Here is a 102,181-nt window from a genome sequence, read left to right on the forward strand (position 1 = left end):
TTTCTCAGTTTTTAAGCACTATCACTCAGCACTGGTTTTGCTTCCTAATGTTGATTTACTTTGAGGTGAGCTTTTGTTTCACAAACTTTGTGAAACACACCTGTTTAAACACTTTGGCAATATGGAGCAAACCTGAAAATGGCTCAGTATCTATTATTTCAGAACTGAAACCCAGTCAGGTTTCTTTTGTATTTTAGTATAATATTGCAAGCCACACAGGAAACCTACCTTCATTTCTATAGTGACTTATTGTAGAATATTTGTTCAGATATTATCAACCATATGATATATTAAAATTACTCAGTGTTGGCACCACTCCTAAATACAAGCCCATGTACATGCATTATAGCTCTATTCAGATATTAAGAGTATAAACTGAGTTTCATTTTCTGACAGATGACAAATAAAGTTACCATCAAAGCAGGTGGAATAATAATCAAATGAATAAAGACACTGTGAAATTTCCTGAAACATCTTCTTTCATTATTTACAAAAAGATAGGTCAAGTGTATCTTGTATGACAAATGGTGCTCCTTTTCCTACTGAAATCAGTGACTAAGCTATTCTGACTTCACTGGCAGCAGAAGCTGTTCCTGCTACGCAGTAAAAATGCAAACCCTGACTGTGCCTTCATGGGCTTCAGTATAAACTTGCATTAACTCCACCCAAGTCTAACTGGAGTTCACATATTGCATTCCCTCTCAGTGGGTTTGACTCCTTCTGAACAGAGTACAATTGTTCATTATGAAGAGACAAAAGTATTCTTGCTTACAAAACAGGATTCAAAGAAATTAGTAAATGAAAAAACCTTTGTAGTTCTACTAATAAGCTGAACATTCAGGCCACGTTATCAGCATTGCCAGATGGATTTCACTGGAAATATGCTGCCTTTTCACAAGTAGCGCTCTGGAAGACTACACCATTTTCTCAGGTTAAGGGGAAGTTTGAACATAAGAAAACTAAAACCTTTCTGGTCTCAAAGGCAAATACATCTCCTTCCTTTCCAGCACTCCAAATTCCCCCAGCATTTGTACAATAGCATTTTTCAGAAATTTTTTCAGAAGATTCCCCAAACCTCAGAGGGCTCATTAAAAAGCCTTTGCTTGAAGGAAGATCCTTTTGTGAATTAGTAATGGGTTAGAGGATGAAAAACAAAGGTGGAAGCTACTGATCATCAGTTAAAGGAATTTTCAAAAAGGCAAGCACAGGAGAGCAGGACAGGTCCTGCATTGTCCAACACATCCACAAATGGGCTGGAAAAAGATGGTGGATAGCCAAAGTGGCTAATGATATAAAGCTGTTTCCAACAGTCAAAACCAAAATCTGCCTGAGAATGTAACACAGGGATCTCACATTATCAACTGACTGGGTAGTAAAATGGCAGAAAAATACAACGCTGATAAATACAAAAGAGTGCATATGCGAAAAATACAGCCCTAATAAATGCAACCCAAATAACTGCTTCTGAATAAGCAGTTGTCACTCAGAAGGAGCTCTTGCAGTCACTGTAAATGTCACCACAAAACCACCAGCTTAACATTCAGTCCAGGGACTGGGTGTGCCCTTGGCTCACAAACTTGACCTGCTGATTGCCAGAAACTGGAAGATATAAAAGAGGAAGGAACCTTCTGTACTCACCCTGTTTCTCATAGGTATCCACTACTTGCCACTGCTGAGAGAAGATGGAGCTGTATGGATCTTTGCTATGGCCTAGAACAGCTGCTCTTATACCCTTATGTCAAATTAACAGTTTGAGAGATGAGATCTAACCCGGAGCCACAAAGGAAAGTGAAACCATAGAGGTACACAACCCGACAACAAATGTCTCAAGTTCCAGACAAAGGAACAAAGCATCAGAACAAACAAAAAACCTCATAAGAGATCACAAGGAAACCCTGGATTAACCCTTGCCAGTTTAGAAGATTACTGAGTGTTCTGGTGCTTTAGTCAGGGTTGACTGGCAGTCCAAAATACCACAATAAAGCATCACAGTAACACCTGAAGAGTTCAGAGACAGATGTATCAATATCTCTTGCAACTGCAAGGGGTTCCGTAGATGCAAAAATAGACAGACATTGGCTTAGAGAGCAGAGTGTAAGCAGAGAAGAGAATATCACCAGTTCCAGGAGTTTTTCCCTCAGAAGGAGGCACTGGTTGAATAGAAGACCAATGAACTGCCAACCTGAAAGCAAACAGTAGCCATCAAAGACTAGTAATGCTTCTGTGACACACCTTTACTGATGATGACTGTGCCTGTAATGCCAGACAAGGCATATTGGATGTCATAATATCTGAAAATATCTTTGGCTTAATGACCCTGTATTTACACCATGTGCAGTGGAGCACAGGTTACATATCAGGTCTCCATCTGTACTTAACTGGGTCACACCAATGGGACAGTCTGTCAGCAGTGGATGCTTTCCTCAGGACACACAGTGCTCAGCAGGGGATGATGTTAGAAGAACAGGGGTTTTCCAACAGCAGAATTTGAAGTCCTGGCATTGTTACTGCATCCTGAGATTGACATGATTCACATCCACAAAGGTATTTAACCATTGCTGGGGGTAATTGGAATCATACTGATCCAGGGTGTCTCAGGTGGCCATATACTTAGAGAGAAAACACATTTTTAACTTTAACTTACAGAAAGCAGGAAGGAAAGGGGCACTGAGTTTGGTGCTTAACCTGAGAACATCTTAAGGGTTTACACCTAGACACTCCAAGAGGCAGGTTTCTTGGCTGTAAACAATGCTCTGTGCTCTGCTTCCCACTCATCTCTTGCTCCCAGCTGTGCTACAGACCACTCCCAGACAGCACAATTCAACTTTGGACGTGCTGAATCACAGATGCATTGGAGCCAGAATTTTTAGGTAACCATGTAGCTTGGAAGCAACTTTGGAACAACTCTGCTGACACAGATAACTGCAACAGGCTAAAATAACGAAATCAAGTGAAAACTCTGCAAGAAAAATCAAATACTTAATGCTCCATGACATCACTCTTGTATCAAGAGTGAGCCACAAAAGCAACAGGGCAAGGGCCTCACAGGGTGACTGAATGTTCTTGGAGAATGTGGTCACATAGCTGTTTGTATTAGTTTTTCATTTGTGGTGTTTAAGGGCTATTATCTCAAATTTTGGCCAAGAAAACATAACAGAATTGAGACTGTTTTCAATTTTTCAAACACAGATCTTAAGACAAATCCTGTTAAGGAGAAGCTACTGGGAAAATGCCATCAAAATAAAGATCTCTGTCCAGCATTCTGCCTGGAGGCAGGCCCTGATTACTGAATACCACACTGTACAGTGAGTATCATGTGATTATGGAGGGACAGGGAATTATCTCCTGGCATTGACCACAGCTTTTTGTTGCACTTGATTCAAAGATTCATGCTGATTTTCGGGGGTCAACCCTAATGCCTCTCAACGAATGGCTGAACATCTCAATGATGTTCACCAAGTTTCAGTGGGAAGATCACAAAAACTGACCTCTTTCTACTCTGAAGAGTTTCCATGGACCCCACAAGAGGAGTCCAATGGCTGTAATGGTCTGTGGACATCCTCCATTAGAGGTGTTGTGAAGACTATTGTGTTTCTCTAGGATTATATGCACATGGCCTGAAAGTAGAGGTTAGGCTATTATAACATTATTTTTCCATTTGAGGACACTTTGACGCGTGCCCAGAGAGGGGAATACATGCTTAACTTATCAGGGGAATGCATTTGGATATTTTCACTCACACTCAGCAATGGACTATTCTTAGTAACTAATAATATGCATGTGCCTTGCAGCATGCTCTTTGATAGCCTTGTTTCTATTCCTTAGGGATCTAAGATTTTACAAAGAATCCTGGAGTAAAAGAAAATGTCTTTTTCTTTTTATAAGATGGCAGTTTCCTGCAGTGAAAAATAAACAGAGCTGCTGCTTACACCACTTTCTTCCTTATAAACACATCTGAGGTAAAAGTATCAGGTTGACCTGATAAACATCAGGTCAAGGCAAAGCAGTACAAATGCAGGGTTAAAACTGCCTGCTATGACTGTTAAAGAAATTACATATTTTTAGCCCCTTACTGAAATCAGAATTTTCAAGGGCTATTATTTTTCCTATCACTATTTTCTAAATGTTTAAACCAAGCATCCCACAGCAGTCCCAGTATCTGCACGTCATTTGCAATCCCTCATGAGTTTTAAGGTGGTTTAATTTGTTTTAAAACCTGAAGTACCTATAAACAAAATTAGCTGCTGGCAGGTTTAGAGACACAGAAGTGCAGTAATTTGGCACATGGTTGCCATGGCAGCTAACCTACATCTAAATTATCCTACATGCTTCTCGCAGCCATTCGCTGGCATTGTTCCTTCTGTCTGAATTGCTGGTTCTTTTTTTTTTTTTTTTAAGCCCTGGATTCTGTAAAGTCCTTCTTTGTGCCACCTTGGCCTCATCCGCTGGCTCAGCCCTCACATCCTGGCATACTCTACAAGCTGCTGCTATTACCCATTAATGGAAAGGGGAAGCAAGAGGAGTACAAGTAGTGTCTTCCAGCAACTCTGCCTGTTGAGAGCAGCTTCCTGAAAGCTGATTTTCACTGAAGTAAACCACAGTGGTAATTCCCCTCATTTTCAGGACTTAAAGCTTGCTGCAAAATCACTGATTTTGATGAAGCTATTGCAGATTCACAGAGATATAGTAAAAGCCAAATTTCACCTTAAGACAGTGAATTTATCAAACAATTAATGAACTTTGGTCTGAGGCTATGTGGCAGCAAATCAAGGTGTTATCTCTTCTATCCAGAGAAAACAGGTTTTGAAATGCTTTGGCAATGTTTATTACCAAGCAGAAATATTAAAATAAAGGGCATGAGTCCTCCAAGGTCTTTCCCTACCATTGATCTCCCTCTCAGCACAGTTAGAAAACAAAGCCAGTGCTATTTATGAATGTTAAAATTTTGTTATTTATCTCTGCTGAAACATTTCCTTTCTGTAAAATTGCTCTGTTTCAGAGGAAAACAATCTCACTGGCTATTTCTGACCAACCATCCTTTTTATCTCCCTTCTTGCCACCTCTGAGAACTAAATTGTGACGCTGCTTCCCAGGAACCCAGCCCAGGTCTTATCAGTTCCTGACAGATCATGGATAGCTGACATGCCTTCTGCCCATGGCTGCATGTGACCTTGGGGTTTAGAGAAAGTGAGATCAGAAGATAAGAACTACAGAGTATTTACTTACTTATTTTTAACATAGTAAACTTAACATACTGTCAAAGCAGAAGTTTTGTTGAATTTTAAGAAGATTCAGTTTCATTATCAGTTTGGTTGGTTGGTAGTTTTCAGGCAATTGCCTAGAAGACAGTCACTGCTGTTGAAGACTTGACATTGCCAGATACATTTGTGTGTGAAGTCAAGAAGTGGGGATTACTCTATTTATGATCCTCATATCACAAAGAAGTAGGAAAATCCCTGGATTTGTGGGATTACAGGCAATGCTAAAGTGATCTCTTTTCAGGGATACTGACTGAAGACTATAAGATTCAGCCAGAGCTTTTTGCTTTTTTCTGAGTTCATTTATTCAGTCCAGTCATCTCAGGATAGCTTGCTTTTTAAAATGAACTTTCAAAATATTAAAAACCATGCAGATACTAAGCAAAAGGAATAAGAGAAGTAACAATGAATCTTGAGAAATGACAATGAATAAACACCTTAGGAGGATTTAGGCTTACTGAAGACCTGTCCCCATAAATGCATTCTGCAGTATTTTATTAAACAATTGGCTGAAGAACTAAAACAATCACTTTTTGGAATAACTGGGTGAGAGAGGCAGGTCTGGCAACAGTATCAGGATTGCCCCTGTAGATCTGTGGAGAGGCAAAGGATATACTATACACAAGGGTAAATGTTTAAGAGAGAAGGGGATTTCCTCTCATTGCTTTTTAATTTTGTTATGTTATATTCTTCCACTCTAATTTTTGTTCTTTCACTGTAAAACATTGCACGCATGCAATAAAAGTTTATTATGGGAAAACAGTGCAGGATGTAGTAGGCATCCTGAAGAGAGTCACAAAGCTTGAAATTAAAACAGAGGATCATCCTTCCCATTCAGAAGAATGCGAATGTTTAACACTTTCTATTCAGAAGAATGTCAGATACTAAGTTAGATATACTTGTATTACTTGCATATGTATTGCCTAATATAATAATTTCATATTAACTCCCCATGCACAGTACTTTTCCAGGGCTCTTTGAAAAAAGGTCAGAAATAATGTTATTCCTGTTTTTCAGATAAAGGAACTGAGTTACAGGGAAGTAAATTGACAAACCCAGGCTTCCAGCAAATTGACCACAATGCCTCCCAGTTATCCTGGACATCTTAGCACAACACAGATCCCTGCAGTTATTATGGATATTTTTACTTTTTATCCTTCTTGCCAGAGCCTCTGACAACTTCCACTTTGGGGATACAATGTGTTTAGCAGTCATTATGGTAAGCTGTGATTCATGCTGTTTGGACCCCATTCATATTTTGTGTGGCATAAGAATAAAGTAAATTACATCCTGGAGAGCTTTGCCAATGAAATATTAAAACTGATATCTGAGATAAAGCTCCTCACTGCTGTGCTTTTCAGCAGTAGGAAGGGAGAAATGAGAAGGGGCAGCACATTAAATCTGATGGCTATTCTTCCTGGTTTTACAGAGAGACTGCTCTGATGTTTTTGAGGCTGATGATGACATGATTACAGCCCCCAAACTCTGTTGAGCCTCAGGGAGGGAGAAGTTCAGGGATGGTTTTCCATCTTTTTATGTACCCAAACTTAACTTCTGTTGGCTTTCAGGCGTGCCATTGGCTTCTATGGGAACAGCATCAGCTCTTGATCAGGCTGGTCCTGATCCCTGTCTCTGTGTGCACTGGTCTGATCCCACAGGGAGTGGGTTTGTGATTCTTCAGCTTTCTACAGGGCTCATTCTCTGAATTAGTTTGGTCTTGGGTCAGACAAGTGTCAAGGGTTGCCTAAGGAAAGGGGAACAGAGGTGCTGTCAAGGGTAGTATGAGAATGCCAATGTTTGATTGCAACTGGACGTTGTGAAATTGTTCCCTTGGAGTTTGCTTGTACTGGCAACCACTGACACTAGGTAAGAGTCCCCTGTCACTAATCTATCCATTACAGAGTTCATCAATCCATTATTTCATACCTGGCCTTGCTGCCCATTGGCTTTACCGTGTTTCACCCTTTCACTGGACTGTGCTGGACTGCAGATGCCTCTGACCTGCCCAGTCCTACCAAGGTGAGCCCAAAAAAATGACATCTTCACTTTTTACATACATCTACCACTGACACAGGTATAAATGCACAGGGAATCTGATGATGGCTACACAGCAGCATCCTCCTTTGTCTTACATTTGAGCCACTAAGGATTTCAGTTTTTTTAGGTAGTGTTACTGCACTGGTTATTGGGAGAGACCTTATGCAGTAGTATCCCGTCTCTGCGTATTTGACCCCTGTCTATCCCCTATCAAATTAACTCTTGGGATAAAATTTCCCTCACTAACCACCAGATCCCCATCACCACACCTCGAAAAAATACATCCCCATGGGTAGAGGGATGTGACATGATAATGTCACGCTGTACTGAGCATTAGGGAGCGAAGCATGAGGGTGGAAGTAGTGAGCATGGCTTTGAAGCCACGCCTGCCACGGCTCAGCAAAAAGCATCTTTCCCTGCTAGAGGAAGATGGTTGGACCAGGCAGCCTCCAGAAGTGTCTTCCCACCTCAGTCACTATGATCTTGCGATGTTTGCGTCAAACTATTTGCTCTCCCCTGTGTGTCCGTCTGTTTGAGTTAGGGACACGAATGTCCTTTGTCTACCCGCGATGCTAGCTTGCCCGCAGCGTGTTTGGGATGAACAGCCGGAGCCACCCAGGTGCCCTGACAGGGCACAGGTGGCACACCGGGGAGGCTCAGCTCAGCGGCACGGCTGGGCAGCGCACACCGGAGCGGCACGGGCTGGGAGCGGGCAGTTGCGGCAGCGGTCCCCGGTGCCCAAGGCCTGCTGCTTCCTGCCAGAGCCCTTCCATAGCGAAAACCAAACGGGTTTCCGGATGGCAGAGGCGGGCGGGCAGCACCTGCCCGCTCCCGCACCGCATGCCGCAGCCCTGCCCTCCGTGGGCGCACTAGCGGCGGGCGGTCCGTGCCTAGGAGCGACCCACAGGAGCCAGAGCTACCGCCGCCGCCCCTCAGACACCGCGGCCGGCGCTTATTCATCCTCCCCGGAACGCCCGCCGGGCGTCGCCGGCCGCGGCAGGTGGGGCAGGTCTGCGGCGCGGGGGTCGCTGGGACGCGTAGTTCCTTGGGGCAGGCGGCGGCGGCGCGGCGCGGCGACGCGGACTACAAGCCCCAGGGCGGCCCGCGGGGCCCGCACCGCGCGTGGGGCGGTGGCGGCGGCGGCGGCGGCGGGAGGTGGATCCTGGCAGCGCGGCCGCGCGGCTCTCGCCGCTCCCGGGGGCGGCCGAGCGGAAACCCGCCCCCAGCCGCCCGGCATCCAGGAGGGCGACGGCCGCGGCCAGGGCGAGAGGGATGCGCCTCGCCCTGTCCGACAGCGGCGAGCAGCGGCCGCCCTTGATTAGCAATTAGCCCGTCCCCAGTCCCCCCTCGGCAAGCACTGTCCCATGAACGCCGACCCGCCGCTGGCAGCAGCGGCCGACGGCTTCTCCCGCGGTGCTGGCGTGCGGGTCGCTTAAGCCATGGGGAATGGGATGAATAAGGTAACCCCGCTCGTCGTTGTCGCCGTGCGCGAGTGCATGTGTGCGGGCCAGCGCGGCGGGGCCGGGGGCGACTGTCCCTCCCCGCCTCGGGGCGGGCGGGGTGCCGTGGCGCCCCCGCCTTTGTCTCGCCCCGGCGCCGCGGGCACCCGCTTTCGGAACAAAGGCCAGGGCAAGAGGGCTTTTCCCTTGGGTTTTGGGGGTCCCCCGCCTCGGGGCGAGGGCGGAGGGACGGAGACCGCGGCCGCGCCGCTCCCTCGGGGCGCGCCGCCCTCTCCTCCCCAGTCGCAGCGCGGGCGGGCGGGCCGGAGGGGGGCCCTGGTTTCGGTGATGTGCCTGGGCTTCCCCTTCCCGAGCGAAGCCAGTTCCTCGCGGTCGCGAGGGCCGCCGTGCCCCCGGCGCCGGGCTTCAGTGCCCTCTCTGCGTCCCCCAGCCCCGGGGGTGCCGTGGGGCAGAGCCGGCAGCCCCTGAGGCGCGGCAGGGGCCGGGGCGCGGGGCTGTCAGCGGGCGCCGCACTGAGCCGAGCCGGGTCACCTGGGCACAGCCTGCTCCGCTCCCGGGCCGAGGAGCAGCCGCTGGACATAGGCTGGGCCCGCACGGTACCGGTGGGACAGGAAAGCGCTCGGCCCCAGTGGAGATCGCAGTGAGGAAGAGGAAGGAAGATAGATCTGTTTTGCAGAGGGTGTTGGCCTTTTGGCACTAGGGGGCTTATTGTACGCACCGACTCCCCTGTCATGTCATGGTGGTTACCTAGGGGCCACTGTGATTTTTCTCACTATCTCCACCTCTGTTTAAAACCCAGGTTTGAAAGTGTGGTGGTAACTAGCCTTTTATATATAGCTTACTATGAGGAACAGAAGTTGAGTCATCTCCTCTGTCTTACATCCTGCTTTGAGTGCTTTGGGAGTAGCTTTGCTGTGTGGCCTCTGACAAAGCAGAGGAGAACAGCTAGAAATAACTCCTCACATTTTGTCCCAGTCTGACATGCTTGCCCCTGGAAGCATCATCAAATTGTTGAACATCCAGAGTGCTTAGTGTACCACCTGGAAGGGGAAGCCTTTCCATCCTATGGGTAGAGACATTGAAATAGAAACCTTTGGCAGGGAAAACATCTGGCTGCTGAGGAATCGAGTTAGTGTGTAGGAGGTAGAACCTCCCTTGGTCCTTTTCTCAGTTTTTGCTTTCAAAGTCTGGGAATAATGCTGTAATATTAGCCACTCATTGATATTAGCCTTCTAGAAATGGCCAGTTAGGAAGAAATACAGCTAGAGAAACTTGTTTTAGGCCTCTGGTATATTTGTAGTAATTTTCTTGGAATGCTTGAAATTATCAGAACGTTTAGAGGGATGCAATATGGGAAGCTTAAGTTGCAGTCTGGGGAGAAAAAAAAATAAAACCGAAAGGACAACTCTCAGCCCTTTGAAGCTGCATTGCATTTTACTGTGGTACTATGTGGGTAGGAATTGGCAATCTGTGACTGGCCAGTTTGGTCATTTTAATTCTGTTAAATGTTGCCCTGACATGTACCACCTGGTGCTTTCAGGACAGGCATAACACCACTTGAATTTTTCTCCCCTTTCTTATAGCTGTATCCAAGAGGTTGAGCTGTTCAGCAGTTTGAGAAGGGCTGGCTCCTTTAAGGAGGCTACAGTCATGTTGGGTACTGGCCATCAGGGTTTATATTTGTAGGGGTCCCACATGTTGGTCTGGAACTTGCCACCTTCCGAATGTGCCTCTGGATCATCTCTTCCTCCTGATCTCATGAGTCAGCGAAGCTGGAGGGGCAAGGGGAAGCATGCAGATGTAGGTGGTATTTGCTTGACTCAGTGTAGTCAGTCAATACAAATTGCCTTAGTTTCCAGCTGAAGTGTGTTTCTTGTGGTAGATCTGTATACAGATGGTAGGAAAAAATAATCAGCTTATTTGATGATGGATTATTTCATTTAAGGAGTCCCTTTGTACAGATGCCAAGGGAAGAGGATTAATGATCCCTGGAATGGGTGTGGTAAGAAAGAGCTCCAGGGATTGCTACAGCCTCTCAATACTGATCCTTTCTCAATGGCATGGTCCCTTCTTTATTTTTCTATCCCGTTATACTGATGTATTTCATAGCAAATAGCAATTGCATGTGGCCATTAGAATGATAAGGGCTGGAGGCCTGGCATTCTTTTTAAGTAAGGTTTATCTTTCTTTGCTAATTTTCTCTGTAAAATTAGCTTGGCCTAGTTTTTTTTTTCCTAAAGCCCATCCTAGCCTTCTGACATTTCCTGAATTAAACTGAAAGCATTTGTTCATAAACACCTTTTTTATTCTGTTCAGAGAAGGAGAATCAGGTTGTGAATGTGCACTGACATGCCTAGTATTAATTTTCAGTACTTCACCTTTTTTTCTTGTATTTTTAAGATGTACATTTTACAGAATGAGTAATGGGGTCTGACTTAGGAAATTGTCTCAGTAGTCTGATTTGTGTTCATGGTTAATGTCTAACTTTGACTTGTATTCAAAGTTCAAGTTGAAGCCTGTGGTTGAAATATAGAAATTTTTTCCAGGAGCTGAAGTCTAGTGGCTGAGATGGTGACCAGATTTGACTATCTGTGAGCAGGATCTTGGTGAAGAGCTCTTCCTGGGGTTTAGTTGTTGTTTAGAGCTGTTAAAGTTAACTGACAGTTATTCATGTAAACTCTTCAGAAGATTCAAGTATTATCTCTATGAAAAGGGCAGATAAGCCCTGCTTGTTGTAGGAGTGGATTAATAAGAAATTTAAACCAGTGTGGCTAGTTACAGCTGAGGTAGCTAATTTTATGGAAGTCAGAGAAGCTGTGCCAGTTCATGTCAGCAGCAAATCCCCCTCACTGATATGTGCCACTCTTGTGTACTACTGGACAAAGATAGGTTTGTCCTCTCCTTTTGCAGTGCCCCAACATCTCTGAGAAAGCCCCATGGACTTCTCCAGAGTACCCATCAGTACTAACACAGCCAGAAGCAGTGTTAGGCAAGAGTTAGATGCTTTATTATAAGCATTTGTTGATAGAGGAAACAGCAGCAAAGTAGCCCTTTAAAGCCATTTTCCAGAGAGGTGTGTTGTCAGAGAGGACTGACAGAAGCATTAGCAACTACTGTCTGTTCCAGGGCTCAGACTTTGTGCAAGGTGGAGAGCATGAGCTGCTCTCATGCGAGGTACAAACTAGGACAGACGTTGGTGTCCTTGTCCCTTGGTGCATTTTTTACATCGATTACTTGGTCTGTGGTCATTTTCGCAATGTTTCGGATCATAGAAAGATGCTACTGTTTTTATTCATATAGCAGTGGTTGAGAAGTTCACAAAAACAACCACCTTATTTTTCTACTCTTCTGACTTCCACCCCTTCTCTCTCACACGCCCCTCGCTGCCATCAGCCTTCGTTTTGCACAGCCTGGAGTTGCAGTTACTGAAGGCAGTGTGAGATGACACAGCTGAAAGTTCCCAGCCATAGTTGAGTGCTGAAGTATTAGTCAGCATGACATAAAGATTCACTTCTTTTCAGGTAGCTTTCACCCATAGTAATGTTTCTTGCTTTTAGAATGACTAGTACAATAGGGATAACATCTGTCCTTGGTTGCACGGTGTCCTAATTACCTGTCTATCATACAGCATTGCTTCCTGATGCACAAATGCAGACTTCTGGATTTTTCCTCCTTTGCCAATAAGAAACCTCGTTTCTGCAACCCCCCAGTGTTCCTCACTATCTTTAATTTCTAATGTCAAAGCTTAATGACTGTGAATTGAAATTAGGCTTTTATTCTCTCTTGAGAATACACGTTTGATGCAGAAATAATGTCTTGGAGTCTAAAATGCTATAGTCTACAGCAGTAATGGTGTGATGGAAGATCTGTGCTGCAGATAGGAAATACCAGACAGCTATTTCAAAATAGCAGAAAGCCTTTACATTTTTTTTTTTAAATTTTTTATACTGAAGTTGAGGGAGCTCTTTGGGGTGATCTTGTTAGTGAAATTCGTTCATAACTTGAGTCCCTTTTGCTTTAGAACATGATTTTGTTTGCAGAATTTAGTCTCTTTGGCAGTGACTCTTGAGTACTGCCCTATCTGGAGCAGGTACAGGCTTCATTTTCCTAACCTGGGATGCAGCATTAGAGTTGCACTTCTAGCAATGTCATCGAGAGTGCTTGAAATACTGAATTGTCCCTTGAAACCATTAATCTTGCACACATGGAAGGGGACAGCAGGATGTTGTAAAGATTCTTTACCCTACACCATACCCTGGCATTGGAAACTGGCCTGGGCATTTTCCCTGTCTCTGTAAGAATGTTGAATTTGTACAAATGAAGAGGGAAGGAAAAGGGAGAAATCTATCTGAGCTTCTTTTTGCAAAATGTACAGGTGCCCATACTAAAGAACTGTTTTCTTGATGAACCAGTGCTGTCAATCAGCCCTTAATTTTCAGGCAAGGGTCTACAAGCAATCAGGTACAGCAAGGGTCCTGGAGAAGGTGTCTTTTTGTATCGGGGGGGGGGAGATAATTGAGCCCTGTGTTTAGAGCTAGTGTGACACAGAGACAGAGCAGGCAGAGTGATCACCCAGCAAAGCCTAAAGGGAGGAATGTTTGCACAAACCAAAGCTGCAAGGAGTGCAAGAGGTGCTGCAGCTTTCTGTTTCCCGAAAGGCTCGATAAATAACAGCGAAAGTGATGCTTTGACCAGATGAAAGTTAGGGCAGGTCAGAAGCTGTTTTACAGCCTCTTTTGCTGGCCCTGCTAACCTGTGCATGGTGAGCTGGGTCACCTTTCAGCAGGAGGGCTGCAGTGAAACCAAATCTGTGGCAATGATCCCTGATGAAAAGTCCTTCATGACTTTCCTAAATAGGTGGAGTTTTCCTTTTAAGTAGCTGTGCCTGAGAGGCTGTTGCTGCTGTTGTGGTGACACTGGGGTGTTGCTAAGGCTATAGGAAGTCAGTGCTGATGTATCTGTATTGGTGGTATGCTATATGTGGACTGAAGAAAAATGGATTGTATGGTTTCACCACCAGAGTTCTGATCTCCTCAAAGGATGTGGGTGTGGGTCAGAGACTTCACGTGGCAGAGAACAAAAATCTTGGCCAGCAGTTCAGTGTGCCTGGTGGTTTTTGATGTCTGTACTGCTGTTCCCAAGTTTGGGAGGGTTATGAGAGGGTAGGAGGGGTAGCACTACAGTGTCACCTGCCTCTGTGTCTGTGCGTGCACGTGCCCTCAAGCACGTGCTGGTCCTTGGGCAGACCTTGATACTCCCCAGGTACCTGGTACTTGTTATGGAAGGAGTCTGAAGTGAAGTTAAAGAATGTCCTGTAACTGACCCCTGTGCAGGCATCCGAGAGTGTGGGGTGAAGGGGTAGATCTGTGAGAGAAACATGCATTTCACAGACTTTCAGCAGTTCTCTTGCTATGTGAGCACACAAATTACTGTTTTGCAGTGATTTTCTCTAAGAGCTCCACAGTGCTGCAGCCCTGACTTGCATGGCTTTACACTTCAAAAGCCTCGAAGGATGTCATTTTGCAGGGCTTTGTCCAGCTTCCTTAGCAACTTTAGGCAAATCACCTTTGCTCTGTGAAGTTTCATCATTAGTTCCATGAGGGTAGCTGTTACCCTGCTGCGGGGGGCAGGGGAGAGCTGTGTTGTGAGGCTGCTTTGTAATTTGTAAACTACATTTGCTGTCCTTGGAGAGCCTCCATTAAGTGAAAGAATCCCCACGATTAACAACCCCCTTCTGCCCAGGAATGCTGTCAAAGCACAGTATGCCTAGAGCTATCTGGTCTGAGAAGGTTGCAAAAGTTGTCAGCATGTTTTAGATTGCATTTCACAATAATCTGCTAAAGTAGTATGTTCCATCCTGTATGCAAATTGAACTTTGTCAAATTGTCTTACCACAAGATATCTATATTTGATACTATATTTCTTTCTCACAGATTCTGCCTGGCTTGTTCATTGGCAACTTTAAAGGTAAGATTAGTTTTATTATTATCTCTAGGATTACTTAGCAAGAGTCCTAAAGTGTTTTGCAGGCACTCAGAATTCTCTGGCATCTCTGTAGCTTTTTAACCCCATCTTGCTTCATGTCTGGATTCACCTGGTAGCACTTAAAGAAGAACTCGTTTGCTCTCTCCTCTGTGTGCTGTGCTGCAAGTACTTTGAGAAAAGTAAAATGAATACCATCTCCTTGGAGCATGCTTCAGCTGGAATTCCTAAACATTGGCCTGCCTTAAACGATTCCCGTGCTTGGCAAGCAAGCCTGTGGGCCAGGCAGATTCTTTGTAAGGCTTATTGCAAGTCCTCCTTATGAGTAAAGGCTTACTATACCTCCTGCTCATTGCTTTCATTATTTTGGTTATTTATAACAACTGCTAAAGAGTTCTGTTGTCACCTGCTTGTGAGACTGATATGTCTGCTGCTTGCAGCCTGACCACTGATACTCACCCTGTCTCTGTTGCAGATGTAAGTTTCTATGGATTTTTTTTTCCTTCATGCATAAGGTTTATTTTTTTGTGTACAGAAAAACAGACACATTTAGAAATCACAGAAAACTTCATGCAGACATCCAAATAAATGACCTGTTCTCAAAACACTTCCTTAGCAGCAGTTCTGGCAGTTATCTCTCTACACAGAAGTAAACCACTTGTGCATGTACAGTGTATCTGACATAGATGTGGACCCCATATTTCCTATGCTTGCGTAAAACAGCAAAGCAGGGTTCACAGGGGCTCCTGCAATAGATATCCCGTCCTTCCTGGGCAGTCTGATACCACACCCAGTCTGTTAAGGCTGACAACATCTACACTGGATTTAGATGGTGTTGCACCTTCTCTCTGCCTCATGCCCACTGTTCCTTCCACGCCTCTCCATACCAAAACCCGAGTTCAGTGGTTTTCGCCTGATTTACCTGCTTCTGGATCTGCTGACCCATACTATGGATCCAGTGCTTGCTGCCCCTTGGGACATGGAGCTGATAAGTTTGTAAGGCAGCTCGGACGTACATGTGAGGTTAAAAGCTGCCTTTTGCCACACCATAAACACAAGTACAGTGGCTACTGTTTGAGGGAGTTAATCGTGCCGTGGTAAGGAAAATGAGAGGATAGAGGTGATTTCATGCTGATAATGAAAGGGGGAAAAAGAAAAATATAGGAAAAAAAAGAAAATAAGGCCAAAAGGGTAGTTTTGAAAGCCTTTGGATGGAACCACTGCATAGTCTGATGACACAATTAAAACTTGGTCACAGCCATGTTACTTCCTCTTTTTGTTTTCTTTTCTCTTCCTGAAGTAATTCAGGCAAGGGGTGGAATTGGGAAGATGTTGGATAGTCGAGTTCCTTAGGTTTCAGGTAGGGTGGTAACATGGCTCCCAATCAGTCCCTCTCACCATGGCCATCCCACTGGTAAGCCCTTGCCCAGGGGAGTGAAACTCAGCAGGAGCATCTGTTTGCTGGTGCAGCTCTGTTTTCAGAGCAGGGGACTTGGCCAGGGTTGCAGAGTGAGTCAGCATCTCTGCCCACGCCAGGCCTGTGGCCCTGTCTCTCCCCGTGTGCCTTGGGAGTGGCCCTGGAATTGCAGGGCAGGTCACACCCACGTGGAGAGCAGAGGTGTGCAGGTGGAGGTGCTGTGGCTGGGAAGTGTCTCTGGGAACCTCACTGAAAAAAGCAGAGGGTGTAATGCCTCTGCTTACCTCCAGAAAAGAGAGGAAAGACTTTAACCCCAGTGCTTGTTTTATGGAGTCTGTTTTTTAAATTAATTAAAATACAAACAAAAATGTCCGTTTATTTACTGCTATGACCTTTGCTAAGATTACATTTAATCATTACATTCTCCCCTCACAAGTACCTGTTATAATCTCAGATAAGCTACCATACTTGAAGAGGAAAAGATAGGTTTTGCAGTACTTCACTAATACGAGAGCGTGCTTTTACAATTCTTACCCTTTTCTGCATTCCTTGTGCCTCAACATCCCCTTGCCTCACTGCTTAGGAGTAGTTGCAGCAAGCTCTCTGTGCGGTGAAGTCATCCCATTTAGGAACAGGATGTTGGTTAATTACCAGTGTATTTTTCTGGAGGACTTTGATCCTTATGTTCTTGGGGCATGTTCTGATTTGTGAGACTTTTTTAAAAAGTGACTAGTGAGCATTGAGGCTGCCACGAAGGGGATCACTGACTGAGAAATACTCAGCAGCATGTGCAGTTGGGACTGGTCGGAGTATCCTGATTTAGGCAGCTGAAATGACTAGCTACTCATAAAGGGAGAGATTTACAAAATTATTTCCTGTAATGCATTTTTGATCAGTCTCCCGTTTTTCAGCTTAAGATTGATAGCTTGAAATTGAATAAAATTGCATCTTGTCAGTAAGAGGAGGAAACACTGAATCCCTGGTGTTGTGTGTCTTGCCCAGACACAGGGCTGAGGATTCTAGGCACTGAGTCCCTGAGCTGGGGTGGAGAGGAAGCAGCTTCTCCTGAAGTTGAGTCAGGGGAATGTCTGTAAATCGCTCTGATCTGCCCTCTGGAGGATAGTCTTTCCCCAGTGGCTCCTCAGGGAGCCTGGGCATGCACGGTTTCCAGAGCTCAATCAAAGTACCATCCTACTCACACTCCTGTCTTGCGGCTGCATGGGAGACCTCTGGGAACCCTGGCAGTCTGGGAAAAGGCACAGTTCTTCTAGATGCGTGCCTTTCTGCTGAGTGAAAGTAGGATGTTTGAGATGTTAAACACTAATTCTGGAGGGCTGTTGTCTGGAGAAGGCATTCAGGAATTGCTCTGATTGGGGAATTATTATTCACCATTCAGCTATATTTCTGCTTTTAGGCCTAGTAAATTTAAATACAATCTATGACAGAGCAGTGCAAATTCTGCATTTGACTGGGAGATAAACTGAGGCCCAGATACAGCTTGTGAAATGAACCTGTGGCAGAAATGGGAGCTGAGCTTGCTGCTTCTGCTTTGTTTGGTGCTTCACAAACCTCTAAGCACATAGACTTGAGAGAGGCTTTAGTAATCACCTTAAGGGTCTTTAGGGTAGAAAGTTACATGTAGTGCTGATTATGAAAAGCACTGAAGTATCTCCTGAAATCCCCCTAAGTCGACAGAGCTTGAGTATGTCTCTGAAAACCTTTCCTGAATAAGCACAGATTTTGGCATGTGTTCAAGTGCTTTTTATCTCACAGGCTCTATAAGCATGATTCAGCTCATCAGTAGCACATGAAAAGTGTGGCATGCTCCTGAGAGCTTATATTTGAGATTGCACAGCTAGAGGGCAGAAAAATTCAAGAAGAACCATAGATGTCCATATAAAATACAAGACTGAGTCTGGTCTGAAAGCCCAGAAGGAAACAGCACTTGAGATTTTTTCTTTGAAATTGAAGGAGTAGTTATTTCTTTGCAAATGGCAGAGTAGCAGGCTAAGAGGGAAAAATGAGGGAAAAGAAAGAGGAAGTTAACTCCTCTTTCTGCCTATGGTTTTGGAGAAGATTTGTTTTGTTTCATTTGTACCTTACAGATGAAATATGGTCCTCTCAAAAGACAAAGAATTTATTGTGGGACTGCATGTCCACTTGTCTTCTGCACTGGAAACCTGATGGCCCTTTAAAGTCACCTGTGCTCACAACAAAAATGGTTGCTTTGTTCCTTAAGGGATTGACAGGACAGCCTGGTTCTCTGCACAAATGGAAAACAAAATCTGTTTCTTCTGATGAGAGATTCTTAGTGGGTGTTCAGTTTGCTTCCAAATCAAGAGGTGTGGCAGTAGCAAGAAACCAGAGACTCAAGAGGGTTTCTACCTTGAATATTAAAGAGCTTGTGTTCTTCCTTGTTTGTAATCATTCAAGGTTTTTTCCATGGAATATTTGGGGGCTTTTTAATTTGAAGGGGAAAGCCACAATATGAGGTTTAATTTCCCCAAAGAGTCCAGTATTGCTTGGATGGTCTGGAGAGTCTTGGGGAAGTTTCTGCCCTTCCCATTACTAAGTGTATAAAAAGGCAATGCCCACCAAGTAGTTCTGCTGTGTTTCTAAAGTCAGTTAATTCCTGTTCTCATCTGCTTACTATTTTTTTAAGTTCCATTTCCTAAGGCTTTATATTAGATACTGAAAACAGGAGAGGATGGAGGTACCATTTCCTTTTTCAGCTTCACCTTTTGAAGGAAGACTATAGGTACTCCATTAAACAGAATACTGACCTCTTTCCCCACCTTTCTTGTTCCCCAAAAAGGTCCTTCTGAGAGGATGGGACAAAATATATTTTAGAACAAAGTGTGAAGTGGAGACAGGAGAGTTGGAGGTTTTGTTCATGTACACAGTTTGTGTGTGTGTGTGTGTGTCTGTAACTGCACATAACTGGATTCAGGAACAAAGCTCTCCTGATGGGAAACCATTCTCAGTAATAGCTCTTAGTGCTCTGAACCACTGCAGAGGATGTTCTTCTTTAGGTGGCTGTCTCTCTATCTAGCTCTCTCCAAAGCAGAAGAGAAAGTGTAGACAAAATTTTGCTTTATATAATAAAAACAAGAAGATGTTATGATGATGAAATTGTCTCTATACATCTGCAGATTGAGACTTAATACTGTTGTACATGCTGGGCTGACTTGCCTTGTTTAAGAGGAAGTTCTTATCCCTCACCTTGCATTTCCATGGAGGCACTAAAATACTGAAGACAGAGAGGATGGTTGTAGGTACATTTGAGACTTCACTACTGTACTATTGGAGTTGTTCAGTCATTGATGTGCCTTAACTGCAGTGGTTGGAGCTGTGTCTCTCTTTTGCTGACAGGGATGGAAGCACACTGCACTAGGTGATTTTCTCCCCAGCACACAGTAAGGCTTCCCAGAGCTGCAGGGAGAGAAATTCTGAGGCCGCAGTCCCATTTTGATGACTTTGGCATTGGTTTTGTATATAAGTATTTGTAGCTCTCTGCGTGAGTAGAGGTCAAGCTTGGAGTCACAGTATGAAACTGAGGGAAAAAAGGCTAAATGTGGGAGGGAGAGAGGAAGACTTCCCCAGTGTGAATTGTGTCATTTTGTGTGAAGAGAGAATTTCCCAAAGGCTTTACTCAAAAGTCCACATCTGCATTAGCTTAGAAGCATTTTGCTGTATGACACAGAATGTTAGGTAAGCTGTTGTTGAGGAATAATACTGCATTTGAGGCACTCTTTAGAGGATGCACAGGAGGGGGCTCTGGTAGGTAGGATTAATCATAACATTTGAAAATGGGGTGTTTCACACTGTGATTTCAAAATGTGAGCTTGCATGAGCTTGTACAGCATTGTGCTACAGCAAAGAAGTTAGAATTGCAGTGGTGGTGGTGGTTCTTTTGGTTTTTGGAGGTTCTTTACATAACTTCTAAATTTTTTTTTTGTTATTTATGGTATGAGACTGTGAGTGACAGGATATATTATTTGTACTGCTGTTTAAATAGCCTTATCTGTAGTATCTGTAGAGACTTAAGGCAGGTGCTGGGGAACCAGGGGAATTTCCCCTTTGTAAACTGTTTGAAGTTTAGATCCAGAAGTAGCTGGGAAGCTTTTTCTCCTCTACTTTAGTGAATTGAATGCTTATTTCCCAAATATATTAAGGACTTGTTGGCTACCTGGTCACGTAGGTCTGGGATGGCCATTTCCAGCTTGTTTCTAGGAATATCTGAAATCTCAGTGTATAGTTTTGATTTGCTGAAATTCCTTTAGCCTGAGTCTCTGTTAACTGAAGAACTAAAGTATTTCAGTCTTTTTGAGTTGTACTATGTCCATTAGGCCTTTCAAACTAATTCAAAGCAGTCAGCATTTAATTTGGATCATATCTTCTTTTAAAGCAGTTTGCCTTGTGTGGCAAGACATTTCTTACCACATAGGTCATACTGATAATTAGAGATTGGGGTCTCATTGTGCTAGGTGTACCTTAACACCATGAATTCCAGCCAGCATGCTCTGGAGTCTGCCCTTAGTCTTTGTAAGACAGAAAACTGATTTTTAGGGGCACTTAGGCTGGTTTCTGGGTTTCCAAATCCTTGCCTGCTTAGGCATTCCCTAAGGAATTGAGACTGTCCTACAAACTGTTAAAAAAATCTGAAGGTCAGGTGGATTAGAGGATGTCACCTGGCGAGCATTAGCATTTCTTCTTTGAAATGTTTTCTCTGAGATTTTTAGGAAATTTTATTTGTTCTGTGAAGCTAGGCTTTAATTCTGTTTCAGATAGAATTTGTGTTAATTCTCTCCTGAAGGATTAGGCATCTGTGTTGATCATGCAGGCTTGAGCAGTAGTGAATAAAATCCTTGCAGTTTTAACTCTTTTCTTCATTTTATTAGCTGTAGAGAAGCTTTCATAATTGGATTAGGTTTAAATTTCATTGCTTGTTACTGTGCTCACTTGAATCTTGTCTATGGGGCAGTATAATTAAATGTCCAGCTCTTCTTTGTGATGTAGAGAAGGCATTGAAACGTTATAGTAAGTGGATAAGACGACCCGAGAGATGCTAATTGAACTCTTGCATGTACATAAAGAACGTACAGGTGATGCTATTATTTTTGTACCTAGAGAGAGCCGGTTCGAAACCTTTGTGGTCAGTGCTCTCTTTTTGTGTGCAACCAGGCTAATGTGAAAAGATTGTATGGGCAGGTTTCGAAGGCAGGTGTTCCCATCACAAAACCACTGCTGTACTTACCGTGGTGTGCTGTGCCATTCTTAAGCAAAAAGGTCAAAAGTAGATGGGCACAAGCTAACTTCTACCTGTATTGGTGGTTCTTTCAGGTTGTTTTTTGACCTGCTGATAGTTTAGTATGGGGAAAGTTGCTCACTGATGACAGATAGTCTATTTTGCCCTTTTTTCTCATAGAATCAAGCCCATGGTGTTGCCGTATCTAGCATCAAATTTTCAGTCACCTCAGTTTTCTTTCCAGTTTTGAATGTCTGAAACCCCTTGGTTACAGGTCTAGGAACCACCTTTTCACAACTGCACTTCCTTGCTGTAGCATTTTGCTTTTTTATACATTTGATATATTTATCACCTGTCTCTCTTTAGACTTAAAATTATCATTTGTATTGGCTAAATGCACATTTTTCTCTGCTGGTTCACCGAAAGTAAGAATCTTGTTATCATCGTGGCTTGTCTGCAGAGACCTCAGTTCAAGTGATATGGTTGGCTTCCCTTCTCAGACCTGGATATCACAGGGTCTGTTTCCCAAGTGAAAATGTATTCCCTGAAGGGGGATTTGTGGGTAGAGAGGAGGTCAGATATTTCTTGTACAGCTCTGAGTGCATGTTCAGATGGCCATCACCTGCACACAGGCATGCACAGACTTACATTTCAGATGCAAAATACATGAAACTTCTGACTTGAGAACACATTCCTGAGTCACTTAAGCTTGGTCTTTATATAGTATATAATTTGTTTTGGAGTTAGAAATGTGTCTTCCCGTTACCCACTCTGATGATGGTGTTCTAGAACAGCTGCATTTGAGGTTTTGCCTGACTTTATGCAGCTTCAAAAGGAAATGTATCAACAATAAGTAACTTTTCAAGGTGCACAATTGAAATGCTATTTCAAGAGATTAAAAAAAATATCTTCCTTTTTTCCCTCTATCACAGATGCCCGAGATGTAGAGCAATTGAGTAAGAATAACATTACGCACATTCTTTCAATCCATGACAGTGCCCGCCCTATGCTTGAGGTAAGAGTTATGGGGGACTCCACAGTAAATCATTCCTTTGCAGTTGACTGTCACAGTCATCTTGGGGTTAATTTTTTGTTCTGTGCAATTGATGTTTTGAGACTGATTTTCTTGAAAGCTGTAGTTTTGAGATCCAGCCACAGGTTTTGTTGTTGCTGCTGTTATAGCAACAAGAAAAGTAACTGACAAGGGAAAAGAACTACACTGTCAATCTGTATAACACAATAATGAGATTATGTTATTAATTTAATAGTAAAGGTAAGTTTCGTTCTGGGTAGAGTTTAAGCATCACATAAACAGCATTCCTTCCCCAGTACTAACCCTTCTGTGTACTTGGGCCCCTTCCCTTTATGGCAGATGAGTTTGCAGTCTTTTTCTATGTGAAATGGCCTTATTTAGGCTTGGAGTGTGGGAGGAACCAGTGATCCTCACATAATAGATCTAAAATAGCAGGGCATCTGTAGTCTTCAAAACTTTACATAAAGTATTATTCCCATTTTACTGAAGGGAAACTCATCTGAAGACCTGTATTTACTGTGTTATCTTGAGCAGGGAAGGAGCTGGGAACAGGATACAGGTCTCCTTTGTTGGAATGCTATGATTTCTTCTTTACACCAGCTTACCTTGGAGGGGAGTCTGCCTGGGCTTTGCTACATCTTAAAATCCAGCTATTTGATTTATGTCAGGAACTATTATCCTCTAAAATTTGTTCGTTCCTTCCCTGCATTCCACTTCTCATGAAATGTGGCAAAATCGTGGGTAAGGCAGTAGTTGGTATTAGCCCTCATATGCTGCTGGGAATCTCTGCTTTTCTTTTTCTTCATGCAAAATGTCTCCAGTGATTTCAGTTCTTAAACTACAGAATTTCCACTTCTCCCAGGCAAGTCAATAGGTAAGCCAAACAAGAGGTGTCCCCCAGTAGTCACAGTCAACCCCAATATCAAGGTAATAGTAAACTCTGGGTTGACCTTGAATTTATAAATGTGCTGCAGCAGATTTATAAATGTGCTTCATAAAATAAAATGTGCTTTAGCTGTTGGCTTTGTTACACTGTCAATTTGACTTGTGTTGTGCCTGATGCTTGTTAAGTCTGAAACAGACTGAATTTCAAGAGTGCTTTTAGTTGAAGAGATAAACATTTGTGCTGAGTAAAGGAGATGTCATGTTGCCTCTAGGGTGCTGGTCTTTAAAATGAATGGAATTTTGTTTTGTTTTATCATATTAGAAAAGTAGGAAGACAGATCAGCTGCATGATACAGATCAGCTGCAGCCTCAGGCCAGTGCTTCTGGTGGTGGTGGTGGTAGTTTTGGCAGCCCACACACCACCCCCTTGCTTGTGGTGATGCATCTGTTTGTGAGGCTGCATGGTAAATAGAACTGGGAGCTTTTGTGGTTTAAATATAACCAGGGCACCATTTCTTCCTTTAGTTACCACCACAAAAGTCGTGAAGGATTATGTTTACCCAGCTCTGTTCCCAATCTGGTTCACAGCAGCGTCTCAAAAGTAACAGTGGCACATGAACAACAAACACGTGAACAGTGTAACTGGTTGAGGATGGACTTGCTTTAATCACCCCTGCTTCCAACCGTGCCTTCGATTTTCTCTGCATACAGTATAGTTCCTTTAAAACTCCTCCCCAGTTCCTAAAGTAGTGTAAGGATTTCAAATTCCATTTCTTTGGGAGCTGAGCTAATTTTGATTACTTTATCAGTCATGGTCTTACTGCGGTGATTGTTTGTGACTGAATGCTTCTGTTCAGGAACAAAAGCCTAGAAAACTTTTGCTAGGTTTGGTTACTTCCTTTGTTATTTACATCTGTGCCAGGTTTTAGGTGGGTTTGTTTACAGCTTGTGTGTCCACATTGTGCTTGGGGATTGTTCTCATGTCCACTGAAATCAAATAGAAATGTTTTCCCTATGTGTATCCCTCACCACCTTTCTCACCAAATTTCACTCGTGGAAAGTGATTACTTTTTGTTCAGAAATCATTTGATGTTATTCAGACTTCTAAACATGCAATTGCGGTGATAAGGAAATATCTTTTCCCTGAGATTCCCTGTTTCATGTGTATGCATTTATGTGAATGCTGATCACCTGTAAAAAGCTGCCTTTGCTTCTGCAGTAGTTGCCTTTGTCTTTAACTAAGAATATTTTATCTCCAGAATTCCCTAGTCCTGTAGGAGATGTAGGAACCTGTAGGAAATTCTACAAATAATTCATTAGACAAAGCTTTCTGTGCATGCTAAGGAGGGTAAGTGTTTTTTGATACTGAAAAGCCAGTACTGTATTAGTAGCATGTTATCAAAGAGAATTTGGTCTTTTCTGCCTGTGTATGGAACAAAGAATATGGATGCATACTTTAACTCAGAAGTCACAAATTAACAACATCTTGCTTGTCAGATTTTGAAGTTTCATCACTGTTTTGATGCAATAATACATCTGAGTGGAGCACTTAAAGTGGTTTATCAGAAGTACTGATTCTATACACAGTGGGTCTTGTGGGTAGAGAATGAGAATGCCTAATCTCTCTTTGTCATTCATAGTCAAAAATGCAATACTCAAGAAATGGAAACAAACATCAGTCTGTGCGATGAACACCAACTTGCTATGGATTGTAAAACTGTTTTCTGCTGTAGTAACTCGAGGCATTGTCCCTCTCTGTGATGTTACAGACTGTTTTTACCTGGTAGTTTGAAATGCTCACAGTACCTTTTAAAAAGTATGCTTTCCTGTGTGACTTAGGTTTTGGGTATAGGTTGCTTCAGTTCCTCCTAAGTTATAAGCTATTAGAAAATGATTGAAGAGTTTCACAACAAAGTATTATATTGGTTAGGTTACATGTGCCTACTGAGATATACTTAAAAAAAAGTTTTCTTACAGAAATTTGCTTTTGGACATTATCTCAATCACCATTTACAAACCCTTATGGATGTCTGATTCATGGTGGCTCATAATCAAAGTTTCGGAAGTCATGAGTACTTTCAAGCTGGAATAACAGGAAAAAGTAGGTATAAAATTAGTTGAATTCTAAGACTTCTTACACCTTTAGACATGGCTAGCTTGCATTAAGTGAAGACACAGGATTGTTTGTAAGACTTCAAGTGATTTACACTGGAAGAAATTGCCAAAATCTGGCCTGAACTATCTTGCCATATTCCATATTCTTTAGTTCTTTTGCATAAAATGTTTCAAAGAAGTTTTTCCTCTAATAAAACTGACTTTGAAATATATTCAGAGAGCATTCTAAGGCTATTTTTCCAACGAAGTGTACCAGTATTACACAGGATCTTAAGCAATTTGGTGAGAATTTTGTAGTTTAAAGATGCATGTTTATACCTCCTGTGATACAAATATCTATCTCATGGAAGCCCTATGGGTAGCAGGTAGCATGTCCAAGAGAAAAGGCATGCCATATGGAACCAGGTTTGTTATTTCAGATGTAATGAGTGAGAGCAGTGTCCAGCAGCACCATGTGTGCTCCCTCAGATGCACAGGAGCAGCAGCCTTGGTGAATCAAGTTGTTTCCTTCAGAGCACTTTGGATGGCTGCCCATGGGACACTCACAGATGTTTTATAAATCCACATAAGAGCCATGAGCAGAGAAGAGTAATTAGGTTTCTTGCCACCTGCTTTTTCTATTCTATTTCTCCATTAGTTTAGGTTTTAAGATTTCTATTCAGAATATGAGACACTGAAAGGTAGATGGGGAAATATGTCTCCAAGTGTGCTTTAGATAATAGCTTGTCTGGCAACGACCTGTAGGATCCATCCAACAGGTTGTCTTGTGTCTAGGCTTCTGTAAGGCCTTTGACATGGTACCCCACAACATCCTTCTCTAAATAGTGAGATGAATGTGATGGCTGGACTGTCTGGTGCATGAGGAATTTCTTTTATGGTCACATCCAGAGGGTCAATAGCTCAATGTCCAGATGGAAACCAGTCATGAGTGGTGCCCCTCAGGGGTCTGTATTGGAACCACTGCTGTTTAATATCTTCATCAATGACATAGACAGAGGGATCGAGTGCACCTCAGCACATTTGCAGATGACAAAAGTTTTTGTTCCAGTTGCTCGAATTAAGGTGTGTAAAGGTAGATCTTGTTAATCATAACAGAAGAATATGGTCACAGGTCCACTGAGGTGTTTATCTCTGGATTTTCGAGGTGTTTAACCCTCTTCTGGGGTTTATATGGAGATGAATGTGGGCCCAAACTAAATAGACTGTTGATGTGGATTGTGCAACAGCTTGAAAATAGCTGCATCTCATTCTGGAAAGTGTAGGCTGTGGTGGACAGTCATGTCCAAGAAGCTGAATTTACAAGCATTCTAATTCATTCTCTCATTATTCCTCCCCACAACCACAGGTTTAAATGCTGGTAGAAGGAAGAATGCTTCCTCTGCTGCATTGGGCAGTGGTTGCTGTTTGCAAAGCAGGAAGGAGGACAGTGTGAGGCCTGGGAGAGGGAGGAGTACTGAGTTGTTCTTGTCAAACAGGTGCTCAGACCCAGTCCCAGGGAGGTGTCATCCCCAAAGAGAGGCAGGGATGGATAGGCATTCTGTGGGTCCCATTTCTGTGTGGAAAGTCCATATCGGGTCTGTATGTCATTGTGGCTGGCAAATGACGTGTCTCAGATTCAGACTGGAAGGAAGCAAGACTTTGAGTGTGCGGGTTAGTAATTGCTGGAATATATTTCCAGAGGTAAAGGTGGGTTTTCTCATATGCTTCATTTTTGTGTGGAAGTTGATTCAGATGAGGCTGGGTTGTAGCAGTCTTTACACTTTGCATTTTAGAGCTGGAGCATTTCACAGTGCTCGGTCTGTCTGAGACATTTTGAGGTGCCAGTTGTGGTGACTGTTGTGAGCATTGCAGACACCTGTCCATCAGTCAGGAAATGGACTGAAACCAGCAGCTTCTTTCTCACAGTCCACCACACATTTGTCAGTTGCCAGTAATTTTGCTGCTGCTCTTGACCTGCACCAGGGGTTTGATCTAGTAAATGTATGAATGCCATTACCAGTCGCCTGTGATTGTGGAGTCCTTTGGCATTAATTTATTTATAGCATTATCATTGTCAGATTGACTCCTGCTGTGTCACAGGAAGCTTTGATGCTGCACTCATCTGGTAGACATCATAACAATCACAGTAATGTTGATTTTAAATTAACAAGAGTTCATGTGGGCATGCCTGTACTGTCCCCTGTCACAGAAGCTCTCAGTTGTTCCCTCAGTTAATGAGGAACTGCATTAAGATTAGCTTTTTGCATGTGTGGTGCCTCTGTATGTACGTCAGTTTTCTTTCTTTGTTTTCTGCGGCTTCAGAATATTTGTTTGGTTTTTATTTTCAGTATGTTGATCTTTTCCCCCTCATTCTGCAGAATTGGCCAGAGCACCCTAAGAGGACAGTTATCTGTTTTTCCTTTGTATTCTGATGCCATTAACAATATCATCTTAATCTGGTATGTGCTGTCTCCAGAGCAGTGGTTTTCCCCTCTTTTTTCCTGAATTTGACTATCTCCATAAGTGTTGATATGGTGAGTGGGTGGAGGCATGGAGAAGGCAGAGAAAAGCTGGTTGCTGACTGAACTACTATGTGTGGTTTTGAGTAGCACAATATAAAAAAGACATTGAGTTATTGGAGAGTGTCCAGAGAAGGGCCATGAGTGTGGTGAAGGGCCTTGAGGGAAAGCCATATGAAGAATAGCTGAGGTCACTTGTTCTGTTCAGCCTGGAGAAGAGGAGACTCAGGGAAGACCTCATTGTGGTCTTCAGCATCCTCTGGAGGGGAAGAAAAGGTGCAAGTAATCATCTCTTCACTCTCATGACCAGGACTTAAGGAAACAGCATGAAGCTGAGTCAGGGTAGGTTTAGGTTGGTTTTCAGGCAAAAAGTTTTTCACCCAGAGGGTAGTTGGGCACTGGAACAGGATCCCCAGGGAAGTGGGCACCAGTACCAAACCTGTCAGAGTTCAACAAGTGTTTGGACAACACTCTCAGGGAACTTGGTGTAGTTCTTGGGGTGTCCTGTGCAGGGCTGGGAGGTGAACTGGATGATCCTGATTAGTCTCTTCCAACTTGGCACAATCTATGATTTTTAAATCTCTTTTGTCCAGTCTATCAGTTTGTGCAGCCTGCACAACTTAAATGAAATGTAACTTTGGAAGTAAAGAACTTCTCAGACAGGTTGTCTTATAAAGAATTTTAAATACTTTTTTTTCTTTTCAAATTCTAAAATTTTTATTCTAATAGAAATAGGGTTTCAAAAACTTAGTCTGAAAGGGAACTGAAAGAGCACAACAGTTAAAAAGCTCTGTGATGATATTTTAGAAAAATCTTTCATACTCCCTGAGTAAACAGTCAAATGCATTAATAGAATACAGGTAATGAAAAGATGCTGTAACTGGAACAGAACCAGTAAGTGTGAGGAATAGAAGTTGTGGAAAAATAAGGATGCTGTGGAGGAGATGTATAACTTCTCTGCACCAGATTAATCACTGCTGAATGCTGTGATATACCTGTTTCATAAGGTATTAAGGATGAGAAGCTTGCAACTGGGGAAATCACAAGAGGAAGTGCTGAATCAAGATTATGAATTAAAAATAAAGTGTACAACTGGCTGCTAAATTCAGACCTTTGGAAGATAGTGAGGAGCTAAATGAACACCTATGAAAAACTGAGAAATGTTTATAAGATAAATGGTCATAGCCTGAAGACCTGGTATAGATAATGGATTCATACCAGCTTGCATTAAGATATGGAATCTTGCTTCATATTTTTCAAGTCTGGCTGAATGTTCTAAGTCTTAATTCAGTTTTAGCTGAGCTTGATAATCTTGCATGTTTACCCATGATCTTTAGACTATACATGTGTGCTTTTTGAGAAAGCAGTCAGCTGTTTTAGAAGAACTGAAGTGGCAGCTCTGGCACAATGCAAGTAATCTGGTTAGCACAGTTTGTGGATTGCAATTTTGCAGCTATTTAGGTTCTGACTATAGAAACCTATAATATCTGCAGTTAGCACTTAATGTGATAACTTTGGCCTTATCTCCTTTAAGTTTTCGAATTCTTTCCTTCTATTCCAAGTTTGGGGAAACTTCTTTCTCTCATGGCTGCACTTTCTGGATTGAGTTAATATTTTTATGTGTATGTATAACAGCAATTACCCTAAAAAAAAGAAGTCCTGTGTTATGTCCCCAGTTTCCTCACCTGATAACTTTGGAAGTGCTGAAAGCTGCCTTAGTGATTTATTTTGTAGTTATAGATTCAGAGAATGGCTTGGGTTAGTAGGGAATTTAGAGACCGTCACATTCCAGCCCCCTGCTTTGGACACTACACCGGATTGCTCAGAGCCCCGTCCAGCCTGGCCATGAACACTTCCAGGGATGGGGCATCCACAGCTTCTCTGGGCAACCTGTTCCAGTGTCTCACCCTCACAGTAAAGAATTTCTTCCTATATTCTAATCTAAACCTACTCTCTTTCAGTTTGAGGTACTTTTCCCTTGTCCTATCACTACATGCTCCTGTAAAAAGTCCCTCTCCATTTTTCTTGTAGGCTCCCTTCATGGACTAGAAGGCCACAATTAGGACACCCCAAAGCTTTCTCTTTACCAGGCTGAACAATCCCAATAGGAGAGGTGCTTTCTTATAGGAGAGGTGCTCCATCCCTTTAAACAAACATCTCAGTAGCCCTTCTCTGGACTCTGTTCCAGCAGGTCCATGTGCTCCTTGTTTTGAGGGCCCCAGAGCTGGATGCAGCACTCCAGGTGGGGGTCTCAGCAGAGCAGAGCAAAGGGGCAGAATCCCTTCCCTTGCCCTGCTGCCCACACTGCTTTGGATGCAGCTCAGGATGCTGTTGGCTTTCTGGCCACTGAGTGCTCATGGCTGGGCTGTGTTGAGCTTCTCATCCAGCAGCACCCTCAAGTCCTTCTAGGCAGGGCTGCCCTTGATCTGTTCATCCCTCACTCTCCGAGGCCTGTCCTCACAGAGATAGTAGTCCAGAAAGCATTTGTCTGGACTCAAAGGCATATCACTGCTTAACATGAACTAACTAAAAAGGGAAATACTGGGAAACCAATCAGCTGCAATTTTTTTTTTTAAACACAAAACATCAACATATGTTTATTCTGGAGAGGTACTGCTCGGGAAGTGGAAACAGCCAATCTGTTAAAACTGTATTGCAATATTGGATAGCATGCAGAAGTCTTGAACTGTAAAAGGCCTTTCATAGATGAAAATTGCATCTTGATGACATGACAATTAAGACCCTGCTGCGTATCACTGGGCAGCATGTGCAGGTTCTGTTGTCAGTGAGATCCAACCCAAACACTTACAGGAACTGTTAAACAGGAAGATGGTAAGACAGCCTTCAAAATCAGAGGTGCTATTATCATATAGCAAGGTCATGGCTGTAGTATAAAGACCAGCTCTACAAATCAATAATTGAGCCAAGTTGGACTGTTGCATTTCCATCCGTAGCACTAAACTCATGTATCACCAGTGTTAGAAGCTGTTTGGTTTTCAGCCATTGTGTTAACTTCAAGAGAAAGTATACAAGCACTTCTTCTAACAAAAACCCTTAACTTTCCTCTGATGTTTCACTGTCTTTTCATGGTAAAGGTTTCCCCTCATGAGATGTTTCAGAAGACCACACTGAGCAAAACAGCTACCATTTTTCTTTCAGGTGTAGCAGCACCAGATGATTCTAGTTTGAAGTAATGCCCTGTCTGGGGCATTGATTCTGCTTGTGAAGCTGGGAGCTCTGACTAATTTTTCAAATATTACCCCAGTAGCCCACTAAGAAGCCAACAGACTTGCACAAAGCAGCTTTTAAAGTGTGTCAGGCCAGGCCTTTATGATGGGGTCCTCCTGGCAGAGGCTGCTCTGGTGATGCACTAAATTAGCTCATAGTTTGACTTGCTCATCACACATGAGCTGTGTCAAGGGAAGCACATTCCTGTCATGGCAGGTGGCAGGGAGGAGAGGATGAGGACTGCTTGGAGCTTTCAGTGGTGGGCTGTTTGCATGAGGGATGTTGAGACCAGTAGATGTCTGGTGTTTTTGATTGCTTGGTTAACCAGAACAGGACAAGTGCTCTGACCTGCCTCTGCAGAGGACATGATGTGGAATGTGTTAACCCACACTTCTAATCACAGAATCATAGAATGGTTTGGGTAGAAAGGGACCTTAAAGATCATCTAGTTCCAACCCCCCTGCCATGGATGGGCAGGAACACTTTCCACTAGACCATCCAATCTGGCCTTAAACATTTCCAGGGATGGTGAATACACAGCTTCTCTGGGTAACCTGCTCTAGTGTCTCATCACCTTCACAGTAAAGAATTTATGTTTAGTATCTAATCTACACTTCCTCTCTCTCAGTTTGAACCCATTGCTCTTTGTTCTGTCACTGTATGCCCTTGTAAAAAGTAAAGTGAGCTTATTCCAGAGGTGTAGTGATCGTGTTCCAGCATTCCCTTAAAGAAAGAGGCAGTTGTGATGTATTGTTTTATTGTAGCACTCAGGGACCCCCTTGAGGGTTCAGGGATAAGTGTGATTGGTAGTGCTCAGATATGCCCTGACATGCCTGGGAGCTTGAATAAATCATGTAGTTAAGACAGACTAACAAAGTCCTTCCTCTCAGCTGAAGTCCTGTAAATACTCTTGGTATGTCCTGAAGGAGATAAACCACAATTTAATACAAAGCCATTAGTGTTTTCTCCCACTCTGCATTCTTTCATGAGACAGGTTAGAACAAGAATTCAGGGTTAGAATTAGAAATAATAACCACAGCTCTGTGCAATTAAAAAAAATCGTTAAATTTTCAACATTTGCCTCTTTTAATTTTAGAGATGGGGAAAGAGGGTTTTCACAGGACACTTTCTATTTGTGATTGGCACATTCCAGCTTTAAGGAGCTTTTCAGTAGTGTCACTGAGACTACTTCCTAAGAAAACTATGAACCAGCATTGTAAAAAATTCTGACATTGTATTATTCCTGATAGTAAGAATGAAACATATGAATTCTATTGCAGAAGCATCCCATTTGCTGCTGTTCACATTGTTCATGTAATCCCAATTTTGCTTATAATATTTTTCAAAGCCAAACCTGAGTGTGTTGTTCGCTCAAGTCAATTAGTGGTTATCCTAGGCTGAAACACAAATGCATTTTCTATGAGTCATTAATAAAATCAGCACTAATGGTGATTGCTACAGAAAGTAACTGAAAGGACAAACGGTTGAACGGTTTTCAGTTTAGCAGGTTCAGTTTGGTACATTACTGGACTAAACCCTTTATAAACTCTCATTGGTTTGGCTTGAGGAAGCTTTGTGCCGGCTGTTTCCCACTTTAGCTTTTTTGCTGAAATGCCCCTAAACAAAAATAAGTCCTCCTGTCCTCATCTGTTGATGTGACGACTCAAATTAACACATGGTTTTTGACTAACCTGAAAGAACTTGCCAGGTGCTGGAGGTTTTCTATTTGCATCTTGGTTCACAAATACAAGTTTAGGGTTTTATGTTTAAAAAAAAATTCTTGGAAATCGTTGATGGTATCTTTACATAAATTTAAATAGAAAAGTTTAATGCCAAAAATACAATATTGCTCTTTTTGAACTTTTTTTTACGGACCCTTCCCCCTACTCTTTGCCCTTGGAGAGCAGAAATTTTGTAATTTGATGTTCTTTCCCCCTCTCCTCAACTTTTAAAATCTGACAGTCTAGATTCAGGCTTCCAATGCTAACTAGAAGCTCAGAAATGTATGTACAGCAGTGGCAAATATGATATTCTGAAGACCATCTGTAAAAACATTACTGGAAAACCCACTGAACATGAAATGATGAGTAGCATTTTTAGTCCTTCTTATCTTCGTGCAAGCTGTTTTGTGAGTGCTCATTTTATATAAGAATCACTGGGCAGTTTCCGTTCACATATAAAACACATATTAGTATAGTTAAGATGTAATCAAACTGATTATCATTCTCAATGACTTCAGAATATCTTTGATCTTTGCAAAGGAGCAGCCATCTGTATAGGTGCTGCATTTGTCTTGCAGTACTTTTTGCACTTTATCCTGTTCCGAGCTGAAATCGTTCTTGGTATTGTACAATTGAATTTGTGTGTGCTCTGCAAAGGTCCTGTTTTCAGTCATTGATCCATTAGCTGACATTTAGCTGACATAAGCTGGCACTTAGAGATATGTCATTCTGCTACCGCAAAATTCTACAAGTTCTTTCAAAAAAGCCCAAATGCCAGTTTTTACAAATTTAGTTAAAATGAAGTTGGAGTTTTAAAAATAAGATTCTGTTTAAGTAGAATAGAGAGAGAGTTTTCCCTATACTAGACTGTTGTGTTCCTGAGCACTGAATGAAATACTGGATTTAATAGCAAAGATGTAATTATCTTTTTAAAAAACTAATGATATTGGGAGAGTCTTGTTCTTTAGTCTTACTGACTTTTCCAAATGTGACAAAACTGTTCAATTTCCAACCTTAGTAAATCAACCTCTAAAATAATTAGAAGGTTGAATATTGACAGTATTCCATTAATACGTTATTGACTGTAGTGTAAGGCTTCTGCATATATATGTATGCACCTGAAATCTGGTTTAATCCCTTGATCTTCACTGCAGTAGAACTGGCCTATTAATTCCAGAATCTGTGATGAAAGTGTTGTTGTTTCTCAAACAACAGTGAATTTTAGAAATTTTACTTAACTCTCCCTTGTTTCAGCTTTGACAATCTTGAAATCTGAATACTTGCCATAGTTTTGTTAGCTCTCACTGTATCGGTTTAACTGCAGCACTCAGTTTCAGGGCCTACGAGAGAAATCTAGTTTTGGTGGTTACTCTGCTGAAACAGAAAACAAAAAAAGTAAATTATATTTTATTTTACTGGGGTTTTTTTTTGGGACAATGATAACAGGTTACATAACCAAAAGAAATGGAAGCACTGCTTTTATTTGATGGGGGCCTCAGTTAGGATCACCATGTAAGTAATAAGCAAAAAGTCTGGGGGGGGTGTGTGTGTGTTGGAAGGTAGGGGTGTTTGGTGGTAAAGGTGATTGATGAAGAAAGGAAAGTGTGCAGTGATTTCAAAGTAAGAAGTGGAAAGTAGTAGTGAATTGAGATAAGCAGAAAAATGCTGTGTTCAGCATCTCATTGCCCTAGGAGCTTGGGTTTGTACCCATTCCATATGTTGGGGATGTTATATTACCTAATAATATACATAGATTCCGTGTAATTAAAAAGGCTGGAGCAATAGATTTTAATTGGATACTCTGAGGAAAAGTGTGTTTGGAGAGATAAAGCATGACTGAAATAGCTGTCAGCTGAAGAAATTTTCAAATAACAATATATATGTAAGAATATGCAATAAATAAAGGGGTTGTTTTACTTTGTATAGGATTTTAAAAGGTGTTCCTCTTTTCATCAGTTTTTAGGCTTTGCAAGCTTTTCCCTTTGTTTCGAATAAAAACCATGTTTTGAAATGAGCTGCTCTGTAGCATAATTTGGTGTGTGTAGGTGAAGTTGGCACAATACCTGTTTTGAGTTGTTCTGTCCTTCCTTCACTGAATAATTTTACAGAATTGTCATTCTTAGGCAACAAAGTGTCCTTAATTTAAAAAGATGTAAATAAAGACTTCCATATGGTTGGCGTAAAATTTGTATTTGTCTTTCCATCTTTATTAATATGCCATTTTGGTTCAACTGGGATATTGCACCTGCAGCTGGATTCAGGTTTATTTAATGAAACTGCTGACTAGAGACTAATTTGGAGCCTGTTGAAATTTTCACAAGAAGCTGGTTTTAACAGTCTTTGATTTAGCTACTCTGTTGTAGTCACTGTTCCGATGATTGTTGTCACCTAACATTTTATGCTTCGCAGTTTGAGAATGGCAAACAAACTGCTAGGTAAGAAAATAGTGGTGTTTCTGTCTTCCTTGCATGCTAGTACCCTATATTATATGTTGTAGGTAGCTGTTTGTTTGCTTGGCATAAACTGTTCTGCTTGGGAGGTCCCTTTGGGACAGTTCTTCGACAGTACCTGCAGGTTATGTGCACAGGAAAGACAGTAGTGTCTTGGGGCACAGATATACAAATATTGTGATCCTGGGTAGTTTTTTTTCCAAAAAGAGTCACAAACAGCAGAGTTCAGCAATTGTGTCTTCCTATTGCTGATATGTTTAAAAAAAAAGAAAGTCTATACAGTATGTGTGAGGAAAATCTAATTGCAGCAATCAACGTAGGAATATCTACACAAAAAATCCTGAGTCTCGTGTATGAATACCTGCTTCATACAATTTTGTAGTGATGTTGTATTTCAAGTATACAATTATGATGAATGGTATTTGATCCCATTATTGTAATTATTATTTCAACCAAGAGAAACAAAACTAGATGGTAGGGTGGGATCCTCAGGAGTTACCAACTCTGGCCAAACTGTGTTTGGCTTGAAGTTGCTGAGAGTTTCACTGTTGATTTTTGTGGGAGATGGGTTAGGTCACTGCACAGTACTTTTGAAATCCCACCTCTAACTATTTCTGAGTTGAGTGTGTGATTATTTCCTCACAGGGAGGAGTCCATCACCACAGCCTTCCAAAAACACAGGTGATATACATCAGTCAAAATACCAAATTCCAGTAACTTAAACCATCTCCTTTCTGAGAAGATTTATTAATAAAGCTAACAGGCTGATGCTGAGCATTTGCAAGCCCAGTAATGAAAAGTGTGCTGTGGGCTTCGCTGGAAGTTGTAAATGCTGAAGATGTCCAGGATCAGGCTTTGGATGAGCCATTTGGGACCATGTGTGGTCTATCATAGGCTGGTTTCATGCTTGCTTGCAGTAGTTGGAACTAGCCAGCCATGACAAAAAAAGGAACATTGCAGGTCTTACATTTGTGCTGGGTGCTACTTCTGCTTTTAGAGTGAGCACAATCTGAAAGCCCCTCTGCACTCGGCCTGTGCCATGGCTTCTGAAATCTGCGGAACAACTTGCGTCAGCGTGTGCTGGAGAAGAGAACAGAACCTTCTGGCACGTACTGCACTCCAGAGCTAACCCATCTCCTGTCCTCAATTTTCAATTTTTCGATGGTATGGAGTTGCTAGAGGTGATGGGGAAAGATTAGCATGTAAATTTACTTTCGGGTCTCAGGCCCTTGTTCTACTGGAGTGACTCACTTGAAGTGATACTAGTGTCCAACACAGAGCTCTCAGATGTGTCATACAAATGCTTATTATTGTAATTAATCTGTCAATATAATTAATTATCCTTGGCTCAGCAGCCTATCGATATACGTATTGCTGCTATGCTCTCTTTCTAAATGAGTGTATCTATATAAGTTGTTCTGGATCAGCTTTTGGCTGTGGAGCCCTCCTGGTTTCCCACAATGTTTCTGACTGTTTCTGATTGTTTCCTACAATCTCTCTGACATAGTGGTGAAGTTTGTGCACCTTGCAGGGGTGTGTCATGGTGCTGGGGTCAGGATCTCTTGTAAAAGAGCTATTTGTGCAATGGCAAGTGAAGGAACAAAGTATATATAGCGGAAATATGGAGGGGTTCCTGAGCCAGCGAAGCAAAGGGTTTGTAGATAATGCTGCCTCAGGTAGCCACACACTTGAGCAGTATAAATTCCTCTTCTTTCCCCAGCTGGCAAATAAAATGCCTGGTGGGTGGCAGATTGTTCCACCTTGTTGGCAAAGCATCTCTTGTACATAAATCTGCGACTTTCCGTGTGTGGTGTTGAACATGTTTATGTTCAACATAAACATGATTATTTGGATTATTACAGGAGTGTGCATTGTTACAAAAGGATGGATTTAGTTGCATTTTATAATGACCCTTTTGCTTGAATTCTTGTTTTTACAAGTGCATCTGAAGAAGTCATAGCTCAGCATCTGAGGAAATTCAATAGAGTTCCCTTGAATAATGTAGTTTTGTGTGTCTGAGCTGCAGAATGTATTCTGGAAATCCTATTGGAGAAGTCACCTAAATGTGCTTTCAGAATTTTTCCATTTCTTAACAGTCATAGGAGCAAAAAAACTTTTGAAAATAAAATGACAGTTGAAATGAGCATTGACAATGCAAAGCAGTAGTGTAGGATTGTAGATGTGTTGTTTTAAATATATCCAGTGACGTTTTTAATGCATCAGAAATGGTTATCTAACTTCCCTACTTGATCTGGTAACTTATTATGATAGCTGACTAAGAAAGAGAGGCTAACTTTGTGGAAAAAAAGTATGAGTTTTATGGTTGTCCTTCTTGAAGGTTTCCAAAAATAAAAAAAACCAAAGTCCACAAACATGTTTCTTCTCTGTACCACAAACATGTTTCTTCTTTGAAATAAATTTTGTTTGGTTTATCAACTGGGTAAAGAAAAATGATTGTGTGAGTTTAAAAGAAACTGCATATCACAATTTCAGGCTGTAACATCTGTTCGGAGAAAGAGAAGGGCAGGAGAAAATGCAGCTTCATTTTCCTAGAAATGTAAGAACAATTGTGTTTTTAGAAAGAAGTTTAGATCTTTTTCGTATAGATGCTCCTTTTTTTAGAAGCTCACTATTGAGCCTTGGGAGATGCATAACTAAGCTATATGCTGGCGCCATAGCAATGTGAAAGCAAGTCTTTTTAAATCTGACTGTATAGAGATGATCTCTGTCTGAATGATGGTGCTGCTTCCTCAAAATCATTAATATTCCACCAGTCTAGAGCAGGACTTGTGCTGTGATGGATGAATGTGTTTAACTTGAATCTTTTCTTCTCATACCTTTTTGCTTCTTTACACAGGGAATGAAGTATCTGTGCATTCCTGCTGCTGACTCACCCTCACAGAACTTGTAAGTATTTTTTAAAAGTAAATCACAAAACCCCAGAAATCCCATGATGCCTATTTTAAAATTTGCTGAAAGCTCTGATTCTGATCTCTAATGAGTATTACACAAATGTGAGGTCTAATCCGTTAAGAAAACACAGTAACACTTCATTTCACCCTGCTTTTTGTGTGTGTTTGTAGGAGTCTCAGTATGTAAACACTCTTGATTTGTGGCCTTAAACTTCAGGAATTCCTTAGTGAATCTGGGCCTAATTCAGTCACAGTTTATTCTAGCCACTGTTTTACTGTTTTTGTAAATCTTTGTGTTGTTTGGCTCCTTTTTTTTTTTTTTTTTTTTTTTTTAGTGCCAACTGCAGCCATTAACAAAACAAAATATTTGAAAGATGTTTGAAGCCTGGTGCCTCAAGGGTTGAAATAAATTCCTCACAGTGGGCCTTCAAAACAAAATCCCTGTATGCAAACTACTGCTGTGACAATCTGCTGGGGACTTCTTGAACCTGCCTCAGAAGTCCCTGCTGCTCTTAGTATAAGCTGGCGTGGCAGGGAGTTTTCTGCCCTGCAGTGACTCTCACCTTGAGGCCATAGATACTGCAACTAGGGTGCCAAGCCCTGCTCTTTCTCATCTCTGCTAAAGTTCATGTAACGCTAATTGATTTACCCTGGTTTTAATTGAGCATGGCAAGTCTTGATTCCAAAGAGATAGCAAAACAAAAGAACCTGGATGGTGACCAGCTCTTTCTTCTAGAGCTCACTGTTTATGTTTGGGAGAGGTGAGGGGGGTTTCAGCCACATCCTGCTACCAAGTTTTGGTAGAGAAACAAGTAGTGGAAAGAGGCCTGCTAGGTACAGAAGGAAGTGCAGCACTGCTTTTCTCTTGTATCACAGCAATTTTCTGGCTCATGCTTTTGGGAGATATTTTTAGAGCATGTCTTTCTCATACTCTAGAAAGATTCCAGTGTGGCACTTGATGTGTGATGATTTGCCTTTTCATTCTGCATTTCTGTCATGATTTTAGGGGAAGGGGAAAAAAAAGCACCACACCCCACCCGCAATAAAAAACACCCTAATCCCCTAAATTTCAGGTCTGTAATGAGAAGGCAGAGAGCTAATGCCTTTGTCATGGACAACTTCCATGGCCTTAATCTTTAGAATAAAAATAAATACATTGAAAGAAGTATCATTTTGGGAAGGAAAGCTAATATGAGGTTAGAGGAAAACATTCACACGTCATTAACTGTTCATTGGTTTTTTGAAGTGTGTAGCATTTTCGACAACATTTTCTAAATCTGCTTCCTTTGTTAATAGAGATCAATTGGGAATGGGAAGAGAAAGAATGGCATTTATGATGAACATTAATCAATGTACCGTTCCCTCACTGTTAAATATCAAGGAGTTATATTGCAAAACCAGCTCCTGTGCTCGAGCTGTCTGGCACAGTACCAAGGCTCTTAAGGCTTCAGTAAGAAGATAGAATATTTGCATGAGTATTGTTTCTGTTACACTGCAGGCATCTAAAATACTTGCTTTGGTATCAGGTGGTTGCAAGCAAACGTCATTACTTCTAATACTGATACATTCAATCACTTAAAATAAAACTTGATGAGTAACTGATTTTTCTTCTTTTACTTTATACAGTCCAGGCCTTCAAGTAAAATCAAATCATGATGCTCACAAATAGCACCATCACTTGCTTTGCACATGCAGTCTTCTGAAAGAAAGAGGAAGTTCTTTTTGTTCAGCCTGTGAGGACTGGATGCAGTCTTATCTAGGAGTGGTTAACCATACTGCCTGTGCCCACTGTGGAGGGAGGGATGGCTAGGGAACAGGAAGGGAATTGGTCCCTCTGCAACATCTTTGCATGTCTACCCTCTTCTTAAAGAAGGATTTTGTTGGTTTCTTTCTAGGGAGAAAAAAACAACCAACCAAGCACAATCCTGTATTGCAGGTCCTTGTGTTCTCTTAGCAATGAGCCCATCAGGCACAACTGATGGGGTGCACTCTGCTCTCTTGTCTGTTTCCCAACAGCAAGGACCAACTGGAAGCCTTTTACCCACTGAATTTTGGGACTGTGAGCTCTTAATGCACTTCAGCTCAGTTTTTCTGAAGGAAACCTCTGGTTTCTTGTGTATATAATGCACATTTAGTCCTAGAAAACTTGTTTAGTGGAGATCTTTTCCTGAGAGGGATGACTTGCCAGGGAAATACAGCAGGAATTCCCCTGTTAGCATGTGAGTGTTCACTAAAGTGTCTCAAAAGCTTTATTTTACTCCCCTGTTCTGCCCCTAGCAGGCATAGGGAGAAAGCAATTGCTTTTCAGACTCAAGGTACTTCCTAGATGTTAAATCAACATCTGGTCTGTGAGAATTTTACCTTGGGCCAGTAACTGCTCCAGAAATGTCATCCTCTATAGAAGTCATCACTAAAAAGTTATTTCTATATATATAAAATAAAATCTTCCTTTCCTACCCTGTTCCAGTTAATTGTCTTTGGCTGCCTGTTTCTAAGGAATTAACATCCAATAGTCAGGTGGTTAGTGGTGATAATGCAGAAGCCAGATGACCTATTAAGAGGAGAAAATTTTGGTAGATTTTTTTCCTTCTACATCACCAAAGCAAAGAAACATCAAGATGCTTTGTCCTATCTGATTTGGATGCTGTCTTCTTAACCTTTGTAAATCTTTGTAGAAGTCTAACTAGCAACAAATGAAAATATAGCTCTGGTATCATAACTCTGCTCTTGGTCTAGTTTTGAATTATGCAGCGTGCTAATGCGTAAGTGCAGATAACTTCTACATCATCCTGGTAGGGGTGTTGTACTGGTGCTTCTTCCTGTGGTGTTTTCCCACTGTAAAGATGATGCAGTTCAGGACCCAGCTTTCAGCTGGGAGATGCAAGAGCCAGATACCATGCAATAAATTGTCCTGAAGTCCAACAAATGGGCTGCAAATCAACATATTTGTCAAGTGCTTTCCTGTTAGAGATGATAGTCAACTGTTCTGTGGTTAGTGTAAGACTTACCATTCTCTTCTTTGTGTCTGGCACTTGCCACACAGCTAACTGGTCCTCAATGTTAGTTTTCATCTCAATATGGTGTTACCATAACCTTGAAAATGAGTTTAGGCAACTGTGTCTGCTGCTCCAGAAGAGACCCTGATGCCATAGGGCTGTGGAGGAGTACATAACCTCCTTTTCTCTGGCTCAAGGTGAGGAGGGGCCAGGGTGCTATAGAGCAGCACTAATTGTAGATGTATTTCTCTTCTCATTTTCATGAATGCCTGTAAACACACTTGAAAGCACATCAGAAGACTGAGCATCAGCAGTGAGGAAGGGTGAAGAAAACTGGGTGAATGGAGTTCACAATGTTTACTACCTTGCAAAGGTGTTATATGCTCAGTCACAGATATTTTTCAAACCAGAGTGTTGAAAGTGTCTTACCAAAACTTGTGTGAGACCATTGAAACAAATTCACTGGTGCATGAAGCTGCCCTCCTGGCCAGGTTTTCTAGAGAGAAAAAGAAAAGAAGATCAGGTCAGATAATACAGACCTAACCAAGCTGCATCTGAGTGAATTCTTTCAATCTCTGCTAAGCTCTTCATTGTGCAATAGCAAAGCCTCTTGCACATATAGCCAGAGATCTCATTTGTCCTCTAAGTTTGTTTACGTGAAACCTCTTGTGCTCCCCTGGCAGACCTGAGCACCATGATTTGTTAGAACTCAGCAGTGACAGTGGTTTGGCATGGCAGTCTGAGTACACATGCATTTGTAAGGCTTTGTCTTCATTTACCCGCATGCTTCATCAGTTCCTTGAGAAACATAAAAGCCTGAGTTGACCTGCTGTCCTAAGGCTTGGGAGTGCATTGTGCCTTGAGATTTTCCAAATAAGCTGCTGAGGTCTTCTCCAGCTGTGTTTTCCATGTTGTATCCAGCGATGCAGGAACTGCATTGGAAAGGGAGTCCCGTGCTTGGGAACCTTTTTGTTTATTCCAGTTAGATATCCTTGCCTTTGCAAGTTCTGCAGTCAGTGACACTCTGCATCAGTGTTGTCCTTCAGGACAGGAGTATTTACAGTATCAGCAGCTGCACTGTTAGGCAGGAAGGGAAGCTTCCTTTTATGTGGGTATTCCTGATTTTTGTGTGGCTGCTGGTGCTGGGCTGAGGTTTTTTTCTGTTACCCTTGTGGTATAATATTCACCCAGAAAGGGGAAACATCTTGAATACAGGACGTTGTGTTTCATGGGTGTTGAGCGCAGTGTGCTTTCAGGTTTGACCTTGCCAGCAGGCCTGGCAATGACTGCCCCCTAAGAACCTCTTTCCTCTGCCTGTGTTGCCTCTATTGCTGCTGCTAGTGAGCTTGAATTGCAAGAGCACTCAAAGGCCACTGTGAAATCCATCTCTGCTGAGCTAAGAGGTGCTGCTTGCACCTGTGGTAAACTGCAGGCAGCGCCAAAGGCTTTGCAGGTGGAAAGGCAGGGTGAGCAACTTGGAACTGGAATGCAAAGAGGCAGTGCTGCATATTCACTCATGATGACAGCTGCCTGCTTGCTGTCCTTCGCTATGCCCCACTTAAGGGGCACAGTGAAAGGGGTGTGTGTAAAGGATAATGAGATTATAAACCCTAAAGTTTGCAAATGGAGTCTTCTCTGGGTTTTGTCCTCTGCTGCTTTAAAACGGGTGGGCTGTAGGCTGACGCCCTGAATGTGGGCAGAAGGGGTACTGCTGTCTGAAAGGAAAAGACTGGAAGGAACTTAAGAAAACAGGGCTTGAATTGAGATTTTTTTCATAGCAGAGACAAAAGGAAGTGATTTCACATAGCCAAGCAGAAAGTCTTAATGCTTAGACATGCCCTAGCACATGGCTTGAAGGAGGAGGTAGAGTTAGAGTTAAGCATGAGTTTGGGTAGCAGGTAGTGTCTCTTTGTGAGGGACATTATGTCTGGAGAGCTGCTCGTGCAGTTGTGCTGGATTCCACCTGACATCTGAGCACACAAGGACATGTGAGGTCAAGTCACTGCTTTAAAGAAGAATCAAACACAAACTGAAATACAGACTTGACAGTCATCAGAATAAAGTTTATCACACTGTAGTGCCTAAAATACCAGTTTCTTACTTGGATAGAGTGGCAAATAATTTATGCCAGTGAGTTCTGTGTTTCATTGGCAGACAATAACTTTTACTTTGTAAGACCTGTATTCAGTTCTAAATTCTAGAAACAGTGTGAGGTGAGCTTTCGGATATATTTCTTTCTTTCTAAGTAGTGATTTTACTAAATGCAGCACTTTCTTTATCCTCCTTCTGCTTTTGTTTTCAGAGCAAGGCATTTCAGAGAGAGCATCAAATTTATCCATGAGTGCCGGCTCACAGGTGAAGGCTGCTTAGTTCACTGGTATGTATACTGCTCACTAAAAAAACTTTTTAGGGGTTTCTCTACCTTGATTTGGATGTTCATAATTTTAATAAATTAGTGGTCATCTCCCCTCTGTAGCAAAATCCTCTTGGACTGAATTGCTTCCTTTATTCAAAAAGCCCCAGAAGATTCACAAATGCTTTTAAAGCCTTATGCTAGGACTTTCGAGTCTCTGGGGTGGGCAGCTGCTTGGAGAGGAAAGGAGCCCAAGAAATTATTCTTGACCTTCTCTTATCAAGCATTTTTGTAGGATTTATTTGACTAGGAATGTGTTGGCTGAAGACATACTATTTATTTCTCATCATTTTAATCACTGTATTTCTAAATGTGATTTCCATAATCCTAATAATTTGATTAGTTTCTCTAACAGCTGTTTTGGTGACTTCAGAGTTGTTAAAAAAACCTGTTTGAACAGAAATTGATTTTTTCCCCTCTTTCTTTTCCTTAAACTGCTGAACATTCAAATGTTGCATTTGTTAGTAGCAAGACCCTGATTGGAGAGACGCTCCTGGGACTGTAAAGAATAGAAAAGGAAATCCCACCCTGGGTTTTTTCTTGCTCTCTGCTATTGGTTGTGGTGTTTGTACTGTATGTCCAGAGGACATATCTGAGTCTATATCTGGAATCAGAGTCATCTCATGATTTGAACACTGGACTTGTACACAGGCCCTGAGTATAAATCCTCACTTTGCTATTGACTCATGACAGGGCTATGCATGAGCCATTTGGTTAGTCTTGGTGTATGGAAAACAATAAGTAGAATAAGTAGTCTGAATACTGATAGAATTTTAAAAAACGTAAATTTGTGAAGTATTCAGAAACATAAAATGGTGAAAGAGTCTGGTAACTATATTTTTACAGTAGTAAATATAACTCTAACACATTCTTTATACTCTCAATAGAAATGATTCTGAGTTTGTCCAGTGTTGTCCAACCAGGCATAATGAATGATTCTTACTCTATCCCAGCTTTTCATCTGGGGAAACTGGAGTCCTGAGAGTTTAAGCTGCACAATGCAGTCAATAGCAGAAAGAGGAACTCAAGCAACCAGACATATGTACCTCTTATTGGTTCAGTTAAAGTTCATTTTGGCCCCCATGAAATTGCAGCCTTTATTCATGGTGGAGAGGAAACAGTCTTATTTCACTGCTCTGATCTTTATAAATAGAAGAAAGAAAGTGGGTGACTTACTTCTGCCGTTTTAAAACCCAAATCTAACTTAGAATGTGTGCACTGTCCCCTGCTTTTGTGACTGCTTCATACTTCTTTCTTCCTTTTCAGCCTCCTATGAATTACCACTCAAAACTCACTTTCTTGATCATGTAGATTTTTTTCTACTGCATTTAAAAAAGTAGCACCAAAGCCATTTAACTCAAATATTATAGTATTTCTTCCTCATGGCAAGCAACACTGCAGTCTGTGATGTTGAGAAGTAATGCTTTTAGCTGTGACACGTAAAGTGCAGCACTGCTTCAGTGTATTGCATGCCCTTTTCCATGCAGCCTTGCAGGTGTCTCCAGGAGTGTCACACTGGTGGTTGCCTACATCATGACCATCACAGACTTTGGCTGGGAAGATGCGCTGTCAGTTGTCCGCGCGGCGAGGTCCTGTGCCAATCCAAACATGGGCTTCCAGAGACAGCTGCAGGAATTCGAGAAGCATGATGTTGATCAGGTAAATGAACTACAACAAAGAGCTGGGAAACACAACTCCAAGTCAGATCATGAGCTACTTCTCACTATTTTTGGTCTGTGTGGTTTATCTGACTCCCTGTTTTTGCTTTGATGGAATGGCTTCTCAGCCCAGCCAGTTCTACTAAGGAGATACAGATAGATCTGAAGGTATCAGGGAATGCTGGATGGGAGAAGGGATCAAGCACAGCATCTAAACACCTCCTGCCCAACTGTGCTGTCTGGTGGTTGTTTCATGTGAGCTAAGACGCAGTTGAAGATTAACACCTTTAGAGGAGTAAAAGGTAAAGGGTGAGTTCTCAGAACATAGGTGAAAGGCCAACCTATAACTATCAGTTGTATAAAAGTAGTGAGTTTCCCCCTAACACATTCATTTGGAATAGCAGGAAAGAAATCATCATCACAAATCCCTCATGTCCAGGAGTTAAACTAAGTCCTCATTATGATTTGTGTGTTGTGACCCCCCTCCCACGTTCTGTGGCTAAGACTTGATAAATTTTCTGATGTTTAGGGCAGCCTCAGATCTGAACCTTTTTTTTCTTGTGAGCCTTTTGAAGGTTTTGTAGGACTAGGAGAATCAATGAAAGGGTAGGATAGCTAAAGGGGTTTCATAAAACAAAAATTAGTTTCTTACTCCAAAAAACCCCATCCTACGCAAAAGACCTGCTCCCTGTGGGTGATTGGTGACTTCCACTTACGTTACCAACCTGCTGTGGCCGTCCCTTCCATTTTCCATTGCTCAGCATGTTGTTGTTGTTGTGTGGGCTTTTGTGCCTGTTGTGCTTATTAAAAATAACAACAGAGGTGAACCAAAGTCGCAAAGCAAAATACACAAGACAAAGGATGTTGTTTTTTTTATTCCATCCCTGTCATTCTGCTGCAGAAAGCTCAGAGTTTAGAAATTACCATTTGTTTTGCGTGATGCAGTTAGCAACTGTAAATATTTGCGTTTTTTTTTAATATGTAACTGAATGTTTCCTGGATCATTTGGAACTGGTGTAAATGGTAGAGTAACTGATTTTTAAGAGACAAAAGACAGAGAGGGACTTTCCAGACTTGTCTCCTTCCTCCCTTACAGTCATTTCTACTCTAATTGGTTTGGTCTAACAGCAATGACAATTAAGGCTGTATGCAAATAGCCCGATAAAGACAGTAACGTCTCTCTTTTTTCATCCACCATGGACTGTGCATTCTGTCTTTATTCACTGAGGGGGAGGCAGTAGGTTGCAAAAAGAAGTATCCACCTGTATTCACTGGCTGGGCTGTAGTTTCTTAGTGTCTCTTAAGAGCAACCACATCCTCAGCAGGTGTCTGTTTACACACCTGATTTCGGTGGAATGATGCCATCTGCCAAGGGCGTGAACTTTTTTCAGATTTCAGCAGCATTTGGTGTTTTGCTGTTCCCCTAAAGGGTGGTGGTATCCTGTGGCCTCTCTGGAATGTTGTCCTCTAGATCTTAAAGGTCCTAAAGGATGAGGTTTAGTCACTAAGGTCATGACATAGTTTGCACCTGTTCCAAACTTCCACATGGTAGCCTGAGGCTTCAGATTTGCCTGAGGACCTCTTTAAGGAATGGGAGGAAGTATCTATGTTGAGGTCTTGTCTCCCAGTATCCTAGTAAATTACCTTTATGGATCAAGCTATTTCATGAGCCCCAAACACAACAAAGCTATGAAGGTTAAGGTTTGGAAAATTAATATTATCCCCACTGGGACACAACAGTTGGAGTCTGCGTTTACTAGCTGCTTCTGCAGGTGAGCTCAACAAAATTATCAGGAGTTGGGCAGTTCCTCAGCTGGAATTGTCCTCAGCTGGACTCAAATTCTCCAGCAGGCAAAGTGTCAGAGCTGAGTGGATAGAAAAAGCGAACATGTGAAATTTCCACGCTTTCCTATAAGACAGAGTTATCTGTTGGCAGGTCCAAATCAAGAAAAAAGAATGGGGGATTTATACAATATGCACTTATGGAGCTTGTTGGAATACAGGTATCTTGTGGTAAAAAAATGGGGGTTTAAAATGAGATATCATGACAAAAGAATTAATTTGTGTTATCAGACACAAAGATACTGCCTCAACCTCTGAGAGCACCTGAGCTGAAAATTGCTGGAAGCTGAGGAAATGGCCAGGGTAAAGGTCCCAGCATTATTGCCCTGCTGTTGCTTGATTCTTTTCTCATCATTTATATCTGGTTACTCTCAAAGCAGGATACAGATGGACTGACCATCAGCTGGGCCTGGTACATATGTTACCATGTACCAAATTCAGTCATTCATATCAGTAACATATGGGGTCCTATTCTATAGCTTATAAAACTCATAGGCTGTTTCTTTCTAGAAGACACCTATTAGGATATACACACTACATTTTTTACTACTGGTGTTTGTGAGCTCATAATAAAAAACCTGTAAGAGTGGTTCACTTTCTGATCTTCAACCTTCTTGCAGCCTGTTGTGACTTGGGCAAGTTGGCTGATCATATTGGTTTCCATGCTAATTCCTCTTATTGTTTGTGTATGCAGCAGGAACCGGGAGATTTCAAGTCCAGGATGTCCTTTCCCAGCAGGTGTTCCTTACTCTGTATTAGTCCACTCAGCTAAACTGTTCCACAGATGTGTCATTTGAGGAGGTGTAAGGGGTCTCAGTGATTTCAAATATGTGTTCCTGTGCTGTGCATTCCATGCTGCTGTTGAAGGTCATGCAATATTTGCAGTGCTTTTCTTTAAACTATATATGATCCTAAAGGTTATTGAAATTCTGTAGGACGGGAAGAAGAATTACTTCTCCACCCATTTCATGTTACTGTTTCATAATTTTGTATATGTCTTTTCAATTTCTCCAGTTCAGGCAGTGGCTGAAAGAAGAATATGGGGAAAACTCTTCTCAGGATCTGCAAGAAGCCAAAAATCTTCTGAGCAAATACAAAGAGCAGGCAGAGTTGCATCAGACTACTGGAGGAAGGCAGTGGAATAACAACTTCTCATCTGTGCCATCACTCTCATACAGCAACTACACAACAGAGACCTAGTTGCAAGAGGTCGATTTTTTTTTTCTTTCTACTTTTGCAAAACATCTTGCCATGTTTTCCATCCCACCTTCAAGACTTTCAGCAGTAAGCCATGCAAACTGTTGATTTATAGAAAGCTTCTTGATGACATTATGTGTGTGTGTGTATGAGTGTGTTTCACACAGTTTGGTAATTCGGGCAGGATCAAGCTCTGTTTGTGCCCAGAGACAGGATCCAGTGACTGTGGCTGAGGCAGTCTGTCTGCCAGCCACACCTATGTCCCCTTCTGCCCACATTGCCTGGCATTTGCTGTGAGGTTAGCTCAACTCCTCTTGTTGTAGGCTAGCAAAGGGCTTGGAGAGATGAAGTCTGGTGATTCAAGCTGTGGCAGTTTAGCATCTCTGCACTCTTAGTGTGGCCAAGGTGTTACTGCACCTGAAGAAGGGAACTCGAGTCTGGGTCTCTGCTGCTCCTGCTCACAGTCCATTGGCAGGTAATAGTGTGGAGGTGGGTGTGAACTTGAGTGCAGGCTGAAAGCTGGAGCAGATGAGACAGGGGCCCAAGTAGCTTTCCCCCAGCAGTGGCATCTAGGAGAGAAGTGGGACAGACAGCTCTGAGTAATAACACCTTCAACCGCCACAGTTGTCTTTGCTTCAGTGCCCGTGAGACTGAGCTGTCGGCAGAGCTGCCACAGACCAAGAGCACCCAGGCTGTTACCACAGCTCAGCTGATGTGCAGTGATTGAAGCCGTGCTCCCTTGACTGTGCATCTGGTCTCCCAACATCAGTTTTTCTGGAGAATAGTTTATCATGTCTCCAGAACCACTGACCTTCATTCCCCATGGAACACGTGCCTCTTCAGCACACGCCCCTGCGCACACGATAGTGCATCTCCAAAGAGTGGGCTCGGTGTGAGTGCCAGCACCTGTTTCTTTGCTTGTGCTGTGGTTTGCTCTTTGACTTCAGCTACCTCAAAAATGCTGTTCTTGTCATTGTGGTTGTAAATGCAACCTTGAAAATTGCCTTGTGTAATCTTAATCTAACACTGAGTGAAGTAAGTGGGTGCGTGTGTGTGCGAGAGTGCATGTGCACGTATATTTCAAAATGTCTGTATATGAGAAGTTTATTGTTTTCTTTTAAAATTTCCCATATTTCTCACTGGTTTAAAGATAGAGTCGTTGGAATTCAACTTTCCTGCCATTCAAACACCACTATATATTTTGCTGTGATCAGATTTATGGGAATGTATTTGTACAATATATTTAAAACTAGGTTGAAACTAGGGGCCATACTCCGCTCTTGGTAACGCTGTGTTTTTCTGGAATGGAGCCATTGCCTGACTGAAGCAGTTTGTAAGAGTGTAATTTCAGACATGTCAGTAGGGATGCTGGGCAATGTATTAATTTATGATGGTGTAATTTGGGGTGGCCCTCATGCCAAGATCATGATTTCTTGTCTTTGACTTGAAGGATGGAAGGCCCACTTTTCTTAAAGATAAAAAGATAAAACTTTTTATTTTCTTCTAGAAAATAAAAAGTACCACCCAAACAGCCAAGATAGAAAACTAAAACCAAGCCCTTCATTTGTTCAAATGTGGTATGTATCATGCTAAAAGCTGAGCACTGAGTGAGAAGCAATCAGCATACTAAATAGTATCCAAATTGTGTCTCTTTCAATTTCTTCAGTACTCTGGCCTCCCATTCCTTCACAAGATTCCTCTACATGTGATTTCCTGCTTGCAGGTGGCAGTGAATTCTTTGGATGGGAGCAAGGCTTTTGGGTCAAGTAAACTCTGGCTGTTAAATATCTTTTGTTAAGTATCATGAAAAAATATGTTATGGCTTGTGAAATATGGGTCATGCATATCAATAATTGCCTAAAAGGAAAAAAGGGAATGGGGTGGAACTGACCTGTCCATTTCATCTGAGGTCAAGCCTGCATCAGGGTTCTCATTGCACTAAGTGTTTGAAGTGTACTGAGCAGGATGAGAGATGGATAATCATGTCTTTGTTGCAGTAAGGGATGTTGCTGGATTTGGGAAAAGTGCTGGAACTGACCTTGTTTTCAAGCTTGCAGCTAAATGAACCACTACCTGTTTGGTATATCCAGCAGTTGCTCTGTGATTGCCTGGTAAGAGGGGTATTTAGCTGTTCTGAAGATGTTGATCTGCAAACAATAATCTTGGTTAACAATTCCAGCCCAGCATTGTCCATGTTGGCAGTCCCTTCTGTGCTCTGAGGGTAGATGTAAAAATTGGAAAATGTTTTCCTCGGTAACAGGGTCTGACACACGTTCAGGATGCGGGTCCATTTGTTCAACCCTCTTCTCATGATAGGATACAGAGGGCAGCATCAGCCCATCCCCAAAGGGCAGCTTTGTCAGAAGTGTTCTGCCTATGGTCTTGCAGGTATCCAGCCAGTCCTTCCTGTAGCCGGCTGCCAACATTGTGTATCCTATAACACTCCTGGCACTCTTGTCCTTTCAGTAACACTGTGGGTGCTGGTAAGGTGGCAGTTCTTTTACTGTTCTGGCACATACAAGGCAGAATGGGAGATATCTGTTAATTTTCACGTGTCCAAGATTAATCTGCACTGTTTTTTTTAAATAGTTTGGTTATCTCCAAAGAGTCAGTCCCATGAACAGAATTTTTTTTGCAACTCAGTTTGGCTTTAAGGCCATATAGCCAACATCAGTGTGTGTTATGCTGCAGCTCCAAAGCAGATACAGGGTAAGCTGGGAAGACGGAGGGAATGCCATATTGTCAGTGAGTGGAAGTGCTTCTCTCTTTTTGAAAGGCAAAGGGGTATTTCCTGCAGTCTCCACCTTCAGCATCTTGTGTAGTGGTCTTTGTGTACTGCATACTGCAGGTAAGAGCAGTATAAGAGCAACAGCAGTCTAAGGAAACTTGAGTCCGGTTGGTCCATGCAGAGAGCAGAATGATGGTTTGCTCCCTAATTACCATGGGTGCAGAAGAGAGAGCTACAGTTCTCACCTTTAGCCTTTTAGAGAGGGAGAGGAGCTAATGCAGGCTGAGAATGTGACATGATTTGTCTTCCAACCAGACTTTCAGTGGTAATTTGTAGGACTTTCCAGCTATCTGGAACATGACTAGACCCAATTCACCTCTTAGGAGTTTGCCTTTGTAGTGTATATGATGCATTCAGTTATTTTATTTCTGTACTTCAAAACACTGTCCTCATTTTGATGTTCACTGGAAAATGTATAAAGTTTATAACACCTTATTGGATATTCAGATTTGAAATGTATAATCGATTTTTTTGGGCTAAACTTGATATCCATGTGTGATTATAAGCAAAAGTCTAGTGTTTTAGAATGTAGGTAATGGGTAAATGCATTAATAGTATTTATTACTAAGTTTTTTAACATGGAAAAAGTTGCTTCCTTACATTTTGTGGTTGAGTGGGAAGATATGGCAAATCATATCTGTTTTTTAAAAGGGATAATAACTTTGGCTGCTATAATGGCCACCACCTATAAAGATGTCAGTGAAAAATTATAGCAATTATTCCACTAGTTTAAAAATTCTAAATCTGGTAAGCTTCTTGATTCTCTGTCTTCCTCTTCCTGGGCATCTTAGCGAAGCCTTGATTGCTTTTTCCAAATGTTTGTATTTAATACGTTCTACAATTTTTTTATAAATAAAATTAAATGTTAACACCTGATCTGCTTTTGTATTTCTTGAAATCAATGATAGTGTCCAGAAGGTTTCTACTCGCTGTTTGTATCCCTGCAGGTACAGTAAGAATACAAGACTACCTCATTTTGTTGTTTTGATTACTTTTTTCTCCTGCACACAGACTTCTTGAAACTACCCCTCTTTTCACTGACTACTTCCAGGTGAGTTCAAGAATCTTCAGCACAAGCACCTCTTGATAGTCTCCCAAGAGGATCTTGCATGTTGCTGTCTTACTGATTGTTGCTGGCCCATCATTGAACAGGGTATGTGGTGAATCCTATGTTTTTTATTATTTCAAAATACCTTCTTTTCCATAGCACACTGATTCAGGGCTTAACCAGCTGTAAAACTTACCTAGTTTTCAGGCTGCCAGTGTTCAAGGCTCTCAGTAGTGATCAGAGGAAGCTGATGTAAGTGGCAGATGATTCTCAGGGGAAAACATTAAAAAACTTAGAGTGTAAGGGAGGAAATGCCCTGTTCAAATTCACACAGATAACTCACTGAATTTCTGGCTTGACACTACCTCTGCTTAGAGAGGCAATTGGAAAAAAAATATCCAAACCTAAACCAAAAAGCCCACCTACCTGAGATTATTATCAGTCAGATCATAGCCAGATCTCATGGCCATTTCAATCATTGCTGAAGGCTGAACTATTTTTGCAGTGGGACTCCCTTATCATGAAGGCAGAATTAGATGCTCAGGCACAGTGAGTTCTGAGTCTTTTTTTTCCCTCTCCTTCCTCTCCCAGCATTTGTTATTTTATATAGTATTGGGAATGTGTGGATGTGGATTCCTAAGGAATCTTGGGCATTCAACTAATCAGTAATACCCTCCACTAGAATAAAGTAGGTGTGTCTGCAGATAGCTCTGAAGTGATAGATGCCCCTTGTTCAAATACATTTCATAATACATAATACATAATTCATCTTCAGCTCAGATTTTATTAATGTATGTTTCAGTCTTCATGAAACATACATGTCTTTAAATTCAATACAGCCTGCTATGTGACACTTGAATTACCTTCTTTCACCCATCTGTTATCCATAGAAGTGTCTTAAATATATGTCCTACAACACTACAACACTGATGAGACAGAAAACATGCTTAAAGTATAATCCCTTCTGATCTAGGGAAACCTCATAAGCTTTAGAGAAGGCTTCTCCTCTGCCTAAAGGAAAACAGCAGTTTCCAAATGAAAACTGCTTTACTGCTTAATCTTCCTTTTGACCACTTAGTACTTTTCAAGGGTAATTTTTAACCAAATCACATGCAAAAATTGTGCTGGAACCATGGTGCTGTATTGCTGTTCCTGACTGTGTATCTCATTCCCTCCAGGGTTATGGAAAGTGGCAGTTTTGATCTGATTCCTGGAGTCCTGTCTTGCCATGCAGTCAGATGAGGGAAGTAGAGGGCAAACCTGCATGTCCTTAGATGTGCTTATAACCTGATAAGGTGTTTTGGCCTTGCCAGCAAATTATGAGAGTCCTTCCACCTCCTCAAGAAGATTGCATTGGCGGGAGGAAAATGATGATGGTCTGTAGAAAATATTAGCATGAGGAAGATGGTGTTGCACTGTGCAGTGTTTCTGATGATACCCTTGGAGACACAAGGCATGTGACAGAAACAGCTAATTTCATACTTTGTTCCCAGCAGAGCTTTAAATATGGGTCTTGTTTTCCACGTGGCCCAGCTCCTGTGCTTAACTATTTGACTGCTACATTTAGCTGTTCTGTCCAATATTATTATTCTGCTCTCAGCCAAGGAAAAATTCTTCTTTATATATTTGAATGTGTGTTTTGTTCTAGTGAATTATGCCAGCTGCATTTTACCAAAACTGAGTAGCTTGTGAGTAGCTACAGGTCACTTCCTGTAGTCACCACAGGTGACTTCCTGTGGTTTTCCATGTAGTTTCTAGTGTAAATATTAGGAGTGGGCATTAGTGAAGTGTGAGCAAGAGGTGTCCTTTTGCCATTGAGCAGCTGCATAGCTCAGCCCTGAGACTGAGCTATTGTAGGAGACTTGGTTCTGCTTATGTGAGCCAAACACATCTGCAGTGAACTAGGACTAAAACTCACTTGCAAGCAGCCTCAAAAAGTGGGATTTTCAGCCAGACCTGAGCCCAGTTTCCATTTCATATGGGACAATTATGAATGTGCAGGTTTTTATCCTCCATTATTTATTGAACTATGAGTAGAGAGATCAAAACCTGAAACTACTTGAAGTGTGAAGTGTTCTTAGGTTGTTTGATTGGTCATTATTCATACAGGCATTGGCAGCACAGTGTTAGACCTGGGAGAAGACATTTACAAATGGACCCTTTGAAAGTCTGAGTTCTGATTCTCCTTTTTCCCTTCTTTCCCTGGAAGCAAGTGAGTTTTTATTTAATTTGTCAGCGGATAATACAGTGAATGGGCTTTTTGTTACAATTTATTGCATTTCTTCCCCTCCTTACATCCTTTTACCTTTGTTTTCTGTGTGTGGATTTCTGTGAGGTTTTGTGTTTCGTTTTTTTTTTAAATAACTGGTATTTATCCCAGACTTCTTGAGTCAGGGTAAGTGCCAGTATGTGGCTTGTAAACAATTTGTTTCCTGTAAGTATGTATTTATATTAATAAATGCTCTTGTTATAAGGTGGCTGATTTACTTAATTGTATTAACAAGTACGCTCTGGCTGTCTGTGTATCTGTCCTGTTATGATTGGGGCTTTTCTCTGCAGCTTGATGTGCCTTTTGTTGGATGTTGTCATCTTCTGTGGCCTTCTGGCTCTTGTACAACACTGGATGCTTTGGATAAGTAACACTGATCCATGACAGTGTTGAGCCTGTCATTGAAAACATTCAAAAGGGATATTTTATTTCTGATTGCTATGCCAAAAAGCAATGTTCATTGGTGGACCTGCATCCTGTGCAGGTTACTACTAATTGCAAACATTTTACTTGATCCTCTCTCTTACATTTTAAGGCAAGATGGGACTTAGTTGAAAGTTTCTAAGTAGGGAAAACTCTGTTGTGTATTTAGAGAAAGTATATTTTGAAGGTGTCAGAATTACAGCTGTGTATATGCATGCTCACTCTGTATTTTTCCAAGGATTGCATTTTGGAAGTCTTTGCAAGTTAAGTCTGCAGCATATGACTTTCCTAGCAAAACAGCTTATAAAATCCCTCAATGTCTCAAAAGAAGGAAAGAAAAGAGAAAAAACAAACAAAAAATTCATATTTTTGCACATATTTTTTGGAGGCTGTGCAAGTGTGCCTCTGTCATCTCTCAGCTGGGTAAGGCTGTATGAAATTAACCATTAGTAATAAGTCTGGAGGATGAATAGGAAAAGAAAATACCCACCTCCAGTGGGTATTAATGTAATATAGTAATTCATTGGAAATGCACTCTGTGCTCTGCTGTCACTGAAATAGTCTTAGATACTTTACAATATTTTCTTTTCTTTTAGTGTTGACCTTCATTTCCTGGGTTGGTCACCATACATCAGTGTTTCTCTTGGGAGATCTCACATATTTCTAGCTGGGCTTCTTTCCCATAGAATTATCGTTCCCTGATAATGCACAAATTGCATTAATGGCATAGAAAGGGTGGCAAGAGCACCAGTGTTGCAGTAAGACAGGCTACAAGTTTCCATAATCCTTTTTGAAACAAAGGACTTGTGGTTTTGACTTGCCAGGAAGGCATACTGAGTCCCTCACCTTTGCCCAATCCATAAAATGCTGGACTGAGCAGCATTTAGGATTCTGTTATCAAATCTCCTACCATTTGCTGTGTGATTATGCAGGTTGTTTCAGTCTGGTTTGCTTTGTTTTCCCAGTAAAATGGGGAAGCAGCCACAACTTTCCCTGGTACAGCTTTGAGATGCCCTGGATAAAAAGCACTGCATCAATGTTGGTTGTGTATTGTCAATTGAGGTACCTGCCCTCCATCTCAGGGGTGGTAAAATATGTTCGTAACAGAGAGATCCTGAGGCAGGGCAAGGAGCTGTGGGGGTCTCAACACCTTCATCCCACCTGCATATGAAGGTGCACAGGATGGTGGTTGGATGTAGATGGGAGATGTATTTTCATAGGACATCTTACTCCCCTGGGAACTGTTCGCTGTATTTCAACAGTAACAATAAAGTGCAGCTGTCTTAATTTCTAAATGAGAAAAAAAAAATGGAGTGAAGAGAAAGAGGCCCAGAGCAATTCTGGTTGTGACTGTCCTAGGTGAAATGAGTCCCTCTGGTGCATCGGTTGGACATAAAATCACAGGTAAAAATTAAATGGTTGGGATACATAATGTGCTTGTGACTTCAAGAATGATGGAGGGAGCGGCGGATGGCAGGCCAAGGAGGAATAGCACATGGCAAAAAAATTAAAACATTGGAATAGCTGAGGATAACGTGGTTAGAGCTCCTGAGCCATGTCCTGATACCTTCCATGTCCTCCAGGAAAATGTCTGCAAGCTAAAAACAAGTAAAAGGGATTCTCCAGAGTACTTTGGATATATGGCTATGGTGATAGAAAAAAAAGTGTTGTCCTGATTTTCTTGTTCTGGAAAGAAAGTGCATATGGTGAATACATCTAATAAAGGCTGTTCTGGCAGATGAGAACTGGAGGAAGAACAAAATCAGTGTCTCCCTGGCCAAGCTGCTGCTGCTACTTTTGGACTGCTTCATGGAAGACATGAATTTGATTAATTTCCAAAGACAGCTTGGAAACTCCAGGCAGCAGAGGAAGGGACTCCCCCTTGACTTAGCTGTTTTTCTCTGAATGCATTGCACTCTGTGAAATGCTGTCAGTGCCACCTCTCAGGTAATTTCTGAGGGAAGGTCAGTGTGTGGGGACTCAAGAGTGAGTGATCAGGGAGCCTCAGTGGCCTGAAACACACTGAACTTCATGCAGGGCTGGGGAACTTGCAGTGCTTGCTGTGGGCACCTCAGTTAAAAAAGAAACCCTTAACTTTCCAGCCGGAGTAGATGCAAACTGTGTGTATTGGAGAAGCCCCTGTCTCTCTACTGATGGACAAAGTCTCCTTGTCTTCTCCAGGGTTGCCTCGAGCACTAAGCTGGGTAATTATGATCCTATTAGTCCCTCCAGGCTTTCCTTCCTCCCTTCAAGACTGAATGGAGGTGGTTGCTGGATTCTGTGCTGATCACTTGTTCAAGAAAGCCAAACAGTTTAATCCATTTTTAATTGGGAGCATGTATATTAGGGTGATTAGAAACTAATAGATTATTTACCTAGCTGAAAATAACTCGTGTGGGGACCAGGCTGTGGAAATAGCAGAGGTAAGAGGAGGGAGAGCATGGTTTGGTGAGTGCTCTGAGAGTGATTTGCCAGCTCTGATGGGAAACAGTAAAGGGGAGGAAGAGACAGTAATCGGTGAATCAATCCCCACAGCTTATTTAAAAATACCTCCTTTTTTGTGGCTTTGGTTACAAGAATGCTCTGTGGCTGTAGAAGAAAGGCATTAGTAGCTGTTTTAAACCAGCCATATTCTAATTTAATATTTCATAAAGTACTGTGAGCCTCTGAGCAAGAGAATTTCCACCTGTGTGCTTGCTGGGGGAGGGAGGGCAGATGGGCAGTGGATATTTAAACAAGAGGCTGCAATTAAAGCAAGAGGGAGCCTTCTGTAAGTAGTGGTAGGCTGCAGCTGGGTGCTTTTTTTGAGAAAGGATGGAATGACACATTAGCAACCCCATTTCAATAGCAGATGCCAAGATGATGCCTGAAGGAAATACTTGACAATGGAGTTGTGTGAAATGGCCACGGTTCTCCTGGGAGATGGTAATAAATAGCGTCGTGTCTCCATCACCTTGAGTGAAACCTGCACAGTGAGGAGGGCTGCCAGCTGTGCATCCCAGCTGTGACACAGCATGCCCTGGCTTCTCAGAGGCCTGATGAGCTGGGACAGACCCATGTGGTTTACTGGCAAAGTGCATGAGCCTTACCCCAGGGAGCTGGGAGCTGGTTGTGCACTGGTTCAGTTTGGGAGAGGATTAGCCTGACCACCTGCAGGGGAAGCTTTAAACATTTGAGTGCAACCCCAAGATAAGCCTTTAATGCACATTTTCACAAGTCATCAATGCTTTTGGCAGTTTTGCTTTTTGGCCATCCTTCAAAGCAGGGTGATCAATATTCGTGGTCTGTCACATGTTGTTGCAGCTTCATGGAACAGCAGCTTCACATTTCAGGGATGACTTTAGCCAGGCCCTACAGGTACACAGTCATTCCTTAGTGGAGTCATAGCAGTCACAAAAAGGAAGACCTCTGCTATGATATATCTTCCCTTCTACCTGTCAGTAATAACTAGATGTGGGAAGAGATTATGAAGATCCCCTCTAGAGAGGCGTTATTTATTTATTTAGATAAGACTACTGATGGAGTATAGCCCAAAGTTAAGGTTTCAAAAGATCTTCCAGCAAGGTGGTGTGTCCTGATATCTGATAGCAGGAACAAGAGAGTAGTTTGAGTTATGCAGGTATCTGCTGGATCATCTTTAAACATAACACATAACATTTAGTAGAAGAGAAAAGCTCATAGTCATTTGCTCGTAGTACTTTGGCTGTCATCAAATTTCTCTTTTTCCTACAGTCTTCTAGAACTTTGCATCAGTGACTCTCGGTTTCGGTCACTGTTGGTGTGTTGGTGCACACTTGTTAAGCCCCTGGAGGTGAACGGTCATAACAGATAGGCTGATTTTAAGGGGGTCTATAGTGATCTAGCTTAGTGAAGGTAAAGAGAAAAACATAATGACATTTTTAGAGAAAGCCAAGTCAGGCTTTGATTTTGGTCTGTTGGTTTCCTTCTGCTTTATCACAAGGGAAAAACTCTACAAGCAAATAGTGGCACTTGTGGGAGCTGGAAGGAAAAAATGGAGGAACTTTCAGGAACTGTGTGAGTTTCCTGAGAAAGACACAGTGAGGTAAAGGTTTTGTTCTGGAATTAATGAGAGGGCAGAAAGCATGGCTAATATTGTGTGTAATCAGAAAGGTGAAAGGAAAAGGACACTTACTTGGAGAATTACATTGACTATTGTATCTCAGTGCACCAAGAAGCCCCCCAGAACCCAATAACGAAAACATGACCAAACTGATGGTTCTAGTCCAAAGTGAATACACAAACCAGCTGCCAGTGAGCTGCACTTGACAGGCCAATGGTTAGAGCAACTTTCCAGTATTGTGGAGCAGGAATATGAGGAAGGAGCATGAATGCATTGGTAGAGAAAACTGGTCCCAATGCTGTTCAATATCCTCATAAGTGATCTGAATGATGAGATCAAGGATACCCTGATGAAACTTGGTGATGACACCAAACTAAGAGAGGAAGTGGACACTTGGGAAGGGAGCGCCACCCTACTGGATAGATTGAAAGAACTGGTGAACAAGAACCTTATGAAGGACAAGTGTAATACCTTGTTTCTTGGAAAACATAATCCAGGACTGTATCACAGATTGGGATCTACCCAGACCCAGGGTTGGTCCTGGTGGACAAACAGCTTGAGAAAAGAAGGCTCAGAGAGGACTTTATCACTGTGTCCCAGTATTTATAGGGTGGCTACAAAGAAGATGGAGACCCCCTTTTAAAAAGAGTCATATGGAAAACATGAGGGGTAATGGATATAGGTTACTCTTGGGGAGATTACTATTGGTCACAAGAGGGAAATGTTTCCCAATGAGAAGCATCAAGCATTGGAATAATCTCCCCAGGCAAGTGGTGGATTCCCCAACACTGGATGCTTTCAAGTATCAGCTGGACAGGGTGCTGGGCCATCTTGTCTAGACCATGCTTTTGACAAGAAAGGTTGGACCAGATGAGACTTGAGGTCCCTTCCAGACTGGTACTCTGTGATTTCATGGTAAGATTTAGGACTTACAGACTTAGGCTACATGAGCCCATGCTGACTTCCAGTGTTCTCCTGAGCAGATCCACTTAGTACTAGTATTTTGTATTTTAAACTCCTGCCCATGCAGAGAGGTGAAAGGAATGGACAACCTCTTCTCCCTTAAGCTCCGAGGAGCTTCATGGAAGCGCACCGAGGTAAACAGTTTTTCTCAGTTCTGCAGGTATAACATCAGATCCTTTGCTTGTGCTCTTTAGTGGCACCAACAACTATCCTCACTCCAAGGCACTGGAGGCATCTGTGACCTTCTTTGAATGGCTTCTGCACTCTGGAAATGTGAGTTAGTATTTTGAAGTGTAAATTTATAGACTGAGAGTTGCTAAAAGGATCCTATTTGATCTCTGGCGAGTGTCAAAATTATGAGAACAGGATTCCAGGGGACCTTTGAGGGAAGAGGAAAGAATCGGTCCCAAGCAGAGCCCTTTTAATATGGATTTCCAAATGAGCCTTGGGCAGCAATAATGATGTTCTTGAGTTCTCTGTCAAACACTTTTTTTCCCCTAATGAGGACAGCCTGTCCTGCTGCTTCTCCAGTACTCCATGATATGTTTCTCATTTGCCTTATGAAAAATAAACACCAGTCTTGGAGCCTTCCCAGAATCTACATGACAGGACTTTATCTGACTGCCTGATGTGGGAGCACACACCTATCCCAGACATGGACTACCTAGGCACTGGTCTCTGTCATACATTGCACATTAAATGGATATTGGTCTAAGCTGGAGTTTAGGCTTAGGATTGGGAACAATATCACTGAAGATGTGTCCTGGGACTGCTGTCAGTCATACGGTGCTGTCAGTGCTGTGGTGACTTGGAAGTAACTGTAGCAGTAAAGTCCTTGCCCCAGAGATGCCTCAGAAACCCAATCCATCTGCCATTTTATGTGGAGCATTTACTGGTACTCAAGAAGCTTTACTGTGTCAGCAGGGAATTTTGTTTGCATCCCCTTAAATGCTGCTGTCTGTCCTTTTAAAAAAGTCTTTTAAAAAGTCACTGCCTCGCAGCTGTGGAGAGAAACATCATAATTCACAGCTACTGGGGCAGTGTAGCAGCAGGCAGCCCCTGGCATTGGCAGCACTGGGACTGTCTGTCCCTGTGCAACAGGCAGCTCCTGGCCTGCACACTTTGTTCCCAGTCAGCAAAGAGGGGGGACTCCTCCCCAGTTCAGGGACAGCAGGATCTGACTTTTGGTGCTTTGAGTAGCAGTTTAAGGCCACCAAATGGTCATTTCTTTAATTTTTAAAAATTTTTCCCCCTTTCTCAAGGCAGCCAGCTGCAGTACCAGTGTGGGGGAAAGGCTCAAGTAGCAATAGAGAGATATAAGAGGATTTTGCTTTACATAGAGATGCAATGGGATTTTATCTCACTGCTCATATCACCAATAAATTCTCCCATCTGCAAGGACTAAATGAAAGAAAAGGGTTAGAAAAAATTGTAAATCAATGTAGCACATTTGACAATATCCTTCTTACAGCAGCCAGTGACTTGTGTCCTTCTGGACAGCAGGAGCTGGGGAGCACTGCAAGAGGATTTTGTAGGCCTTTGTAAGGTCTGAATATCCAGAGGTGAGCTGTCCCATGATGGGCCCGAGGTGCTGCAATAAAACCAGTGGCTAGGTATTCATACCATCTTGCTGGGACCAGTAGCCCATGGTGCCTTCCCACTCAGTCACAGCCAAAATTGCATTTGCTATAAACAAGCATAACAGACAGCTGGTTTTTTGGTTTTTTTTTTAAGGGCCAGTGTATTTATTGACCCAATCCACAGCAAAAGGGGAAAAAAAATAAAATTATGTAACAAAATGAGTAATGCTGAGTGGGTGAGGGAATTTCTTGGTGTTTTCTAGCATGCAGCTACCTTCAGCAGAAGTGTGTGTGGCTAAGCTTTCATCACTGACAATGTGAAAAAAAATATTTTGCTTCAAAAGGGATGCATTCCCCCATGCTAGTAAGTCACCCTTCAGAGCATCCTTCCTGTTCATGCTAACCATGAGTAGCCATGCATGCAAAGATCTCTTCTTTTTCACCACTAAAAAAGAGTAACCTGGTACAAAAGTCAATGAAAGAGGCCATCCAGGCAGCATCAGCTGTCAACAGTCACTGCAGCTGTTCAGTCCTCAGAAGGCATTGTGGGCCTGCATCAACTGCTAGGCAAAATTAGGAGAATTTTCAGAATTTTCCTGAGAAAGAGTGAAATAAAGCCATGCAAGCAATGTGTCTAATAAGGGGAGTATTTCCCATGTCACTGGAAGGAAGGCAGCAGCTCACTTCTATTGAGAACTTCAGCCTCTACCTCTGTAAATCTGTCCTTGGTGGTCCCAGGTGCTGTTCCACCGATGAGACAGTTGTGGATACAGCACTGCACTTGCCCTTCCTTTTCCAGTGATACCAAAAGCTGCTGTGATCTGGGGTGGAGAAAGGTGGGAGGAGATGTAATACTGTATCATTATTTTATTTGACATATTAATTTTTCTGGGAGACATTTCCAAAAGCAGCCAAATCTCTTTTTCTGAAGTGTTCACTATGTCACAATGCTGTGGAGTTTCCTCCTGTCTTCTGACAACTTTTCAGCTCTTATGAATTTCCCCTCACATTTAGTGGGTTTATCCTCCATCACCCAGGATGCAAAAGGTGCCAAAGCTGCTTTAGGCTGAAAGATGCTGACATCCCAGGAGAGAGGGGTTACTTCAAGATTGTCAAGCACTCTCCATGCTCTCATTCCCTCTCATCCACAGAGGTACCTGACAAGGAGGACTGTAACACAAATGTCCCAGTTGTCACAGGACTGCAGAAGGATGAATTTCCTCCTGCAGGGAAGGATCTTGCATTAAACCCCTGCCCCGGACAGCTGGCAGTGGAGAGCTTTGTGGGGCCTGCTGATCTAAGGGCTAGAGCTGAAAGCACTGAACATCCAGTGGTTCATCTGGGGTTGTGCTGTAAAGTGATATTTGGTTGGATTTGCTGTTACATGTTTCTGAAAACTTTTAGAAAGCCTTCCCCAGTTTCTGTGCGTGCTAGACTGATCACTGATAGCAGGAGAAATTCTGACTTGCTACCCCTCATTCTCGCCCTCCACCGAAATCCTTGTTTACAAAAACCTGTTTCCTTTTAAATCATTCTCCTGCACATCTAATAGGGCCGAGCTGCTTCTTTTCAAAGTGAAATACCACGGTACATTCATTTAGGGCTTGATTGCTCACTCCCTGTAGATCACAGCCAAACTCACATTGTGCCCCTGTGAATGATGAGCCAGGTCTCTCCTCAACACAAAAATGTAGGCATGTAATTTTTGTTGCTGCCTAAAGAAGAGCAATAGATAAATGGGTTTTTCTTTTTCTTTAAATACTTTAGGTTATAGCCCTCCTTGCTCACTAAGTATTTTTCCTTTGGGGCTCTGGGTTCCTCTTTTGTCTATCAGAAAGAAGAATGTAACAAACTGCTAGACCATCACCACCTCCTTCTCACAACGATCTGCATGTCATCACCATCTGTTCAGTAAATCAGGGCTGGGGATTTACCCCTTGCTAATCAAGACAGGATGAAACCAAATTATGTTTGAAATGGTGAAGCTCCTTGCACAGTGTTGCATATGCCCCAAGTGTGCCACTGTCAATCCTCCCAGTTTCTTTAAAGCAGGGAAATCCTAGTGGCACCCACATCAATGACTTTTGTGGAACTTCCCAAAGCTCACTTCCACCTGAGTTCCTTTCTCTATCATTTTAATTCCTGCTTTTTCAGAAAGATGCTCCAGTTCAAAAGGACAGAAACCCCAGACAGTTTTAAATTTAATGGACAATTGTAGTAGGCAGTAGGAGCAGAATGGATTATACCTATGCAGTATATATTTTGTGGGGTTTTTAAAATATTCAGTGCTTAGTTTTTAGTGAGTTTTCTTGTTGTGCCACCCTAATCCCTCCCCTCTCCAAGTAATTTTCTTTTTTAACAGAGCTCCTTGCAGCTCACTTCCTTGGAAGTGGAACCTCAACTCCATAATGTACAAAACCAAGCTGATCTTTTGAACCCAGAAAATCATGTGGGTTTGAACTTAGAGACAAAGGAACCCAAGCGCATTTCTTACATTTCCTGGTATGAAAGCTGGCAACAATTGGTTAAAGTATTTTAAGTGGTTGTATATGCAGCCTCCCTTCCCCAGGGCATGGGGCTCTCACAGCATCCCAGGGTGTCCAGCACTTGGAGTGTCATCCAGCCACAGATTCTTGACAAGTTCAGAATGTGCCAGGAATCAAACAATGTGTCAGCCACACAGTGCTCAGTGCTCCCCAATTCCCTGGAAACTCCTTCCTTGCTGGAGGACTGTATTTAAGACAGTGATCCCAAGGGCGTCCCCAGCAAGACGCACAGGTGACAGCACTCCTGTCACCAGCTCTATATTTGTCCCACAACAGTCAGCCTGGCCCTCTCCTTGTGGGTCTCACAGTTTGGAAATGGACTCCAAACATGGAATGTGTCCAAGGCAGGAATTCAGTCTTTACCTTGTTCTTTGCTGTAATAAATCACATTTAAATCAGGTACCACCTCTGGAGCAGTCCCACTTCTCCACTATGGTGAGAGTCCATCCCTAGTTCGGCCTTACTTCTGTGATCAAATTGCAATAAGTGTTTTTTTTTTGTCAGTGCTCATCATATTTGGGATGTCTTTGAGTGCAGTCTGTAAACTGCCTTTATGGGAAATACTCTGAGGACACAACATAGTTGAATAAATTTGGTCAGGTGGGCTGTTGGCCTGAAGTTCCTACCTGACACCCCATCTTTTTAACTGCAAATAAGGGAGGTTGGACATGAAAAAAAGATAAATGCTATAATTTGGATTTGCCTTTTCCACTGGATGAAGGGTAGCACAGGTTCCCAGGTGACAGTGAGCTGGACCTGTTGCTCCAGGGCATAGGGGACACATGGCCATGCTGTGCCTCACATCTCCGGCAGAGGACCGTGATTCCCTTGCCTCCATGCCAGCAGTCCCTGGGAGTCCTTGGTAGCTGCCCTGCAGAGATGAAGGCTGAGATTATCTGAGTTAAGGGAGAAGTTGCTCTCAACAGCTCCTGGCCTGCATCAGGTAATTTCCTTATTTTATTTTTTTTTTATTAGAAAACTACTTATTTTTTTTCTTTTCCTATAGTTTTCTTCTTCTTTAGATTCATGACTGCTGTTTGCTGATGAAAGTAACTGGAATACCAAAGGTTGAAATGCTCTGGGGAGATGGGTAGGCTGTTCAATCAGGAGGCAAGGAGCCTCCTTCCTTGAGGAGCAGGAAGTCCATAAAAATTTTGCTGTTGGTTTTCAGAGGTTAAAGTGCCAACCCAGGGTTTCCAAGCTCTTGGCCTGACATCTGGGCACTGGGGAAGGGCACCACACTGCTTGTGTGCCACACTGGTTGGGTGTGCTTCCCAACTTTTTCTTTCCAAAGGAAAGACACAGAATAGCATTTGTATGCGATGCTAATTTGCAGGGTTTTCTAAAAAATAGATTTTGCAGTTAATGTATTGTCTTATCTTGCAGTGGACTTGGCCAGTGCTAGGTTAACAGTTGCACTTGCTGATTTTCAAGGGCTTTTCCAATGTAACTGAATCCATGATTCTGTAATGACTTAGGAGTGAGGACAGGTGGTGAAGGGTTCCTTCAGGCATATGCACAGGCTGATGTACAGAGGCATGAAAGCAGCCTAATGGGAATTGGTTTGAAATATTATTAGCTATGAAGGAGAGGGGAAGTACAGGAAAAGAAAAGAAAACATTAACCAAATCCACCTAAAATAATGTCAACTGGGCTGTGAGGCTCTTCTGCTTGAAAGACACAGCTATGCTTGCCACTTTGCTTTATTTCTAGTAGTTTAAAATGTCTCTGCAATTAGTATTATGGAAAATATATAACTGACTAATACTGTTTTAGGAGTCAGTATTTTAAATGGAGGAACTGCAAATACCCTTCCAAAATGAGAAGGCAGCTCTTATGACACCAGGAGCTGAAGTTGCTACAATAAAAATGCGTAAAATTGTTTTTTATTTTTGTTTGAACCGTGTTAGACTGCTTACAGAGCAGGTGCTTTGCTGGAATAAACCAAAGTAATCAGAAATCTGCCCCAAATATCCACAGTGTCTCTGAATTCATCAGTCCACAGACATATTTCTGATGTACGAATGACTTCTGAACTCAGCCCCATGACTCAGAGCTGCTGACTGAAGTGTGGCGTTGGGAGGCTTTAAGAGTGCCCCTGTTTGGGTCTGAGTTGTGCTGCTGCTTTGGGCAGTGGAGGACATCATTCCACAGGGACTTGAACCAGGGATTGGCAAGGATTTCTGAGGGATGAAAACTCCATGGTAGAAACCTGTGCCACCAGCAACCTCCATCTCAGGGAACAGGTTTTGGGACAGCTAAAGGTGTACACAGGTAGCTGTGGGCTTTCCAAAAATACTTTTAGGAGCTTAATGCACTTCTGAAAATGCTTTTACCAATGTCATTTGTCAAAGGGCTTCAGCCCAAGGTTTGCTGGGCTCCTGAAGAGCCCTGGTCAGGGTCTCCACTTGAGAGGAGATCTGGGGAAGGAGCTCCTGCTCACTGGTGGGTCTGCTCTGGGCTGCAGCCAGAGTGCAGAGGGCCAGACCTTTACTGAGCACCAGGAGCTGCCCCCATGAGCAAACTCCCAGCAGAGCCATGTGCAGATGGAATGCCAGGACAGCCCAGAGCAGCCCAGGACAGCCAGGACAGCCCAGGACAGCCAGGACAGCCAGGAGAGCCCAGGACAGCCAGGAGAGCCAGGACAGCCAGGACAGCCCAGGAGAGCCCAGGACAGCCAGGAGAGCCAGAGCAGCCCAGGGCAGCCCAGGAGAGCCAGGAGAGCCCAGGACAGAGCAGCGCCACGGAGTGGGCGCCCCTCACTCCCCTCTGCAGGTTCCTCTTCTGCACCATGGAACTTCCCCTGTGCTGATGCCCGAGGGGATTTCACGGTCTCTGGTGCAGAGGGAGCTCCTGAACAAGCCACAGTCCTCAAAAGGTCTCTGCTGCCAGATTTATGGTCCTCAGCCTACAGGGGACAACAGGTCCCTGTTTGGCTTTGGGACCGAGTTCACCCAGTGGTATTTTAGGGAGACAGGAGAGCCTTTGTAGCCAGAGAGGAAGGGAAACCTTCCTGAAGGAAAGGAGGAGTAAACTGCTGGGTGCAAGAGCATTTAATATGTGTCCTTCATGGCTCTGCACTGCCCTTTTCTGTAGGGACCCACTTCAGAGAGCCCTTGGCAGCTGCTTTGACATGGCATCTGTCTCTCTTTGCTTTTGTACCTTGTGTGCAATTCCCAGGTGAGTCAGCTGGGACTTCAGAGGGGTTTGGTGAAAGCAGAAGCCATCTTTTTGTGCACTGAGGGCTTGTTAGAGACTGTTGAGAAGAAACAGTCACTTTTCCTGGCATGCCTTTAGTCAGTGTGACCTTAAGAGTGTGAAAAACAGGGGGCCCAGCAGTGACTGCCGTGGTTAAACAGCAGCAAGAGCATTTTCACAAGAGGACTTCAGGCATTAACTCAGAAAACTTCCATGAAGGCAGCAGGGCTTTTTGGTAAGGTTTGAAGAGTCAGGCACTCGCAATGGTGTGGAAAACACCAGAAATGGATGAACAGGCCAGGCTGTGAGGTGCTGGAGTGTTCATGTCACTAGCAAGGCTGGTTAGGGAGGAATAGTCTCTTGGGATATGCAAAAAGCACCCAGAGATGCAGCATTTAATGGGGACACCACAGCTGAGGTATTGACCAGAGCTTCCTACTTTGCAGACCAAAATGGTGCTTCTACATATTTTTGCCATCCTAAATGGAAATGGATTTAGGATGTCCAGAAACACTGTGTAAAGAAGTCAGCAAAGCTAATGAGATTAGAATGTCTTACTCATGAGAAGACTGATTTGCAAAGGCCGAGTGTGCATGTAGGGGTCTGGCTTTAATCATCTCCTCTAACATTTAGGCAACTAGAGACAGTTTTCTAATAGAGTTCTTGCTGCAAAGCAACCAAACTCCCAGCGAGGTAATTTCCTACATAGGTAATCTCTGGGAATTTCATGACTGACTTTATCTTCTCTTGACATGCAACTCACCTACCTCTCCATCTATACATGGATTTCTTTGGACAACAGCAACTATTTTCTCTTTTTAATATTCTCCAGTATTTGAGAAAGAAGGTTTTAATTTTTCTCATGAAGGATTTGACCTAGTGCAGGTCCAGTCTGCATGTTTCACCCTGGTCCCAAATTTCCTGGTTTAAAAACCACAAAAGAGAAGACATGAGAAGTGTTCCTTTTACAGTGATGTATTTCAAGATGATTTTATACTTAGTGAAATTTCAGCTGGCACCCTGAGTACCACACAGTCTTAACCCTGCAAATTGAAATTGGATTTCTAGTAAGTCTTTCAGATGCCTTTTGGTAAAGCTGTGGTTATTTGTCTTGATTTATGGTAGCAGTCACCTCCAATATCAGACATGTATTCCAGTGTTCCAAAGGTGCCTTAGCTCATGACTGAAAAGATTTCATACTGGCCCTGCCAATGCTTTTTTGGAGGATGGATGGTGTGTTACAAACCCAGTACCTGAAAACGCCTGCACTTCTTACTTCTCCCTCCGAACGCGGCGATAATTACATTTAAATTTCAGAAGATGGCGTTGAAGATTTGCAATTAATATCCTAAACCTCCGGCGCAGCACGGTGACAGATTCTGTGACCTGAGACGTTGCACAGAGAGGATGTGGATGGATGTGCGCTGGGGACGTTAGAACAGACCAAAACCAGAGTGTCGTGCCACGGCACACGTGCTTGAAACCCGAGAGGCGGCGAGAGAGACTTTCATGCAAGCCCGGAGCTCGCTCCTTCATCCACCACGTTGGGGCAGGAGGCTCTGAGGGCAGGCGAGCCAGCGGGTTCCAGCCCTGGCGCCTCAAGATGGGCTTTGCGGAGGCAGCATCCCCTGGGCCCAGCGGGGAGGGAGCCGCTCCCGGCGGAGCTGGTGGCTCTCCCCTCTCCCGCCCCATCGGGGCTCGCTGCCTCCAGGACCGGCGCCGCTGGTGTCCCCCTACCCCACCTTGCCCCCCAGTTCACACCTTTCGGGCTGCCAAACACGGAATGGACTGGACGGGGAGAGCCCGAGCCCTGGGGGGGAAAGGAGGCGGGTGTGTGTCTCATTCCACCCCGCGATCCCGGCTCTGTGACCCGAGCAAAGAGGGGCTGGGTGGCAGAGGGTGCCGGCCGGGGGTCCCGACCTGGGCACGGCGTGGGCTGGTGCGCGGATGCCCCCGCGTCTCCCCGAGCATCCCGGGGGCCCGGCCGGCGCCGTCTAGGACGATTCTGGTGGGTGTAGCGAGCTGGGTCTTTACAGGAAAAGCCGCCCGGCTCTCACTGGTAGGAGTTTCCCTGGGCTATTTATGTATGTGCGTCTGTCTGTAAAGATTTAAAAAAACCCAACCCAGCGGGGATGCGGAGGGCGCCGGGCTGCACGCCCTCCCGCCCGCACCGTGTTTACCAGCAATGGCTATGTGTCACTGCCTCAGATGTTTTCCAGCTCGCCGAGTCCCCGCTCCCCTCCGCCGGCTCCACCTCCGGGCCCGCCTCCCCCCGCCCGGCACGACGCCCTCCATCATATAAACTTCCCGGTGCCGTCGGCCCAGCCGCTTCGCGCCCCGTCTCAGCAGCCGCCCGGCAGCCGGCGGCCCCTGCCCGCTCCCAGCACGGTGACAGAGGTAAGCGAGGGGCGGCCGAGCCCCCGGGACCCCCGGCCAGCCCCCGTCGGGCTCGGCGCTCCCGGCGGGGTGGGCGGTGCGGGCGCCTCGGTTTGCCCGGTGGGCGCTTCTCCTGTAGCTCCTTGTCGGCACCCGAGCGAGCCCTTTTGCCTTTTTTTTTTTTCTTTCTTCTCCCTTTTGTTTCTCCCCCCGCCTCATTCTATTTCTTCCTTAATTTAAAGCAAAAGAAACAACACCCGCCCGTTATCTGCTCCTGAGGTGAGGGCGCGCACCGGCCCCAGCCCGGCCGGTTCCCGCTGCTCTCGGGAGGGTCGCGGGAATGTGTGGGAGGGATCCGCTTCGTGCACAGTGAACGGGGGGAATGTGACTTTTTTGGGGTCTTCGCACGGACTCCTACGGGCTCCGCGCTGGGGAGCCGAGGTCCCGAGTGCGCCCCATCCCTCAGACGCACCATGTGCAAGGGAGATGCCGAGGGACCGAGTTTGGTGTCCAGGGGGATGCTGCCCCTGCGGAAGGGTGTAAGGGGTGCGGAACGGTGATGCCCATCTGCCCACAGTAGTGTGCGCCTGTCGGGCAAGGATCTCGGAAAGGCTCCCCGTGGGTAGAGGCAAAGATCCCTGGTGATCCCTAAGATTTCGGGCATTCAAGCATTTACCAGCTCGATGAGACAAACCTGACGCCGGGTCCCCATCCCTGGTGCCGGTGTCCCGGAGTTCGCACCTTCCCGGCGCGTTCCCATCCCTGCGGAGCCGCGACGCTCTCCGTCCGTGCGCGCCTGCGCCTCTGCGTGCAGCTCTAGGGCTCCGTGTGGTGGGCTGCCAGCTCCCACGTCCCGGGGGACATAAGTGCCCTGATGCCGGGCTCTGTGGGCTGCTGTCTTTCCACTTTTAGGTATATGCAGCGTATAGATTTGAATGTTGCTATGTGTGCGTGCTGGAAGCAGTTGGAGGGGTAGATATGTATAGGACATCATGTGTTCAAGTGTGTCTTGCTGAAGGGAGCTTGTGGAAGCTGCTTTGGTGTTATAGATAGATGCCATGTAAACCATAACTGTGTGTGAAGCCCTCCGAATCGTGTGCATGGCATGTCTGATAGCACATGTGTGCGCCGTCATAGGCAAACCTATTTCAACGCAATTTTTAACTAGTTTGGTTGAGAAGTAAACTCCCAGTTGAACTCTCAGCAGGACAAGGGAGCTGTGCCTTAAGTCACTTACAACAAAAACTTCAACGACTGATGTCTGTTCACGCATAGCAGTGCTGGGACAGGGGGAAGTCTGTCAAAGTCTGCAGCACAGGCAGTGCCTGGGGAGGGCTGTGGGGGGCTGTGCCCGGTTTCCTGAGGCTCTGTACCGTGTTTCCCGGGGCCCCCAGGGCCCCCAGCACGCCGTGGCTGCTGTTTGGTGCAGTGTGTGTGGCACCAGGGACTGGGCACCGCTGGTGGGGACTTAGCCCAGCGCTCAACCTGTGGGTTGGCCTCTCCCCACATCCTGCTCATTTCCCCCTCCTCAGCAGCCTCCCAGAGAGCTGGTGCTTGGACCTGTGTGGAGAGGTCAGCTTGGTGGGGCACCCCAAAACCCCCTGCCCAACCTGTGATAGGAGTGGCATGAACTTGGAGCCGGGCGAGTGCGGGATGAACTCGGTGAGCTGTGGCAATGGGAAACTCCGCCAGTGGCTGATCGACCAGATAGACAGCGGCAAGTACCCCGGGCTGGTGTGGGAGAACGACGAGAAGAGCATCTTCCGCATCCCCTGGAAGCACGCTGGCAAGCAGGACTACAACCGCGAGGAGGACGCCGCCCTCTTCAAGGTAAGGCTCAGCCTGGGCTTGGGATGGTGGAATGCTGGCGGGGCACGAGGGATGCCCCTCACCATCTCATCCTTGCCACCTGCCTCTGCAGGCTGCCTCTGCTGCTTGGCTGCTGCTGGGCGCTGCCTGGCTTTGCCCTAGTGTCCCTGTGTTTGTGGGACAGCCCACCCTTCCCCAGTTCTCTGCGTGGAGCTAAATGCTTCTGGGACCACAGCACATATGTTTCCACATTCATTCCCCTTTCTTATGGCCACTAAACTGTTTTTTGTACCTTACCATGCTGCTATTTTTTAGCCTAAACCTGTGGGGAGTAAATTCGTGAACAATTCATGCACATGTAAGCACATACACGTATGCTGTATTCAAGCATTATGCCTTGTACTTGATTCTTTTTTTCTTTTTTTTTTCTTCCTTTTTTTTTTTTTTTTTTCCATTTTCTTGCTCTTTTGATTATCTGAAATGTTTCCAGGCTTGGGCTCTTTTTAAAGGAAAGTTCAGAGAGGGCATTGATAAACCAGATCCCCCTACCTGGAAGACAAGATTAAGGTGTGCTTTGAACAAGAGCAATGACTTTGAAGAACTGGTGGAGAGAAGCCAGCTGGACATCTCAGATCCCTATAAAGTGTACAGAATAGTGCCAGAAGGAGCCAAAAAAGGTAAAGCATCTCAAATTCCCTGTGTAACAGAATGTGAAAATGTCTCATTGCAAGCATATGAGGACTGAAGTGTGCTTTTCTGGAATGACCCTGCAGCCTTTTTAAGTCTTTTAAGGGACCAAAATGAGGGCTCAAGTGCAGCTTGTTCTGTGACTTGAGAGGCTGTGTCTGCAGGAGGACTGCTGGCGTTTGAGCTGGAGCACTGAAAGGGAGCCCATGTAGGAAGATGCAGACAGGCTTCTGCGCATCACTGGAGGAATTGCTCTTTTAGCTGGAGCCTCCCTGCCAGTTCTGTGTAGTGAGAGCCAAGCAGGTGGCTCAAGGGACAGGCAAAAAAAAAAAAAAAAAGCATGCTGGATCTAGGTTCTGAATACAGGAAAGAGCAATTTTGGGGCAGACTGTAGGTAACTGCCTTGGGGGGAAAGAGCTGGGAGTGAGGGATGCCCAGCCTGCAGCCTCCAGGGCAGGGGCAGGGCTGTGCCTGCTCTCCAAGAAGGCCCTGGTGCCAGGCAGGGCCTGAGAGGAAAGGCTTGGCATCATTGTGCACTAGGCTGGGACACACTGTGCTGTGGGGCACTGCAGAGCCCAGAGGGACAGACTGCCCAGAATCCCCCTGGATTCCCTGGGACAGACTGCCCAGGGCGTCCAGTCCCAAGTGGGCACTGGAAGGCATTTTGGCCTCTCTCTGTTCAATGGCAGGTTGTATGGATTTGCCTTTATTGTGCCAATTTCAGATTTCCTTAAGACGTGGTTGACATAATTTATTTTCATTCCTCTGGTGAACACAGGTGCAAAACAGATCAGCATGGAGGAACAGCCATTAATGATGAACCATCCCTTTCCAATAACATCTCCTTACACTGCACTACCATCTCAGGTATGGCATTAGTTGAGTGTTTGGTTGGTGCCTCTAGGCTGAGCAGCGATTTCTGTGCTATGCCTGTCCTTGCTGGTGGGGCTCTCAGGTTCTCCCTGTGAAGAAACTTCATTATGAGAACTGAGAAATTGAGAAGCAACTTTTCTAATGTCAGATGAGGCCACAGGGCAATTGATTTCCCTTGGTGTTGTTTATCCCAGAGTAATAGCTCTTCTCTGTTGGACAGCAGCTCCTAGTGCACTGCCATTCTCCTGGTGCCAGAATGTGAGCACCCAATGAAGCCTTGCTCTTTCAAGCAGACATTTACCAGCAGTGCTTTGACTGCCTTTTGTTATTCCACTCCTCTTATTATTTACACCAGTGGTGAGAAGCTCATTTGAGAGCCTCACTGGTGGTGGTGGCCAAGTGCCATCCGCGTAGCCTGGGCACAGCTCAGACCTCCATGGGCTTTGGCAGGGAAAATCAAGGAGCTGAGATGAGAAAGCTGATGCAATGCATAGCATTAGTTGTGACAGCTGCCTGCTGAAAGAATACCTCATTAAATCGAGTAGGTGCCGAACTACATGGTGCCCCACGAACGGAACTGGAGGGAGTTTGCCCCGGAGCAGCCACATCCTGACATTCCGTACCAGTGTGCCAGCATCCCCTTCGCCACTCGCGGCCATCACTGGCAAGGGCCCGCCTGTGAAAATGGTAAGACACCCCTGTTTGGGGCTGCTTGCTGAGGCTGGCCACCTGGAGGAACCCCAGATTCCTCAGGCTCATTATTTGTGGCTTTGATTGGAATGAACAGATGTGGATGTAGAGGGGGGCTGGGTTCCCTTGAAAGGGAGCCACCTTTGTCCTGGCTCTTGCGTCCACTGCCACTGTATGTGTGGTGTGTGGGCTGTGCAGTTCTCTGCATTGATAGAAATCAGCCCCCAAAAGTCCTCAGCTGTCTCAAAAGCCCTGAGCAATAAAGAAGGCAACCAGCCCTCACAAAAACCCCAAATGGGAACATATGTTCTTTAGCTTTTCTCTCTGATTTTGGACTTTTTGAGGCATACACCAGAGAGGTTTTCCCTCCAGCTTTGTGGGTTAGACTGACATTATTCTCCCTAGGGGAAAGCTGAAATTATTACTTTATTTTTGTGCTGTGGCAGTGGGACAACTTGTCATGGATTGAGATTCTCTTGGGGCTGGTACAGCAGAAACAGAATAAAGGAATGTTTCCTTCCCCAAAGATCTCACAGTACCAGAGCCTAACACAATCATGGCTTTCCAAGCTCTGCATCTGTAGGAAAAAGCCCAAATTGTGAAAATTGGCAATGCTGAAGCTTGCAGGGAATAAAACATAAGAGAAAGGGAACTGTGTGCTGTAGACCCTTGCAGGGTAACTCACCTGAGGATGCAGGCATTTGATTTGTGAGGAGAACCACTTGGTTCAGAAGGGCAGGAAAGGATGGAAAGCAAGAAAGGACCCTTGGAGTAGGTGCTATGTTTTCAGAGGACAACTCTTTCGTGGTTTTGATGCATAGAAATCTTTGGATCTGCTAAAAAGTAAATACTCAGTGCACTGCAACTTTTGCTGGCAGTATATTGGAATTATTAGGCAGAATGTTTTGCTCTTTAGCTGAGTTATTTGCTAATAAAAAAATCAAGGTAGCAAGCAGAATGAGCTCTGCCCTGAAGTACATCCTCTGCAGCACTTGCACACATTTGGATCCTTTGCTGAATTTGTAGGCTGTTGTTAGTGGTTGATACTGTGTTTCTCACTGGGCTATAAAATCCATCAAGAGATGGGTGGGTGTTTTTTATCCCAGTTACTCCAGCTCCTGGTGAGCTTTGCCACTGGGAAAGGTAATGCGTTCTTGTCTGCCAGTCACTTGCATCATCCTCCAGAGACTTTTATTGGCATTAAGAAACAGGAAAAACATCACTTGTCCATGGTAAAATCCACTTACTCAAAGGCATCTGTTGGAACAGTTTAGTAGTTCTAAATAGTAGTTCTGCTAATAAAACCCTAATAATCTTCTGCTGCATATTTTTCTTCACCTACATTTAAACAGTGTTAATCCCAGCTTTATTGTTATACCCATCATGAGTAAAGTTTTTTTGAAATATGAATTGTTTCATGCAGGCAACTTTTAAGAGCACTGTAGTCTAGTTAAAAATTTAAATTATTTCTTTAATGGAATAACATGTTAAGTAAGGAAAAGGACTAGGGGGAATATAGAAACACTAAGGGATTATTTCATGCTGACCCAATTGAAAATATAGTCCAGGTAACATCTGGAGTGATTGGTAGAGTTGGCCTACCTGGAGGAATTGGGAGATAGGAGCTTTTTAAGAAGAAGGGGAAAGAGAGAGAAAGTTCCTGTTGGGGTCCAGGAAAACTCACTTTTGCATTGCTGTGATCTCTGCCCTAGCTTTTCCTCCAGGATTTAGGCCTCTGTCACTGACTTTTGTTTGTGAAAACAGGTTGTCAGGTGACAGGAACCTTTTATGCTTGTGCTCCTCCTGAGTCCCAGACTCCTGGCATCCCGATTGAGCCAAGCATAAGGTCTGCTGAAGCCCTCACTCTCTCAGGTAAGGTCTATAATCCCCCAGGCTTCTTGGGGAGCTTGGTAAGAGACTCACACTTCTGCCTTGCCCAGGCACCATCTCTCTTTTCAGATTAAAGGAAAAAAGAAGAAAAAAAAAAAGAAAGTTAATCCTCTTTAATGAGTGAATTTAGGTGTATGGTTATAAGTCTGCTTTCCAGGATACTTGAGCACTTCCAGCCCCAGCTCCAAGGGATGGAGGTGGTTAAAGTTTATGAAAGTGCTTGGCTGGCTTGTGGTATTAGTGCTGGGTTGCTTTGGTGAGACACCAAATCAGGCCTTCCCCGGGGAGTTTGGCAATTTAGGAGTGTCAGTGACTTCAGGCTCAGGTTTTCATTTGGGAGAACCCCCCCTAAAATTGGTAGTGCTTGTAGTGCTCCTGTTGGTGCCATCTGGCTTTGCTCTGCTTTATTATTCCTGGTGGGAGAAAAAAAAAAGACATTCAGGAAAGAAAAGGGAAGTTATTTCAGCCAGGTTTGCAGATGTCTGGATGCTGGGGAACTTTCTGAGTAATTCTGGGAAAAGGTGTGGGAATGTGCTTTTCATGGAGTTAGTGGATAGACCTGTAAAGTGCTGCTTGGTGGGTTCTTAAGTGGGATTGTTCTCCTGAGTCAGGGTCAGTGTGGGTGTGTAGATGTGTTTGTCTTTGTGTGTGTATGTGAGCATACATTGTACACACATGTGTGTATTTTATATATATTTTCAGTGCTGTGTGAATTCTTAGGAGTCAGCCAGGTGGACCAGATGGCCATTTGAAGGCAAGGCAGGGGATTTTAGGTACAGCCCTGTTGGAGCTGGAGCCAGCAGTTGCTTCTCTCCAGGCAGCTGAGTGCAGCTTTGCAGGTCCCCTGTGCAGGAGCCTTTTCTATGCAAAATCTGGGGGGAAGCACAGCTACTTCCTTGTTAAATCTGAGGAAGTGTACTGAGCCAGTGGGTTTATCTGTGACGTGAGCTTGGAAAATGTGACCAACATCAACTTTTTCTGTGCAGATTTTTCCTTTTAAATGGAAATGTGAACTTGGTGGGATTTTAGTTCTACGAAATTCCCACGCATCAGTAGCCCTTTTAATAAGATGAGAGAGCATTAATGCTACTGTGCCCCTAAAATTTCAGTATTTATATTCTTTTTATTTTTTTGACTAATATGACCTTCTGACCACTGGGCTCAGAAATCTTACGCAAACTTGTCTCTTGGCCTTAGCACAGATCCGAAACATTAAACATCCATACTCATTTATCACAGGGATTGTTTTTTGTTTGTCTGTTTGTTTCTCCTTGTAGACTGCCGACTCCACATCTGCTTGTACTACCGTGAAATACTGGTGAAGGAGGTGACAACTTCCAGCCCTGAGGGCTGTAGGATATCCCACGGCCAAAGCTATGAGGTCAGCAGCCTGGACCAAGTTGTTTTCCCTTATCCAGAGGATAATGGCCAGAGGAAGAACATAGAAAAACTACTGAGCCACCTGGAACGAGGAGTAATTCTATGGATGGCACCTGATGGCCTCTACGCTAAGAGACTTTGCCAAAGCAGGATCTACTGGGATGGGCCAATGGCGCTCTGCAGTGACCGACCCAACAAGCTGGAGCGGGACCAAACGTGCAAACTCTTCGACACTCAGCGCTTCTTAGCAGGTAATTCCCACTGTGGCTTTGATACCCTCTTGGAAATGTCACCTGGTCACTGTCCAAATCAGCTTTATGGGAGTGCTCTTTTCATTCAAGTGAGAATTGTCCCTTGATACTTCTGGGCAAATGCAGCCAAGAGGTGCTTGAATCCTGAGTAATCCTATAAATTTCTGCTCTCTGCACATTCAATGCCCCTGCACAGACCAGCAGGAGTCAGCTGAGGCTCAGCTGGTGACACCCAATCTCTCACATTTCTATATGAAGCATAAGGAGGAACCTAGAAAAATAGTTTTTCCATAAATTGACACAGAAAATTGGATCCTCATCTTGGATTTGCTAGTCTAAGTCCTGGATAGGTCTGTGGTCTGCACTTGCACTCCTCTCAGCTTGACCCAGAGCAAGTCTGAGGTCTTGCCCTGAGTGTACAAATTTCAGTAGCAAGCCTTCTTTTCAGTCTGTGCCAGTGTCTAAAAGATATCTAGGAATTCAAAAGGGTTTCACAAGCTCTGGAATTTAGGACTGCCTAACATTCTGAGCAAGGAGGTGCATACCTCACCAGAGCTCTCTGGAAAGGTCTCATTTTGCACAAGGCAGTGCAGAGGGAGCAGGGGAGTGCTTTAGGACAGTGCCTTCTCCTTACAGCCCGTGAAGGGAAGAGGGGCAAAGCTTCAACCCCACTTCCCAGCACACCTGCACAGTTAGAGAGAGGAGAGCTGTCCACTCTGAGGAACTGGTGGGAGATGGTCATTGTCCCAGAGGACAGCTTGGGCGGCAGGAATAGATATTGGTCCTTTCTGGATATTTTTGGCATCACTTAGAGGTGAACTAAGTTGCTATGGTTTGGTGTGTTTTCTTACTAGAACAGAGCATCAGCACTGGCATGATATTCTCAGGGGAATAATGCCTTGCAAAATTTAAAAAAACCCAACAAATGAAATCCAAATCATCAGTTTTAGCATACTTTATATTCCAAGGTTGATACGTTGCCCTAGAGAAACAGCCAAGAAAAAATTGCATTTAAAGAGAGAAATCTTATATAGATGTGAGAATTGACAGTTAGAAAGGGGAATTTGAGGTCAGGCATTGGGTTGGGCTTCAATCACATGCTAATTTAAAGATGTATAATTCTGTGCCTGGTGATGGTTTTGGAAATCCCTTTCCCTTTTCTCAGGTGGTTTTTTAGATGTGCTCTGGGTTCTTCCAAATGGTTGACAGGACATCTCTTTTTAGACGCCTCACCCCAAAGATAAGCTCAAGCAATAGTTATTTTTCACCCCTCCTAAATTACTTATGCACCAGTGCCTGTGCAAACCCAAGTGTGTGGTTGCAGTCACGGTCTGTGGCATGTGCAAAGTGAGTTTTTGCATGAGATGATGCTCAGTGCAGTTTGGAAGTGAGTTGCCATGGGCCTGACACATCTGCTGTGTGAATTGAATGTGCTGGTGTCTCAGCCTGCAAGCAAGCTCAGGGATTCCCCTACTCTGGGAAACTGGGACTCCCCTGGGAAGAGAGGCAGGTGATCTCTGCCAGGAGAGGGAATCATGAACAGCAGAGAAGGGGACAGATGCAGAAGTGCTACAGCTCTTGGGGAGCCACTGAGGAGCTGAACCCTAAATGCAAACTGCACTGGAACACTGGGGCCTGGGCTGAGAAGCCTCTGCTGCTGAGAAAGCTAAAATGGGGCAATAAATCAGAAAGCAGGAGAATGCTCTCTGTGGAGAGAGATAAATGCATGGTAATTGTTGTAAATTGGGCTGGGTGGAGAGTAGGAGAGCAGAGGAAGAGAGCTTGGAGTGTGAGGGTGGCAGCCAGAGAATAGTTGGTGGGACAGAAGGAGTGGCAGCTGGAGCAGGAGTATCAGGAGGTTGAAAGGGTTTGGGGAGGCACAGGGGGAGCCCTTTGATGTTGGATGATGCACTTGGGCCTGGAAAGGAAGACAGAGCGAGCAGAAGGTTTTGGAGAAGTGCAGGGCTGAACTCAAACCATGATTGTCCTGGTGGTGGTAAAGAAAGGGCTTTCTTCTCCAGCTCTGTGCTATGGGCACTCCCACAGGTACTCAGGATTTGGAGAATCGCTGAGGCCAAGTAAAACAAGGGAAAGAGGAAGGTGAAAGAAGTTGTACATCAGCTGGATTGGCCTTGGGTGGGTCATCCTTCTTTGTCCTGTAACAGCACAGAGGGAAGCAGAGTCCCATGGAAAAATCTCTTCTTTCTTGACTTATCCCCAGAGGGTATGGCACACTTCAGGGGTTTCTGGGGAGACTTTGGAGAAAGCTTCATTTTACTCCATGTTTTAAGCAAGCTGCCCATTGTTTTACTTGTTTTACTGGCCCTCTCAGTAGGAGTAGTAGTCCAAGCCAGGGTTGGGATAGCCACTGAATCCACACCTTGGTCTGAAAAGCTTGCAGTTAGAATGGGAATGGCAGGGGTGTATTTTGGGAAAAGATGCATTTGTCATGTCAAGTTCAAAGGCTCTGCTTTCCCTTTCTAGCAGGGAGGGTGCTTCATTATAATACATCAGCTTTAATATTAATTGCAGCTTTTTCCAGAAAGCATGAACAGGGTTATAAATTAAAATTGAATATTTATCTATCAGCTGTGTAGAAACACAGCACTCAACACACACTTTAGCAAGGATATTGTGTTAGATTGAATTTTCTCTTTTCTGGATGGAAATGCAGTATCAAAACAACAACATTTGGTCCACAACACTGGAGATTCTGGTCTGAGTGGGAGTACCTGATAAAGGCCTCCCCTGCTACTTTTCACAGGGGACACTGACTATTAGAATAACAATATTTCATCATTTCACTTTGCACTAGGTTATGGGTTAGCAAAGAGAGTGCAGGGGCACAAAAGACACAGAAAGCTCTTTTGCTGGCTCAGTACATGGCTGAAGTAAGAGCCCTTTCCCCTTCCTTACCTCAGTGTGACAATGACAGTATGACAGTGACCTTACCTCACCTCTGTCACAGTCTGGCTGTGGCTAATTTTTGGGCCTGGCAGTATTTTGTGTCTCTGGCACTACCAAGCCATTTCAGTGCTGCTTTTGTGTGTCTGCTTGAATGGTTCCCTTGAATAGTACCAGAGGTGTCTGCACTCAGGGTCCCTTAGAAGTACTAACTGGAAGACATCTTGGTTTGTGCATATGAAATTAATTGTGAGACAAAGTAAACAGAAAAGTTGCAGTGTTGTAAATATCCAGCTCCCCATGATCCCAGGGAATGTCTCCAAACTCAGTGTCTTGTGCTTACCTTTTGTCTTTTTCCTGACCTCTCTCATCAACCCCTGGAGTTACTTTATCTTCTCCATTGTGCTCCAAGGTCATCCACAAAGTCTTACTGGCCTGTACTGGTTTTGACTGGAGCAGGGTTAATTTTCTTCACAGTGGTCCTTGTGATGCTGTGGTTTGGATTTGTGACCTAAACAAATAACTGATAACACAGGGACAATTTGTGCTGATAACACAGGGACAATACAGCTGATGTTGAACAGTGCAATCGCAATGTCAAGGTTTTCTCCTTGTCTCACTCTGCCCCCACAGGCTGCAGTCTGGGGTGGACAAGAGTCTGGGAAGGGGCACAGTCAGGGCTTCAACAATCCCAGCCGAGGGATATTCCATTCCATATGGGGGAATTTGCCAGAGGTTGCTGTTGCTTGGGCACTGGCCGTGTGTAGATCAGCCAGTCACGAGTGATTGCTTTTTCCATCACTTGTTTTTCTTTGTTTTGTCTTCTTTGTTTGTTTCTTTTTACCCATTAAACTGTCTTTATCTCAACCCACACATTTTTTTCCTTTTGCCATTCTGTTTTTCTCTCCCATGCTGGTGGTGGGAGTGAGTGAGTAGCTGTGTGATGATTGCCTGATTATTCCAGAGCACGGTACTTTCTCTCTTCCCAGAGCTGCAAGCCTTTGCTCACCATGGACGTCCGCTGCCGAGATATCAGGTCGCTCTGTGCTTTGGGGAGGAATTTCCAGATCCACAGAGGCAGAGGAAGCTAATTACAGCCCATGTAAGTAGGATTTCTGCCTTACCTAAAAGAAGCACACTCCTTGGAGGATATGAATCTGCCAGTCAGGCTTTTGTGCCTCATGTAGATTATGAGGGAGGTAGTAAATTGTTGAAGATGCAGCACTTTCCAGAGCAAGGTTTAATCCCCAGATCTGCCAGGGACTGACTGGAAGCCCTCAGTAGGGCAGAGCACCTGATTTTCCCTCTCTATAGAGCATTTTTTGATCTGTTTCAAATCCCATCTAAAGCTGAAATGTACCTGGAACTGCTGGGCTGTGCTGTTATTGGCACCAGCCCAGTTGTGCAGCTGCTTGGGTTGCCTGGCCACTGCAGGATGTGGTGCTTTTACACTCACTGCACCTGAAGGTGCTCCAGAATCCCAGCTTGCATCTCAAGGGCCTCAGCCCTTGATAGGATGCAGGGGCTGCCTGTGCAGCTTCAGGGTTCAGTAGCTGTCAGGCTCATGGGCTGGCTGACCTCAGTTCACACACACTCAAAGCTGCTGTTTCGGGATGCTCTCTGAGAGAGGGTGATGGTGGAGACTGAGACCAGGTACTTTCTGAATTGGCTGTATTGGCCCATAAAACCACAAGAGAGGTGGCAATGCTCACATTAGTGGCAGGGCTTTGCTTACTGCATCCTTGAGAAGAAAACTGGTGTCTCTTTTAAGTTTTTCGAAAGCCCCTTTGGTAGCAGGATGGGTGCCAAGTCAGATTTCTACCATAAGCTGTGGCCTCTGCTTAGCTGTGTAGCTTTTGTGCTGCCACACTGCTGCCTGGCAGATCTCTGGGGTGGAAGTTCAGAAGCTCACAAATCCATCCTGAGCTGTGCAATGACTAGTTAGAGATGGTTGCCCATCCCTGACTCTCCTTCAACTTTTTCCCATTCTTATTTTGACTTTCCAGCTTTCCGTCCCTGCTTCATACCAGCCTCTCTCCAGCCCCCTTATCCATCTCTTATCCTGGTATCTTCTCTGTGAGCCTGTACCTCGTGCTCATTCCAGAGCTTTCCTTCCCCTCTGCCAATTGCTCAGTCTGCTCATCCTCTTGATCTGTCCTGGCTTGTGGGCTGATGGGACCCTACCTTCCCACCAAACAGTAATGCACTGAAAGCTGCCTGGGGCACGCGTCCCACTGCCTTCCCATCTCCACCTTGGCATTTATTTCCTCCAAAACAGTGCCTGTGTCTTTTAACATGGAGGGATTGGCTGACCAGCAGGAGAGGGTTGTGGACAAGCGTCGTCCAGCCTGTCCTTCACTGAGAGTAAGGAGAGCTTCAGGTGTTTGTTCTCAGTGTACAGCTCAAATATTTACAGTCAGAGCCCAAAGCTCTGAGAGGGAGTGGTGGTTTCTGAAGAGACAGAAGTGAAGGCAGTGTTAACTCATACAAATCCCACTTGGTGGTTGAACAAATTTCTCATCAGAGCTTGAATGAACGGAAACAAAAGTAACCTAAAATGTTAGGTTGAAATCTAACTTCAGACACAGTCATTTGGCAACATATCTCTGCCTACCTGAGGGCTCCAACATTTCAAGTTAAGTCCTCAAAGCACTTTGCAGTGCAGACAAGACTTTTGGCATGTTCAACATGTATTTAAACACTTGGAGTGGCTGTGGGCATGTGCGTCCTGTGGGCATTGCTCACAGCCTGGGGCTGGCTAAGGGACTGCAATTTTTGATACATCATTTGTGTCACTGCTCCAGTCCCTTATAATGAAGGTGGTGAAGGTAAGGAGTGTGTGCAGGTAGACACTAAGGAGTGTGTGCAGACGCTGGGCAGCAGGGCTAGGCTAGGCTAGGCAAGACCTAGTTTAAAACAGAGATTAGTAAAACCATTGAAATTGTATTCCCATTCTGGGAAGCAGAACTGTTCTGCCCCAACTTGTTTTTAACTTAAAACCGCCCTGAATAACTAAGATGAGGAGCGTGAAGTTTTGTCACATGTCTGATTAACATTTTGTCTGTTCTTAAGGTTGAACCAATGTTTGCCAGGCAGCTGTATTACTTTGCTCAACAAAACAGTGGACATCTGCTGAGAGGCTATGATTTACCAGAACTTGTGACTAGTCCAGAGGATTATCACACATCTATTCGCCATTCCTCTATTCAAGAGTAAGAACCTCAGAAGGAGTGGTTTTAAAGGCACTGTAAAGATTGTGCAGAGTGGAAGACCAGATCTGGGTCACGATTTGGACATCCACAATCCCAGCTGGATGCCTTCAGGGGTACAATGATAGGAAAGTGAGCAACTAGGACAACTGTATTGTACAATAAAATTGACAGGTCTTCAACATTTGGATGCTACGTCTCACATGGGGTTCCACTGTTGCTGAGAATTAACTCGAAACTGACAAAATGCTTGCTGTGTTTACGTTTGCTTTAATGTTCTTCTTGGCTTTTGAGGACTGATCCATACCGAAGACTTAAATCCAGAGTTTACACTGTTTCCTTTGCAGGGCTATTTATTTTGGATTACTGATCTCAGGGAAAGTACATAAATTTGCAGTGTTCCCAATTTGAAACTGTAGCTACTATAGGTGGGTAGCAAATGTAGATGGTTTATTGAGAATAGCTAATACATGTACGTGGTTATAAATTTAGATTCATAAGTGTGATGCCTATTTTCTTGTATAGAATATTTCAGTGTATTTTTGAAAACAATGCAATTCTTCAGAGACATATTTTTTTAATGTCTGACTTGTCCTGACAACGAATTTTGTTGCTGCCGTTGTTGTTATTGGATTAGCCTCCATGATAGCAGTTTCTAAGGTAATGCATTTATGGTACTGTGTTAAGAAGAGTGACCGTTCAACTCATATTACCTGTGGATTTAGTGGATTAACCACTAAAATTCTAGACTCTCAAAGAGCAGGTTTATAAATAAATTGTTTTTTTCTTATAATTGTAAGCTACTATGCATGCATTATACATACACATATATATGTACATATGTATGTATGTATGTATGTATGTATGTATGCATTAGAATTAAGTTGGCAGACCTTGCAAATAGCACAGAAATGGTCCAGCTACCCCTTTTTGATGTCACATACATAAGCCAGGTTAAAATAACCACCACCCGTGACTTGGACAGAGCCAACTCTGCTGTTTGTGTGCACTTGCAGCTTTCTTCCAGTGGTACTGAAATGAATGTGAAAGGAGAGCTCAAGGAGAGCAGCATTTAGCCTTCTGTACTAAGGCAGTCAAGGAAATACTTGTTTGAATGTTTGTAGAATTTGATGCAGTTTGCAGCTTTCAGTGGTAGGGTGCTTTTAGAAAGACAAAGAAGTCTTCTGGGTGTGTGTGTCAATGAAGTTTCCTTGCTGGCAGGCAGCCCATGTGGTCTTAGTAGGTTTCACTCCAGAACATGATCTCCCTGTGCTTAGCAGACATACTTCACTTTACTTCCTAAATGAGGAAGAAAAAACGGTACTTGGTCTGGCAGCAGACTTGTGTTAGGGAATTTGAATTTATACATCTTAAAGATGCATACTCTTTTGGGATATATTATCCCCCTTCTTCTTCACAATGCCAAGCAGAATGAACAGGTCATTTCTACTTTGTTACTTGAAGGGTTTTTTTCCTGGCTTAAAGATTTTTGTAGGGGAGACCTCTTTCTTAGACATTAAAAGCAATGCTCTGGGTGACCATCTGAGATTCGCATGTGCTTTTGTCCTGTGCGTACATTTTACTGAAAGGGACTTCTGTGTTCAGACTTAACTGGTACAATACAAATATTTGATGTGTTTTTCACTTTTTTTCTAGTGGTTGTTGCTTCATATGCTCATTGCTTCAGCTCACGTCTTGGAATAAAGTTCTATTTCCCTACCAACTCGGTGCGTATGTGTTGTTTTCAGTAGCGGGACAAATCTAACGCGTGTGGTTCTGCACTGTGAACCTGGGCAGCACTGCTGGCTGTCTATGGGGAACTCTGTTCTGAGCCAAAAGTGCAGAGAAAGGTCAAAAGGTAAGGATTTTTGTTTATGGAAATGTCTGCAATATTAGCCACAGGTAGCAGAAAAAAGGAAAATAGAGAGGTTCCCCTTCGGCTGTTGGTTTCCAGGTCCATGGTCAGCGCAGCAGAGCTCCTGCAGCTGGGGATCTGGTGCTGCCATGCTCTGCCCCTCCAGGGCTTCTGGGGCTGGGGACCAGGCTGGTACTCTCCTGCCCAGCCCAGCATGTAGGGATCCTCTGACTGCCACTTGGTTCCTGGTTGTTAGAGTTTCCAGTGCACTTTAAAGTGAGTAAAGCTAGGAAAGGGTGAAAAGGAAGATGGTAAAGCAAACCAAAGTAGTGAAGTTGCAAAGAGGAGGGAGTTTACCCGGTAGCCCCTCTTTGCTAGAAATCGGGGTCCTGAGGGGTTTTTGGGTGCAGGAGCAAGCAAGGTGTGAAATAATACAGTCATGAGATCTGTAAAGTGTCTGAAGATGGGTGGGGGAGAGTATTTTCTCTTTTTGTACAGACTCCTATTGACTATCAAGGTGCATTATAATTTTTGGCTTTGGAATGTGCTTTTAATTATTGTCCTTGAAGTAGCATAATTTAAAGCCAGCAGCTGTGGAGAAGGAGGGAGGGAGAGGAGCTAGAAGACCACCATCTAATTTCTGGCCAAACACAACTTGCTTGGAGGAATGGCGCAGGGGGGTGAGTGGAAGGAAAATCAAGCTGTTATTTGTACCATAAATTGTTTTGCAACTTAAAGCTGCATTTACTTTTGTGACCATTTCTTATTGTTCAAAATAATTATGAATCTCCAAAGTGGGAAAAAAACAAAAAGCAAACAAGAAAAAAAAACCTGGAAACATTTTCTCCTTTTAGTATCTTTTTTACAGTCACTACATGAAAGCATTTGAGGTACTTCCTACCTCTGTTAAATTCTGTTTATAGTTTCTGAGGTCTGCTTCCTTCCTGTTATGTTTTCGGTGGTGTTGTAAATGACATGTTTTACTCCTGTCAACACTGAAGGCATAACTGTTTGGTTTTTTTTCAAACGTTTTTTTGTGTCAGTATTGGTTTTTCTGATTTTAATACAGCCACAGTTGCAACCGTTTCTTGAAAGGATTTTGTAGCAGAGAAGCACCTATATTCCAAATTTGGTTCTGCTGAGTAGTTTGTCTGTAAACTGTATTAGACTTAGAGGGGTTGTAGGTTAACCAGAAACAAAGAGATATATTTTAAGTTGAAGTACAGTGTAATGGGTTTTGTGGAAAAAACGCAGGATTCACGTGAAAACCCCTGTGGCCTTTAGATGGGCACATTCATGGTGTTTACATCAGCGTTTGTCAGCAGTGTGGAGGTGGGGAAACACCACCCTCAGCACAGGGCTTTCAGGAAAAAGTAAAGCATTTTCTCTTGCACGCTCTCAGATCACTGTCTGTGTATACTAGTAGAGAGGCAGGGGGGAGGAAGGGGGAGGGAAGAGAGAAAGAGAAAGAGAACTCACCAGAGAGGCCAAGCAAATTGAAACAATCGTATCTCCTTTCTCAGGCAGAACTCTGTGTCAAATTTAGATGAACTTGGATGGTAAGATAATAAAGATTGCTCGGGTGGTTTTTATCTGAACTCTCATCTGGCTGGTAGTAGGCAGATAGCTACTGATCCTTGATTTAATGCTTATGAGTTTGGTTGACTCTGAAGAGATGTCACCAGGTCCCTGTGACTCGGAGTAGTTGCGAGGTAGCTGTGTGCAGCCATTCCAGCACTGAACTTCCAAGTGTGTAGTCAGGTGAGCACATCCTCCTTGCATCCCAGAGGAGTGGTCACATCCACTGTGACCCACAACCGGCTCCACTGCTGGGCTTCAGGAGCCAGCTGGCCCAATGGCTGAGGAATGCTCCATGCCCTGACTGTGCTGAAATGACAGTGAAGGAGGAGCTAACTTAGGTGTCTCAGAATATGACTCTTGCAGCAATAGATGTTAAATAACTTACAAACACACTGACTGGATGGGTTGTCACTGTCCTCTTGCCAGCTGGCAATAGGAAAAGACAATCACCTGTGCCCAAGTGGAAACTGAAAAGTAGGCTAGATGCCTTGGTTCTGGGTTTGGACTTGTTTTTCTGCTTGGCCTTCGCAGAGGCTGACTGGACAGCTGATGTCTGAGTGGTTCTGCCCAGGGTGATGTTCCACGAAAAGGCAATTATCAAGGGTGTGAAGAGCCCAGTCCAGGTTTCATCTCTTAGATAGGAGTAGTGTCTGGTAAACGATGGCAATGAAACACAGGACTTCATTTTACAAATGCATTCTTATTGTTTCTGCACAGCATGACTGCCTTGCATGTCTCTGCAAGCAGCTGGCAGCCTCCTGCCACTCCAGCTACAGTGCTGCCAGCTGAGGCCAGACCTGTTGTGCTGGGTACTTCTCTCAGATCAGTCTTCCAGACTTCAGCTATCATTTCCTGCTCCCTACAAAAGACAGGTCATGAATTATGCAAAAAAATTCTGTCTTTTAAGCTAAGAGAATAGACAGATTCAGGTGACTTTTCACAAACCACAGCTAATGCATTCCCTCCATATTTCTGGGAAGTGTTTTCATCTTTGACCCTTAGGCTTTCTGTGTTTTGATTTTGAGACCAGGCTTCTGAATTCTTGCTCTAGGAATGTCTGAAATCCAAAAACTTAGGGGCTCTGGTTGTCCTTCTGCTTACCTTTCCTAGCTGGGCAGAAATTATGTCCATGTAGCATCAATGAAACCACCTCCCAGAGGAAGTTCTGCGAATGTCCATGTGAACATGGTGAAGTTAGAGCAGACACTTTCATCTTACCTGAAATATGCTTTCCAAGCTCTCCTGGCTATGTCAGTCCAAGTGCAGTGTGTACATGAAGCACATTTCTTCCCATCCTCACCGTATTGTTCATCTTGCTCCTTCTCACTTCCTTCATGAAGATGTTTAAATCTGGATCAGGCAGATAGAGAGCCCTGATTTCCTCAGGTCTGCAAGATGCAGATTCTCTCTGACCTGGGAATGGCCAGTGCAGCACAGGCAGTGGTCAGATGCTTTCAGGTTCAAGCACTTCTGCTGTGTGTCTCCAAAATGCATTAGCCTGTCATTGTCCATGGATAACTCCTACTCCTATATCAGGGACTATTTGTCTCATACAGTCTTATGCCTTCTCTTCCTGGACTAATATGCCTCAGCAAATTCCCTTTTGTCATCAAGAAATTCCCTTTTTTCCTGGTGGTTGCAGCCACCTAGTAATGGGCATTGCTAGGTACCTTGCTGTGGTCTAGCTAACCCTTTTGACTCTCTCTTGGGTCCTCTATCAGTTTTCCTCTACACTGGCAGCAAGACCTAAAGGCAGACAGTGCCTCTTAGTTGAGCAGGACGGGGCACTACCTTTGAAGGTTAGTCTCTAGACAGCACCACAATTTCTGTAATTGTGAGCAGGATGTTCTTGTATCTTCCCAGTTGTGATTCTGACCCTCAAGCCCATGAACTGATCTGCAGAATATAATCATAGCAATCATTTAAGCTAGGCTTTCCTGTAGGAAGCTGGTGTGCAGCTTCTCTCCACCCAAGGCACCACACTCAAATTGCAGTTTCTCAGGGTGATTGAATCAATGGTTTCTCATGCTCCTGTCAGAGCCACTCATAACTGTCTCATAAAAGCAAATGATGAGCATTTCTGGTTTCTAGCACAGAGTATATAGCCTCCAATAAAATCACTTTTAGAGCTAGATATCCTACTTTTTTCCTTTCAAACTTCTGGGTTTCATGATTTTATATCCTCAGAAACTAAAGTTATGGGTCAGGGCTTGATACATCTCCAACAGCTCATTTTCATTTCCTTTTTTCACACATGATCAAGAGGTTTAGCCCTCTTCATGACTGTCCCCTCCCACAGAAAAAAACCCATGCAAGGAGTAGTGAGAGAGAGACTTCAAAAACAGGGTGAGTGACCTCATCTGCTGTAGAGACGTCAGTCTCCAAGAAATAGGAAAGGTCAGAGCTGTTTAGAGCAATGGGGGTTTCACAACTCAGCTAAAAAATCCAGACTCTGTCTGAAGAGTTCTTGATGCCCTCACCCTTTATCTCATCTTTTCCCGAACTAGTTGGTGACCCTCCATCCAGAGAACTGGCTGCTCTGTGGTTTTTAACATAGATTGCCATCCTATGTTCCATTGCTTAACATGGACTTTCCAAAGGAAAGTGGTGAAATAAATGACAGATGTTTGCATGGTAATATTGTGAATCCTTTTCACCCTTTAAAACCAAACACAGTGTTTTCTTCTTAAGCTTCTTCCACCCCCAATATAATGGAATCCTGGAAGTTTTAATTGCAATTTTATTATTTGAACTAATTAGCTGGTTTGGTTGCTGAGCTTTGTACAGCAGTCTGTGTGGGATAGAGGCAGAAGGGCCCTCTCGGTGCTGGTGGCCGGAAGCTGGAGGAGCTGGGAGCTCTCTGTGCCTGGTGCCGCGGGCCAGGGAGGGGGGTTTGCCTGGTGGCCCTGGGCGTGGATGCGGGTCACCCGTACCCGCAGACAGCGCCAGCCTGGAAAATGACTCTGAAGTCTCACTTTCCTTTAAAACCATCACTCTACAGATAAAATGGCTTACCTGCAATCCCCACACAGTTACAGGCACCGTTTAAATATAGCATCGATGTCTATCTGCGAATTACAAGGAAATGAATAAATCGAGGCGACGCAAACCGCAAGAAGGAAGTTGAAAGGCTGGAGCTGTGATAGGCTGCGTGTGCCCAGGGACCCGGTCCCACCTGCACCATCGGCTCCAGAGGCGACGCCGCCGCCGGACTGCCCAGCCCGTCCCGGGTCCCCGGCGCGCACATCCCCGCGCTGCCGCTCTCCCGGGAGCTGCCCACGTGGAGTGCCTGGATCTGCGTCCTGGGGGCACCTGCACCCCCGCAAAAGCCAAAGGCACCCGGGGCACCTGGGGTCCCAGCCGCAGGGAGGGGGGCGGTGCGGCGTTTTCTGGAAATGAATGAGTTCATTTCTGGGAGGCAGTGGTGGGGGGTGCTCCAGAACGCAGGGGAGCGCAGGGAGGATGAATGCAGGAAGTTGAAGCATGACTTCAGTGCTGCTTACCATCCTGCAGCCTGCTAGCTGCAGATATCTGGCTAAGTTATTTGGCCCGGCTTCATTTTTATGTTGTGAAGGTTGACTACTTTTTTTGATTGCTAAATTTATGTCAAAACCAGAGCATTAGGTAAAAAAAAATGAAGATATTGCATACAGAGAGTGCGTGTGTGTGTGTGTGTGTGTGTGTGTGTGTGTGTGTGTGTGTGCAGCTAGCAAGCCACTCTCACCCTTCTTCAATAATCTTTTACGCAATTGGCAGGGTTTATTCCCGTGTGAAGGAGGTGCTAATGACACTCTAAACATTTTGTGAAAATATTGGCCTGGGGAGAGGAAACAAGATCAGGTGCAAATCAGCATCTGCTGCAGGCTCTCAACACATATTAGGCACCTAATTTTTCGGACTCCACCAGAGGAGGAGTGTCCACTGATTCCTTGTGCCTTATTAACGCCCCGATGCTGCACTGCAGGCTATTTCTGCTGCTCCAGAACTCCACCTTACCTGCAAGGTCTTGTGGAAAACCAAGCACATACCCCTAGGGCCCAATAAACCCATTTTTCCTCCTTTCATATGCCAGGTGCTCCCAGGATGAAGGCTGTAGCTCTTGGCACTAACAACAATTTCCCTTGGCCAGCAGCTTGGGTGGTAGGCTGACTGTGGGCAGGGGAAAGTGAATGCTCATGTGCAGCCTCTTCTTCCAGCCCCTCTGGCAAACCCCTGTGGGATAGGATAGTACTGAAGTTAGTCTGGCAGGATGTAAGGATCATCAGCACTGCTCTCTACCATTCCAGCCAAAACACGTCTTTGCCAGGAAAAACTCTGCATCTTTGGGTGAAGGAGGCAGAGGACAGTGGCTGCAGGCATGAACCCAGTGAATGGAAGGACAAAGTGTGGAGAAGGACAGCAGGTTGAGGACAGTTCAGTTGCAGGTATACCTGGGGCTCATTAGGGCCATTTAGTGCGTTCTGCCTTTTGCAAGAGTCTGAAGTAGAGAAGTGGGTTTTAGTGGGTTTTGGCCACGAGGAGAAGTCAGCTAGTTCTCAGAAATAAGGCAGCACGTGCAGACATGGGGAGCAGGAAAGGCATAAAAAAAGTAAAAATAAGAATCAGTGTATAAAGACAGATCTTCCCCTCAAAAAAAAAAAAGAAGAAAGTTAAAAAAAAAGAAGGACAAGCTAAATTTGGCTGGGAAAAGAGGTGGACAAGTATAGAGGTATGAGCTGCTGCTTGTGGCCACACAGGGTCAGTGGGTCAGTTATGGGGAATGGGGAATGTGAGGGGAATGGGAGCTGTTATGAGGGCATGTCTGGAATTGCTCAGTGAGAGTTGAGAGAGGGATACCATAAGGGTGGGCCAGAAGTGAGCCTGGAGACCATCCTAGGGGAGGATGGAGGAGGAAAAAGGGAGTGAAAGGGCCCCCCAAGGGGCAGTGGTGGGGCCTTGGCCATGAGGGAAGGTGACAGTGGGGCTGCTAAGTATGGGGTAAATGGAGGGCAAGGGGGAGTTTGAGGAATACAGAGTAGTGAGTTGTGGTTGGAATAGGGGAGGAAGCTTGAGGATGAGCTTGAAGGGAGAAAAAGAGCAGAAGGGGGAGCAGCAAGAGGGATGCTGCAGCCACAGGTGCTCTGGCAAGCAGGAGGAAGGGAGGCAAGGAAAGAAGAAGAGGATGGAGGATGATGATGGTCAGAAGAAAGGATCTGGTTGTGATTAGAGGAGTCAATGTTAGGTGTGTGGCTGGGTCCAGAGGAGCTGGAGGAGAGGGTTATTGGAAGGCCTTGCCAGGAGGCTTTTATCCACACTTGGAGAATGGGGTAAAAGTAGCTCATGAGCTGGGATAGAGTGACCCAGACTAAACCCAGTGCTACAGAAAGATAAAATCAGGAGACTCAGAGCTGAAGGATCTTTGTGCAGAGGGACAAGGAGAGGCTGAAAAAAAGCAGCAAAGCCACAGCCAGTGATATAGCCAAGGTCACAGCAGGGCCAGGTGGAAAGACAAGAAGATGATGTTGAGGGAGAGACAAAGGTGGCCATAGAGAAGGAACTGAGAGCCCAGAGATCAGATAAGGAGCAGAGCATAGCCTGAAGAACGTTTTTAAGAGGAGTGAAAGTTAGCAAGTGGTCCTGATGTGGTGAAGCCTTAGTGAAAGTGGGATGTTGAATATTTCCTCAGTTCCTCAACAAAGTCAAGCTAAGCTTCCTTGGCTTTAGGTGAGTATCTCCCCACAGACACCCACGTGCTCCTGCTCCTGCCCAGACATCTCCAGCTCCATGTTTGGAGATAGAAAGTGAAGAGTATTACTTTTGGAACAAAGACAGCAGTTCCTGTCCAGTCCACCAGGGAATCTCACCAAGACTGCCATGGGTTTAATGGGCCAAGAAGGCTGATTTTAAGTAGTGAATAGTTCAATTAATCATTGATTTTATTGCCAATGATGCATAAGCACAGGCTGCCATTGCTAGTCAACTCTTTTTCGGAAAGCCCAGCTCCTTGGACTACCATTGCCATGACCATGCTCTAGCAAGGTGTTGCTGTGAGCTGCACAGGTGCAAGGAAGTGTTATGTTCCCAGAATGCATGGGATTGCTCTGGATCACACAGTCCAGCAGAGATGTCCTTCCCTTTCCATGAGCATTTAGCCAAGCCTTGCGCATTGATTGCCTCCATCTTCTCCCCAAGCCCCTTACAGCTCCTCTGTGGGCTGGGCTGGGGAAGCCACCGCTCCTTTCCCCCATCCCATGGGTGGAGGGAAGAGGCTAAATGCACCAGGCAAAGGTCACCTACCCGATGCTTGAGAAGGATTCATGGGACAAGGTCTTCTGCCTGGCAAGAGGGAAAGTTAACCTACCCCCAGAGTGAGTGGGGAAACACCTGGTGAGGTTTGCTAAGGGGCGAATAAAAGTCTGGAGTACGTCCAGAGTAAACCCATGATTAAAGGCTACCCAAAGCCATTCTTCCACCCCCAAAACAGTCCTGTGCTTATTTGTAAGAAATCATTCAGGTTTGCTTTTAAATGCTCTGGAAGGAGGTGAGTTTTAAGAGAAGTACACAAAGCAAATGTGCTGTTTATCACTTCTTATGCCGATGATCAAAGCAAAGGTTTTCTTTTCTCTGCAAGGAATAATGTAAATTGAATGCAATCGTGTTAATGACAGCAGTAACAACCACAGAATAAATATTATTTTAGTGGAAACTGAGGTATTGGTGTAACACAATCTAAGAAGCTGGAGAAGGACAGGGCTGGGCTGGAGGCTCAAAATTCTGACTCCACTGATTTTGTGGGCTGAGATGTCACCCCTGAGAGAAAACTCTATGTTTTAAAAAACCAGAGATGATTTCAGTTATTTGGGAGTGGGTCTGTGGTGTTACCTAACTGCTGAGGACATTCCATGAACCTCACAGCCACCTGCCTGTGTTTTGATGGCCAATTTGGAACTGAAGCAACTGATGTGGTGGAAATAATTATCTCACCATCTGATTTAGTCACTCTGGCAAGGTGTTTGCAGAACTTAGCGCTTTGTATAGGATAACAAAAAAGCAATGGGCTGGTTTTAATTCAATTAAAAGCAAATAATACAGTCTAGGCACTGACAGCATGTGGGAGGAAGTGGTGTTATTTCCACTGTGACTGGCAGCAAAAACAAGGTGGTTTGAGGAAGGCTTGCGTGTTAATGGCATTTCCCTGTTCTGTTTGTCAAGCAAAGGTGGGAATATAGAGTCAGAGTTTACTTGAATCGGTTCCTTTACAAGAATAGACGGGGGGCCTCCATGGGAACGGTGCCCGTGAGTGCGAGGGGCAGGTACCCAAAATTGCTGTGGGTGAAACAGAGCAAAAGACACCAGGGCTGTGCACACGGCAGGTAGGAGATGGAGGTCTGGCTGCCAGGAGTGCTGAGCTGCCTTCTCTCTCTCTCTCTCTGGCAGCCAGGCTCCCACTGCCTGCTGTCAGCTGGAGGCTTGTACCTAAAAAAGCCTGCCCGTGATGTGGCTGATTCACTTTGTGCTTGCAGCAGTTGCAGGCCTGCTTTGCAGCCAAGGGCTCAGCAGTCTGGTTGTGGTGTAACATTTTTCCAGAAGTGAATCAGACTCTTCCTGGTGGCTGTATCAGGCATGATAACCCAAAAGTGTCTAAGAGTCTCTGTCTCTGCCTGTCTGAATTCATCTTTCTATGATTACAAAGATAAAAAGGCCACCTGTGGTGATTCTGGGTGTTCCATCCTGCAGGACAGCCTACAGAATATTAATTTCCTCCTGACCACCTCAGATGACTTTGCATGAGGAGAAAATATTTCTGTATCAAAACTCACTTTAAAAGAAACTTGCCCATAAATAACTAATTCCAGCCTTTCGATGGCCTAATCTTTCAGTCAGTGTCTTGCAAGAGAGCTGGAACTGAGATGCAGCATAGAGAGGGACAGTTTCTGGGCTCCCAAGTATGTGATGCCTCTCACACTGGAGCAGGGATTCCTCTGCACTGCTGCTCTCCTACTCACAGCTCTTACTCTGATTTGAAGTCTGCCAGCCCTGGCTGGCACCAAACTCATCGTACTAAGTCAGGCTCAGCCTTCTAATAGGTCTTGTTTCTCCTCAAATACATCACGGCAAAAATAAAGTAAGTATGTAGCTTCTCCCTGTCCTGCACCAGCTAATATATTTTGTCAATGGAAACAGAGGGGATATGCTCTGGACTTAGTTCTATCATTTCAAAGATGTACAGAACAGCATAAATCTAGAACAGTTCATATTTGGACTGGCATTACCTCTGGCCCATCCTGATGTTCCCATGCTGGTCTTGGTGAGACTGTGTCTTGTCTTGGTTCAAATCAGACAAGCTCTCTGGCAGTGTGTGGGCATTTCTCTGTCACTAAGCACTGGTGGCTCCAGCTGGGAGCTCTGTGTGGTGCCACACTATGAAGTCTGGGAGAAGGTGGCAGGGTGAATATAACAAAGGCAGCCAAGAAGTAGCATTGCTACAGCTCATCCTGCAACACACAATGCACCAGCACATTTTTGCTGGCATCCGGTTGAGCACAGCCATCCTGGCCATGCTGGGTGCCTTGGAAGAGAGAGCCTGCAAGTGTGTCCTGCAATATCCTCTACCATCAGCCACAGGGGCATCCCCAGGAAAACAGTGAGAGGAGAGGCAGAGGGCCTCCTGTGCAATCAGAGATGAGTTAATGCCACTAGATGTGTGCCCAAAATCTCTCCAGGATATTAAAAACCCTCACAACAGCATAAACCAAGAATGTGCCCCAAGCAAAGCTAACAAAGGCGTGGCTGTGTGATGCACATGTCCACACCACACAGCTCCTGCCATTCCAGGGCTTTGCAGCCCTGTGTTCTCAAACCATGTACACAGCTGATGGTACTGGATTTTTTGTCTGTCTGAAATAGTTTTCATTTCCAGCTGCTCCTGAGAAGGGCAGATCCTGCTGCTCAGAAATGGGGATTGCATGGGCTGGGCACTGCTGAGAGGGACCAGGAAGCTTCACCTGCAGGTAAAACCCTCATTACTGTTGGGAACCTGCCGGAAGAGAGAGCAGCTACTTGACCACATTTACTTAGACCAAAGGGTAGTTCCTTTTGTTCTGTGGTTGGCATCAGGAACTTCACACCAGTGATTTTTTTTTTAAAGTTGTTTTTTTCTCTTACCCAGTTTGAATGGAGCTGCCTTCTACTCTTCCTTCCCCATTGCTTGTTTATTCTCACTTAGTACTTCTGCCTCCCTGTAATTCAGAAGCACTGACTGAGGAGGGAGGCAAGGTGGCTCCCTGGTGTTCATTTTTTTGCAACAGCTCTATTGTCACTGCCTATGCTGGTTTGGCTTTGACAGACAGCAAAACAAACTCCTTGGTGTTGTTTTCATGGCCCTGCCCCATGTTAGACCCCTCTCCAGCCCCGGAATGTCTCTGACCCCACACTCTCCATCACCTCATTGCAGCCTGGGCAACGCTCACAGCAGCAGCACCTCGGGAATTGAGCTGCATCCCAAGTGGAAGTGTTTGTGTTTTTTCTTTCTTGTGTGCTTTTTTTTCTTTCCCACTGCTGCCACAGGTCTGTCTGCTTTGCCTCTGCCTGTCAATAAGTTGGGGCTGTGGGACAATAAGAATTCTGTTTTGCAGAAGAAACAGGGAATTTTGTGACATTTGGAATTTGGGCTTTTATTTGTTGTCTAGTTTTTTTTTTTTTTTTAATTCAGCAAGGGATGGGAGGAAAGCAAGATTTCCTTAAGATTTTTCTTGGGGGAAAACGTCTCCAAGAAACAATTAAAATAAAATAAAATAAAATAATAACAAAGGGAAGCCATTCAAAAGTACTTCACACCAGTAAGAAAGCTTGAAATCAGGAGTGGGGGCCTGGCCAGGTCCAGTCTCCCCAGTCACCTGCCTGCTCTGGTGTTGACACCTGCGCCATGCATGGGTGCAGGTGAATCAGCAGAGATACTGAGATGCCCAGACACTGCTGTCCCTGGAAGTAGCAGCCAGGGATGAGCAAAGGAGGCTTGACCTTGGTGAAGCAGAGGCTCACTGATGAGGAGGACACCTCTTCATCCCTGCCAAAATCAATGACTTCAAGGCTCAGCCCTCAGCCTGCTGGGAGTACTCCTGGTTCTCCAGAGCTATGCTCCACAGGTGCTGAGAGAAAGCCCAGCAGAGGGGATGGCACTCTAGGAGCCAGGGTTGGTCTGTGCGATGCAGTTGGAGTGTGGTTTTGGGGTGCTCAGGCAGCGAGGCAGAGCCTGGAGGCAAAGCTGCCCCTTGCAGGCTGGGGCCCCACTGCAGGCACTCATGGCAGCACTGCAGGGCTGAGCCGCTCAGGGGCTGGGTGTGCAAAGCTTGGCTTCTTCTAAAAACAGCAGACTTACTGAGAAGCAGAATCCAGTACTTGACTTTACTCCAGCTCTTTTATATATAGTCCCCATTTCTCCTGTTTTTACTTCAGCAGTCGCTGTATGAATTGCAGCTCTGAAGTGTGTGCAGGGGGTGCAGGGACAACTGAGTGCTGCTGGCAAAGCTGGAGCTGCTGTTTTCTCCTGGATGTGGGGTTCCCTCTGCAGAGGCCATTTTGGAGAGCAGACTTCATCCTCCAGAAAGTTGTTGAGGGGTGTGAGGGGCTTATGTCATCTTAAATGAAAGTGGGGGCTCTTCTTTTCCCCCAGGGATAGACCAAGAACATTTTTATTAGTGTTTCCCTTACCATTGCTGTTTTCCTGATTTCTTTGCCTCCTCCCCAAACCCCTACTTTAAAAAAAAAAACATAGCCAAGCTGCAAAACTAAGAGGTTTGTTTCCCTGCAATGCAGGATGATGCAGAGCATGGATTATTATTTTCAAGGGAGGTGTCCGATGCCAGGAAGCACATTTGCTCAAAACCTGTGCTCAGAGGGAAGGAAAGAGAGCAGTGGTGGTTTGACCTTACCTCCAGGAACGCTGGTGCTGCAGGCAGCAACAGGCCTCCCAGTTTATCTGAAACTCAGAAGATCCCCAGATCCACCAACCAAATGTCTCAAGGAGCCACAGCGTTCTTGCTGCCCTTTCTCAGTGCACAGCATGGTGATGGGAATTGGTGCTGCTTTCACTTCAAGGATTCCCAAACTGATGAATCCAGGCCTCTGTTTATGACAGCAATTCAGAACATGTATAAATGGAGGGCTGGTTTCTTCTTCTCCTGTCATTTTTATAAAGCCATGGCAACATAAACAGGGATTTGTAGCAGCCAGAAGAGAGCTCAATGGAGCAGTCTGAAGTATTTTTCTAGAAAAGATTCACACAGACATGAGTCCTTGGCCCACGTGATTATAAGATGAGATAAACAGAAATGTTTATCTCCTTTTAAACACTGAGGCTACCCTTCTTGGAGTTAGGGAATTTAAAAACAAGGGATATCTTTCTATACTGGTCACTTTAAGAATCAACCTGATTTTCCTTTTTCCAGCACTAACAGTGTAACTTCTGAAAAAGTAGCACATCCTATATGAAGTTTCCTACTTCCATTACTAGAAGCAGGCACAATCAGCATACACGTGTATGCAGAAGACACATACACAAATCAGGTCATCTTCATGTTGGAGGCAAAATCAAAACAGAACCAAAAACCCAAACCCAACAAAAACCCTCAAAAAACTTACAGGTCTGATTTCACCTGATGTGAAGGTAAGCTTGAGACCATCAAACAAGAACTTTCAGGCATTTGGTTGCTCAATTTTTATTAATGCTCTCTTCTGCTTTACTGTCTAGACACCAAACCAAAATGAGGTTGGCAGCTGCAGTGGCTTCTAATAAATGACATTTCTTGCCCTCAGAAGTTTCCTGTCTAAGTCAATGGGGCAAGTGGCAGAAGAGTGGAAACATTACTAACTAGATCCCTCCCCTGCCACCCTTTGAAAAAGTGATATAATGAGAGGGTTGATAAGAAAAATATTACAGTTTTGATAGTTGAAAAGAAATTTTAAAATATGGACAGAATTTTTTGAATGGAGTCATATGCTTAAAGACCTAGAAATCACACCATGGACCCCTTTACAGTCTTAAGCATGAGACTGGCACCTGCCCTGGGTACTCAGGGCTGCTGCAAGGAGCCTTTGGGGTGCCCAGCTCCAGGAAGGGCCCATAACTCTCCCTCATGAGCTCATATCTCAGATTTCGCCCTTGCCCTGGTAGTGCTGTCCTAGCTGGTGGTGAAAGGAGCATTTCCAGGAGCTGATGCTGCTCCCTGTTTGTCCTTGCTCACAGGCAGATGAGAAATGAAGGATCAGCAGAGCTACAGACAGGGCTGGCAGGAGGCTTTTCCAGCCCTGCATTGGCAGTCAGGGTCTCATCGCAGTGTACAGAGATGAGGTGTTGGTGGGGGGCATGTGACAACAATTCACAACCTGTCCCTTTGCCAAGGACTGCAAGGAGCCGGCTGGAGAAATGGTGAGATGGTGCCAGTGGCGGCAGTGAGGGGCTGCTGTAGGCCCAGGGCCTACACCTTTGTAGGCCTACACCTTCCAGGCCTACACCTTCCAGGCCTACACCTTCCAGGCCTACACCTTGCTTTCGACTGAACAGAGCAACCATCAATACCTATCAAATGCAACACCAACCAACCCCAGGCCTCAGCAACCTACTTTTGTGAGCAATTGCATCCATTATCCTAATTAGGAAGGACATGCCAGAATTCTGACTAAGGATTGGGATTGACTGATTACCCACCTTGTCCTCCCAGGGCTGGGTACCTCTGTGGGTGCAAAAGGAGGTTAAAAGAGGTGAATAATGAAAGCACAGCGCATGAAAAGTCTCTTTGCAAAGCTAGGGAAAAAGAGCAGTGATAAGGGATGGTTTTGGCACAGGTCTCAGAATACAGAAAAGCCTCATGGCCTATGATTCAGAGGTGCTGGTCACCACTGTAGCACTGTCTGAAGTGGTGGGTGTTCAGCTTCTCAGAAAGTCAACCCTTTATTTACAAACTCACTCATCTCTTACAATCCTGCCTGTTTACAAAATCTGTTGATGAAAGTACCTTGCCTTGAACTCTCAAAGGAAATCTTTTTAATCACAAAAGTCTCACCCTGCTTCTTTGCTTTGGGTTGTTTTTTCTTTTATTGCTATTTTGCACTTCACTTAAGTATTATGCAGACAGAGGAGAATATTATGAAGGCCACATGGGCAAATTTAAGAGGTGTCAGCGTTTGACTTGTCTGTGCAGTGTTTGTGTGCCTGGCTATGTGGTTCCCTTAGCTTAAGGAGACAGAAATGCAAGGAACAGAAAAATTAAGCAACAAGATGGGAGTGCATTTCACTGGACTCTTTTTGGCTGTAGCCTGATGCTACACCTCCAGAGGTGCTCTGAATTGCCATCCTTAAGATTGGTCCTCACCCAGTATGTCCCAATATGCTCCAGGCACTTCCCTTTCCCATCACCACCATCTCTAAGGCACAACTTCTCTCTCCCTCTCTCATCCCTCATCCTACCCCAAGCCATGTCTGCCCTCCCCTCCATCCCCAGCTCCTGCCTTGTCCCCAAGAGCCCCGGGGCTCTGGCTGCTGCCGTCAGCGCTTACAGTGGTGGGGGAGCTTCCTCCTAGGTGAGACCTCACCAAGACCCACTCCCTGGGGCTGCAGCACAAAGTTCCATGCAGGGGGGCTCAGGTGCAGACCCCAGGGGGCTCATGGGGAGCCCTGGGTATGGAATAAAGCTGGGGAGGATTTTTTTTAGTTCTAGTCCAACTCTAGGGAGTGTTGTGAGCAGGATGATTTATTTCTTCAGAAGTTTATAACTTGGCAAAAATTGGATGGAGGTTTTTTGCAGGCAAGCAGCACATTCCTGACACCCAAGCCACAGTTCTGCCACATTTCAAGTCCTTTTTCCAAAGCCTGGGGACATGAGGAAAAGGTCACCAAGTTTCTTGAAGCATGGAGCGGGGGAGAAAGAGTATATTTTCTTCCAGCTAAATTATCAGCAACTACTTAAAATTTCCAGGCAAAGAAAATAGACTGGGGCAGACTCCAACCTAGGGTATTTTAGACCAAAATTACAAGCAACTGTAACTTAGAAGCAAGAGGCAACTGCTGGATTTCCTTGTGTCCCATTTTTGCATTTTTCAAAGACTGAAATTGCTGTACAGTGTATTTGCTATGGTTGGGAAGAAGCAGCACCCTGCTTTGCTTCTCTCCCCACCTCCCTTTTTTCTGAATGAAAGTGTTTTACAAATGAAAAATGAGGTTTCCTGAAATGATGGGTTGCTTTTTCTTCTGAGCTGGCTTCCATGAAATATATCTGTGAGCCTTTTGTCGTTATCTCTGAACTTGCTGGGTGGTGACAAGGGACCATCCTGTCCTGGTCAGCCTGGCCAGGCAGAGACCAGAGGGGCATTTGAGGAGGTTCTGGGCAGCCTCAGGAAAAGGCTTGTCACTCTCTTTGTTGCCTGTCCCCAGATTCAGAATCAAACCTTGTCTACCTCTGCTTCACCTTAGGGCCTGTTGGACATCTGGGGAGGCAGAGGCTGCAGGAGGGCTGTGTCCCCTGTCACACCACAGGGCTACAATCCCAGCCAGTGCACCATCCTCATGACATCCTGGAGAAAGGCTTCGCTGCCTGGGTGTCATCACCACCCCATTTGGACACCAAAGGGTTCTGGTTCCCCAAACCAGAGCAGGGGAAGATGTCCCTGGACTGCTCACAGGTATGACCTCCACTCACCCTGCATGCTGCTGGCTAGCTCACTCTTCCTTAGGCTTTCTGACTCATCTCCATAACTTGTCTCCAAGTCTTCACTCTCTCTGTTGCTTCACTGAACTCCCTTTGTGTACTAGCCCCTCTTTCCCCTGCTGCCCTAGAGTGCCACCAGGAGGGGTGGAAAGTGCTAAGGAGTCCCAGTCCCTAGAATTCCACACACCAGTGTCTCCAGAAATGCAGTCTGACCTGCATGGCCCTCTGGGCAAGCGAGAGAGTCAGGAGACCGTGGGCGTGTATTGGAGAGCGTGGGCCAAGGCCACTGTGTCTGTGCCTGGGAACAGCTGGTACTCATGAGGGAAGGCTCCTTATGGGAATGGAGGCACCTCAGGACACTTAGAGGTACTCATTAACTCAATGAGCAGCAAAACTCTCCCCAGCAAAGAAAAAGCAATGCAACTGTGAATGATAAACTGTTGCATGGGTTAGGATAATAGTCTGAATGGCACATGAGCACAGGAGCTAAAACTTGTAAAAATCCCCCAAACTTGCTCACTCTCTCTAACCTGTGGACTCATTCACACAAAGGATTGCTGAGGCAAAAGCTCCACAGAAAAATTAAAAGCCTGGTAAGTCAGCCCCTTGCCCCTCATCTATATGGCTGTTGGGAAGAGCAGAGCAGTACAACAGATGAAAAACCATCTTGGTGCAGTCTCGTGCAGGTGGTAAGAGCTGCAGGGATGCTGCAGTGGAATCTTCCACCAGGTATGCAGGAAGGGCAGATG

At 44.2% G+C, this 102,181-nt stretch overlaps 2 protein-coding genes across 2 annotated transcripts; both read left to right on the plus strand.

The window, feature by feature from the left end:
• The first annotated feature begins 8,463 nt into the window (after positions 1 to 8,463).
• Positions 8,464 to 52,014, plus strand: DUSP22 (dual specificity phosphatase 22). The gene is made up of 7 exons (XM_036406403.2): positions 8,464 to 8,755; positions 14,689 to 14,722; positions 22,335 to 22,417; positions 38,190 to 38,239; positions 43,543 to 43,617; positions 45,141 to 45,312; positions 48,168 to 52,014. Exons 1-7 carry the CDS (start codon positions 8,735 to 8,737, stop codon positions 48,351 to 48,353), a joined length of 621 nt encoding a protein of 206 aa, XP_036262296.1. The 5' UTR covers positions 8,464 to 8,734; the 3' UTR covers positions 48,354 to 52,014.
• Positions 52,015 to 71,202: 19,188 nt separating this feature from the next.
• On the plus strand, positions 71,203 to 85,038 carry IRF4 (interferon regulatory factor 4). Its single transcript, XM_036406433.2, has 8 exons — positions 71,203 to 71,452; positions 71,922 to 72,108; positions 72,897 to 72,985; positions 73,537 to 73,678; positions 75,446 to 75,553; positions 76,849 to 77,202; positions 81,096 to 81,208; positions 83,179 to 85,038. The coding sequence occupies exons 1-8, from the start codon at positions 71,249 to 71,251 to the stop codon at positions 83,320 to 83,322; spliced, it is 1,341 nt and encodes a 446-aa protein (XP_036262326.2). The 5' UTR covers positions 71,203 to 71,248; the 3' UTR covers positions 83,323 to 85,038.
• Positions 85,039 to 102,181: the final 17,143 nt, after the last annotated feature.

This window comes from Molothrus ater, chromosome 1 (genome assembly GCF_012460135.2).
Source record: "Molothrus ater isolate BHLD 08-10-18 breed brown headed cowbird chromosome 1, BPBGC_Mater_1.1, whole genome shotgun sequence".
Lineage (NCBI taxonomy): Eukaryota > Metazoa > Chordata > Aves > Passeriformes > Icteridae > Molothrus > Molothrus ater.

Coding starts and splice junctions, on each gene's coding strand:
- IRF4 (XM_036406433.2), top strand. CDS start 71,249: ATGAACTTGGAGCCGGGCGAGTGCGGGATGAACTCGGTGAGCTGTGGC. Junction 75,554..76,848: donor TGAAGCCCTCACTCTCTCAG/GTAAGGTCTATA, acceptor TTCTCCTTGTAG/ACTGCCGACTCCACATCTGC. Junction 81,209..83,178: donor GGAAGCTAATTACAGCCCAT/GTAAGTAGGATT, acceptor TCTGTTCTTAAG/GTTGAACCAATGTTTGCCAG.
- DUSP22 (XM_036406403.2), top strand. CDS start 8,735: ATGGGGAATGGGATGAATAAG. Junction 14,723..22,334: donor GTTCATTGGCAACTTTAAAG/GTAAGATTAGTT, acceptor CCTCTATCACAG/ATGCCCGAGATGTAGAGCAA. Junction 38,240..43,542: donor GACTCACCCTCACAGAACTT/GTAAGTATTTTT, acceptor TTTTGTTTTCAG/AGCAAGGCATTTCAGAGAGA.